Genomic DNA, 144,179 nt, shown 5'->3' with positions numbered 1-144,179 from the left:
GCTAACTTGGTGTAAAAATTAGATGAAAACAGATGAATTGTACAGTAAAATATGACATTTCCTCAACAAGATCATAGATCTACAACCAGTAACTCTTGAAAATCTGTGGCAAGGTATGTCTCCTAGCAACAACAGAGATTCAACCTCATAGCATGAATACCAATAAAGAATAAGCATTATGCATCCTTTAGGAGCATCTTAAGTCACAGACAAGAACTCCAACTCAGTGGATACCTTCACTCATGGTGTAAGTGTGTAGCATCAAAAACTAGAAAAGCACTGAGAGAGTGCAGACCTCTGCCATCAGCCCTATCTCCCAATAGTACAGAATCCTTTAAAAACATTCCTGGATCCAGACGGTGATCCGGATCAGTCCCAAAATCTAATTCGCCGATTACTCCCTCCCTGGTGGGGTGGAGACACGGTGAAGCAAAGCATTGGCTTCGCTACATGTGGAAGTCATGGCAGAGGGTGAATATTCCTCTATTCCTCCCAGCATTGTGAGTATTCTCGCTACAATTCGCTGTCTTTCTCTCTGTTACGCTCCCACTCGTCTTCTCGACCGGGCGTGTGTCTTTTAAACTCTATAAACTCCAAAGCTTTGAATAAGTAACTCATGTTCGCCATCTCCTGGTGTAAAGTGGTAACAGTACAGACCTCTGCCATTAGCCCTATTTCCCAATAGTACAGAATCCTTTAAAAAATTCCTGGATCCAGACAGTGATCCGGATAAGTCCCAAAATCTAATCAGTTCTTCCTTATGCCATTTCTGACATTTCCTGAAAATTTCATGAAAATCCGTCCATGATTTTTGAGTTATGTTGCTAACAAACAAACAAACAAACAAACAAACAAACAAACAAACAAACCCAACAATCCACTAGAAACATAAGCAAAGGAACCCTAGCATTGGTCACTGTAGAACAAGCAACATCAGGCAACAGGCAAACACACCTAAACAATCCGCCAAAGAGCATGATGGGAAACTCACATTGTCTAACACTCAGAATGGAAATTAGGTATCAAAATCAACACAGAAGTGGTCAAGCCTTATATATCAGTACTCCAGTTTTTGCTGTGAACAACTGTTTTGAGATGTGATTTCAAATCACATCAGTACTGATTTTTGAATTTACAAAAAAAGTAAAATCGACTAAAAAACGACTCAATTACAATACATTAGTAAATGTAGTTAGTTACTTTCCGTCCCTGGGTATAGTATGGCACAATACGATACAATCTGATACAATGGTGTCAACGTGACAACATTGCATGACTTACCAAATGATAGAATTTGATAAAATACAATATACTGTATGATATGAGGTTGTAGTCTTCAACTGAACCCTAAGGTAAATTTGTCTCTGATATAAAGTGCTGCATAAATGACTGAAATTTGTATTAAATACAGTAAAACTTAATATTGGGGGGCCCCTTCTCCTTTCTTAAAAATGTACAAATGCTGCAAAATAATGCAAGCAAATTTAATTTAACCATAGTAAAAATGTTGCTCATAAATGGGGAAATTAAAGTTCTAAAAATACATTAAAATGCAGAGATATTTGTAAAAATGAGGCAACATTTGTTGTTTGGCTGGCTGTTTAAGGGGGGCCCTAAATCTCTAGCTACGCCCCTGTAGCTGCCTCCATTGTTCTGTCAGTTCAGAACAACAAATACCACTCCACATGATAAAGTTAAACAACATTCGGTTTTAGCTAATATTATGTAACAATAATCATACATTAACATCTGATAGCATAAGTGACACATGAATGCATCCTGCTTCACCTGATTTCTCCTCTGAGAACTTCCACAACCTGCAGCCTCCTCACTGATGAGTCATTCTTCAGGATTAAACTGCTGTTAACCTACAGGCCAGATTATCATTGGGATTATTCCTGTTTCCCTGCTGCATTCATTCAAATGTTAAAAAAATCAAATCCAGGGAGGAGTATTTAAAAGAGTTTATGATCCATGTGAAACATCCCCTGATTAATTTCTCATTCCCCGTCTGCGGTGGGCGCTTTGATAGTTCTGTCTTTTCCTGCAGGTTTATCACTGCAAACAGACAGAGGGGGAGATGAGGATAGGGTGGAGGATGGATTAATGTGCTCATTATGGGGAGGATTCGGCTTATTACAGTTTTGACGCTGATACATGTAATCCAGCATTCTGGTAATGAAGCTATAGCCGCTCTGATTGGTTGTTTTTAATTGCTCTGATGGAAGAGAGCAAACACAATAATTGTGTTTTAAAGCTGTTGTGTGTCCTTATCCAGCATAGATACACATTTAGCTTTGCATACAGACTGTGTTGTGTTGACTAAAGACAACAAATGACAGAGTGTGCTGCAGGAATAGTTTGGCAGGAAAAGGATTTGGGTTGATTTATGGTCAGGGATTTACTTTGAAGGAGGGGGAAAGCTTCATGGTACACAGAAATGTGAAGATAGTTGATAAAAAACCGTTGACTGTGACAAGGTATCTCCACCTTCTGCTGCTGTGTTTGTTCGGGGGGTGGGTTGACAATGTTTAATCAAACACACCCCCATGTTTAAGTTGATATGGTAGTGTTGGCCAACATTAAAACCCTGCCAGCCATCTAAAGTCAGCACTCGTGCAGTCATGTTTGTGACAACATAGTTCTCTAAACTCAACATTTTGGCTCTACCATCTTCTGAGATAAATATGTCACTAAACTCCATGTTTTTACTATGTTCACTTCCTAGACCTTAAAGCTGTATTGTATTCAAATACATGTCCTTAACATGGAGTTACCCCCCTCCTCTTTATGCAGATGCAACAGCCTCCACTCTTCTTGAAGGCTTTCCACAAGAGAGTTCTCTGCAAATTTGTGTCCATTCATTCTGTAGAGCAGCGGTCCCCAACGACCGGACCGGCACCAGTCTGTGGGTCATTTGGTACCAGGTCACACAAGAATAATGAATAACTTATTTAATTTCCAATTTATTGGCTAACAAAGTCTGAAAGATGTTTTTTTTTTGTCCGTTATGTCTTCCGCCTGTGCCTCGTGACCTTTTGACTGCTCTTGACACACATCAAGACGCTTGTTTTGATCATGTGACACAAAAAATTAAGCGCACAAGCTAGCAAATATGAGTAGGAAACAAACATCACTGGAAAGCTTCTTTTCAAAAGAGACAAGGCCCAATGAGGAGACCAGAGAAGACCCTACAACTGCCAAGAAAAAGAAAGCTGCATTTAACAGACAATACCAGGAGTCCTACTTAAAGTATGGGTTTATTGCAACAGGTGATTCTCAAGCGCCAAACCCCCTCTGTATAATATGTGGTGACAAGCTATCAAACGAAGCACTGAAGCCCTCAAAACTCCTTCAGCACCTAGAGACCAAGCTCCCTGTATTAAAAGACAAACTTTTGGAGTTTTTTGATGTGACAGCAACCAAGACAAAATTACAGAGCAGACTGGAGATAAGGATCACACTTTGGGTGTCATTGCCTCATTTTACCCCTAGATGGGACCTTCTCGTTGCACAGAAACAAGCTCAGTGCTCCCACTAATTCAGCATTATGGTGAGTTGTTGTTTTTTTTCTGCACTTTGATTTTATGCAGTTTTTTTAACAATTTTAATTTGTGGCAATTATTCCGCATACGTTGATGGGCCGTCCGTGAAAATGTTTTCTTTCATGAAACCAGTCCATGGCACAAAAAAGGTTGGGGACCGCTGCTGTAGAGCATTTATGAGGTCAGGTAGTGACATTAGACAAAAAAGGCCTTGCTTGCTAATTCCATTCCAGTTCATCTCAGGGGTGCCTGATGGGGTTGACATCAGGGTTCTGTGCAGGACAGGCCAGTTAAATTTCTTCCCAACCATGTCTTTCGAGTCCTTGCTTTGTGCACTGGGGCAGAGTCATGTTGGAATGGAAGATTGCCCTTCACTAGAGATAAGGGGTCTAACCCAAACCCTAAAAAAACAGCCCCCTACCATGATCCCCCCTGTGCCAAATTTCACAAATTTCAGACAAACCCAGACTCACCTATCCGACTCCCAAACAGAGAAGTGCGATTCATCACACCACAGAACACGTTTCCGCTGCTCAACAGTCCTGTGTCTGTGTGCTTTACACTACCCCATCCAACGCTTAGCACTGAATTGTCAATGTGAGGCTTGCATGCAGCTGCTCGGCCATGGAAACCCATTCCATGAAGCTCCCACCACACAGGATTTGTGTTTACATTAATGCCAGTGAAAGTCCAGAACTCTTCAGCTATGGAATCAGAAGAGAGCTGGCAACTTTCATGCACCAAGCGCCAAAGTAGTCCCTGACCTTGCTCTGTTATAATATAATTGATTTCCTCTTTGTGACTGAGTTGCTGTTGTTCCTAAACACTTCCACTTTCTAATAGTTTCACTTACAGTAGACTGTGGAATATCCAGCAGGGATGAAATTTCACAAACCATCTTATTGCAAAGGTGGCATCTACTACAGTAGCACACTTAAAGTAACTGAGCTCTTCATAACGACTCAGTTTGTGTCACAAATGTTGGTGAATGGAGACTGCATGTGCAGGTGTTTGATTTTATATCCCTGTGGCAACAGTTCTGATTGGAACACATAAAATAAATAATGTGGCATATACCTACTTTGTGTTTGTTGTATATTTTCCACCACGAAAAGCTTACAGAGTGATTCTTTGCTCTTCCTTTATAAAGAAATGCGGTCCAAACTGCCACTGTAGCTACATCTGAGCTACTGCCACTGTATACCGGCTAATCACACAGCTAAACCCCACCTTTAACTTTCCCAGATTCTTGCCAAAACCAGTCAGTGGGAGAGTTTTCTGCCAGGACAAGCTGTCAGTGCTCTTCTCTTAATAAAGAAATGTTGAACAGTTCAGATAAAACTGTTGCTATACTTTAGCTTCAGCCAAGCTAATCGCTACACTGGCTACTGTTGTATATGCTAGCTTACAGTTCAACTATATCCCACCCACAGCTCTTGCTTCATTCTTCTCACATGGTGCAGATTGGTCAGGTCTGTTTTCACACTGGAGCTTTGCCAGATGGATTGTTGGTTTACTATTGAGTAAATACACCTTGTGCAGTGCCGTTACTATTGAACAGAGAATTTAATTGGTCTCTTTCTTCCCAACCATGAATTTAATTGGTCTCTATATTTTGTTATGGTTTTGATTAAGCACCCCCTGGTGGTTGAATTCACATACTGTGTATTTAACTCAGTCATATGTCATTTTAGGGAAATGGAGGAAGCATAAAATCTGTGGTCCTAATTTTTTCATTTATCTATTTATTTTTAACCAAAATAAGAGATGAAATTAAATAAGCCCACAAAAAGAGGGCTGAAAGATGACAGTGTTCAAATTGGGGTCCACTTCACAGCATTATCTTTGCAAAATCAAACACAAGGAGCCTAAGTACTGCTAAAATTAAGCCTGGCATCAAGCCAAGAAAAGAACAAGGACACATGATTGAGAAATTCAGATAGATTCCTGTTCAAAAAGGCTGGTACACAGGCCTTAAGAAAATATGGAAATGTCTGGAAAATAGTATTCAAATCAGATGATTAAATTAGGGAACTTTAACAATTTTTACACAATCATATTTTGTCACTGAATGCTAGAGACATATATAGAATATATAACATATAAGGAAGAATAAAAAGATATCTAATTTAAACAATACGTAACTTTTCTTATGCCCGATGATTATATCAGAAATTATTCTAACACTATTATAACATATAAACCTCTAAGAAACAGAGGAAGACAGATCGATTTCAGCACAATACAGTGCTCGGGCCACAAGTGAAAAAGTGTGTGCAGTATTTTAAAGAAAGTGCTGTTGCAGCAGCAGTGTGTCACATCTGGTAAAGCCCTCATGGTGCAGTTTAACAGCAGGGTGATAACAGGAGGGACTGTGGTGAAGGCAGAGCAGGAACTACTTTATCACAGGGTGAAGGGGGGGACAGCAGCAGAGATACAGAGGCGGTGCAGAGATTTGGAGGAAGACGGAGGAGAAAATGTTGTGTAGAAGCATGAAGGAGGAGAGGAGAAGGAGGTGGGGGAGAGTGTGGAGATAACAGGGATGATGGCGGTGCAGTGGGAGCAGGAGAGAAGTTTATCTGAGCCGCTGAATGTCCTCCTTTGTTGAGGTCCTTCTCCGCAGATGTGCTTCAGAGGACGGACGGAGGGGGATAGGGGAGGAATGTGACGATCTGCAATGCTATCTCTCAATCGCCGCCTGCAGCTGCTACCAACAGACTGACCTCCTCCTCCTTTTACTCTCTAGGAGTCTGTGGAGTCATTTGAAGTGTCAATCAGTTGATGTGGTAAAAGAAAGCACAAATAAACTAGTTCATAATAAGGGCTGTGGATTTTAAAGACAAACACATTGGTTCTTTGAGACATGTAATTTCTTCTACAAGTCATTCATGATGTCTTAATGCCTGTGATTAAGCAGCAAATGCTTCCTAAAGTGCTTTCACACATATAGAACTTCTGGAAATTTGTCCAGAATTGGTGCATGTGTGAATGCAAACCACTGACTTTTTCAACCTGTTTTACCTAAGGAAAGTGGAAGTGGGTGATGATGTCCTCGTCCTGTGACTGGGGTTGTCAACACTACCATGAAACAATAGCAAAGGCTATTCATTCAAGATTTTTGACTCAAGATTTTTCAAAAATTTTGAGGGTGCCTTGACAGAAAAAAGGCTGGACTAAGAAATTTTGCCACACAGGGCTTCAGTGCAGTGTGATTTTACAATGTCTGTTAGGCTGTCCAAACATCATGCCATTTTCGGGTCCTATTTGAGGCTTTTTTTCTGGCCTGATTTCTCAAAGTTTGGGGGAATGTTGTCCAGTTCTTACTGCAACTCATTATACTTGATACACTTATAACGGTACATTAAATACATTATACTTGATGATATTATAATATTACAACGAGAGCAAGCAGACCAGGAAGCATCAAAAACCAGATGTTAGTTACTTTTACAGCTCACCAAGATGGCAGTAACATAAACACAACAGTGCCCCAAGTCCAAGACCAAGAGGCATTTTGACCTTCACCATAAACCTCCAAAATCTAGTAGTTCATTTGCATCAAATCCCTGACTCACTGCATTCACATCAAGAGATGGTTATGATATCCTTGACCTGTGACCTCCAAAATCTTAAAAGTTTACCCTTGAATTTAAGTTGACTTTTTTTTTTTTTTTTGCAAAGTTTGAAAATCCCCTAAGGGAATGTGTATGAGCCCCACTACCTTGACCATTGACTTTTGACCTTAGAATTGTAATCAGTTTATCCCTCAGTCAGGACAAATATTAATGCAAAGTTTGATGAAAATCTGTCAAAGTGCTCTTGAGATATTACATTCACAACAACATTATCCACAACTATTGCTGGAGTTCTGTTAGATAACCAGTTGCATGCAGTCTCATCAAAACCATAAAATACAATCTACTTAAAAAGAGTGATTTCAGTTGCCTTGGACGGGTCTATGAAGATAGATGCACGTTTTATCAGTTAAGGTCTCAATATTGTCTACTGCAGGGATGTCCAAACTATGGTCTGGGGGCCCAATGCAGCCCTTAGACCATTTTTATTGGCCAGCAGCAAATGCTAAAAATGAAAGAGAAAGTGCCCCACATCTGAATACGAAACCCACGCTTGACTGTAGTATTTATTTTATGTGTTTTCTTATTGACAGACAGGTATAGTTTTGTGTTACCCTGGGGGCTTGTCTGGGACAGTAACACAAAACTATACTCATGTGTCCATAAGAAAACATGGAAAAAACTATAGTTTGTGAAGACAGTATGAATTTATTTTCATGAGTGCACATTGTAGTTTTAGCACTAGGCGGTGCTACCATGCTAATTCTGTAAACAAACATTTTGCCAGGGCAATATGTCGATGTGTTTTTTGTGAATAAACTGATACTACACTGTAAATCCTTTGGTACATGGAGCGTTCTTCTGATTCTGACCAGGGTGAGAACAGTGATAGCCTGGGACAACCAGGGCTAACCTTATATCTGACTGGCCTCCTTAAAATCCTTGAAGTGACTGGCTATTAGCCATTAGCTAGCCGTTTAAGCATATGCAAACAACAAGCACATCTCTACCTAAATTGGACTGGATTTATTGACTGACATCATAAAGGTGAGTTGTACAAAAGTGGCCCCACTATCCTTGGATGATTCTGTATGTGGCCCTCAGTAGAAAAAGTTTGGACACCCCTAGTCTAGTGTGTAGCCCACCTTTATATGTGAATCTGGGTTTTTTTGTACCTCTCACAAGCAGGTAAATCAGTCAAGTCAAAAAATACCATGGAATCATTTAAGCTTGTTTTTGCAGTTGGGTTTATTAAATGAATTCTGTTGATAAAGCCAAGGCGAATTCCCTGTACCCTGTGTGCGGTTGACCAGTGAAAAAAAGACAAACCTCATAGAAAACCAGCTGCCAGCCTATCCTATAATAAGTCACTTATTTAGTCAGTTGCTATGGTCACAGATGGCTGCATGCACGTAGACAGAGGAGACTAAAGGGAAAGTGAATAAAGGGCAGTTACTGTGACCCCTCTGTCACTGCTCTGATAATAGGCCGACTGGCTGGCAGGTAAAACCGTCAACACTCAACAAAGACACGCATGCATGCAAACACATATTCTAGCACAGCGCTGTGAAGACATTCAGGATGAAAAAGACTGAACATCATTCCAGAAGGTAATCAGAATGTGGAATAAAACTTTTTTTAAAGGTCTACAGAATATATAGGGGGGAAAGTCCATATAGATACTGGATGATGAGCTGAAAATAATGAAATCAGTTACATAGCACATGGTTTTGACAGTCATATGTAGTTGTAATATACATACTCTCACCACGCTGTTTGAGTTTGTCATATTTGGAAGAAAAAATAAAATTTGAAAATTAATTTGATTAGGAAAGTAAGAAAAAAAAAGGCTTAAATGTAAAGTCTCATGTCAATGGAACAGAGACTTTTATTTTGAAAGGAATGTCACTCTGGCTGTAAAAAAATTCTCATTCATAAAAATCCTCCGCAGTTTCTTCAAACAGTGGAACGATATTTCTCAGTTTTAGAGCATCCCAGAGGAGGAAAGCTTTATGTTTTAACAAGAAGCAGAGTTTTTATCCACCTCTCACATCTTGATGTTTGTCATGTTAATGTTGTATAATAAAACTGTAAAACACTGTATTGCGTTATCATAAAAGGATTTTTCTTTGCCAACTGAGGTTGTGTCCATATGTTGGACTCCTTATGTTTCAGTTTAAGATGCACAGTAACTTTATAAACCACTGAATCTATCAAACACTGTCTGAACTTCTTCACACTTGTGTCTCTTGCCTTGAAGAATTTTGGAGCTGGGGTTTACTTGGTCTTAAGTAACACCTTTGAAACCTTTCTTTCTCATAAAAACAGTTTAATGTGTCTTGCACACTGGTGTAACCAACATATCACTGGCATTGGGCCAAACCCTTGTAACTCAAAAATCACCAAAAATCACCACTTTTCAGAGACTGAAAAAAAATGCTGTTTTTGGTTAATTTAACACTGAATGGTCATAGTCAGCATCCTTATGAGACTCTTTATTGTTTTAAAAATGGTTAAAACCCCACTGACAGTAATAAAGGGTGACCAAAAGCACTGACTTTTGTAAACAAAAGTACTGTTTGGCTGCAGTGGTCACAGACCCATATTCAAACAAAACCAGGGACTAAAACTGTCATCTCCTGTATTATTTTGTTCAGTAGGACCTTGGAGAAGTTCTTTATCATGAAAGAGATCTTACTTTGACAAGGGAGTGTGGAGCAGGTGCATAATCTAGTCGAGGTGAGCCAAATACGTGTCCCTGTGGGGGTGTTTCAACGAAGTCCAATTGTTTTCCAGCGCTGTCACTGACTTTCTCAATTCTAATTGAAAAATGAATCCACGGACTACTCTTGTTGTTATTGGGTTGTAAAAGAACAATATAGATCCTCTTTTCGACAACATGTGTAGTAGAAGTACCATCTGAGTCCCTACTCGAGGATGTGAACCCAGCACTGCTAACGATCCCTGCCCTACCTAACAGTCAGCATAAATATAACAGTTACCCTAGCAAGATGGAAAAGGTGAACAGCAGTAGCCTAAAGCAGGGTCACCCTCCATGGACAAGACTAGAGGCACTGAGCTTGAAGTAGACACAGTGCCGCCCTGGTGGGCGAGGGAGGATTTCTTCTTTTACACACTGTTGGACAACAAACAAAAAAGTTAGATGTTGACCAAATGCTTCATAAAGTGGTGTGACAATGGGTCATTTTGCATCAGTGGATGCATTGCTGTTGTCACATCTCATAAAGTTATAACAAAGGTTTTTTAGAAGCAATTTGAGTATAGAACAGAAATACTGCTAAAGAGCTGAGCTCTTTTATTCCCTGTAATGTGCTATGTACCTCTTAATTTCTTTAATAATACCATCTAATAATATGGACCTATCCTCGAGTGAGTTTAAATTCAGATGTTCTGTATTGTTCCATATACAGTGAAAATGCTGAACAAAAAGCATGAATGTCTTTGTACCAGGAGACCGTCTATGCCTCTACTGTTGATGATGTTTTAATATGCAACACAGAGCTCTGTTTTATTCTGGCCTTCGTGTTCACTCATTGTGCACAGGATACAGTGCAGCTGAAGAGGAACTACAGTATTATGAGCATCCTGCTCACCGCACCGTGACGTCGTTATAAAACTAGAGGAAATGCTTGAATAAACTCTGCATTGCAGGATGTTTTTTTTCTGTGGGGATGACAATGCTTCTCCACTCTCTTTCAGATATAAAGTGCTGCTGAGGGGACTGAAGAGAAATGAACAGGCCTAATGGCATAATGAGAGAGCTTTCATAAATATTAACCAGCATGAGCCAAAAGAGGACGTACAACAGAAGTACATTTTTCTTTGGCGAAGTTTCTTTTTTTTAAATTGAATGTACCCATCCATAAACATTTTTGTGCCTTTACCCTGACAATAAATGTGGCCTGAGGCTCTGTGCGCTTGATTCTTCTGTGTTTATGTTGGTTTTCTGCTCACTCTTATGGATATCTCAGAAATACCTAAAGGGGGTTTTATTTCATGCAATACAAACTTTTGCTGTGACTTATAGTTTGAATGTGGAGTTAAAGTTTAAAAGCCAAGGTCACTGAAATCAAATAAAAACTGAATGACATTGATTAAGTCAGATAAAGCATAAAGAAGGAGCTGGGGTGGAGGAGGCTTGCAAAAAGCAGCTTTCAGAAGGAGCAGTGAAGCATAGCCAGGCTAAAGCAGTTTAAATATGGCAGCATGAGTGCGATTAGCCAATAGTGTGCCCAGAGCAAATCAGCTGGCTGTCAGCTGATGAAGGCTTCTGTGAGTTTAGCTGATCTCAGTTCTATGGTAGCGCTTGACTCCATGACCTGCCTGAAGCAACACTATACGCTCGATTATTGGTTTCTGTATGGGCAATAATGAAGCTCAGTGGTGTAGGACTATCTACGTTTTATCAGTCTAGACATAAGCACAGCAGTGAAATTGAGACAGGCCTAAAATCTTCATGCAAATAGCAGTTAGGCCAGTGATATACTTGCTGTTGTACCTTGTGTTTGTTTATGCTTCTGGCTGCATCCTGAGCATACTTGTAAATATACCTACATATCTTATCAGAGAAAACCTCTAGAAGGCACACCAGAGAGTTCAGGCTGTGTACAACTTCCTGATGTGTGTGATAAATCAATAAGTCTTGATGTCAACTACAAACATGGCGATGATGTTACTACAGTGCCAGAACCAGAACTAACATAATACAGATCAATCATAACATATTAGCTCAGACTGATGGGTGGTGGTCAGAACTCAAGGTCTGCACTCTCCAACATTTTGGTTGCAATGTTAGCTGGTGACTTTCAGTGAACTGCGTCCATAGATGTCATCATTATAGTAGCTTTTGAAAACAGAGTCAGCATATGCCTATTGGGTGGTTTGCCATTATAATGTCAAAATATAGCATTCAGAGTGGCTAGATGAAAGCCTCTCCTCAGTGCAAAACTCATGAAAGCCCACTTAGAGTTTGCCAAAAAAGCACCTAAAGGACTTGGACTGTGAAAAACAGGATTCTCTGGTCTGATTAAACCAACATTGAACTGGTTGGCCTCAGTTCTAAATGTTATGTCTAAAGGAAACCAGGCAACGCTCATCACCTGCTCAATACCATCCAAAAAGTGAAGGGTGGTGGTGGCAGCATCATGCTGGGGGTGTGTTTTTCAGCAGCAAGGCCAGGATTGAGGGAGAGCTGAACGAAGTGAAGTACAAAGATATCTCCAATGAAAACCTGTTCCACATCGCTCAGGACCTCAAACTGGACTGAAGGTTCACCTTCCAACATGACGAAGATCCCAAGCACGCAGCCAAGACAACACAGGACAACTCTGGCAATGTTCAAGAGTGGCCCAGCCATGAGCTCTGACTGGATCCTTATCGAACATCTCTGGAAGGACCTGAAACCGGCTGTCAGATGGTTTCGCAAAGAATGGCAGAAAATCCCTCCATCTAGGTGTGCAAAGCTTGATGCATCATATTCAAAAAAGCTCTAATTGCTGCCATAGGTGCTTTGACTAAATACTGGGTAACGGGTCTGAATACTTAAGTCAATGTGATTTTTCAGTTTGTTCTTTTTGATACATTTACAAAAAATAATCTATGCTAAAATTCTTTTTTTCACTCTGTCATGATAGGATAATAATAAATGTGAGGCATAACTGCAGTCGCTGTTTCTACAAGGTAAAAGACCGACTGCTCAAAACAACATTTTTCCCCTTGTGCTCCAGATGAAGCCATTGCTACTGAACTATCCACTGAGATTTGAGCGTTAACCAGAAACTTGTGCGTTCTCGCTCCTGTGGGTCCGTCACATGGTGAGAGCACAGTTGTTCCCTTCACACTCTGCAGCCTCAGCTGGGGATTAGCCGTACAATAACAGAGCCTGTGTTACACACATGACAAATATGACACAGGCATATCCTGTAATGAGAGGAAAGGCCAGGCGAAGTGTATCCACCTGTTAGAGATCATCTCCAGCCACAGTGCTTACTCTCCCATCAGCCCCTTCTTCTTTTTTTACACCCCACATGGAGAAAAACAACAATTACTGAGTCACCTTGAGCTCTGACACCTCTACAGAGACTTCTCCTGTGATGTCAACTCTGACCTGGTGACTGCACAGCTACTGTTAAATTAACCACACAAACAAGCATGCGGTGACATACAGGACATACTCTGACAATTGGATAACATGAGCAGCTGTCCTGTCACTTTCACCTTCACAGCTGCTCAGCCTCAGTGTGTACATTACATTAGGTTCAGCTATGTGAGGGATTTAGCTTCTGTTTGTGTGTGAGGGGCTATAGACAGGATAAGTAATGGCCAGTGTGACATAAGCTGCTGGTTTAATGACTGAAGCCTCAAGTTTAATAGTGAAGATGCTGTGTTGGTTTTCTAAACGATATGACACCAAACCATACAAACAATGCATGTAAAAAAAGAAGCCAATATGATCTACAAACAACAAACAGAGCACATTTCCCATGCAACGAGACACCTGAATTTCCCAGAAATCAGAGGAATGGCTTGTTTTACGAGAGGGGTCTGACTGCAGACTGCAGATCTCAGACACCCACTCTTGCAGACCACTACTGTGAGACACCGCCTTTGTCAGGATGGAGGGGACGTTTTTTTTTATTGAACTTTATTCATGAAAAGGTCTGGCAGTAAAACTCACAGCATATCTTCTAACACTAGCTTAGCATTAGCCACCATATTGTATTCCTACAACGGTTGTCACGTGGCCTGTAGGCAGCCAATGGCAGGCTGTTCCGTCGTCATTCTCTGCTAAAATGCACAATGGAGAAAAAAGAGATATAGTCTGCTATGTGGCCCTCTACGTCCCTGCAGACAGGAACTGCTTTTAATAAATTCAGCCAAGCAAAAAAGGTGAAAGGACAGTTTTTCCTCACATAATGATTATTTTTTTCACTTTTTAGTTCGCAAGAGATGTTAGGTTTTTTTTTTCCTTTGAAGTCCTGTAACTTTATGAAATGCGAGTGACATTACTGTGGCAAACAGCCCAGTTTGTCCTGAACAAAAGGATGTTTAGAGCTTGACTGCTCATAACAGGGCTGATATTTTACAAACTTTTAAAGACAAGAAGTTCAGGCAAGACGAAACAGTAAAAAAAAAAACAGTGAACGGTGGCGTAATTAACAAAAGCTAACATAGCTATGCTAGCTTTGTAGTTTACTTTCTATGTAAGCCAATGAAGCCTAAGCATTATGCAAGCTTTAGCCGATGTAGCTAATGGTAACATGGCTACATAGGTAACACAGCCATGTAGGTAAGATAGCTTTAGCAAATGTAACATAAGCTGACGTAGCTTTGTTACCTTGGGCTTCAGCTACATTTTACATGAATAAGGTATGGGTTTATGAGTTTAGAAAAAATATAAAGGTGTGTAGTCTTGGTTGTCTTACATAGCTAACATAGCTTAGCATTGTAAGCTTTAGCCTTAGCTATGTTATCTGTGTTTTTATGGAGGGCAAGCTTGTTTTCCTGTAAAAACTGTTTCAGGTCAAGTTTCCTTTTTAATGCTTGACCCATCTGCAGAGTCTCGAGTGTCCAGGCATCAAAAGTGAAGTAAAATCTTCAGAACCATCCCATCACAAGGGTACTGTAGGGCAAATTTTACCTGGCAGTGCACATCTCAAAGATTTTTACTGATACAGATATGCCACACATCAAAACATGCTACAGATGTGATTTTTGATGACACTGCCCCCTAGTTTTTGGGAGATTATCAGTTTGGATGCAGGAGCTAGCTGTAAACACACCGGACATTTCTGCATCACGATTCTGCGTCAGTTTGTGTCTGAGCGATCATCCACGTGGAAAGCGGAGCCTTGACTCTACCCTTTTGCCTAACGGGAAGTATGGTCTGATTTTATTTTGAAAGTTTTAGCGTGTATTTCCATTTTGACAAAGGCAGCTTCTCACAGTAGTGATCTAAGAGCTACAGTCTGCAGCTACACTGTCGTGGGATTTACTGGAAGGTGGATGTCATGTCAGTGTTGGCTAAAAGGCTAAAGACTCAGCCTCTAAAGAACAGAAAAAGCTCATTGCCGGTATGGCAACCACCATTTTTGGGCTTCAAAAGACATCTTTTAATGCCAATAAGTGACCAAATGGATCCAACATTCATGCTTTATATAGTCGACTGACTCGCCTTTGGAGCCAGTCTCAACTGAATCCTTGAGGTGCTGCAGCTTTTGGCACATCTACCTTGGCTTTATTCCTTAACCCTGTATGCTGCTGCTTGGCCTGAACATATATGTACATGGATGTAGTCTGCTACAGGCAGATATTTTTTGCCTTGTTTCCACAGCCATCCAAAGCTGATTTAGCGATCACCTTTGACTCTTGAGCTAAGGGAAGCATTTTAGAAACCATTAGCAGCACACGCACAGAGACACACTGACCTCCCCCCCACACACACAGTAGGAGAATTTGAGGAAGATATGGAACAAAGAGAGGAGAGGAGCAGATTGGGTGCCACAGCAGCGAGGAAGCAGGTCTCGCTAAGCTGTGCCGCTCGGCTCTTTAGGGGCCGTGGAAATGAATATGAGTCTGCCACGTAATCAGCTTATCCCGGGACCTCGCTCGCTCGCTCAGTGCCTCTGCTTACGCAATGCTCACACCATCTGAGAGCCTTTCATTTAGTTTTCATTTAGGGGGCTGAGAGACTGATACGCCACATCCACAGGCCGGTCTGCCACAGCTGGGCTCAGCCACATACATCCTCTGCTCTAATCACGACTGCTGCTCGGTAACTTAGCGTGTTTGTGGGAGAGGTTACCAGAGGTTGTGTGTGATTTTTTTCTCAGTGTTTTTATTGTTCATCTGCAGATTTCGTGTTTGGATTTTTATGAGTATTACTACTAAAAAGGTAATAGGATTACCAATAGCATTCCCAAATAAACAGAAAATGGGTCACAAACTCTTAGTAATACACAGATTGGTCAAATTTAAAACACTTACCATGTTTCATCATGTATAACTTCAAAGTAGAAGACATTACAACTCTTGATTTAGTAACTTTTAACACTTCAGTGTGAAGAGTGTTGTGTTTGCCTCTTCTGCCATCATTCCTTTTTGGCAGCATGTGTTAAAGCTGCCCTCATGAGACATGATTTATTCTTGGCTCCAGCTGCCTTTTTCACTTTATTTTTTAATGAATTTAACATCCTCTATACACGGTTTGCTTCTTAACCCACTGCTGCTTTTATAAAACTACTTAAGGCCCATCAGAGGTCTAGATGAACAGAGGTTTTTTTTCTTACATCTTTAGAAAACTTGTATCTGTCAGCGCTGCCATTTCTGTGGCAAGTGGGAGAAGTAAATCAGCACAGCTACAAGCAGAGCAAAGCTGCATGTCTGAGGAGCTGTCTGGATGGGAAAAGTCGGACAGAAGTCTGTGCACTCAGTCTGAAAGGATTTGGTAAATATTTAACTTTTTAATGATTTTCTTTTGCAGAAACATTTTGAAGCCCAAGCAATGTGCTTAAAGATTCAGTGCTAAAACAAATGCATTGCTTTTGGACACCAGTCTTTAAAAAGTATTTAAGAAAAAAGTCCCATGGTGAACATTAGGGTGGATTTGCAGCATGCTGACAAGGGGAAAAATACCTCTAACCTGTATTTATCCACTTAAAACATCAGAGTCCACGTGCTCTGTGTTAGAACATTCTGCTTTAATGCCAGTTGTCCATAAAACCACTGTGTTTTCAAATGCAAAAAGACAAGGTTAGATTTTCAGCTAGGTGGCATTTTCTAAACTTAACCTAGCTCTTTTATGCAAATGAAGAGCAGATTTTTTTCCTTTAGAAAATGCATACTGGCTCTCTGGATATGTGAGTAAGTCTGGCTGCCAAAGCATGCCTGGTCTTTTTTGGTCATGCTTGAACCGAGGTCGGGCTGGATGTTTTCAGCACAATTGTAGCCAAATCCAGCAGTTGTAGGAAGGAACAACAATCAAGACCACATCTCAGACACCCTCTGACCTCCAGAAAAGAAAGTCCAGCATGTGTGGAGTAGAGTCACAGATGTAAACGAACCAAATGGAAAAGCAAAAAAAAAGAGTGATGAAGTTTTGCTGTGAGATAGAACTATGGGACAGAGGAAAATTTCATCCAGCTCTGACATCTTCTTCACCTTTACAACGGATCATACACAGACTTTAACGACAGACGGAGAGAAGAGAAATGTTGGTGGGAAATGGCAACCAATAAGTAACTGCCATAAGCAATGGCATCAGTCTGGCTATCAGTCATCATAACATTTGCATAGACCAAGAGCGGCCAAACTTTTTCCACTGAGGGCAACATAGAGAAAAACAGACAGATGGAAGGGCCACTTTCATGTAACTCACCTTCAAGGTATGAAACTTAGGTTAAGATATGCTTATTGCAATAGGGAACTGCCAGGGCTCTAGGCCTTTTGAGAGGACCCAGGTATCTTTAACACTAACAACCACATCAACCCTATGCACAGTCAAGCTCTTAACATCCTTTATTATTTCAGGACAGCCTGAAAGATGCATGCTGCAGTGATGTCACTCTTTTTTTTTTTTTGTTATGAGACTATAAAGACAAAATAAAAACTAAACAGAACTTAAAACTCAAAGATTTGTGTCTAACAGACTGTAGTCTATAATGACTAAGAGGTTTTTTTGCACAAACCTGTGGCAAAGTCTTCAAAATATTCACATATTTTACATAAAAATTCCTTGCACCTTTGTATTTTCTCTATCTGTGCCATTATTCAAAAAAGTTCCTGTCTGCAGTGACAAGGAGGGCCATATCAGAGGCTTGCTGTCTCTCTTTTCATACATTATGACCTTATCAGGCCATCTCCACTAGGATCTGCACAGCCCAAGCCAAAAGGCACGCACATCAAAACGATCGCCCCCATTGTTTTCCATGAACAAGCCCACACCGGTGGTGGCCAGACACGTGTTGCACCACTGCACTTTAGACCACTGCTCTATTCCTGACACTGCCAGTAGCGGTAGTTCTGTTTGAGTGCACAAAAAAATAAATTCAGCACCATCTTTTCTTCAAGGTGTAGAGTAAACAAGAGGCCTAGGCTGTAGAGTGGGACTTTCAGCTCCGGTTTCAAGTGCCTGGCCCACCACTGGCTGGTGGGGAGTTTAATCGTTGATGTGCTGCTGTTGGTGCGTGTTAAGGATGGCCACTGAAGCTTGTCAAATGAAGCGACTCCATGCACTGGTCTGGCACCAGTGTATTTTGGGCAACAATGGAACAGACTGCCATTGGTTGTCACAGCTCTTCATAAAGTATTCTGCGATACAAAATGATGTTTAGCATTAGCTGATAATGGCAGAAATGATCGAGAATAGATTAAAAAAATAGAAAAAAGTAATTCAATATCAGAGTTACTGGTTTGGATTGAATTTTTTAAGACCTCCGAACGTCACTAGAGTTCCAGGCACACTAGAAAAGCCTGGGTAGGGAATTTGAAGGCATGGTAAACGTCATTAGAATGGCACAACAGCTAGCTATAAGAGGGAAAAGAGTAAGAGGCTATGATTAATGGTTCAAAAGTTATTCAACATTTTTATAACTTGTGTCACTCTTTTTTGTATTTGACAACACCGATCTCAGAGGATGAAAACAGATCCTTGACATGTAAATTTCTATTAGTAAATATTCTGAAAATATATAATCACATTGTTTTACTCTGTCTTCCTGAAACCTGGCTATGTCATGATGCTTAATAATCATCCTGAGACTTTAGACGCTGGTAGATACACAGACAACAGTGGGCCAAAGGAATCATTCAGTTCCACAAAGAGAAGTCCAGAAACCAAAAGTTCCTGGTACTTTTAGTGGAAATGCACCATTCATGTAATCATATCTAACTTACTTGTGTGTAGCTCTGCTTGTGGCCCTAAACAGCTGTTGTCTGCAGAGATGTGGGTCTCTGCTGCTTCAACAGTTCATCCTCTCAGGGAATTGTTAGGAAGTGTGAAGCATTTGCCCTTTGATTTGGCAGAGCTGAAACTAAAAGATGACATTTAACACTCCTACAGCATTTCAGAATGTAACAGGACAAGATTTTGTGAGCAAGCTTGATGTAATGCAGCTGATAGAGGATCTGACAACAAAAACATTGAAAGTAACCTATTAATGCATACATTATACAGCTTAAAAAGAGCTGAGACAGATGCTGCTGTTGGAAAACGAGCTGAGATTATAGATTAAAGCAGTTTTGACAACCTTAGGGAAAGGGTGAAGGCATTTTAAAGCGTGCTTTTGTTCATTGTAAAGTACAAAAATAACCACACAGGTCTAATTTTGCTGATGACAGACTTTATTAGGCTTGTATATTTTCATTTGATCCAAAGCATGATCATATCTGCCCTAATTAAAAAGTGTCACACTGTGGAATAACACACATCACAAATCTGCCCTGCCTGTCACACAGCTATAATTAAAAACAGAAAAACAGCGGTGTGTGTTTGTTTCTATTAGAGTGTGTCAGATCCTTTTACAGTCATGCAGATATTCACAATCAGACATGAAAATACGTCCATTTAACTGTGAAAACACAGCTGTGTGGAAGCATGCAGATAGGTCACGTATTTATGCATGCAGTGTGACACATCCTGCACCACAAACCATTAACACACTTCTGGTAAATGCAGCTGCAGCACTAACCAGGTGTTAGAGCATGTAGATACAACACTGTCCTGACATACATCAAAGAGGATTCATTTAGGTGGAATCTCCCTTTAAAGCCAGACTCATCTTCTGTCTGTTCTTCTTCGCTCCTCATAAGTGTGTCTGAAGCACGCTCTCGTGGTATGTTGATTGGGTGTAATACAAAACTGAGAGCTTTACTAGACACTGTTGGTCACGTGGCCCAGACGAGGAGTTTTTCAAGTGATGGTGCACCCACGTCTCTCGTCTGGAGGAGAAACAAAGATGGCTCTCTGCTCCTCCGGCTCGAGTTCTCTCATATAACAGTGGGACTTCCATCCTGACTCTCAGCCCCACCAGACGGTTTGTTGAATTAATTGTCTGGGTTGCAAACAAAACAAAGCAGGGCAGGTGCATTCGCTAAAAGCAAGAAGTCAATGTATTCAGACTTATTCATAGATATTCCTTTATTATGATTATGTTAAAACAGAAATGTGCTAAACTCCTGCTGGTTTGTTTCATCAGTATGAGTACATAGAAGGTTAAAGTGCATCAGCATATGTGGGCAAACACTAGGGGTCTCTTTGAAAGTAAACAGGTTGTGCTGAAGGTCGTGTTTGTATGATGGATCAAAGTCAAAGATTTTTGACCAACCACAAGTCTGGTATATAAATATTGTTTCCCTTTAACATAGTTCTAAAAACGTAAATGCAAAAATTAACTTTAAATCAGTTTGTTTACTATTATTAAGTAAAGCCATATTCATAAAAACAATCAAATTTCTCTTTTTTTAAACTTCAGCAGACACATTCTTAAAGCCCAGACTGTCCTTATTTACACTTAACATATTCCTCTTTTATTCCACAAGTCCAGATAAACATCTGTCTTCCAGATATCACAGGGCAAAACGAGGAATGAAAAGTTCAGTGCGAGTAAAATTGCTGCCAGTATAACAAGAAAAGTTAACTTTTTCAGTGTCTCAAATAAGAACGAATACACTTGGATATGAGATTTTGATTGTTTCGCCCACAGAGTTGGCTGTGCCCCCAAAAATAACCCAGCTATGGGCCCTCCCCAGTTTTGATTTATTGATGATGTCCATGCATTTGTGTTGGATGATTAGCGTTGGCTAACAATAACTTTGTTTTGGAGAAAAGTTAGTCAAGCTGGACTCCTTTTCATCGCTGTTCCCACCCATTTTTACCACTTTTTGCTAATTGTTGCCTCTTATTACCAAATTTAGCCACTTTTGACCTTTTTAGCTACATTTTGACCCTTATTCACAACTTTGAACGCCCATACCTGTTTTCTACTTTTTGCACATTCTAGCCACGCTAACCCATTGTTGCCACCTTTGATGAATTTTTTTGTCACTTTTTAACCACTTTCGCATTTTTTTTTTGCCCACTTTTGCCTTTCTTATCCTATGTTTGCCACCGTAAACCAATTTTTGACACATTTAACCCATTTCTGCCACTCTGTTAAAACTATTCCCCGCTTCTGTCCACCCATTTTTGGCACTTTGTTCCTACTTTTGCCTCTTTCACCAATTTCTGCCGCTTTTTAACTGCTTTTCACAACATTTCCCATCCATTTTTACCACTTTTTGCCAATTGTTGCCTCTTATTACTAAATTTAGCAACTTTTAACCTTTTTTTTGCTACTTTTTAACCCTTTCTCACAATGTTAAACACCCATTTTTTACACTTTTTGTACATTCTTGTAACCCATTGTTGCCTGACTAATTTTTGTCCCTTTTTAACCACTTTAATTTCTGCAAGTCTGTTGCTACTTTTCACTGCTTCTGTCCATCCATTTTTGGCAATCTGTTACTGATTGTGTCACTTTCACCAATTCTTGCCACTTTTTAACTGCTTTTCACAGAATTTCCCATCCATTTTTACCCCTTTTAGCCCTTCTTGGTCAATTTTTGCCAATGTTACCAGATTTTGTGTCTTTTCACTCATTTTTGCTACATTTGACCCACTTTTGCCACTTTTCCCCTTTTCTAGCCACTTTTATCCACTATTTGCCTTTTCTTTTTTTTTTTTTTTTTTTTTACTGCTTTTCACAAATTTTTGACTTTTTTCCTTAATAATCCAATTTTTCCACTGTTTCTCATTTTTGTCTTTAAACCCATTGATGCCACTTTTAATCCATTTCTGCCACCCTGCAACCACTTTTCATCACTTCTGCCAACCCCCTTTTGGCACTTTTAGCCTCTTTTTCCTACTTTTAGCAAATATTTGCCACTTTTTAACTCCTTTTTACAATTTTTTTAACCATTGTTGACCTCTTTTGCCTTTCTATTCCCATTTTTGTGTCTTGTAACCCATTGTCGCTTCTTTTAACCAGTTTCTGGTACTCTGTAACCAAAGCACCTAGTAACAGCTTGTTATGAATCAATCAGGATGCAAATCCACTTCAAAGTTAACAATGGCTGCCATTATTCCAGATATCAGCATGTCCTTGACTTTCATTCTCATTATGCTCAAATATAAGAGTGCATTTGAATAACAATGTTAACAAAAAAGTCAGAAAACAAAGAAATGAAGGATTGTGACAAGGGAGAAGGCTTAGGATGATTTAAAAATACTGACTTTTAGAAATAAAATATATCTTTGATACGTTGTCTTACTTACAAGGCTGTCCTTGTGTGTGTGTATTAGTTGGATCAGTCTAAGATGAACCAGAGTCAGGCCACAGACAGAAATGAATGAGACATCCTTAAAAACCATGGAGAGGAGAGGATCGGTAACCATAATGAGGAGTGATAATAAAAAGAAACAAATTTCCGTTTAAACACCACTTAGCTCTACAACCACCACTTACCTGTCTCTTAACTTCACCCTGCCATGCCAGAGATTAATAGGCGTTCAACCTCCCATTTCATAAGACAGGGTAGAAGGCTAATTTGGTGCTAATAGGCCGCTGTCTGTTTTTATAAGCACTTGAATGCAACCACTAGAACTTTACAAGGGAGTGGTTTTCTCTGGGTGCTTTTGCAAGAAATGCAATTTTCTCTATGAAGGGTGTATTTAGATGGTTGTGGGGGCAGCGGGGGGGTGGGAATGGGGGGTAGATTTGGTGCTACGGTTCAGGGTGGAGTCAATGTCCAAACATAACCACTTTAGCAGTGCTCCACTGAAACACACTGTAATCTGTGACTAGGCCCACTCATAACATTTAAAACACACACAGATAGGTGGAGCTCAGTACGGTCATTATGTGAAATGACCTCAGGATGGTGACGACTGGGAAGCTTATTTTAAATACTGCAGTGTTGTCAGTGTTAGTTGTCCTGTGTCATATTTTCAAGACAACAGATATGCTATTAACAGAAGCCTTTGAACCACATGAATCTGTGTACTCATGGATTTATTCAGCCTGAGGACTCCAGTCTCCCTCCTGTTCACACAGATTTCTATCCATGCTGATTGTGGCTGAGCCAATCACAACAGTTTGTCTAATAAATGGGGATCTGACAGAGTAGCAGTAGCAACTCATTTCTGCAAACAACCCAAATGGCTGCTGTTGATTTGGAAATAATCAAATCACTACTGTGTCATTTTAAAGTAGAACTAACACCTGGTGCCTGTTTGTCTCCACAAGCTACAACTACTGGACCATTAAAGTACAGTGGTGTGTAAAGAGGAAGGGCTGGGTTGCTTTTTTTTTTTTTACTCAACCTAGTACCTAAGACTGTCTGTGGTAGGAAAAGGGGTAAAGCTTTCTAGAGCCAAGTCTCATGGAGGTCCCCCTGAAGAAGTCATGGTCCATCCTCAATATAAGCAATAAATCCTTTTCTTGCACACCTTATTACCCATTATTACTCATCAAAGCAACAAAATACACATTTTATCATATCAAAAAAAAAAAAGGTCGAGGTCTGACATGTATTTTGTCAAGGGTAAAAAGAGTCAAGCATTTAATAAATGGGCTAAAGCGCCTACGCATTTCAACTTACAAAGTCTTCATCAGGGCATTGAAAAACAAGTGACTGTTCATAGATTTTCAAGACTGTGGCAGCTGTTGCCAATCAGTCAACTGCTCCTCAGATGCAGTGAGAAAAGTGGGTGTGTATTCTTAATTGGTGCACTCCAACAAAGCAAGCTGTATTACAGTTAATTACCGCCAAGGAGGTTATGTGATCGGGTCCGTTTGTTCGTTTGTTTGTTAGCAACATAACTAAAAAAAGTTGAGGACAGATTTTGATATTTTCAGGAAATGTCAGAAATGGCATAAGGAAGAACTGACTAGATTTTGGGAGTGATCCGAATCATTGTCTGGATCCAGGAATTTTTTTAAGGATTCTGTAGTACTGGGAGATAGGGCTAATGGCAGAGCTCTGCGCTGTTACCACTTTATAACAAGAGATGGCGGACATGAGTAACTTCAATCTCAGCATCATTTTGGCTGTGTTTCCATTCAAAGCTTTGGAGTTTATAGAGTTTGAAAGACGCATGCCCGGTCAAGGACACGAGTCAGAGTGTAAAAGAGAGAAAGACAGCGAATTGTAGTGAGAATACTCACAATGCTGGGAGGAACAGAGGAATATTCACCCTCTGCCATGACTTCCAGTCGTCCAGTGAGACCATGGGTGAGACTGTCAGTGCATCTGTTGGCACTGGCAGGCAATGCTTCCACCATGACAGTCCACCTGTAGCGAAGCCAATTCTTTGCCTCACCGTGTTTCCACCCCACCGGGAAGGGAGTAATCGGCGAATGCCATGGTGGGGGGCACATGGGGACAGATCCAGAAATTTTTCAAAGGATTCTTCACTATTGGGAGAGAGGGCTAATGGCGGAGGTCTGCACTCTCTGAGTGCTTTTTTAGTTAACGATTTAATTTCAAGAAAATCCTGTTTAGATACTACATTCATAAGAAAGGGATGGATATGATGAATAATGACCTTGACAATAATAGCTCATGACCTCTAAAATCTAATTAGATCATCCTTGAGTCAGAGTGGATATTTGTACACTGCTTAAAGAAAATCCCCTGAAGCATTCTGGAGATTTTGCATTCACAAGCAGGGGATGAACATGGGACTTTATTACCTTGACCTTTGATTATGACTTCCAAAATCTAATCAGATGAATCTGCGTGAATCAGAGCAGACATTTGTAAAAAAGATTTGAAGGAATCCCATCAAAGACTTTTTGTGGTGTTATTTATCAGCAAGGATGAGCAAGAAGATCAACGACTTGGTTGTCATCTTTGAACGTTAAAATCCAATTTAATTTCTTGAGTCAGAGTGGACATTTGTGCAAAGTTTGAAGAAAATTCATCAAAGTGTTCTTAAGATATTCCATTCAAAAAACATGGGATATGCATGAGGCTTTATGACCTTGACCTCTGATCTACAAAATCTATTCGGTTCATTTTTGAGTCTGAGGCGACATACAGTTGTGCTCGTAAGTTTACATACCCTGGCAAAATTTGTGGAATATTGCACATTTTTCCAGGACATATGTTTGATAATGGGAAAACTTTCTTTCATTCAGGGTTAGTGGTCAGTCAAAGTTATCTAGTCACTGATGCTAAAGGGGGCAATATACAGTATTAAGGACTAGGGGTATGTAAACTTCTGAACAGAGACCATCTCAGTACTTTCTCTTTTGTTTATTTGATGATTGTGTTCTTTTAGATGCTTCATAGTTTAATTTGAATCCTATTTAAAATAACATACATTCATTATGCCTCATCATTCATATTTTCTTTAGAGAATAGTACACAATTTACAAATTCTGCCAGGGTATGTAAACTTATGAGCATAACTGTATCTGCAAAGTTTTAGGACAGTGTCTCAAGAGCGGTTCTGGAAAATCCCTGAAAGCATTCTTGACCTATCAAATTCACAAGCAAGAGATGAACCTGAGGCCTAACAACTCTGACAACTCATCTTTGAGTCAGAGTGGACTTTTTTTTTCAAGATTATTTTTGGGGCTTTTTGCCTTTATCTAGATAGAATAGCTGACGAGTTACAAGAAGTATGGAGGGAGGAGAGTGGGGCAAAGACATGCACTAAACAGTGCAACTTCTGTTTTAGTTAGAGTTAAGTGAACAGCAAAATCGATCCTGCGAGCAGTGCAAAGCTACAGCCTCTGTGCACAAGTAGTAAATGGGCCCATACTCTACCTACTGAGCTAAACCAGTGCCAAGAGTGGGAAGTTTCAGGGAATCCCATCAAAGAGTTTCTGTGGTGTTACTTACAAACAAGGGATGAGCTGAGAGGTCAATGACTTGGCTTTAACCTTTGAACTCTAAAAATCAAATCAGATTTCCTGAGTCAGAGTGGACATTTGTGGAAAATGTGAAGAAAATCCATCAAAGTGATCTTAAGAGAATCTGTTCAAAAGCACGAGATATACATGTGGGCCAGCTACCTTGACCTCTGACCTACAAAATCCTTATAACTTCATCCAAGTGTCAAAGTGGATGTTTAAAATTTATAGGAAAATACTTGAAGAGCATTTTTGTGAAATCACAAATAGCATGATGCCTAACGCCCATGACATCCAAAATCTTATAAGAATGTCTTTTAGTCAGAGTTGAAATATGTGCAAAATCAGAAAATATCTCTTAGCATTCTTGAGATATCGCATAGAAGCAAGGGATGATCATGAAGCCCTTTGACATTTGACCTCCATTGCAAATTGTTCTTTCTTTAGTCAGAGCAGACATTTTGGCAAAGTTTAAAGAAAATCCCAGAAAGGGTTACTGACATATTGCCTCACAAAAATGGTCAAGATGGACCCTATAATTACCTGTGGGTTTGTCTTTTTGCATGCTTTTTTTATGCTTACCTTTTATAGCAAAACTCCTACAACTGTGAGGAGTGTAGGTGACAAAGCAGCGGCAGTTCAATCAACACATCGGTGAACTCACTGTTGCGGTATCAAACCTCTTACTTGACATCCCATCTGCTGGAGATGGATTACAGTGAAGAACTCAATTAAAGCTCTGATTTCATAATGAGCATGGTGTCACAGCCTACTAGGAGATGTTTCCACATATGGGCACAGGGACAACTAATTCACCTTTCCTTCATCTATCTTTTGTAGCATTCCTCAAATATTAACTGCTAGGAGAATAGTCTGTGATCCCTGGATTTGTTTCTCTTTTATATTCTGAACTTTGCCGCTCAATCTGAAGGCTGACATCTGAAGTGAAAGGTCCCTGCAGCTGAGATCTTTCCCGAGAACAACTTGGCATCCTAATATAGATCCATGTGATGAGCGTTAAGACTTCTGCCTTGATTTCACGACCAAGAGAGCAAGCAAGAAAGAGAGAGTCAGGAAATGGAGTGAGGCAGGGGAAGAGACAAAGAGGGAGGCTGAGCATTAGAAGATTATCTGATGTTCCTGTGAAATGAAAGAAAAAAATGTATTCGTATTTCCACGGAAGTAGAGAAATGAAAGATTATTCACATTCTAACACCCACTCTTTCCCACTCCTACAAATGTGATTTACAGTCAGTCGTTACCACTAGCTCCGGGTAATAAGAGAACTGGGGAAGCTCAGAAATGCATTATCATAAATAGAGAAGCGCTCGGTACCTGAAAACACGGAAAAGTGCCATTAAAAAGCGTGTGAACCCCGTGACATATCTGAATAACCAGCAATAGAGGAGCCGGGAGCATATTCAACTCACATTCGTCTTTTTTATGAAATGTGTCACTGCAGTACAACAACTGCTGCTCGTCAAAGTAATTGTAGCTAAAAAAGGAGTAATATACTCCACAGAGATGAGAAAGATGCACGGCCCATCTCCAGCACTCTGGATTATCAGCGGTCTCAGTATTTCACAAGAGGTGGACGTATTTATTTTTCATGATGTTTGGAGGTGAAAAGTGCATCGGAAAGCAATAAGTCAAAACAGGAAAACAGCAGCGTTTGTGAGTGTGTGGAGAGCGGGGATGTGTGTAAAAGTGTGTATTAGGCTCTTTGGGCATCATCACTCAGCTCCTTCCTTTGCTTCAATATGTCATTTTTGTCTTTGCCTGTGTTAGAGATTTATTTATGATCACAGGCAAAAAGGCCAGCAAACCTGCAATAGTCCAAAAAATGCACATTTAAAAACATAAAAGTTTAGCACTGACAAAATTGCAAATGCAAATAGAAATGTGCTAACAAATGTACTAAGTGCAACAACCTGAAAATACATCGTCATCTAGAGCTACTACATGCAGATATTTTGTTTATTTCTGCAAGGCTTAAGTAAGAGATGAACCAACTGTCTTTGAAATATAGAATTCAATCTTTGAACTGTGCAATCTGATCAGTTTATGCATCAGTCAGAGTGGACATTTGTGAAAAGTTTGAAGAAGGCATTGATACGGTATCACATTCACAAGGAGAAGTTAAATTTATTCTTTCTATTCCATAATCTTATCAGTTCATCCTTGAATCAGGCTGGACATTTGGGGGAAATCTAAGACAGTCTGGCTGCAGACCATACATTTCAGACAACCACAGACCATTCATCTGAGACACTGTATATCTCAGAACAAAAATACACGTTAAACCTTTAGAAATAAAATCAATTTATACTTGCGTTTAGGGTTGGGGTTAGAACTGAGGTAAGGGTTGGGATACCAAAAGTTAAGAATAAAAATCAGACCTGCAAAACCTGATTACAAAACACTCTGTAAACAGTCTGCTTACAGGAAAAAAGCTTGTCCTCCATGAAAGCACTCTAATGCAGCTAGCATAGCTTATGTAGCTCCATTAGCTGCATAAACTATGTAGATAACAGAGCTAAACAGCTAACATAGCTAAAGCTAAGTCTATAAAGCAGTTCCATAAGCTATGCATTTAAGTTATCTGCATAGCTAAGTTAGCTTAACTATTTTGCTAAAGCTAAAGTTGATAAAGCTAGCTTAGCTATAGATAATGTAGCAATATAGCTAATGTGGCTAAAGCTAAGTTCACAAAGCAGCAACATTATCTACATAACTATGTTAGCTTAAGCTACTTTGCTAAAGCTTGATCTGCTTATGCTAACTTGGCTATGGTTAATGAGCAGCATAGCTAATGTGGCTAAAGCTTAGTTCACAAAGCAGCTATGTTATCAGCATAGCTAAGTTAACTTGAGCTACTTTGCAAAGTTAAATTTGCTAAAGCTAACTTAGCTACAGATAATGAGCAACATAGCTAATGTGGCTAAAGCTTAGTTCATAAAGCAGCAACATTATCTACATAACTAAGTTAGCTTAAGCTACTTTGCTAAAGCTTGATTTGCTTATGCTAACTTAGCTATGGTTAATGAGCAGTTTAGCTAATGTGGCTAAAGCTTAGTTCACAAAGCAGCTATGTTATCTGCATAGCTAAGCTAATTATTTAGTTAATTAATAAGTTTATGTCAAACGTGTAAAATATAAAAGAACAAAAAATTCTCACATACCTTCAGAAGACACGCCGGAAAATAAAGTTAGGAATGAGAGAGAAAAGAACAAACCAAAAACTCTAAATGAACAATATTACATGTTTGAAAATTAGCAGGAACAAGTAAAAACTTATTTAAAGCCACTCCTTTTCCTTGATCTGCCCCTTTTTAGCTTTAGCTACTTTGCTAAAGCTAAATTGCTAAAGCTTCCTCAGCTACAAATAATGCAGCAACATAGCTAAAGTGGCTAAAGTTAAGCTAACAAAGCAGCTATGTAAGCTATGTAGATATGCTAACTTTAGTTACCGTTGCTGAACTAATAATGCTTAAGCTAACATAGCTACATTGGCTAATGTAATAGCATTAATTTAGAAGCCGGCAAATCTATGTTGGCTTAATGCTACAAAGTAAAAGCAAGCCATTGTTCGACTACTTCTCAAACAGGTCTACCTATAATTGAATCTTGGATTAGACCTCGGGCCTTTTCTCTGTTTTATTTATGAAATTTTTCGTAGTCTTTAATGTTTGCAGTGTGGTTATTTCATGAACTGACAGACTTTGTTTATGGATAAAATTGAATTTAAAAAAATTAAACCTGGAAGTACACTGTATTGGTAAACTACTTCACATCCTTTCTGATATATACAGTGTCTCAGATGAACAGTCTGTGCAGCCAGACCCCTCTTGGGAAATCCATCCCAGGGTTCTCAGGATATTGCATTTAAAAGCAAGGGAGGATAAAAATCGAACCAGTAATAAATAAATAAAAAATGTAAAAAAAAAAAAAAAAAAAAAATCAAACAGAAATGACAAATATGAATCCTCATCAAAGTAAATCCAGGTCCCTTAAGGAGATCGTATTTTAACCCACAGGGACCTTTGGCTTTGAACTATCTGCCAGCGACATCAGTCACATCTTTCTCTTTATTACTAAGCAAGTGTTACTTTTAGCATACTCACCATGAACATGGCCTTAATGACAAGCATATGAATTATTCAGGGTAAATGCTTCAGGACATTTTGGAAAATTTAACAGCTTCTTTGAACAATCAGAGAGGTACGTTGGTGAACTGAAGAGACAGGACATATTTAAATCTGCAGCCTGTGTTCACAGAGGAGAGGTTCATTGACCCACCCTCTTACACTAATCATCAATCTCTTATAGCAACATAAAGCTTCTGAGACAGAGAACCTGCTACAAAGTCCATCTTTAAGAGCTTCACAAAAGGAGACGAGACAAAGATGTCAAATATAACACCTATAACACCTTCTGTTCAGAGTGTAAGTGAAGAAAAGAAACCTCTCCATCCATACTACTGCCTCTATCACACCTCGACAAACATTCACCATAAAGGTCACTGCGTGTCTTCTCTTTCTCTTGCAGGTCTACTCATACCAGCAGTGTGGGTCTGTATGTGTGAGAGGCAGGTAATTGTGTTGTTTGTGCCAGAAGTCCTCTCTTTGACGCCCCACTTCAGTGGGGTCCATAGTTCAGGTGACAGGTACATTAGTGCCCACATACTGGCTCCAGGGAGGGAAACCAAACAAGAAACAGATCAATCATTTGGCCCTTTGAGCGCAGCTTTGGAGAAATGGTGTTTACCTTCTCTAGAGTTGTCCTGTAAGTCGTCTGTTTCTTTGATGTTTTACAGAGAGGAAACTTCCTGTCAAAACCAAGAGAGGGAAAAGTCTGCCTTGGAAACAAAGGAAATTTGTTCTAACTTCTTTTGTGTGCTTCAGATGTTAGTATCTCAAAATGTAATGCTAACAAGTACGAGCTCCAACAGCCCTCGCCTTTTCATGTTTACTGTAGCTTTGAAGCGCACAATTCACGTGTAGTTGGTAAAAGACAAATTACTGCATTGATCCAACTAAAACCAGACTTTAAAATCCCAAATGAACATGTTAGTGTGAATGAAACTGAACTAAATCTAATTTGATCAAAGTTGAGCTAAAACTCCATGATAATGCCGTTAGAGATCCAAATACTCTTCTGTGTGTATAGTCAGAACCAAACTGGACTAAAGCATTCGGCACATGCTCCACAACCTCTGACCACAGATCTCAGACCCCCCTCTGGTAGACCACCACTTTGAGACGCTGTCTCTGTCAGAACAGAAATAACATCATTTACCGGTACAACGTATTTCCAGATTTATAATTGTTTTAAATTCATAAAAAAATCTGGAAATTACATTCATGAAATAACCACATTGCAAACATTACAGACTAAGCAACATTTCATTGATAAAGTTTTATAGACCTGTTTAAGAAATAGTTATGTGAATTATTAGCATTGTTAGCATTAACTAAAGATAATGTCATGTATAACCTTGCAAAGCAGATGGATACGCCCATTTTCCTGTTTTTCACGGGCGAATCCATCTTGCAAAGTTCTCGTCTGAACCGTTTGGGCCCGGTTAGAAAGTGACAGGACCAATCAGTGACAAGGGGCAGTGCTTTCAGGCGCAGCAGAGTCGTGACGTAAACAAGCAGCAGCAACAGCTGGTGCAGTTTTGGAGGGAGAAATTAGAATGGATGCTGCTAAAGCACCAGTTTTATCAGAACTTGACAACAATTCTTAGTTAAAAGAAGAACAAAGAACAACAGTGAGTTGTTTTCTTTTCAAAAATGACAAAAGTCGTGTACTTACATGTCTATAGTCGCCATGTTTTGCGTTAGTCCTCAGTAGCAATAGCGGCTACGTCACGTGTTTTGTTGCTCTCATTGGCCCGTACAGATGTGACAGACAGAACGTTCACCCAATCACACTCCGATTTTTTTTTTTTTAAAGCTTCTCCCTTTTGCATAAGGCTCATGTAGCCATGTAAGTAAGGTAACAACATATCAGACGTAGCTAAGGTTAGCAAAGAAGCTATTTTAACTTAAGCAAAAAGAAGTGTGAACAAACATTGCCAACATAGCATCATCAGCTTATGCCTTGGCTGCATTGGCGATGTAGCTTACATCACTAACATTGCTTTGTTAGCTTTAGCCTTAGCTAGGTCTGCAGATCCCACGTTGCAATACCGTCACCAATCATGGGGGCAGTGTTGAGCAATGCAGACAACAGTTTAACCCAAATTAGCAAATCGCAACAAAGATAAATCAGTTGAAAAGAGATGGAAATATTGCTGAATATAGAATGAGCTGTTTGAAAATACAAACATATTAATGATGTCAGCTCATCTGTGCATGAAGAGTAAAGTTAAGCAGGGGATGGACCGTTCTTCTTTTGCGATGAACTACAAACATAACAGATGCACGTCAATATGAAGGCAATGGCAGTTGTAAAGTTTAAAACGCACAGATCTATTTTCCTACGTGAGCATAATGAGCCATTTTTACCTCCGCCAAGGAGGTCATGTGATCAGCAGGTTTGTCAGTTAGTTTGTTAGATTGTTAGCAACATAACTCAAAAATTTAAGGACTGATTTTGATGACATTTTCAGGAAATTTCAGAAATGGCATAAGGAAGAACTAATTAGATTTTGGGAGTGATCCACATCACCGTGTGGATCCAGGAATTTTTTAAAGGATTCTTTTCTATTGGGAGATAGGGCTAATGGCGGAGGTCTGCGCTCTCTGAGTGCTTTTCCGGTACTGACTGTAAAGCTTGTGAGATGCCGGCAGATGGGTTGTGGACTTTTTGTGGAATGAGTCCATTTTACCTGTACAACATAATTTGGCAAGGCCCTTCAAAATTTAGAGCAGTGCTGTTTTTCTTGTCTTTACTTCTTGATCAAAAACAAAGCCAGGGTAAAATACAGAGTTCTTCAATTATACATGGTACGGCCAATAGGAACGGCTGGAGTTAGCAATTATGCTGCTAAATTGCCCACAGTAATGTTTTGGCCAGTCCAAGTCAATTTATATTTTTCTGTCAATGCAGAAATAAACAGAAGTTAAATATCTCCTGTTTATCAAAAGTGTTAATTCCATTTTAAAAACATATATCCTGATCAAAAGTCAATCTTTGTAAGCCTGCAGTTTCAACAATATGCAGTAATTATGTAAATCCCTCCTTTCAATCTCCTGTCTCCTAAAGGATCCAAAAACCAAGGCAATAATATAAATCTTTGAAAGCATTTTAAAACTCACAAAGATTAAAAATCATTGAAAGAAATATTCATGCCAACCTAAGTAGGCAGGCATACTGAACTGAGCCGTACTTGATAACAACATCATTCCAAATGGCCTCAGCCTAAAAATATGACTCAGTGAATCATTTATGGGATAACAATCAAAGCTGTTCTCCAGGCATGAAACAGCATGGCGGGACTCAAAACCTCAGACATCTGCTTCGGTTGAGCGGTTGATAGCGAAGAGAAGAAACATTAAAAAAGAAAGCATTACACAAATCTTTTCTGCAGCCACACTGAAGGCAGGGTTTTCTTTTCTGTGCAGCATGTCTGTAATATTAGGCCATGTCATGCAATTAAGGCACCACTAATCAACGCAATACCCTTTAAGTGTAAGTGCTTTATTGTGTTTCTCCCCACAAAAGGCAAACTGATCTTTTACTGGTTAAATATGACTACGAGCTGCATAATTTTGACTCTGTATGCAAAATCGAAAGTAAAATAGCAGGATTAGCTCCATCTTAAGTAGCAAGACCTTAAGGGTTTGTGATTAAGACGTCCTTCAAAGATCTCCTCCACACTTAAAGATGAGTGCACATGGGGTTTTTCTGTGCTTTAAGGGAGACAGAGTGAGAAAAGGGTGAGGGCGGCACGCTCAAACAGGCCGAATCAGAGAGGTGAGCATGAACCATAGCGCCGCACTAATGTTTTCTTTCAACCCATTAATCTCCCGCTGGCCACGCCGCAAAAACAGAGCCTGGATGAGAAGGGGGCTGTAATCACACAGACTAAGCTTGCCAGTGGCTGACTGACCGTCCCTCGCCTCCTGTCCGTCTAATGAAATCCAGAGTTAAATTCACGCATGCCAGCCTCTGCCTCAACAATCACAACAGGGCAGGATGGCAAAGGCCAGAAGTTTCTAAACATATATAAAGTTTCACTCCAAACTTTGGAGTCATGAATATGAATTTACCTGTACACTCTGGAATTTTCTTGTAAAGAGCTCAATAATTATAGCGTTTCCATTATCTCAATATAAGTAAGTCGATTAATATTTAGTTTGGGCCCTTATCATTTAGACCCTTAGGGAGAAAGAGGGGAATGGCATCCAGGCTTGGTGCCGTAGGCCAGACCCAAACTTGGGCTGCCCATCTCAAAGACCTCAGCCTCTACACACAGTAAATGGTAAATGAACCATCTTGCTTTGCACTTTTTACGCTGCAGGTCACACTTGCCCCAATGAGTACATCTAATGGGGTACCAGTGCTTTTGTCAGCATGCCCCATGTAAAAATTGTTTGTTGTTCTTGAAGCCTGGGTTAAAAACTGGCATGTGGCTCCTTTCCCTCATGTTATTCCCCTCTCTTTCTCCTCAGGTAATTACTGTATTCACCGTCCTGTCAACAATAAAGGCATATAAGCCCAAAAATCAATCTAAAAAAACTTTCTACAGTTTTTAAGCTAATTTTGACTGAGTATGCAAAATTGTGCCTCAGCGTATCAGAGCAGCAAGTTGGGTTTTAGCAACACTAAAACTGTGAATACCAGGGGACACTTGTATGAGCAAGAGTACAGAGGGGAACTTCTACACGTGGAGACTGGCTGCACCTGGTGGTGTGTAGATGTGTATGCTGTGAGCCCATGCCCAGGAGAGCAACTGTTTTCATGAGTGGGACTTCACAACACTTCTTTTTGGAAATTTTTGATCAAGGATAGCAACTAACAGATGCCTGCAGCCTGCATCACTGCCCATCCAGAGTTCCCTGCCTTGCTTAATATGCTGATATCACTGAGTTAGAAAAGCACCTTGCCGGTAGCGGAAGCTCAAAATGCTTCAAAAATGTTTAATATAGCGGACAATTGAGCAAGCATTGGATTTTGGCCCATTTGACCTTAAACCCGCTGAATAATGCAGAGTAACTATACCTGTCTGTGGCACTCTATAGCCTAGGTTCCCCAAGCTCGTCCTGTATGAAGGGGCAATGCTCATTGAAATTATTGGAGGCTAATACCACTACTATCGCCAATTACCTCATGTAACCCAACTTTAAAAATACCAAACTATCCCTTTAACCTTTTAAGCTCCAAAGGTGACACTCTGTTTTTATGCCCCAAGAGTGTCATTAAGTGGGCAGGTTGGTCACTTTTTTCCTGCACTATGGCAGGGCTGATGGTTAGAGAGGGAGGGGACAAAATGTGTGAAATATATGTTAAATCTTCCAAGTGGCACATAATAATACACAGCATATTAAGAATGAGTCTGATCTAAGGGTCGTTAACACAGAGCTGAGAACAACAAACCCAGAGGAAGTTTTAATAAGTCAAAATTCAAAATGTTTCATATTTAACTTTTAACAGTGCAGAACAGGTTTCCATCTTATAAACTTGTTATATCCAATATAGGCTAATGAAAACCATAAGGGCCATTCTGAATTGAAAAATATGCACCTACTGTCAAAGCTTGACATGTTCTGGTCATACTTGAGCTACAGTGGTGTGTGTCTTTGTTCTTAACTCCCAGCAGATGTCATACAACGGAATGATTGGAAACACTCGGAGGGGTTATATATCATTTTTTCAACAAAAGCCTGGAGGTCAGCAGTATGACTGCTGTATATAAGGCTGCATATGCCTCCACCCTGCTTTATGGGACAGACATGTGGACCCCATTCAGACTGCATATTACAAACTTGGAGGTCTTCCACATCCAATGACTTCAAAAGATGCTTCGACTTTAGAAGCTCAAATTCCTCATACCATAAATTCTTTCTATGACCAGCTCCATGTGCATGGAGGCAGCAGGGGCAAACAAACAGCTTCATGGGACTCTGTGCATGCCTGACCGCGGCATACGCCGCTAAACACTTGATGGGAAAGTCAGCAATGCAGAACTCTGCAGGTGGACAAAGGAATCGTTGTGAGGACTACACAAAGACCTCCTGAAGAGCTGCAACATTAACCCCATCCATCTTAAAGCCCTGGCACTCAATAGATCAGTCTGGCAGAACACCTGTGCAAGAATGTTTGAACAAATCCACGACATCAACTGACAAAGGAGAAGCTAAAGATTTACTAAACAACAGCAGGGGGCCTGAAGCTTTACACAACCATCTAAACTAACTTTGTCGGCAGATGAATCGCTGTCGTCTGATCACTATTTGGCATTTTATTCTTCTCTTTTGACAGATTTCTGACAGTTTTTCTGAGGCAATCTCTAAACCCACAGCCTGGACACCAATTCAATTCAATTCAATTCAATTCAACTTTATTTATATAGCACATTTAAAACAACCACAGTTAACCAAAGTGCTTCACAGTATAAAAGCAAAACATAAAACAAGAATACATCACTAGTAAATAGTAAAATTAATAGAAATAGAACATTATACAGTAATAGTAAAAGTAACAGTAAAATCTAAAATCTTAAATCTGTTGGGATAAAATAACCTCATCCTGAATTTAAAGCCAATGAGAATAGATGAGTTTTTAACAATGATTTAAAATGTTCTAGAGTTTGAGCAGATCTTACATGAAAGGGTAAGCTACCCCACAGTTTTGGGGCAGCTACTGCAAAACCTCGTTCTCCCCTTGTTTTTAGCCTTGTTTTGGGCACATCCGTGAGCAGCTGATTGGCAGACCTCTGAGCTCTGGCTGGGGTCTGAACATGAAGCAGTTCACATAAATATGATGGTGCACAATCATGAAGAGCTTCATAAGCTAATAGAAGAATCTTAAATTCAACCCTGTAGTGGACGGGAAGCCAGTGCAGAGAGAGCAACACTGGAGTAATGTGGTCCCTCTTCTTTGTGCCTGTTAGAAGGCGAGCAGCCGCATTTTGGACCAGGTGCAAGCGCTGGACTGAGGAGTGGTCCAAGCCCACATATAAAGAGCTGCAATAGTCCATTCTGGAAGAAATAAAAGCATGAATCAGTCTCTCTAGATGTTTGAGAGGGAGATAGGGCTTTACTTTGGCAATTAGCCTGAGTTGAAAGAAGCTGGACTCTACAACAGAAGAGATCTGCTTATCAAATTTAAAAGTTTCATCAAAATAAACACCAAGACTCTTAACTGAGGAACGCACACTACAAGCAAGAGGTCCTAGGGCGCTCGCTAACTGATCAGGCCGACCAAACACAATGACCTCTGTCTTATTGTCATTTAGACTAGAAAGTTCATGGTCATCCATGTTTTAACATCTTTAAGACAGTCAAATAGAGCTGTAGGCTCCCCTTATTTTAAATTTAAGAGGCATGTAGATTTGAACATGCCTCATCAGCACAGCAATGGAAGGAGACATTATATTTTTTGAAAATAGACCCAAGAGGCAACATATACAACAATAATAGGATTGGGCCCAACACAGAGCCTTGTGGGACACCACTTGTCAGAGTGGCTTTCTCTGATGAGTAAAAATTCCCGAGATGAACAGAGAAGGTCCTATCTGTTAGGTATGACTGGAACCACTTCAACGCAGTACCCTTAGCCCCTACACAAGTCTCCAAACAAGCCAACAGGGTTGTGTGGTCAACAGTATCAAAAGCAGCAGTTAAATCCAACAGTATCAGGATAGCAGCGTCTCCTGAGTCTACTGTCAAAGTCAAATCATTAAAAATTCTTAAAAGAGCAGTTTCAGTACTAAGACAGGGCTTAAAACCAGACTGGAACTTTTCATACAAATCTTGGTGAGTTAAAAAAAAAACCCTGAAACTGAGCCAAGACAACTTTCTCCAGAACTTTAGACAAGAAAGGCGGTTTAGAGATAGGCCTGAAGTTGGAGAGTACTGATGGGTCAAGATTATGGCTTTTTAACAGGGGTTGGACAGCAGCATGTTTAAAGGCAGCCGGGACACAACCAGACACAAACACAAAACAACAACTATGTCCTGCTGCTGCAATAAATGTTTGAAACCATTACAAATGTGAGCTGTCTGACTGAAATCATGATGTTATTTGTATAATTGGTCCCCTCTGGTCCCACTATAAGGCAGGGTATGTTTTGCAGCATGACTGTCTTGTGATTAACTCAAGGCTGCCTTGACAATCTGACCATCAGGATAGAGGCTTTGAAACTGGTATACATGATGTAGTCTGAATATCATCTACGGTTGTCATGAAAGCATAGTTTAAAACCTTCTTGTAATCAAAAATTAGCTAGATATCTGTTTGAATATCACTGCAACAAAAATGGGAGCTAGCTTCTGTGAATAACAGTAAAGAGCTGCAGGCTACACATCACTTGGCCTCTTACCCTACAAGGTAAATAATAATAATTAATTTTATTTCAAAGCACTCAAGGTCACCTTACAAAAAAGGTTAAAACAAGAAAAATAAATTAGTCTACAAAATATACACAAGTTACACACGTTAGTAATAAGTTAAAACAATGAATGAAAGAGAGTAGGTTGGCTTAAAAGAAATCAGTCAGACAGAATATGCCAGTTTGAAAAGATGGATTTTGAGACTGGATTTAAAAATGGAGAGAGAGTTAATATTACGGATGTCTGGAGGGAGGGAGTTCCAAGTCTGGGAGAAGAGTGAGGCTCTGGAGGAAGACCTGAGAGTGCGAGAGGGGGTGCTGATGTGAAGGAGGTCAGAAAGGTACGGAGGGGCTAGGTTATGGATGGCCTTGAAGGTCAGGAGTGGAATCTTAAAGTTGATGCGGGAGCTGACTGGGAGCCAGTGTAGCTGCTGAAGAACTGGGGGGGATGTGACTGCTGGATGGGGTTCTGGAAATGATGCGTGCAGCAGAATTTTGGACTAACTGAAGTTTGTGGAGGGATTTTAGGGGGAGACCAAAGAGGAGGGAGTTGCAATAGTCGATACGGGAAGTGACCAGTGAGTGAACTAAGATAGCAGCAGAGGTTGGAGTGAGGATGGACAAAGGCGATTAATATTACGTAGATGGAAGTAAGCTGACCTGAGATTGGAGAGATAGTGTGCTGTCAAGGATGACACCCAGACTCTTAACCTGAGGGGAGGGAGAAACTGAGGAATGATCAATTTTTAGGGAAAAGCTGTCAGATTTGGTTAAAGTAGATTTAGTGCCAGTAAGAACTTCAGTTTTATCACTGTTGAGTTTTAGGAAGATGTGGGAGAACCAGAGTTTGATTTCCTGTAGGCATTCACGGGCAGAGTTGGGTTATAGTACATAACTGTTTTTTATATGTTGAAGAGGCTCAGCTAGCCTCTTAGCTCAGTGCTAGTCTCCCCCAGACTCTTGTCTCCCTTCATCTAGCTAGACGACGCTATAGGAGGTCTGAGTAATTTGTGGTATTGATGGCCTCCACACCAGGTAAATTTGTTGAAATGTGGTAAAAATCTCTTTTGTGTAAATTGTCAGGATTGTTCAATCTATTTAACATTTTCTGATGATAATTTAGGCTGCAGGTCCATTTAGAGCTGTAAAGTACTAACTTTACAGCTCCTAATGACTGTCCTCCACCTTCTGACCCCCAGGGATCACATGATTGCAAACAACCTATTGTATATGTCACCCTTCTGTCAGGCTGTGTTTTGTCATGTGTTGTTAGGTTTAAGCTTCTGTTCTTTTTGCTTCGTTGACCTCATTTAGATTTTTGGCCTTGCTTTTTCCTTTTTCAATCCTTTTGTAAAACCCTAATCCGTCTACTTTTGTAAATGAATTTCAAACCTAATCAGAGCAATTTGTTCCCTTTTTACAAATTTGTCCTCGGGCCCAGTTGCCTGGTCACTGACAACATACAAAAACATCATCACCTTGTCTCGCCATGGTCATTGCAGAGAAAGAACATTTCATTTTTAAAGTAGTCTCGCCAATCCCATCCAGGGTAGGGGGGGCTGTCTTTGTATCACTGTATGAAGCAGGAGTGACTTCTGTAGTCCATTCTCGCCTTCATAATCATCAACACAAGCAGGAAATGAACTCTGTAAGCATGGAAAAAGTCCAGTTGTGAACATTGGCCATGTAAAAAAGTGATAACATTACATACCAGTGACATCAGAGGAGCTACTGATGCATAGTGTGATGCACAAACAAAGTTTTTTCAATCCAAACATTGTAAACTGAGTTTCTAAAAACATTCACCCTGAAAGGAGTTTGAAAAAGTTGCATTTTTGGTGACCTATACTGCTGGTCCCATGTGTACAAAAGGTCAAAACACATCCGCCTACATGTGGACAAGGCCTGCATTCTCCTCTTAGTAAAAGTGTATGATTTGAATTTAAGTCCATAGAAATGAGCAGGAGGACAGGATATTTCACATACAGTGCCTAAAAGTATTCCTTGCCTTGGATTATTTGACCCTTTTATTGGTTTTATAAATCAATCATGATCAGTAAAATGTTTTTGTTTTACCCCCAAAAAAAACAGTGTCCATAAGTGACTGCATAAATATTCATCCCCTTTAAAGTGACTGACATAATTCAACAGAGGTCCAGCCAGTTGGTGCTAGTAGTCTCACAATTAGTGAAATTGGGATCAGCTGAGTGCAGTGAATGTGTCTCAAGTGATTGTAGTATAAAGAAACCTGTGTTTCTTGAAGGTCCAGTCACTGGTTAATCAGTATTCTTGGCTACCATTACACTTTGATGACAAAAGAACACTCCAAGAAACTCAGAGAAAGGGTTATTGAAAAGTACAAGTCAGGGGATGGATACAAAACAATGTGTAATCTAGATCTGCCTGGATCCTCACTAACTGAATGACCGTACAAGGAGACTAGTGAGAGAGGCCACCAGGACACTTATGACTACTCTGAAGGAGTTACAAGCTTCAGCTGAGATGGGAGAGACTCTGTATACAACACTGTTGCCCTGACCAGTCAAAGCTTTATGGGAGAGTGGCAAAGAGAAAGACACTATTAAAGAAAACCTATTAAACCTGGACTAGAGTTCACCTAAAGGCATGTAGGAGAAATTTCTTTGGTCTGATGAGACCAAAATGGTGCTCAATTGAAATCAGACACCAAACACTGCACATCTCCACCAACACACCATCCCCACTGTGAAAGTGGTGCCAGCATCATGCTGTGGGGATGTTTCTCAGCAGCCAGCACAGGAAGGATCATAAAGGTAGAGGGTAAAATGAATGCATCAAAATATAGGAAAATCCTGGAGGATGCAAGAGAACTACAGCTTGGGAGAAGATGGACTTGAAACGGGAGTAAAACAAGCACAGCCTCTTATGTGGTTCATTAAATAACTGCTGCACACATCAATCAATAACTGTGTGCGTCATACTCAGACTGTATGATCTGAAGTTCTCTTCCCCAGAGTTCAAATGCAAACCATGTGCTGCACAGTGTATCAGTCTGATAACACATGGCCTTAGTAGTAGATGGCTTCCGGCAGAAGTTGTACACAGTACATGGCAGGAGCCCATCACACAGGATCAATTAGCAGGGGGAGGGGTAAATGGCCACTGCAGAGGAGAAAGTACGAGAAGACGATGACCTGCAGGAAGAAGCAGAGGAAGAGAAAGAGCATAACAGGGTGGGAGTGATGGGTGGACAGTGGTGAAATCGCACACAGAGCCACTTTGTAAAGATAACAGAGTAGCGAGGGCGCCACAGGATGATGGGGAGGGGAACTGCTATCTCTTCCTGGATGCTGGAGGCAGTCATGTGCATTAATGAATGTATGTTTCATACATATAGATGCAAGAGCCCAGGCAACCAACATATTTCTCCTTTCCCTCCATCCATCCTGCTGTCATGGGCTTCAAAGTGGTGAAGTTAGCTGGATGGGACCACCACGGTTAGTTAAGTAGAGACCTGATCCATGTCATGATCACAGAGCAGGCCAGGAGGAGAAGGGAGGGGGGCAGCTTGAAGAAATGTTGGTGGTAAAAGGAGCAAGAGGAGAAAGAGGAGGTGAAGATCTCATGTGGAATTGAGAAAGACAAAAGCAAAGAAATCAAGAGGGAGAGATAGAAGCGAGAGGAAATGACGGCATGTCTTCGGAGAGGTGCTGGTCCCTTTTGAAGAGGACACGGGCGCTGCTCAATCACAGCAAACTTCAAAGGCCTCTTCATTAAAGCCTCGCCTGGAGATGAGGAGCCCTCCCCTCCCTTCTATCCCCTCCATCCTCATCCTCCTCTCTCTCTTTCTCCCCTCCCTCCTCTGAGCCATTAAAAACAGCAGGTAGAGACACAATGAAAGGAGAAGAAGAGTGAGGAGGAGACAAAAAGAACACAAAGAAAGAAGGATCAACCATGCAAGGAAACAGAAAGCCGCGCCTGTTGAGCCAAACGTCTTTTCTTAGAATCTATCTTGCTTTGTTGTTGCTCGGGCTCAATCAGCGGTGTTGTCTCGCCCACCGTCTTCACGGCTTGAATGAGTCGAGTCAGAGACGGATGAAAAGGTGTGCGCAGGCTTGAGTGAAGAATCAGAATAGAAACAGAGGCGAATGTTTCACAGCGTTTGAAGCCTGCTGCGGAGGGGTGATGTGTCACATAACTTATCGTCTGTCAAATGAAAACGCAACGCTCCCAAAAAGTCAATCTCAGGAATAAAGACTAGTGAAATCTGTGAATGTGTTTGACATAAAGCCACATCAAAATAGTGCTGCATCATTAAAATTCTGACCTTGCTGGCGCCTGTTTTTGATTCGATTTTGCATAATCAGCTCGAAATAACATGATATGTGCATGTTTGATCAGTGCTTCCAAACATGCATTCGACATGAAAAAAATACATTTAATTCTGAGGAAAAATCCAGGGAGAAGCACAGCTGATCATTAGCAGCACAAATCTCCAGAGGAACACGCTTCAGGAAGTCAAAGAAAAGTGTCATTTTGATCTATCCCAGGCATGGGTATTTGTCAGCCAGAGGAACAAATAAAAAACATGTTTCCTTTGCAGACAAAGACCATATGTGTCACAAATGATAAAAAATGCATCAGTAGCCATGAAAGAGCAGTGTAAAGACTCTAATGAGAGAACCCTATAGCTGGAGTTTCCTGGAGCCAATTTTCACCTGGATGTTTGCTCAGGCTGTCACATTAGAGGCATTGTGGGTATAAAATTCAAGAGCCAGCTGTCAGCTCCACAAATTGCCAGTACAGTTACACGAGTATCAAAGCTGTTCCCAGTGTGTTCCATTGATAGAGTGCATTACAGTTGCTTCAGGTAGATCTTTTCATACACACAGAGTATTTCCAGTTAGAAGATGTTTTATTGCTGCATGTTTCACTTACAGTCTAGTTAAAAATGACTTTTAAAGACTTGAAACTTGAATAAAAGCAAATATTGTCTCTGTTTTTCCAAAGAACTGTATTAGTCCTGGAGACTACGGAAATTTCTGCCAATCTGAAAACAAAATGTAAGGCACATTTTGCTGCGTTGTGAAGAAATGTGTGATTCCTGAACATTGGCCATGTAATGTTGTTGTCCTTATTTAAGCTCAGTCATCACAGCTGATGTTAGTCTACCATAGTTTTCTATGGTTATCTAAAACTACACTTAAAAATGGGAAATACTTTGACCCTTGTGTTATGGTTGTATGAAGGTTGGGGTTTGAAAGATGACTGGACAAATGTTCATTATGGGCCAATCAGAGCGACAAGACAAAATGAGGTAGTAGACGTGTGCAACTCCGAAGACCAGCTACTGACATAAGAAATGGAAAAATAGAAACTTTATGTCCAACAGACGGTTCGGCCTAGAATAGGTCAGCCATTCAAGGGTCTTCCTGAACTTCCCAATGGTCACCCAACAGTTGAATATCAAGTATAAACCTCCAGTGAAAACCAGTGTGGGAAGTACTGAAGTGCAGAAAACCATGGTTCCTTGAGTCTTTAGGGATAGTCAAATATATATTCATAAGTACTTGTGCTGCAGGTCCTGTGAAAATCCTGTGAAAGTCTGGTGGACTCAGAGAGGGGTGATTGTACCCATTGGCACCCTAGTGTTTAAAAAATCTAAGCAATACCCTCTCCAATGCCCCTTTAGGGAGATAAACTAGGGAGTCTATAAAAGTGCCCTCTGAAGAGTCCTCTTGAGTGCACAAAATTGGACAGTGCCCTCTCAAATGTCCTTTAAGTGGACAAATTTTTCTAAGTGCCCTGTAAGTGGACAAAATTTAAAAAAAGTACCTTCTGAAATGTCCTGTCAGTGGACATAGTTTTTTAGAGCGGTGTCTTAAATGTCCTCTGAGTAGACAAAATTTAACTAAATGCCTCTGAAGTTCCCTCTGAGAGGACAAAATTTTAAAAAATGCCTCTGAAGTTCCCTCTGAGAGGACATAATGTGACAAGGGGCCAAAATTTGTCAAAGTGCCCTTGTGGACATGTGGACAAAGTTTAGCAAAGTGCCTCTGAGGTGACCTTTGAGTGGACAAAATCAGACAAAGTGTTCTCAAAAGTGCCTTTTAAATGGACACCACATGATGAAATGCCCTCTAGGCTGCCATTCCAGTGGACAGTCAGTGTTAAAATGCCCTCCAGAGTTTCTTTCCTGCTGGCAGAGTACACTCTCAGTGGCTTGACATGGCACATGTTCAGCAGTGGAGAAAATGTGCTACAATTTCCTTGGTATAAAGACAATTTTCATTACACATCCTCCCTTGTGCATCTTTGTAAACTCAGTGGTTAGTTACTTTATAGTTCCTTGTCTGATTTTGTAGAGTTCTGGTAGATGTAATCATGTTTTAAAAGCACTGACTCTTAAATAGGTTTTTTAACCACTTCATGTTAAATATTTGACTTTTCTTGCACTTGTGCCTCACCACATAAATCAGATGCCCTTTTTGCCATATTGGCCCCTTGCTCTCAAACATCCTGATTGTGCCCCTGGTCTGCGAGGCTTCTCAAGCTTTGGTAGCTCATGTCATGAACATGATCTCAGATTTTAGGGTTTTGAAGGACTCAGATATGGAATGCCTTTAGAACAAACAGCCTCCTGCAGACCAGGCCTCTCCACAGGATCGCCTTAACCACAGGAAACAGCGGACAGATCATTACCAGTCAGGGGGGGGGTCTGTCTGTCTGATAATGATGTGTCCAGCTGTTTGTCCTCAAAGAAGGTGTCACCAGTGTTGGACACCCATCACTGTATCCATCAGCAGCAGATTAATGTGTCAGGACAGAGACCAAGCTCAGCACAGCTTCTTCCCATCACAACAAATAAGTGATTAACAAAGCACCAACAAATATTTAGTCTGGCTACTATGCTAGTGTTCATCACCCCTTGAATTTTTCCATCCAGACTTGACTTAGAACACACATCCCCTTACTGGTTTTAACATCCTGGATGGATGATTTATTTGGAGATATGAGGCTTTCATCAAACAGCGCTGCAGTGATTATGGAGAACAAAGGCAGCGGTGCAAAGCCAGGTCTTGAGAAAGGTCTGCTTGAGTTCAACGCCTGAAACGTACTCTCTGTCTGTGAAGAATATATAATCAAACAATCAAAAAAGATGGGATCATCATGTTTGGACTTGCTGAAGCTTCTTACTGAAATGTATATGTGTTTTATTATAAAGTAAATCCACCACCTTTGACATCAAAACCCAACTTTTCCTCTGAGGCTTTCATCTTTACTGGAACAATATGGACTTGTCTGAAGTCATTCACTAGTCACTGTACGGCTTATATTTCACTACACAGAATACTCAATGTAGTGCAACGTGAATGAATGCAGATGCACTCCGTGTTACAGGGCTTTCACACTACTAAACCTTTAATTCAAACCAGCGCCAGAATAAGTATTCCAGTCCCGGAAAACGGAGCGTTCCCATGGGCTCTGAGCACAAATCCATATGACTTTTCTTCCCCATAGCTTCAGATCTAATTAGTATATAATGGTTATAAACGTTCCCATTGCGGGCGCTCTAATCAAAAACAAAACTCCCATTCTCCCTCCATGGACCTCCGATGAGTGGGCTGAATTTAAACGAAATGACGGTGATATCATATTGCAGACGATAGCCGAGGAAGATGAGGAGTGGAGCGATGGGAAGTGATGCCCTGTGCTTATAGGACGGTGCCGGGGAATTAAATGATTTTCAAATCCTATCAAGAGGAAGCAAGGTGCAACAGTGGTTTTCATTATCAGTCAGCATTTAATCAACAAACTCAGTGATTAAGTGGGAAAGAGAGCAGCTTGTCATTCTTTCAAATTGAGTTTGTCATGTGTGAGGAGGGTTTATTATCTATCTCTAAATTGTTGCAGTTAGAGTTTTGTTGTCTGTCTTAGCCCACCAGCTGTTCAGCATTTAACGAATGATCATTTTTCTATTTTATTTCCAAAAGCACATATTTGAAGTCATGAGCGGTGGAACAATAGGGATGACAGTCACGCTTTTTCCACCAAACTAGTTCCAGGGCTGATTCTGCTTCATCTAGGTCCATTTCTTTGTTTTTCTATAGGTTGTTAGCAATCATTCGATGCTGAGTATCTGTTGGGGGTCAGGTAGTGAGGGGCAGCCATTAGGAGTGAATAAGAATGGAGGAAAGTTTGTACTTAACGGCTCTAAATGGACATTTATGCTGCAATTGTTATCAGAAAATGTCGATACATATTTGATACATTTTGTCTATGCAGAAATCACTACTTGCCCCCCAAGCGGTGTTCTCCACTTCTGTGTGACATCATCTGCAAAGAATCTGTACAGTGTAACAGATGGGTATGGCTGCTCAGTGGAATTCATCAAGTTTAAGGTAAAACAGGCCAAAAAACAATATTGGCTCAACTGTATGCTACATATAAAATGTTTGAAGTATTTTATTTTTCACCAAGAAAGCCTCTGTGTTTGGCACTATTTTGCAATGCCAGCTTCGGCTACGTGCTCTCCCACCTCAGCGTATTGTCCTCTCCTGGTCAGATGTTTGGGCTTTTTCCTTTGACGAAGCCAGCAGACCCAAACTAAACTGCAACAAAACTAAAACAAGTGATTTCAACTTTGTACCAGGGGATGCTTTTATGACCCGAGGAACAACTTCTGCAGATGGAGACTCAGCGGGAAGAAAGAGAGAGGAGAAATCTTTAGGGGAGACTTGTTAGCAAGGTTAGGGTGCAGGTGTGTAAACTGTGAGCTCATGCATATAAACACTGAGCACATGTGTTGTCACAAGAGGGACTTCAAAACATTTCTTCTGGATTTTTCTGATCAGAGAGTAGTGGCTCACTGATGCCTGCATCACTCCCCATCCAGAGTTCCCTGTCTTTCTGAATGCTGGTGTTTTATGGACCTTCTTCAAGTTTCAAGAGATACACTGAAAACACCAACCCTGACCAGAAGAGCTGGATTGGAATTTGTCATCCTAGTAAGTTTATAGCTGTCCCTAATGGCCAATGACAAGCTATAGATGGCACAATATGTTTACTTTATGAAAATAATGCTGTTGAAGTCGAAAAGTGAGCTGTAATAACTCATTTTAGCTTAGTTATTACTTCTTGTTTCCAGTGATGAAGCCCACAGATCAAACAGCTGATCTGATATATACTTAGGCAGAAGAGCACATAGCCAGTAGCAGCAACTCTCATTGTGAAGTAGTGCCAAACACGGAGGCTTTCAAGGTGAAAAATTAAATGCTTCAAAAAATTTTGATATAGCGCACAATTAAGCCAACATTGCTTCTTGGCCCATTTTTACCTAAAACTAATGATATTACATTGAGAAACTGTACCCATGTTCTACGCCATATAGCCTAGCTTCTCCAAGCTTGTCCTGTTTGAAGAGACAGCACTTCGCCCGCCACCACCCCCAAGTACCTCATATGACCCAGCTTCAAAAAATTCTGAAACGTCCCTTTAAGTGGACGCTTTAGGACCTGCATTGGCTTCATTTTACAACCCCAGAGGTTGCAACTTGGATTCCCCCAACACTGTTGGTGATCTCATCACTTAGCATCCAGTACTGCCTTCACAACTTTGTCAGGTGCATTTATGTCAAATATGGTTACGATTATTTAAGCCAAAATTTTAAATTCTAGCTTTGACTGTTTTGAGCATGCAAAACTGTCAACAGCTGAGTAAAGGCCTTTTTTGATTTGCAGTGTTGTATTAAAGAAAGAATAACTAGGGATTCCCAGCATTTTAGATTGAATATATCCTCATTTGTATGTACATTCTGCATTTCCATGGTAAATGGTCAGAGCTGAGAGTTTGTTGGGTGCTCTCCAGCATTCAACAATGTAGCCTGTATAGTAACAACCTGAGTCTTTCCAGTAACAGTAAATCTAGTCAGAAGAACCTGGACAGTTTGAGGTTTTGGAGCAGAATGTTTAGATTTTATTGTCTCTGTATTTACATGAAGAACACTGTGGAAAATGATAGTTGTTTGAATAAGCACAATGTTGTCAGAGCTTGGGAGTGGTCATCCCTTGGGGTGTAACATACTGGATCAAAAGGAGGAAAATTTGTGAAGTCATGATACCGCAATGTTTTTTTAATTCTTGGTACTGACCTACATACACTGACCTACATGACAGTCCACATGATTCAGATTGGATGAGATGTAATTCTGACATTTGAAAAGTGGGTTAATTTTAAGATTTAATGTCAAGGTTCTTTTACAAAGGAGGAAACTGGCTATTCTTTTTTCTTTCTTTTGTGTAAGCATCATTGAAAAAGCCCTGAATGTCATCTTTTCATTCTCATTTTAAAAACCTTTCTGCCAGACTTGTGCACCACGTTGGATTCATTCGCCACCAAAGTGCCACAAAACCTCAAATCCCATCATTTGAATGTGTTTGCAGAAGTCATTACATTTTCTACTGCTCCAAATGTGCTGTTCTTTTGGCAGCATTGAGGGCTTAATTGTTTAACGTCTGAAATGAACTCAACAACTAAATTACAGGCAGGCATTTTAATCTTAACTGAACTTTCTCTGTTTATACTTTAAACCAAGGAATTAAAATCATTCAAATTCCCTAGTCGATCATCTTAACTTAGCAAAGTTGTTGCATAATTACTTTATGCTTCCCTGCCTAATGTAAAATAGCACCATTAAGAACAAAATTACCTTTTTTATACATGACTCAGAGCCTTTTAGAAACAGTGATAATAGTAGTAAAGTAGATGGTGATTAAGCCCATTCATAATTGGTCTAAATTCAGCACATTATCAACATTGTTTAGCACATTCTTCACAACATTTGGACATGATTTTCCTCCTAAGAAACTCTAAGCGCTAAAACCTCTGATCCTGAGAAGTACTCAGCTGAGCTCACCACCCACAAAGCAGTAAATTACACCAGCTCTCTGACTGCTCTGCTTCCAGGAAAGGTGGGGAAATACTCAATCAGGGTGTTGTCTCCTTTCTGCTCTCTTCAGACAGGACAGGAAAAAGGCTGCTAATGGCAAGTCTACTTCTATGTTTATTATTTGTTCTTGGAACCATTCTTTTACTTTCAATCCCATCTCCTCCAAGGTGACTGTTACATTTGTTAATATACATTTCTCTGCAATAAACTGACAGATAGTCTGGCTGCAGACCGCCCATCTCTGATGGCCCACACAGTACGTTCATCTGAGGCACTGTATACCTCAGAACAGCAATGCAGTAGTTTCCAACATATTTTCAGTTTTAGATTCATTTTCATTCACAGAATTCATCTTTATTCATTGACAAAGTCTGGCAGTTATATCATGATAAAACTACATGACAAACATTACATACTCATAAATAAATCTGAGAAAAAGGTCAGGGGTCTAAACCAGGTCGATTCTAGTTTCAGAAGTAGTTACACAAACGACTAACCTAGCTATGCTGGCTACGTAATCAAAGTCACTTCATGAGTCAGTGTAGCTAAGTTAGCGTCAGTAATGTGAGTTTTTAAAAACCTAGCTAAGCTAACTTAGCTACATAGATAACATAGGTACATAGTTTACGTAGCTGCTTTGTGAGCCTGGCGGATCTAAACCGGGTCTATTCCAGTTTTAGAAGTTGTTCCACAAATGGAGGCTCGCTTTAGCTTCAGTAGCTCTAGATAAAGGTAACCTAGCTACACTGGCTACGTAATCAAAGTTACTTCATGAGCCGGTATAGCTAAGTTAGCTTCAGCAGCATGAGCTTTAAGAAATCTATCTGAGCTAACTTAGCTACATAGATAACATAGGTACATAGTTTACATAGTAGCTTGTGAGCCTAGCAGGTCTAAACCAGTTCTATTCCAGTTTTAGAAGTAGTTACAGAACGGTAGCTCACTTTGGCTTCATTAGTTTTAGCCAAAGCTAAGCTAGCTACACTGGCTATGTAATCAAAGTTACTTCATAAGTCGGTGTAGCTAAGTTAGTTTCAGTAACGTGAGCTTCAACAAACCTAGCTAAGCTAACTTAGCTACGTAGATAACGTAGGCACATAGACTATGTAGCTCCTTTGTGAGCCTAGCTTTGCTACATTTTGCTTTTGCTATAAGCTACCTAGATAGCTACGTTAGCTAAAAACAAACAAAAAAAGTAACATTAACCCTTTTTCACTGACTTGCACTAATGTGAATTTGTGCTTATGCTCGCTTATATTGCTGTTGAAGTTTTGGCTCCATGGATGACAATGGTGCTATATGAAAAAATAAAAAATGGTAGATTGGGAGTGTGTCACATAAAAAAATGCTACAAAGTTAGAAATTAAAACAAAATGATTAATGACAGATGTCATGTCAAATTTAAAAAAATGTTCTGAGCAAGGGTTTAATAACAGGAGTTGAGTTTTCCAGCCTTTTGTCTTCTGGCAGGAAATTCCAAGGCTTATGGTCTCCCTTAGCAAATGCCAAGTAGCCCTTCGTTACACGCCTTGACCTTGGAACAACTAATCAGGATAGTACTTTGGAGGATCTTGTATTACAATCTAAAGTAGAAGGTTTCAGTAGCTTTGCATTGGGGCAGATCATGTTGGAGTCTTATAATCAATCCTGTACGTTATGGACAACCAGTGAAGGAACAAAAAGGCTGTGGTAATGTGAGACCTACGGTTTGTGTTGGTTACAATCCAGGCAGCTGTGTTCTGTGCTAACTAGAGTTGAGCCATTGTGTGTTTACTAAGACAGCGCTGCACTAAAAAAAGAAGGCGTGCAAAAGCCTTTCTAGGTCAGGTGAAGACAAAGTTGATTTAATCTTATGGATGGACCTTAGGTGGTAGTAGGAGGATTTAATGAGATTACTCATGTGAAGAGTGGTGGTGATTTGTAAATCAAATGGTATACCTAGATCTCTAAAGCTGTTCTTTGGTCCACTAGTGCCCTATAGTAAATCTGCAGGTAGTTTTGTGATATAGTTACATCACCTATCTTGTACGATTCCTGTTTGCCTTTATAGTGGGCTGTGGGCATGTTAGCAACATTGCTCTTTAGATGGCAATGTGGTCCAACAGTTGACCTTTTTTTTTTTTTTTTTTTTTTTTTTTTTTCTGCGTAAAATCTGATTAAAGTCCAAAGGGCCCATTGCCATTGACCTGCACTTAAAAAGAATCTGTGCCTGTATTGCTAGTAAAGCTTTTTAAGTTTTAGAGAGATAAATTTGCAGGCACGAAGTAATGGTGTCATCACAGCACTACTCCAGTTTCAGTGTTAAACAATAACTGAATCACAAAATCCTCAATCCATTTTACAAGGAATGCTCTTCATGTGGACAAAAGTATTTGACCACACCTGTTAATTATTGATTTCAGGTGTTTCAATCAGACCAATTGCCACAGGTGTAGAAAGTCAAGAATCCAGCCACGCATTCTCCATTTTCTAAACAGTTTCCATTATAAGTGATGTTTTTTGGAAAGTGGAAGCATTTAGGAACAACAGCAACTCAACCATGAAGCATAAAAGACTGCAGATTGCAGAGCGGGACCAATGACTGTTAAGGTGCATGGTCTGTAGAAGTCGCCAGTGCTCTGCTGAGCCAATGGCTGAAGAGTTCTGAAATGCACTGGCATTATTGCAAGCACAAACACTGTGCAGCGGGACCTTCATGGAATGGGTGTCCATGACCAAGCAGCTGCATGCAAGCCTCACGTCACTAATGCCGGGCCCTTTCGTCCAGCATCAGTGTCTGACCTCATAATAGCTTTACAGAATGAATGGGCACAAATTCCCAAAGAAATACTCCATAATATTGTGGTAAGCTTTCCAAGAAGAGTAGAGGCTGTTACATTACAAATAGGGTGGCAAACTCCATATTACAGTGCAGGTATTTAAATACTTTTGTCCATGTAGTGTATTTCCATAGTTGTAGGCATGCTAGCAATATGACTTTATGAATGGAAGTGGTGCTCTGTTGGTTCACCACTTCAACTGAATAGTATACAAAATCCTTGGTTAGCTGCATAGGCTATTTGGCAAATGTAGCTAAAGCCAAGCTCACAAAGCAGCTATGTATCTATGAAATAACCAGTGGGGCTAGTTAATGAATGTTACTGCCACTTTGTTTACACGCAAAGCTGAAATTGAAGAAAAAAAATCACAAACTGGAAATGCATTGTATCACGTCCTTCCTGAGATGTACACTGTCTCAGATGAGTGGCCTCAGTCTTCTCTGTTGTTTGGAGTTGTTAAATTGTTCTGTTCACTCTGCTTGTTTGTTTAATCTTATCTTGCTTATATATTCCAGACCTGGTGTCTGTTCTGAAACCTACAGGTTGGCCTCACTTAATTTTAATGCACCTCAGTAATGTCAAAACTGAGCTTTTGTTTTCCTTGATATTTCAAATCATGATGCAGAAGCGTCTGCAGCTGACAGACTTAAAACAGGCTTGTGGCAAAACCAGCAACAACTAATGCCTGGCAAGTATGCAGACATGAGGTCTGAGCTTGGACTCCGGCTCGAGCTTCATCATGTTATAATTATCACAGTTACATTTGCCCAGGCTTGGCCTGATGCGACACAGTACAACAGCAGAGCGGGCAGACACAACACTCTGTGTTTGGGTCACTGAGGTGCAACGTGTCCACCCCGGCCAGACCCGGGCTCAGTGTCCAGCCATGAGCTCTTATGTGGGTTGACAGCCTGTTTACCTTGGATGCCATTTCCTTGATGTTTCTGCATGGTTTGGCGCTGACTAGCAGTTGAAGGCCTGCAGCTTTATTGAATTAGCCCCGCAGCTACAAAGGCATGGAAAAATGAGAGACAAAAGAAAAGATAGAAAATGAGAACTGGAGAGGAAGCAGTCAAAGTTTGGTGTACATTTGAGTTCTGAATACATTTTCTTCCCCTTAAGTGAGTCCAAACATGCCAGAAAGTGGAGACTAAAAGTGTAAACACGTGCAGCATATCTGCACAGAGTGGAGCAGACAGATTGGGAAATGCTGCCTTCTACATCAGATTCAATATAAATGGCTTCTCCTATTGGCTCCCTGCTGCACCACCCCCTTGAATGGGTCCTGCCCTGCTGGGATGTCTTGTACAAACTGCCTCTGGGTAAATATCACATGCCATATAAGAACATACTGACCCGGTTCCTTAGAAAAGAGCAGAAAGAGGAGTATTCACTTAAAACAACATATCAGGAACCAGAAGGAGCTTAACACTGTGCCCAATGATCCTCCTCCCCTCAGGATATGAAAGGAGACTGAATGCACACAGACTTTTGGAGTATGCACCGATGCATGCATGTTCAGGGCCTCTTCTCTTCTTTTCTCATCTTCAAAGAAAACATCACAAGGTGGTTTTTGCACACATGAAGGTCTTTTAGGGGGATTTTTTTGGAGTATAATAACCCTATTGTGATGAAGCAGCCTGTAAAATCACAAGTCAGGTGGGATCAAATGTCAGCAAACAACATATTTTGTGCTTTCATATAGACTTTATCAGATTATAGAGGAAAATCTGGATGAATAAACTTGTAATGGAGAATAAACTTGTCTCTTTTGAGAGTTTTCTAAGCCTCTCTGGTTTCTCTTTCTGCTCACAGCACCATACAAGAAGTGCAATCCCAGTCCAGATTAATCCCCACCGTTCCTCTAATCTCCCTCTGTAACAGGGTCAGATTAGGGCACTAAAATTATATGGTGGGGCACATTAACACATAAAGATTACTCATGTGCACATTTATAATCCCCTTAGACTTTAAGTAATGTTAAGAGAGCGGATGCTGTGGGGTATTAAAGACAGCCCTACATTTTTCTATTTATAACACTTTTTTAAGGTCTGCATAGCTGTCGGGTATTTTTCTCCCTCAGGGTAACCAAAGAAAGTACGGTTTACCTTTGGGTAATTATCCAATCCAGCTCTCTGTTGGAGAGGGGTTTTTTTAAGTTGCTAATGAGCCGTAAAGTGAGGCGTCTGCTCTCAACTTTATAGACAAAACCATGCAGTAATGGATCCCAAGAGAAACCACAGCTTTGATGTTTTTAGAATAAAATGCTAAACATTTACTGCAAGCCCAAATTCTGTAATTGATTGTAATGGAGGGCAAATGATGAACTCAGTTATGATTGTTTTAAAGGAACAGTTTGGAAGTACACTTCTGCAGTTTCTTGAAGTCGTTACGATCATAAGATTGATGCCTTTGTCTTTCATGGAGCCAGGAGGTGATTAGACTTGGTTTAGTATTCAGTCAGGAGGTAGCCAGCTGTCCAGAATCTGCCAACCAACAGCTATAAAACACATAGCATGATGTCTATTCAATTTAACATTAATAATAACAGGATTATTAAAGTAAAGTTGTCATGAACCATGGTAAGCTCTCTGCTCTTTATTCTGTCCAAAAAAGTGATTTTTTCCCAGAAAAAAAAACATAGGAATCAAGTAGCAACCAGAACACCCCTCCTAATCTATATGCTGTGAGCTAGAGCTCTGAGTTGTTTGCCTTTACCTAGCTGTAACATGACAGATTAAAAGGAAAGCAACAAATCAGGCTAGATGACACCTTGAGGTGAAAGATTCAGGGTTCAAACCCCAGTTATGGCCTTCCTGTATGGAGCTGAAATGCTCTGGCCTGCTCCACATGAAGCGATCTTCCCTAAGATCATGGAAGGGACACAAACCTTAAAAGCAGGGTTCAAACCCTGGCAGGCAACCTTGAACCTTGAAAAGCAGATTTATCAGACTCCATCCATGCCTATTCTTCTCTTTGTTGTGCCGGATTTAGTTGTACTGTGTGCTCATAGTAATGGCTGTCACCGGTGTAGCTCGGATGTAACTACAGTATGGCAATGTTTTCTATCAGAACTGGACCACAGAATAGCACTGAAAGCTGCAGAAAGATATTTTTGCTCATTTACCGACCAGCTCAGGCATGAGATTGTCACGTGTAGGGTTAAGTTGTGCTGCAAGCTGGTATACACTTCCTGGCCAGGCTAGCGATTAGCTTGGTTTTAGCTGTAGAAAACTGGTAGCCACACCAAAATGTCTCTCAATAGACCACCTCAATTTTAGCCACTGAAAACCTCCAACAGCAGCGCTAGCTTGTGTAGCTCATGTTAGCTGTAGAGCTACGCACATCTACTACCTTATATTGTCTTGTCGCTCTGATTGGCTCATCATTAATGAGACAGGCAGAATATTCGTCAAATCGCCTCCTGAGAATTTTTTGTAAAGTCTTGCCCTTCCCAGACACTTCTTATGGCACCTTTCAAAGTCACCTATACAAGCCTTCCAGGGCTGACTGCTGAGAAGCATCCCCCCAGCATGATGCTGCCACCACCATGCTTCACAGTAGGGATGGTGTGTTTGTGGTGATGTGCTGTTTGGTGTTCTCCAAACATAACATCTGGTCTAATGGCCAGAAAGCACCATTATGGTCTCATCAGACCAAAGAATTTTCTTCCACATGACCATAAATTCTCCCACGTGGCTTTTGGTGAACTTGCACAGCCATATTAGTGCCATATTCCTTCCATTTATTGATGATGGATTTAACTGGACTCTGGGGGATGTTCAGTACCTTGTACATTTTATTGTATCCATCCCCTGACTTATAATTCTAAATCACTTTTTCTCTGAGTTGCTCGGAGTGTTCTTTTGTCTTCACGGTGTAATGGTAGCCAGGAATACTGGTTAAACAGTGACTACTACAGTCACTTGAGACATATTCACTGCACTCACTGTACACCCAGATATTTTCCCCTAGATTAAAAAGACTTTCTAAAATGGTTGTAAAGAAGAAACAAGACAGCAGAAACATTTGGATATTAGGCCACAATGTTTATTCAGTAGTGTTGTTTCAACTTATAGGTACAATACTGTCAGCTTTTGTAAGACTAAAAAAAAGTTACCATTACAGTCATCCATGCTCACAGAATGCCAGTCAAGTCGTTTACACCTTTCTTTTGTGTACAAACCTGCCACATGCTCACTGCGAGCAAGTACATTTCCAAATGGTAGGCACTTTGAAGGTTTAAAACATTTGTGAATATACATTTATATATATTTATATATCTTTTCATATACTAATAAGCAATTGGACTCAAAGGTCAGGTCTCTAATTGAAAGAGAAAAAATCTAAAAGAGTGAAGAGAAAATAAACAAGGAAACAACATGATGTGGCCATGGCAGAGGGGGGTGGTGGGAGTAGAAACACTGTGAGTCTTTGGGTTTTTCAGTATAGTTCAGTACCTTAAGTCCTATGACAAGAGAGGACGAAAGAGGAAGGGGTAAAAGATGGGGGACTGAAATAATACAAGAGGGACATCATGAAGGTGGTGTTGTGACAGCTTCTACCTCGCTATAATACAACTGAAAAAGGCATTTAATAAACCTGCCTGACAATTTAGTGTCTCTTCAGAGCAGGTTTATGTAGATATATCTTTATAAAAAAAGAGGACAGTAACTTGTGATCTAACTTAAGTTTTTATTTATTGTAACTGGAGCCATTTTTTTAGCCTTTTATGCTCATTTAGGGATGCAAAATGGCATCAAAACAATGCCTTTTGAAGGTTTTAAACCTGGCAAACAATCTCACTACTTTCGAAATGCCTGTCCTGACCACTTGAAATATTCCTCATAACACTGGAGTCTAGATTTTTCTGTGTATGGAGCCCTCTAAGAAAACGACTGTAGGTTTCTAGGGGGGTGTCTGCAGAGGTATGTGCTCTGCATATGGGGGGCTTCAGCCCTGGTCTGGTGTGATTGTGTCCAGGCTTTTTAGTTTGCAGATCAACACCAGGACACGGACAATAATGCCAGGCTACCCGGGTGGTTCCATACAGCCGAAAGAGAGAGCGAAAAGGGGGGCTGGTCGGGGGGCTGACAACTGAACTGGCGGAGCTCCAATCTGATTAAAAAAGGAGGTGGGAGTGAGGGAGGTTAGGGTAAACACAGAGGGGGGAGAGAAGGGTGTTAGAAAAGTTTGGGTGCTGTCAGTAAACTCAAGGGAAGGGAGAATTTATGGGCTTGAAAACATCCCAAAGTAGTGGGAAGCAAAGCAGCGAATGTGCAAGACGTGAACGAGAATGTGTTTAAATAAAAAAGATTAACGACATAAAACAGAGTGAGATTTATGCTTTTCTTGAGCCCTGACACGCTTATTTTCATCTTTTAAAGACCTGAAATTAAAACGCTGTCAAAAAAAAAAACCTGTGAAGAGAACAAACAATAAACAAGACAAAATGAAACGCTCACGTTTGACCCAAAAAAACGGATGTGAGAGCAAATAATAAACATTGTAACCTGAAGGGAGAACATTTACATTGACTGTTAACAGCGTTAATATGAAGACAAAAAGAGCTTCATCAAAACTACAAAGGCATTTTTTTAACATCAGAGAAAAGATAAATTAATGTTATACACCTTTTAGCGATCAACATCAGACATGCTAGGACAAAATAAAAAAGAAAGAAGGATTGATACAGAATAATTATATTCAATTATTTCCACTTTAAATTTTTTCTTTACAAATAACAGACTGCTACAGTTAAAAGTAGTCAGCGACTAAAAACAGCTCCTTTGACAGAAGACAGATGCGATTAGTTTCCTTGCCTTTACACATCCTGTTTTTTCATTTTTCAGCCTTTTCAAATAATACACAAAATGTTTAAATACACTGAGATCTGCTTTAAAATGACAAATGCTTGGTTTTCATTTTTTTTTTTAAAAAAAGAAAGAAAGAAAAGGTCTTAATTACAATACTCTATGCAAAAGCTTTCCTTTATGCTATTTTTCCTTAATCAGAGACATTTCCTTGTTGGGTGTGAACAGGTTTTTGTTGTTGTCATGGACTGTAGTTTTTTTTAGATTTTTTTGAATTTTGTTTTTTACAGTCTCTCACGATGTGTCGTTCAGATGACAGGAGGGCGGCGGGGGTTTTTATGCATAAAACTCCTTGGTTGGGGCCTTCTGGTAGGCTGCTCCGGAGGGTTTCCTCTCTCCCAGGTCGTAGCTGCCCTCATCCTTCTTTCTCATGCGGTACACCAGGAGGAGGATGAGGAAGATGGCGAACAGGAAGCCGATGACACCGCCTGCGATAACAGCTGAGAAGGGAAGAGAAGGAAAGCACAAATCAGTGCATGGAAACGTTAAGGGTATCCCAAAGAAAATGAGACCTTTAGTTCAGTCAAGACTGATTTGCAGCTATAAATATTTCTTCCTTTGCCAATAAGAAAAGCCTAAACCGAGGAAGGAAGCAGCAATCAGAGCAGGCATCTATGACAACAGAATGGCACTGATTAAGTCAGAAGCAGAATAAAGGAGGAGCTGGGGTGGAGTGTAAATAAGGCAGCATGAGAGGGCCAATGGCGTGCTCAGAGCAAATCAGCTGGCCATCAGCTGATGAGGGCTTGCGTTAGATCAGCTGATCTCAATTATGGCAGCACTTGACTCCATGGCCTACCTGAACTAACCCTATATGCTCAATTATGCTTCTTTTTACTCTCAAATTAAACACGTTTTTTAGTGCAACCACTTTGGACACAGTCGAATTTAGCATCAGTATCTGCTATGTTGCGACAAGCTTGAATACTAATGCAATCCCCCTGCAAATTTTCTTTCATTTTAAGGCTTAAATGTGGTGAAACTAAATGGCAACTATCCAAGCTGAATGTTAAAACCAAAGCAAAAGGTAAAACCCTAAATTTATCTCCCAATACGAGTAAATAATTCCCTGTTGTCCATTTCCCATCCTCTAAAGTGTCTAAAAGTTAACAGTCCATTAAGGGATATTGAGGCTTGATCCTTTATTGGTTCACAGTGATGAGCCGTCTCAAGTGTGGCTGATTCAACACCATCCGTATACCAATCAGCAGCTACCCATCTGGGGCATAGGATGGAAAAGCTAATGGTTTCGGTTTCACTGGGTGAATAAATCCAATGCAGACAAACAAACAACAGCCAGTCAACCAGCACTGCTCGAAATAAATCCCCTTTCTGTTCCTGAACTGGCAGATGAAGCTCATCTCCAGACTAAAGTATTGACAGCGACACAGATGAATGCCCAGCCAAAAGGTCTCTTTCTATGAGCTCTTCGGTTGGATGGTTAGAAAGAAGATGAATTTCAGGAGTGGGATCATTTTTGTAGCAGGTTTTATTAGAAGACTGCAATAGCAGTAAAATTTTTACCTTTGTTAGTGATGAAAAATTGACTCCACATAACTTTCTATTCAAATCTGTTTTGGTTTTTTATTCTGTCATTCTGTGTGGACTCAGAACTGTTCAATGTGCAATATACTGAATATACAACAGCTACGCTATGGACAAAAGTATTTGGCCACCTGACCATTAGCGTTCCTCAATATTTTGGGCTGTTTTTGTGGGAATTTGTGTCCATTTATTGGGTTGAGGTTAGGGCTCTGTGTGGGCCAGTCAAGTTCTTCTACACCAAACCCATCAAACCATGTCTTAATAGTGCTTGATTTGTGCGCTGGGCTTATGTTGGAATAGAAAAGGCCCTTCACCAAACTGTTGCCACAAAGATAAAAGTAAAGCATTGTCTAAAATATCTTGGTATGCTGAAGCATTAAGATGGCCCTTCACTGGAGATGAGGGGTCGAGCCCAAACCGTGAAGAACCGCCCCATATCCTTATCCCTCCTCCACCAGATTTACAGTTGCTTTTACAGTTCCATAATGCAGGCAGGCAATGTTCTCCCGGCATCCGTGATTCATCACTCCACAGAACACGTTTCCACTGCTCCACAGTCCAGTGTCAGTGTGCTTTGCACAACTCCATCCAACACTTGCCATTGGACGTGGTGATGTGAGGCTAGCATGCAGCTTTTCAGCCATGGAAACACATTTCATATAGCTCCAGCTTTTTGTGCTTACATTAATGCCAGTGGCAGTTCAGAACTCTTCAGTTATCAGCAGAGCGTTGACGACTTTAAGCACCATGCTTCTTTTACATGGTCTTATGCTTTGTGGCTGAGTTGCTATTGTTCCTAAATGCTTCCACTTTCCAAAAATATCACTTATAGCAGAACCTGTCTTACTACAGAGGTGGCATCCATCACAGTGCCACACTTGAAGTCATCAAAGTCTTCATAATGACCCATTTTGTATCACATATGTTTGGAAAATGGAAAATGCATGGCTGAGTGCTTGTTTTTCTACATCTGTGGCAATGGGTCTGATTCGAACACCTGAATTCAACAATTAACTAGTGTGGCCAGATAATTTTGTCCATATAGTGTATCGGCAGATGCCTACATCTAGAGAAGAATGGAGACCTTTTTCCAGATTGCTGGAACATTATGTAGCCTTGTTTTCAGACATTTCCCTCAATAACTCATGTTTCGCCAAACATCAATAAAGCATCTTCATACCTCCATATTTAGTGATCAGAGTTTGACTGGCACCTCAAATGTTATTAAGACTAAAATGCATAAGAAAAAAACATCAAGATAGACTCCTTCTCTCATTTAGGGCTCTACGTATGGATGTCTTTAAAAACTTGGACTTCTTGGCCTGTTGGCCTTAGGAAGAATATTTAAAATGGAAAATCCCACAAAAGTCAGACATGTTCTCTGTATTTCTCAACATTCTCCCAGTAACAATTGGTTGCAGGATTTGATCTTGTAATGCATGGCTCCAGAAAAATTGTGAAGCTGACCCCAAAAAGACAGTGGAAGAAATATTGAAGGTCAAACTTTCTGTATTGGACTCATTGTTAACCAAAAGGCCAAAAGTGGTGAAACATCAGGGGGATTCTGACTAAAATCCACCCAGGCTGTATCAAAAATCCTCCAGCTTTGACCCTGACTCCGCTCACTAATGCTCATAACTCACCACATGGGCTTATTTCATTCTCCTTCCCAATTACTCCTGTATGAGGTTCTTTATAGCTTCCTAATCTGTTTAGGCCCCCTCCTGGCGCTTCAATTGGGCTTCTGCTCCACTTTAGGTTTCCACATGTTGACTGGCCCAATAGCCCCATGGGTAACTATTCTGGCACGTACCCTTCCTCTAAGCTCCAAGAAGCTGTAACGCAATACAGAGCGAATAAATGAAAATTATATTATGGGCAATTATTTTTATAGGAGTCATATGGGAGATGAAGATTAATGGTTATAATCTAGAAGAAGGAAAAGAGAATGAAGCAGAGGAGGCAAAAAGTTCAAAAACGGAATGTGATGAAGGTAAAGTACATAAATTTCCATTTTCTGAAGACTAATTCAAAGTCTTTCCTTACTCTTTTTCTATCTCAGTCCAAGAACATTGTTCAAAGATGAAATAGGGAAATCAGTTGGAGGTAGATGTAAGCTGCGTTCTTATTAAACTGATGCTGTCCTGATTTGTCCTTGTTAAAGTTGTTTCTGCATATTGCCAGCACCAGATGGATAGCACAACAAAGTAAAAGCGAGATGCCAATCAACGTGTGCCTCAGACACGCCAGGAAAAAAAGAGAGACACGGCATCAGACAGAGCAGTGATTTTGAGTCCGGTAATTTCCTTTCCATCCTCTTTCATGTACTCAAAAGTGAGAAACACACGCTTGAAACACCCACAATGCTGCGAACTCTACAAGGTCCCACAGAGGGGAGCAGATGGGGTTTATTAAAAGTAATTATTTCGAGAAGTGGATCAGGTGGGAGATGTAATGGAACATATTTCTGAGACTGAAGACTTTGCTGTTTGCTAGAAATATGCCAACACACTGAAACGTACAATGATTGGTAAAACATTAGACGGAAAATTAGTGAAACACTTCCAATATGCTTCAAAGCCTTTTTCGGGAGAGCATCAAAATAAATGTCTCTTTCATGTTGGGTAATAATTGCAGGAAAGGTTTAATATTTTGGAGGGAAATGCTTTGGCTTTGGAAATGGTTGGTGTTAATTTAAGTTCAAGAAGAGAGGGGTTTAGCATAGCATTGGAGTGGAAAAAGCTAGCCTGGCTTAGTCCAGAGGTAACACATTCCAACACTTTTAACCTTACTAATAAACCAAGACCTTTAGACAACCCAGGCTAGCCTCCCTAAATGGATTATTTAAGGCTAGGCCAGGCTAAGCTCAATACAAGCCAAGAGAGAGTTAGCTTAGCTTAGCATTAAAACTATAGCACCCACCAGCATCTTTGAAGTTACAAATACACAAACACTTTTAGACTGAGTCAGTCTAGAAGCTTCCCCCCAAATCAAGTCTTTATGCTAAGCTAGGCCACCTTCATCCGTCTCACAGAGAGTCAACTATCATGCACTTTCACCAGAATATAGAAATATTCTTTTAAGACGGTCCTTTTTATTTCTGCAATCGTATAGTATATGATACAATAAAGTATAGTGACACATTCATCATCATTGAAAAGAAGGTAGAGTTTGACGTCTTTTATGGTTCAAATTAACATACCTGCCAACACCTCTGTCCTCTGGAAGAGGTTTTCAGTGCGAACCTCGACAGCCTCCTGAGGTGAGCCGGGAGCACTAGTCGTACTGGTCAGCTGGTTACTCTGCATGTCCTCTGTAACTGGCACAGGTGCCTGAATGAGGGGAATAAGGAAAGGAGGGAAGAAAGCAGCACATGGAGAAAAACAAAGGATTAGTTTCTTTCTCTAAAACTGTGTTTTCTGCAGAGGTGAAAAAATGCACACAACTATTGCGCTTAAGCAAAAGCACATCTCTGGATATAATTTACTTCAGTAAAAGTATTGCTCTATATATCTACTGAAGTAAAAGTAAAAAGTATTTCATTAAAAGTTTTGATAAAGTACTGAGTAGCTACCGAGGAGTTGGGCAGTAAAATGTAATATGTGCTTATTGGCAAGAACAACAAGAGAACAGATCTCCAACCAGGTTGTTCAGGTAAAGTCACACCTTTATAATCAAATAAAATATACATCAAAATGAACAGTGTTGATTTAAGTCTTACAGAGTCTGCTCTGTCAAGAACAAAGCAGAAGGTCAATCTCATAGCAAGGCATTGAATACTGACAAAGAGTATGGTGGATAACTTCACTCATGGTGCAAATGTGTCTCACAGCAGAAACATCACTCCAGATTTTCTGTGTCCAACAGCTGTTCAGTCATGTGATGCGGAATCATTCTCTCGCTATGTGTTTCTGTGTAGTCAACAGAGGTGGAAAACGTATGAGAGTATTGAATTGAAGTAAAAGTTACTCTGGTTCAAAATTACTTAAGTAGAAGTAAAAGTGCAGGTTTCAAAATGTACTCAAAAAGTACAAGTACCCAAATAAAAACATATTTTTTATTTATTGATTTTATCGATTAAAAGTTTAAAACAAATGCTACCAACAATAAGCGGAAAACAAAATATCTGCCTCAATAATAGGCCAGGTCAATAATTGGGCAGCCCCGAGTAAATATAATTTGTTTAAACAGAAGTGAAATTATTTGCCAAGGAAAGTCAAAAGCCTGGGCATGGACACGTCATCACGTTGAAATGTGACAGTTCAAAAGACCAGTGGTCTCACCGAGTCATCAGAGTGGAGACATGCACAAAAGACATGATGGTAACTTTACTGACTTTGTGGCTAATTTTGACTTGTTTTGGACGGATACGACTCTCTAACACTCTTTAACCGTTTAAAATGATGGTCACAGGGACAGACAAAGTGATCAGGTCGCATGCACAGTGCATATTCTTGCTCGTGCATGAGCAATCATACTGTGCTAAAGCCCATCTCTTCCATTCTTGCCAGGGCCCAGGAAGAGAACCATACTTGAGTGTGGTACAGAGCACGCACCCTGGTCAAACAAACTAAACTTTGAGGCTTGTTTCAGTGCATATTGTTTAGTGTGACTTTGCCCATTGTCTGCAAAAAGGGAAACAGAGAGGCTCCAACTGTATCTGCTTTAGGCGTCAAGGCCCTTTAAAGCATGTCTTTTCTGAACATGATTTCTGGTTTAAGTTGTGCAAAAGCTAGTGTGTTAAACTGCTTTCTTTCTGCTTACAGAGGATTATGTGAGGGACAATATCCCTGACAGTTTTAATGTCTTAACCTCACAGTGTAAACAAGGCTCCAGGGATTCGCTGAACAACAACAAGAGAAAAACAACTGATTTAATGTCTTAATTAATGAGCTTTAGAGATGCCGCGAGGTGGACTTCTTCCCTGTGTAGTTGATACTTCTGCTATGCTAAATGTAGCATATGAGCTGCTGGCTCTTTAACTTCATATTCAAAGGACAGACATGTGACAGTATCTAATTTAAGTCTTTTAAAGACAGCAAAACTTGTTTAACCAAATATATTTCAGTTTTAGTTACAGTCCTAAAGTCCAGATTGAGGGCAGATCCATTCAAGAGAACAGTAGGGGACAAAATGGAACCTGTCCAGTGAAACCTATAGAGGCTGGCCAGAGAAGAAAATGGAATAAATCCAGATTGGCCTGAACAGATTAGTGTGAGGCTCAGGAGAAGTAGGCAATAAAAACGGAGCTGGTGACCGCGAGGTTTATCTGAGAGTCTAGGAAAGAGAGTACACTATCTAGGATGGATCCAAACTCTTGCAGACTATGATTTTTCCACAAAATACTGAAGAAAGGAGCAAAATAGAATAGATCCAGTGAATTCGGCAAAGACCGGTGACAGAGGCAAAAGGAGAAAAAATGGAATGAGGCCAGGTGTGCTTGGCTTATACTGTAGAGACTTTTAAGACTAATCCAAAACAGATGTAGCATCCAGTGCAGTACAGTACGAGTGCAACACAAACATGAGATCTAGGATGCTTCCAGAGTATGTGATTATGTCCAAAGAGAGATGTAATCCCACATAATTTGCTATGGAGTGAAAACATTGAGAATCTATGTGAGCACTTGATCTTTATCCTGAAAACAACCTCACAGCTTCTGAGATTACAGAGGATTTAGTGACATTTTGGGTCATCTAAAGACATACTGAGGAAATGAATTGCTCTCTGCTGAATCAGAGGGATAACGAATGAACCACTTTGACCATTATTTACTCCAAAACACATGATAAGCCAGTCACACTGTAAAAGTTAACTTTAACCAGGCAACATAGAGTGTTTTTGGTTAGCACTTGTATCAACATAAAATCATTTATTTAGTCTGGCTATTATGCAAAATTGTACAATTTGATTATTAAATGTCATCCATTATAATTAATTAATTAATTATCACTATTATTACTGTATTCTATACTGAGGCAAAACCAAATGTGTACTTGTAAGTAATTCCTGTCATCTTGATTATTTTTATCTTATATCATGGTCTTGGTTAATACTCGATTCTGATTGGTGTCCATTTACTTTTGATATACGGACATATTTTGAACTTCATAAGTAGTTCAAAAAATCATTACACTGTTCCAAATTAATGCGCTGCAGCCGTTAGATAGTAGGAGTAACCATAGCAACCTGACACAGTCATATTTTCTGAGTAGGGAGTCCAGCGCTGCCAGCCTAAAGAGCCTTCGGACCGGCATCAACCATCACTTAACTGACAAAAATATATGACAGACTCCCGGTTTATGACCAGCAGTGGTGGACAAAGTATTCAACTCTAGTACTTGAGTCAGAGTATTGATACTCGTGGTCAAATCTTAAAAGTTGCTTGGTGAAGATTAATTAAGTTAAAGTACTGACTTTTAAAAATACTTAAGTATTCAAAAGTACAAAGGACATTATCTAATATCAGTACATTGCTGTATTGTTTTCTCAGTGCTTTTACAGAACCTTGTAACTCTCTGAAACCACCTAATGATGTACTGACTTAAATGTAGAACCGCTCTGCTACAAAAAGTCTATAAAAACACCTGTAAAAACGTCACCATAAAAATGCAATCAAAAACAATAAGGACAACTATTGTCATTTAATTTTTTTTTCTTGAATGCAGAAATGTAGTTTGTTCGCAGTTTACACAGAAGACATTTGAAATTATATGAATCATTCCTCATTTCTGAAATCTCAAACATCGAGCTGAGATATGGCCATGGGTGCGCTGGTTTTTCAGCTTGAGTTTCTCCTGCCATCTTCATTGCCGAGTTTTGTTTGAATGAAGGCTGTGATTGGTTCCCTTCTGTGAGGAGCACAGCGTGTGGCCGATTGCATTTTAGAAAAGAAAAACAACACCATTTGACTACAAAGCTATGCTGAACCTAAAAGGAACGAGTAACGACAAGCTTCCTAGAAATGTAGTGGACTCAAAAGTACAATATTTGTCTTTGAAATGTAGTGGAGTGAAAGTCATAAGTTTCCAAAAAAACAAAAACTCAAGTAAAGTACAAATACTAAAAAAATGTACTTAAGTACAGTACTCAAGTAAATGTACTCCGTTACTGTCCACCACTGAGGACCAGTAATGCAACACGCCATTAGCTCCTATATCAAACGTACGACTGGTTCCCAGGCTCACCTGAACGCTGAAAGGTGAGTGTCGAAAAAAAAATCCCTTCCCTCTTTTTCTAACTTCTATAAACTGTGTCAGAAGATTTAAATAATATAAAACAAAAGAAAACAAGCCAGTATTTCTTTGTAGAGCCAAAGGATATACTTCTTAAATAATATGACTTGATAATATCTGATGATATATAATTATTGACATGTCTCTAATGGAGAATCAGCACCTGCAGGGCATGGACAGCTCCATTTCACCTCTAGTGCAGAAGGGTTTATTATTGTTTATTCAAACAGCTGGTCCGCTAAAACTAGGCTTTTTATCAGATAACTGTTCATGTTAACGTAAAGGTTTATAGTCTGATCACAGATGACTCTCCGTCTCCCTTGTCTTAATGCCTTTTCATTGATAAATCTGTTTAGAAAGTGCGCTGAGCGGACTAGATTGTTCTTGTTCTGTTGCAACTTCATATCTATGACCCGTCCTATTTACTGGCGTACTGAACATGTTTACATTCCCTAAGAACATTTTGGGATTGGAATGACTATTCCAGTTATTAGTCAAGCCCTCTGGCCTTGCTAGGGAAAAGGAATTGTTGCTTTTGTAAAACTTTTTATTTTCATTGCAAAACGTATGAAATGATTAATGTTTTTATTGATTCTTTTCTTGGCCATGGTATAAGCAGGTTAATGCCCTTTAAGGTGTCCAATTATCAGGGATTAATGCACGTCTGACAGTTCAGGCCTCCATGTCGTCCATTAATCCCTGATAACTGGATACCTCGTTGGGCATTAACCCTTACTTAACCATTTGTCTTTTATATAAACACTAAAATATTTTGATACTGGTTTTAGAAAAAATAGATTAGATCACTACGGATCTACTTCTACTGAAAAAGACAAACATATCAGTAGTACATTTGTTTTTTTCATAAGGGAAAATATAAAAGACATGAATTGGTATTTCTGAAACAAAAATAATTTGTTATTAGCACTATATATTCAGACAAACTAAAGAAAAAAGTTTAATAGGTTTGTATCAGTAAGGAAGTTGGATAGTTCAGGTGACTCAGAAACAATTTTTAGTTGCACAACTCACTTGAAAATCAGACAATTTCAGCCTGAATCTCTGTGAGAGACATTTCAAGAGAGTAATTAAATCATGAGTCCTGAACCACTGAGTTGAGATTTCTTCTGTTTTTTTACGCCTTGTGTGAAACATTCTGAATTGCCTTATTGCTGAAATGTGCTAAACAAAAACTCGCCCCCTCTTGCCTTGCCTTCTGCTGCTGACTAGTCAGATGGATTTCAGACATGTTGGATATTTGGGCCATTTTTCCTGTGTAAACTGTTTGGCATCATCATTATGAAACAGCAGGAATTCCTTTTTAATGTACCTTTCCTGACTATGATAAAGAAAAAAACACAAGCAGGAAATAGGCCTACCGAAAGATCTCCAGCTGACGTGGACTTTTTGTTAATATTTACCTGCTAGCTGTGTTTGCTAGCAGTTCATTGTGTGAGAGAGATGATTAGATTTATTTTGCTGTTTGTAGCTAACTGAAGTGTGAAAAACAATAGACATGACTTCAATCTCCATCTTTACTCCATCTGTGAAACTCTGCAAAGAAAACAACTTCACTCGTACAGTCTGAATGCTCAGGTTGCGATCATGAGCACACAAATTGTGCATGATGGTCCTGCATGACAAAAAATTCAGTCTCACAGTGTGAGCTGACATTACACCACAAGTGTTAAAGAGTCGGCTTGTAATCACAGTAGGAATGCCCAGCTTCAGGGGGTAGAGATGTTTGTCAGCTGTTTATGTGATATTTTTGTGTTTTTCACAAGTTTTGGAATGGATTTCAGTTCTTTACCTCTGTTCTGAGTGGTTTCCTTGGTGTGATGTCTCTGGCCTTTTCTCTAACCGTGGCTGTCTCCACTCTGGGGGTGAAATCTTTGGTGGAGTCCTGGGTGGGTTCTGCTGCTTTGGGCTCAATATAAACCATACTGACAGTCACTGTTTCCTCCACCACTTCTTCTCCTCCACCTGGGGGAAAAGGGAAAGGTAAAAAACACCTCGAGATTAAAACACAGTGTGAAAAACATCCTCTGGGGTATATTTCATTGTACGTGATTGTGAAAAGAATTACAAATCAGATGCTGTGTTAATGTGCTAATAAGCCAAATCTAAACTTGTATGTTATCTTTATTTTATGCTCACAAATCTAAAGTTTGTGCTACTTAACTTGGCACTATGGATTTAACTGTAATGTATTATTAACAGGTTGAATCTCCTGTTGAATACGGAGTGGCAAAGCAGAGTAATAGGCCACACATACAGTATTAGAGGGGCTATTGATCACAATCCCGTCTTCTTTAACCTAGAATGACCTTCTCTCACTGCAGTTAAACAACTCTCTCAGAGAGAGTAGTTACTTTGACAAAGGAATGAGCATTGTAATGGTGCTTGAAGCGAGTAGAGGAGAGGAGGTAATAAAAAAGGCATGTAAAATACGCACATTTGCCCACGGCAGACTGGGTGACAAGGCAATCTCAATTTAAATTGAGCGAAAGAAGAAAGAAAGAGGAAGTGGGGAAAAAGTAGAGACAAAGAGATGGAGAGCAATAAATAGAGGAGGGAGGGAGTGAAGGAACAAGAGCAGTCTGCCAGAAAACGATGGAAATACTAAGGTGTTCATTAAACTTACCTGCTGCAGATTTCTAAATTAATTACCTGCTGAATCTGCAAGTGGGTGAGTGTGTGTTTTTAATGTATCTTACCCGAGCCGGACCCTGAGTTAAAGTCATCGTCATCTTCAGGGTAGTATCCTCCTGAGCCTGTGTCATCCAGGTACAAGTCATCAGCCTGAGAGGAAGTCTTGGCTGCTTCTGCTATCTGCAAGACAAGATAACGAGGCATTGAGGACTCCAGGAAATTATTACAACATAATATTGTTTGTGTGAAAAGTTTTCATACTACATCATTTAAATCAGCAAAGTGCAGAGCTTTCTCTTTCTTTTCTAGTACTGTTTCCACACTTTCACTGTTTAAGTGTTTAGTTTTATACTAGCTTTTAAATCATTAACTCTGCCTCTTTGCTTCGAGATCAACACTTCAGCTGGTGATTATTCTGCTAATTGGCAAATATAAAATCCTCTTGGGTGGCAATTCAAAGCTTGCGTCATTAGTATATTGTAAACAGCACAAATCTTTGCCAAGTTTGCCATTCTGAAAACTGAAATGTGCAGTCAAGACAGTCTAAACAGCAATCCATCTCTGGTGTGGGCTATAAAGACAGTGTTAGTACACAGTGGAGACACAAACGTTTCACTGATGGCATCTTTAAAAGGGGGAGTATCAACGGATCAGCTTGTGTTTTATTTCTGAGCTTTAAGAGCTTCCTCTCGAAGATGACAGAGCTGGATCTATGGGACGGCACTATTGCACAGCAGTAGAGATGCATAGACTGTAAGAATAAAGTGATATTTTTCATCCCGTCTTTGGTATAAGACAACTTCTGTGCCAACATTTTCTCTCATGTTTGACCAGATCCGAGTTTGCTCGACAGGCCACGTCTTCTACTCAGTACAAATGTCTTATTTTGTTCAGAATTAGGTTTAGCAGACAGCAGCATTAAAATGACAGGAAACAACAGAAACACACTGGCTACTGTAGTTGTTAAAGCCACGTTATTTGTTTGTCAAAAAGGCCAAAATCAGCCGATGCTTATGTTACACCGACGCATTGTTGCATCCCTACTTGACAGTAAGTAGAACTAGAAGCTAACTTGCGTACATGCTCACATTAACCCTTAGAACCTCAATACCGTTTTAGCTAGTTTTGGTCTGCTTGTATTTCTTGGGTAAAAATGCACATAGAATCTCAACCCTTTAAGCACAATCAAGCTATGGACCTTATCTTTTCATGACAAGCTGGACTGTTAAATATTCATGCTGCAAGGATGTCAGCTGAATATATCAAAAGTTATATGACCAGAAAGACCAGGAAAAAGAACAAAACTGAAAGTGAATCTCAGAACACACAACATAAAACCTATTTTCATTTTGCACACATGTGCAAACATCATCTTTTCATTATTTGGTCCATAAAGGACTGTTTTCTTTCCTTTCTAAACTGGAAGATAACTATCCAGCCCCTTGTCGATCTTTGGCTGGCCATGATTGGTCGTTACCAACCAGGAAAGGTTTGGAGCATCATGATTAGCTGACAGGAACACGGTTTCTTTTACTTTCAGAGTCACAATGGAGGACTGATAGCAGGACTGTTAAGTTTTAATCGTGAAAAACATAGTAAGTAGTCCTGTTGTTAATCGTGAAAAACATAGTAAGTAGTCCTGTTGTCATGGATTTAGCCATGTGGATTTTTAGTACCACAGCTCTGAATAAAGAAGGCGCAAAGGATCTCAGGGAAGGTGCAGGACCTTGTCTGCTCTGTCGTTGTCAAAATTAGATATTTTTAAAATTGTGATTAGAAACATAATGTACCGATAGCATATTAAGGCCAACATAGAATATTAAAACGGTAGAGAATCTGTTCATTTATAAGCAAAAAGTCAAAATTTTGGTAAACAAAAAACAAAATTTTGAGATTAAAAAGTAATATATTTACAAGAACTCAAACTCAGAATTCAAAAGTTTAAAAGTTAGAAATTTTAACATTAGAAACTCAAAATTTCCAGTTTTTAAAATCGTAATTATACAACAGTGTAAAGTAAAGTAAAAAAAAAAAAGACAAGAAACCAAACTTAAAACAGTGGTTTGATTCTGGACTTTATGACCTCAAAAATATAAGTTTAGGTTCAAATACATGTACGACTTTTACAGTCCAACATTTCTCCATGACTCCATTCAGGGGAGTATGAATAAGTATGCACATCATCTTTGTGATCCCTCATGAATTTGCTGAGAAATCTCACAAGGATCAATTCTATGGTAGAAATAAAGACGAAAAGTGAGTGAACTACAAAATATCAGGGGATTTATCCTCTAGGGAGCATAACAGAAGGTACTGTAATGGAATTTAACTGCAATGCATCTGCAAATTGCTGCAATATTTCAATCTAAAAGTCTCCCACGTCGTACATAAAACTGTTGAAATGTCTAAAATCAAATCCTTATTTTATGACTTAATGACGCAGGATTAATACAGGTGATTGTCCCATCATAAATGAAGCCCCTGCCCCCGGCTTCGTCGCCTTGACGACCATCCTGAGTGGTGGGAATGTTTGTGTTCAGGCTTAATGGAGTTATTGGCTTAAAGGCCCACAGTTTAACAGAGCCTGTTTGTACAAAAAAGCCTCACATGGTGAAAGAAGTTCTCTTTTTATAGGAAATAAGATAAGAAAATTTTACACAAAGTAGCTCTTAGAGATGGATGCATGTATATTAACAGATGATACGAGTGTGTTTACAGTTGGAGTAACTCCTTATCTGTTTCACTGAGTGTGTGTGACTGGAATAGCTACAAATGCATCCATGGCAACCTCTATTCACTGATCCGTGGTCAGCTGTTCTGCCTCCTTTACTGATAGTCCTGCTTTAGAAATAAGGAGTACAAAAGAGAAACCCTACAATATATCATCCGTGTGTGTGTCTGTTGCACCCAGTAAGCTGGTTTCTCCAGCTCCAGGTCTCAGAGGATGTTGTACTGATGAAACAGAGACTGGATGAATGTGAATTAGAGGATATAATCAGTTGGCTTGGTGGGAAATAAGTGCTAACAGCTCATAATAGGCATGGTGTTGATTTGTTCTCACGTCACACTGTTATCTCTACTATTCTGAACATTTCTAAAGTTGATATTTTCTTTTAAAAGGCTGATTGTGATTTTCGTTTTTGTTATTTTTATCATATGTATTCTTGCCAGGTGGATCTTATGCACATTACTCTCAAATGTTTGCATTTACTTTACCTTTGGAGTAATTTCCCCCATGACCAAGATATAAGATTCAGGAAACAGTGCATATTTCCATCACAATCTCAAAGCAGCAGCATCAGGTAAGATGTTTTGTCCACTGGGAGTATGGGCTCCATGTACATTCATGCTTCATGAAATAAATATGTAAAGAAGATGACTGACATTAAATCTAGTTTTTGTTGGACATTTGAAATCCATGATATTTCTCAACTCTAGGTAAATCCTTCAAAACGCTCTTCTGCCTCTCAGCTGTGGAAAGCAGGAATTCCAGGTATGCCACATTGCACAGAACCCACTGACATGATTTGGTTCAGGACAGATTCAGGCAAGAGAATAAATGTTTGGACTAGGAGTAAAGACTAAAATGTGAGGACTTTTGATGGACTAAAACTGGACGAAAATGTATTGAGTTTGTCGACTGAAATGAAACTAACACGGGCAGAAATTACTAAAATGTGACTAAAACTAAAAGGCATTTAATCCCAAGACTAGGACTACATTAAAAAACAGCTGTCAAAATGAACTCTACTGCCAATAATATCCAACTAAAGATACAGTCTTGTGCATAAGTTTTTTCCATGTCAGGCACTGAGGATTCATCACAGGCCCAATGTGCCACAACCCAGGGCTGGATGAGGGCAGTCAGAGACAAGCTTGAAAACATGTCAACACACATGTTGCCCAGCATCCAAGGTCAAGCTCAATAGCATCTCTTTGTCCGGGACTCTTCACCCCTAATAAAATGCCTGGGGACCGCCACGCCCTTGGGACACCCACAGCATGACCAGGGGCTCGTGGCAACCCTACTTCCTGCCCGGATGGTACCCTTGGCTGTACTTGAACGCCACATCCACCCCTCGCTGTGCACTAAAGGTGTGGGTTTTTTCCAACAGATTATTTTCCCATGCCTCTGCTAATATGCAAGGACATCCAGAGCATGGCCGGAGTTGCGTCAATCCTCCTTCTTGCCCAGTGCTGCCATTAGGCCGCTTAATGGCCACATCTATGCTTTACATCAGCCTCAGTTCTGGCCAAAACATATGTAAAACTTCTGAAAAGTGTTGTGTATTGGACACAACATTTTTTGCTTGAGCAGATATGAATTCTTTACAAGAAAACACTTCCTCAGTTGTAGCTTGCCACAAAGCAGAGTTTAGCCCTCAGTACTCTTTGCAAGTTAACCTTTAAGATGACTGTGCTGACATGTAGTTTTACATACATCAAGCATGGCTTTGTCATAAGTAAGAGTAGTCATACGTCCCATTGGTGGCTGTCAGATGCATTACAGTTTAGAGAGAGCATTTGAACTGATAAAAAAATGTGAATGATTAATTAACTGACTGGTTCTGCCGTGACAATGGAGGGATCTGACTTTAACTGTTTAGCCTGCCAATAGTAAGCATCCATAGTTGAGTTCCAGCTAAAAAAAAGAAATACATACTGTAAATGAAATGTACATAAATACATCACAGTATCATCTGCATATAGGAAATTGCTTGTTTTTCAGTATCAGTAGGGGTCATATAAGTTTCATATTTGTAGGGCACTATACCTACAATTGATAATGTTTTATGAGGCTAATCTATCAGTTAGTAAGCTATACTTTGTTGTTCCTGCTAATAGCAAACAAACATTTTTGCCAGTATTACAGACATAGGAGCAATAAACAAGTTAGATTTGTCAGTTTTATTTCTATTTCCATCTTTCCTTTTACAAGACCACAGCTGGCTCTTCTCTGCCTGTTAAAAGAAGTTTTTATTCATCACTGTTGTCTGCTTAATGTTGCTCAAAATGGAAAAATGTTGTGTTTCTTCAAATAAATGTTTGATCTGGACCTGCTCTTTTTTTAAAGCTAGGATGACATTTTGGTGCTACTGATTGATATTTCCCTTTTCAGCGCATCAATAAGCCCAGGAATCAGTCGAGGCACAACAAGTAAACTTAATCTTTATTTACATCCCTGCTGCATCTCAGCCTTTCTCATTACGCTCAGTATTTCTAACAATGACTGTGTTGAGCAGCGCTTTCAAGTCATTGTATATGCATATGTGTGTTTGTGTGGAGTCATGAAAGAGAGGCCTGGCACTCTCCATAACAAAGAAACGGGGAATACGCACAGCTTACAACAGCGTGAAAGAAAGGGAAAAGAAAGACAAAGGCGAGATGAAACAGAACAATGCCGATCTCCATCTCTCCTCTCTGACTTTGGAGGAAAAAGGCCTACCGAGCCGCCTGATCAAAGACTGAATTTGTTCAAAGCAACTTTATCTTAACCTTTCTCGCCTTCTTCTCCCCGAAACACCCCCCCCCGACTGAAACAGCCGGCGAGTTGATTCATCGGTGCATGCGGTCTGCAGGTCTTTATGCATAGGCAATGTGAGCACAATGAACCGAAAGGAGGCAGGCCACAGATCAAACTGTGACAAAGGCCACTAATGAGATAGAGGCCACACACACAGGCATGCATGACTAGACATGTTTTACAAATGTATGCAAGCATTCATTGATTCATTGATGATACACACACACACATTAGAGGGGGCAATTGAGCATAGAAAACGACACCATGCATGGAAACGTGTGAAGAAATGCAGAAAGAGCCAAAGAATTAACAAAGAGCCTTTAACTCCCTCTAGGCTATTTAACAGACATCCAAAGGCACTATTATTACAACTTTAACACTTTCACCTGACTTGTTCAATGAATAAATGGATGTATTAAAGGCATAATGATGCTTTAACTGTTACTTCCTTTTAAAAGGAAGCAGTGCAGATACATTATAAGAGCTATGATAACAGTTAGCTCCTATTTTTTCATTGCAGAAGTTAGCAAATAGCCAAAATATCCATTCAACTACTGTAGAAGGATAAGGAAAACAGAAATGATTCACTATTAATAAGTTATGCATGATACATTGTTCATTTCAAAAGACTTTTGATCAAATATATACCATTTAAAATACTCTATACAACCATATCTGCTTTTGTAACATCACTCAAAACTACTGAAACTGAAAATTTATTCAAGGTTAACATTTAGGGCACAGCAAACTCAAGTAAAAAGCAATGGTAAAAACTTTTTAAAAATATCACAGAAAAGCAGTGTAATGTTAAACATAAAACAAGGTCAAAGATAGAGATGAAAAAACTTTTTTCACAGACATGCTATAGCTAGATGATAAATACGCAAATCTGATGGTAATGCTGCCAGCTAGCTGTCTTAATTTAGCATTAAGGCTGGGCATAGAGGAAATGTTGGTCATGCTCTGCTGTAAAAATAACAAAATTAACTAGAAGCATCTCCACAGACTTAAACAAATATTGTATTGTTTAATACATTTGCAAAACATGATAGAACCTGCAAGGTGGCTGTCTTAAATACTGAGCTTCTCCAGGGTTGTTTAGGTTGATTTAAGGGATGTGCACTGTAAGGAAAATTAATATGAAGAAGACACAACAATTATTCAAAGAAGACTGGAATTTCTCACAGACAGAACAGGATGTATATCTGATTTTCTTAGCCTGATGCCCAAACAGATGCAACATTACGTCTCACTAATTCAAAGAATTATCTATTTACTTGATAACACCATGCAAAAGTCACAGTTAAATTGATCATTCACTTTATAATGTTTGGTTAATTTAGCGAATGGCAAAGTGGGTCCCGTGGCCTTTGAGCCACATAAAAACAATGTGTGCCAGGCACTGGTGTAGCTCAGTGGGTCGATCAGGTTCCCATGAGCAGAGGCTATAGTCCTCAAGTCATGGGACTGATTCCTGGTCTTGGTGTTTGTTTTCCCCATTCTCTCTCCTCATATTTCCTGTCCCTCTTCAGCTGTCCTATCAAAATAAAGGCAATAAGAAAGAAGAAAATAATGTGTGCTGCATAGGGAATTATGTGAACCAACCTCCAGGTAAATAAAATAAAGAGATGCTTACTGGTTTCTCAGCACTTTTATGGTCTGTAAGGCTAGAGTTGTGTCCCCTGACATGACTGGACGACAGGGTAAATGGAGGATGAAGAAAGTCTTGAAGGAAACCGAAAGCTTCAGCAACACTTGTAGTTAAGAGACCAACTTTGTTAGACTGACACGTTTCAGTTTGTTTCTTTTAACACGGTCATCCAGGGATGTGCTACTGTCAAATGAAAAGTCATATTTCTTACATAAAGTAACCATTCAAATATGTGAAAATCATCTCCCATGCCTTTTTGATTTTGTTACCTTTAATCGATTCCAGCAGTTTGTGGTTCCTGTACAAAGCTAAGCTAGTATTCATCAATATATAGTAGGAGTGCTCATCTTCAGACAGTGTGGCCTACAAGTTCATTTCAGGAAAAATATTTTAAAATAAATAAAAGTGAAAGTATGACAAAAAATGGCCCAAAAAAATTTTTTTAAATGTAAAAAAAAAAAAAAATTTTCATAATAATGTTTGATTAGTAGTTTATTGCTGGCATTGGGCCAAAACCTTGTATATCCATTTTCATTATTTTCTTTTATTCTTTCAATAAAAAGATGTATATATATATATATATATACATACATACAGTGCTTAACAAATTTATTAGACCACCTGTCATAAAAACGAGAAGACATAAATATTTTAGAAATCTTCCAAAAATTTGTTTAAAACTAAAATGTTATTGCTATTTGTTTGACAAATAACAAACTGAAACAACTAAATAGTTCTTTTTCACACATAATAATTGGTGTATTAACCATTGCAGTAACATAAAAATTGATTTTGGTAATTACTAATGCTGTTAATTTAGGGCAGCTGTGGCATAAACCTTACTTTGGTGGTGGTCTAATAAATTTATTAAACACTGTATATATGTATATATATCTGTGTTATCGGTTACCCTTTACAACTCTCTGTGGGTTTTAACCAATTTCAAAGCAATAAAAAGAGTAAAAAAGATGCCAAAAATACTTTAACCATTCAGGGTTAAATCACTGAAAGGTGGTGATTTTGGAGATATGAGGTTTTGGCCCAACGCCAGTGATAAATTCATTTTTTGCAAGAAATAACAAACTCAGTACATGAATGTGAATGAATGCACACTGTAATCCAAGTGAAATATTATTCCGCAACTAAATATATCCCGTCTATTGCTCATGAAAATGAATATTAAATTGGCTTTATTTGCATTACCATTAGCATTTGAGTTTGGAAAATATAATTATAACTTGTCTTTTCTTCATAATAATCTTACCCTGCTTTACCTTAACATTACCTTAAATATTTTTCTCACTGTGAATTTTAACAGCTGAAGAGTGCTGTCACTAAATCTGACTCCTACCCCATGGCAGTCATTGCAAGCTTTAAAACCACCATGAAGACATTCTGAATCTCATAGCTGTTGCTCGTGTTTGCTTTTCTGAGTCATATAGGGGCATCAGTAGTGTTTTGTCTGTTATAAAAAGCTAAAAACTCCTTACAGGAGCTTTAAATACCAGACAAATCATTCCTCGAGCTCTTTGAGGCAAAATTGATCGAGAGATACACAAGTGTACAGCGGCCTTGTTTATTTCAGACTCACAGGTTCACAAGTCCACCGACTCCTCCGTATCTTCATGTTTGGAAAAAGCGTCTGGATTGGAGCTTTTCAACTGAACAAGCCACAACAAATCAGAGCAGATCTGAGCGGAGGAAGCCGCCTGTTTGACCTTGATAAACTCCACTGGCTTTATCTAATGCACAGAGACACACAGAAGCACATGCGCCTGCCGGTGTACACAATATAAACTTGATAAAGTTGGCGTTCTCTCTCACTATCACGCATGTGTGCTCAGACACTACAGCCCTGATAAACTTTACTCTCTCTATCAACTTGGTGACATTTACAGGTAGTGTCTGCTTTCAGGATTTATCACAGACTCGGAGCTGAAGCCGACATCAATCTGCACACAAGAAAAGAAGAGTGGACACCAGAAAAAGCTGTTAGCTAGCAGATGTAACCTTGAGGAAGTCAGACTTGTTATGTGGTTGCTTCTCTGTGGCATTGCAGCTCCAGTTTAAGGAGCAATTACTTGAAAATATCCTGCAGTGTTACTTGTTGAACAGGTCCAAGCCTTAGGTCTGAAATGGATCCAGTTGGCTGTATTTTGTTCAGAAACTTGGACTTTTGATTGAGATTGAAATGTTAGATCTTCAACAATATCTTCTTATTCACTGCAATTATGCTGCAAAAAGGAACTGATTAACCCTCTCAAGAGAGCAAATAGAGTTTCATTCCTCACTGTCTGCATCTTAAATCATTAAATCTGAAATCTAAGCTGATATTAAAGTTTTATGCACCCTTGCATATAAAAAAACTTTAAGACCTGAAGTCATTTAGAGTTGAATTTTTGCTCATAAACCATTTTTATAGCAGCTAGCCATCAATTTTAAGGATCCCGTCATTGCAGTTTTATTCTTACTGAAGCAAAGGTCGCTTAAAGATTTCTTAAGACTTAACTGAGTTATTTATGAATGTTTTACCAGGATTAACTTGTATAGAGTTGGTGGGGAGGTCATTTAGTGGAATCTGTATGTAATTCTGATATAATCACATTATCATATGGTCTTTCTCTTAGACAAACACATGGTTTTCTGTGTATGCTTGCACTGAATGAAGAATCTACCAGCAAGACTGCCCATAAAGGGAGGATAAAGGGGAGAGCTTTCTGGGGCCCTGCCAAACAGGGGGTTTGTGGAGGTCAGCAAAACCATGCTCAATTGTGAAGTTAAGCGGTGATATCCATATTTTATTTCTAACATGAATAATAACCCCTCTTATCAAAAATGAACAAAAATTTGGTAAAAGTGGCAAAAAGTGGCGAATTACAGCAACAGCAGCAAAGTTGGGTTTAAGTGGCAAAAGGGCCAACAAGCAGCTAAAATGGGTCAAAAGTGTCAAAAAGAATTGGCAAATAAGGGCAAAAAGCTGGGCAGTAGCAAAATAAGGCAGTAGCTGCTAGAATTGGCAATAAGTGGCTAGAAAATGGCACAAATGGACGAAAAAGAGAAGAAATTGTATAAAAGTGGCTAGTATGGGCAAAAATGGCAAAAAAAAATGGTTAAGCGTGTCAAAAATATTGGTGACACTTGGAAAAATAGACAAAAAGCAGCAAAATTTGGATAAAATTGGTGTAATAGGGCAAGAAGAAAGAGATCAGAGGTAACGAATGGACAGAAAGGGGTAAAAAGGGGATAATCAATTTAGGTGGCAAAAAACAGGTTAAAAGTGTCAAAAAGGATTGGCACAGATGGAAAAAGTGGCAAAAAGAAGCAACATTAATTGGTGGCAATTGGCAAAATGTGGCAAGAAAGGTTCAAAAAGCAGCCAAATCATATGAACAGTGGAAAAATAGGGCAATAAGTGGTAAAAATTTGGCAAAAAAAGGGAAAAAAAATATTTAAAAGTGTGAAAAATTGGTTAAAAGTGTCAAAAAGAAATGGCAAAAGTGGTTGAAAGCAGCATACATTTTAAAAGTAGCAACAAAAATTGGTTAAAATGGGTGGAAAAAGTTGTGAAATGGGTAAAAAGTGGCAGGAATAAACAATTTCAACATCAGAACTTAATGATAGCTTCACTTCTCCGCTCAAAAATGAAGGAACTTTTAGCAAGGACAAACGCTCGGGGCTTGGGGCCCCGGGGCCCAGTCAATTCGATTTCTATCTCAACAGGTCCCAAATCAGTTTAACTCCACTTTTTGATATTATATAAGGTGACAATTCTGGCGTATAATAACAGAATTAAATAGAATAGACTTCAGTGAATAAAATGCAACAAAAGTACGACACAAAGCAGCATTCAGCGTCTCTTCTGCTTTGACAAGTGTCACTCTTCAGTCTCGAGCTTCACAACTTGCAGGGAGCTAAAAAAAGACGTTGCTTCAGAAAGAAGAGGCCTTGGAGCGCTGCAGCAGAGGGAGGAGAAACACTGCTGAGTAACAGTCCAAGTGCTGTGTACAATGTTGTAAACAAAGGGACGAACTCTCCAGGCGACGTGAAGCTATTGTGTAGTCGCCCATAGGACAATGCTTTACTCTGCTTAGTGCTAACAGCAGTAACTACACAGGCAGTGACCGTGTGCTGAGTTTCCTAGAAAGAGTTACTAAAGATATCAGCTGTTAGTAAAGAGAAAGAAGTAAAATACTTCTCAATGAGAAGGAGCTGAGTGACCTAACAAGGAGAAAGTGGCAAAAATTACAGTTAAACCAAAACCCATAAAAGCTCCATAGAGGAAGCTGACAGAACATCATCTATCAAGACTCCCAGCTAGCAAATCAAACAGGGAGATAACTTGGAGTAAAAGGATTAAAATCATGTGCTTTCTTTCCAATATGAACTAAATACTATTTAGTAGCATTAAAAACAACTGTGCAGTGTTTGTCTGTCTGAAAAGCTCGATCAAATTGGACTGTCAAAATTGTATTCCAGTCTGTTAGCAGAGTCTGAAACAGCACATCTTCACTGACACAGCTTTTTTTTTAGGGTTTTGCCTTCATTTGGACCGGACAGCTTTAGAGAAATGGGAAATGTGGGAGCAAGCAGAGATGACATGCACCAAACTGTGCCAGGATGGAGAATCAAACCATGTCAAACCAATGCGGTGAGGGCTGTCGCCTCGGTATATGGGGCACCGGCTCTGCCAACTAAACCAAAGGAGTGCTCATTCTTGCTCTATTTCTTATAGAGATGCTTTACTTTTCAGCTAAGAACCTGTTTAAATAGTCATCTTAACAAAGACATGGACATTATTAATGCACAACTATCTCAGCTTTGGAAAGCCAGATAACAAGTGAGGAAAGAAACGCTCCTGATGCCTTCATCTCCCTCTTCCCTTGCCCATCTGAACACAAGCAAAAAAGAGGAAATAGGAACAGGGAAAAAAGTTGCTGTGCAACACAGACAGCTATCAGGATACTACAATGGGAATTAATATTATAAAGCTGATGTAGTTAGCACATGGTGTTACTGTCAGCTGAGTTGCTGCTTAAATTCCATATAATACAACTATTGTGCCTTTCCTGAATTTTCTGCTATTTAAGTGACAGTCAGTTTTCCAGAAATATGCAAGGCTGTCCATAAGGGGAGGAAAAGGTTTCTGGAGCCCAGAGTGAAAAATGTTAGCAAAGTCATGGTCCATAAATTCAAGAAATGACAACTTTAATCTTTAACCTATTAACCAATATTACTTATTAAAGCAACAAAATACACATTTTATTCATTGTTGGCAGTTTCCTGTTAGTTTCCTGATATGTGTGTGTTTTTTTTTGTAATATTAACATTGTGGGTCAGCCTACTGGACTAGGACAGTAATCTCAGTTTATATATCCATGCTATGACCTGCAACATTTTATTTTCAGTCCGCTCCAAAGCTGATTTGAGGCAGGCCTAGGATAAAAAAATGCTAAGTGGCTAGCACTAATGCAGAAATGTCAGGGAGCCAGAAAACAAACATGAAGAAAATGAGAGAACTTCAAGGTAAGAGAACTGAAAAATTATAAAAAGAGACAAAAAATGGGTGAAAAATAGCAAAACATGGTAAAAGTGACAAGTAATGGCAAAATAGTGGCAAAAATGGGCAAAAATTGCTTAGAAGTGACAGAAGGAGGAGGCAGAAATGGGCCACAAGTAGCAAAACTGTGGAAAAATGGATGGAAAAGGGCAAAAATGGGTCAATTGTTCCAATAAAGTGGGAAAAATGGTTAAAATTGTCAAAAAGTACAACTATTGCCACAAATTGGCCAAAAGTGGTGATAAAAGGAAATGGCAAATAAACAGAAAAAGGTGGAAAATAATTAACAAAATAAGTGGAAAATGGGTTAAAAGTTACAAAAAAAGGCGCACAGATGGTCGAGTGGTTCGGGGCGTGACCCATGTGCACGGGCGACCTTGGTTCGAGTCCATCCTGGGGCCCTTGGCAGCATGTCTCTTCCCACTCTCTTCCTTGTTTCCGAGTCTGTCCACTGTCCTTCCTCTATCAAATAAAGGCATGAAAGGCACAAAAGATAAATCTTTAAAAAAAAAAAAAAGAGACAAAAAGGGAAAGAGGCAGCAAAGATTGGTCAAAAGTAGCAAAAAAGTGGCAAAAAAGAGGAAAAAATTGTCAAAATATGGTAAAAAGAAGTGGCAGATGAAGGTGAGCAGTTGCACAAATTGGCAAACCTAGACAAAAAGTGGCAAACGTGTTGGAATGGCAGAAAGAGGGCCACAAGTAGCAAAAAAGTGGCAAAAATGGGTGGAAAAGTAACAAATAAAGGGCCAAAAGTTTTAAAAAATTGATTAAAAATGTCAAACATATGGAGCAAAATTGGGCTGAAATGGGCAACAAGTTACGAAAAATGGCAAAAAAAGGTTAGAATAAGTGAAAAAGTAGCAGGAATAAATGATTTTAACATCAGAAAACAAATACAGCTTACTGTTAGCCAGGGCACTAGCATCAATGCTACTGATCCAACACACACACACGCTTTGATACATCAATAAATCACAACTAGGAAGGGCCCAGTCTCTGGGTTTTAGAGACCCAGCCAATTCTGTGGGCAGGCCTGCACTGACCAATCAAAATCAAGATAGAGTGAGACTTATGACTGCAAATCTTTCATCAACAATGACTGAGGAGGAACTTATTAAACTTGAGGGTACAATTTCCACATCTAGAGCTGCTGATGATACCATTTATGATTCCTTGAGATTTTGTTTTCTTTGCAATAATTCTGGAGTAAAAGCCAATATTAAGCATTAGGAGCTCTTTAAAACAGACATTATGGAGGGGTAACAGCTGTGAGCTGGCTTAGAAGATGTAGAAACCGTGAGTGCCAGTGAGAAATGCTTTGAAAATGAGGCTGTCAGAGCTGGGAATGCAAAAAGTTGTTAGCAGTCAGGCCCTTATTCTATAATTGTGGTTGGTGGAGGCAGAGCTGGCTGTTCGACAAACAATAAGACTCAATTTAGAGCAAGTAGATCTTAGTTTGAACCAAGTGAAGTCTGTTCTTTCATTAGAATGCAAAAACCACACCATAAGGCCGTCTAATGCTTAAAAATCTATTTTAAACTGTCTTTAACATCACTTTGTTGAAAGCATCTGACTCTGTTCATCAAAGAGTGAGGGAATTGTTCCTGGAGTCTCAAGGACACTTTTGCTCAAACACACACTCACAGACACACAGAAATCACCTCATTTAGACACCTTAACAAGCGGATCCGACATCATCTGTCCAGAAAACAGTGAAAGAGAAAGAGAGGGGGAAAGAGAGAGAGAGAGAAAAGAGGCTGAGCTGCCATAATGAGAATCTAGCCATGTATGCCCCTCTACTAGCTGCTGTTAGCAGCATCTCTGCCTGATAATGAAGTGATAAGCCAGTGGGAGGACAGCCCCAACAAAGTCGGTCTGTCTGTCTGTCCTGTTGACCTTTAGACCCCACAAAGAATCAAGACTGGATGACATATGGATGACAGAAGAGAAGATGGGATTGAGAAGAGGAGAGTGGGAAATAAAACAGACATGAAGGAGGAGATAAAGGAGCAGAGAGGACAAGACAGCCCTGCAGCCTGGAGACTGCTCGGCTAAAAGCCTGTCAAAAGCACCATGTCCATGCCTGGTGGGGCTTTAAAAGGCACTGGATCATCCATACAGTTCGTGTGACAGTGGAGTGTTTGCATGTCTCCCTCCTCTCTGAAAAAAGATGGATGGATGGAGGGGATTCATGGAGGAAGAAATGGAGTCATCTGAATCAACCCTGGGCTCCAGCCTCTCCTCTTGTGTACCCACCGCTCTCACTTCTAACACAACAAATATTAGCTCAACTCCAAGCCAGGCCGGGGGAAATAGCGTTCCTCAAAGGAATGCACGCACACATACACTCGAACATCTGCGTGTCCATGAAAGCACCCATGGGACACACATATGTGCCAACGCAGGCGCACACACTCGAGCCCTTATCCGGCTCTCACATCTCAAAGGCGTGAGACGAATACACAGACGCACATCATAGAGGGACTTCAGAGGGAGAAGAAAAACAAGTGCAAGGAGGCTGGCAGACAGACTGTGTCTCAGATCCTCCTTCATCAGTCTGCTGCCGTCTCTACTTCTTAACTATTTCCTCAAGTCTACCTCTGAGATGCAGCAGAGAAAAGCAGCACTCCTCTGCTTTCCATGTATAGTAACTTTCAGTATAGAGGCACCTATATTCAATAGAGATGTCTGAAAGCATCCCTCCTCTTTACTTATATTCAATTAAACATGTTCCCTTCTCTCTGTGGGTTTACATTTTACAAAACACTCATAATGTGACTAAATTAACACTTTGAACTGTTATCAAACCCTCTGACTGTATCAAATATGGATGTAGTCTCAGCAGTGGCGTCACCCATTGGTTCCTGAAGAGGCTTAATGCAGACAGAACACATCAATGAATATAAACATGCAAACATGCTAAGCTACAGCCAGAGGCTAACTTCCATCTTTTGTCCCATCACAGATTTATGATTCACACTCATACAATTGTAGATAGAACAACATAAAAGCAATAAATGATTCAAAAGATATCTATATTGATCATAAAATAACAGGGATAAAGATCCCATTAGGGTCTGAGAGCATAAAGTACCAAGGAGGCGGAAAGTAGTGCTGGGCAATTAGCCAATTTTCAATTTCAGTCACAATTTTTCTGAATCATCTTCTTTTATATATAATTTTACCTACTCGTTTTCATATATTTCTTGTTTTTCATACTTGTTCTTATTGTTAAAGTTCATGAATGCATCTGGTGTAGATTTTTTGAAATCAGTGAGTAATTGTGTTTGATACTCGTGATCTCAATATCAATTTGTGATTCTTTTTTTTTTCCCATAATCCAACAGCCCTAGCAGAGAGTAAAGTGCATGGAGCACATGCTGGTTCAGCACTGCCGCGTCAACCTGCTCTGACCTCCTGATGGTCATCATCCACACCTGAGCCAGGCCCCAGCCCTACAGGAATCTTGCTAGCTAACCCGTCCTCAATACACATAGTCTAGCCAGTCCACCAGGTCCTGGGCACCCAAGTGCACCAAAAGCGCACCAGGTCCCTGTAAAAGTGATGCCATTCCTGTATCGGGCTACTGACTGGTCCCATCCCTGCTCTCCTGAGCATGTCTGCTTTAGACCAACGGCCTTGCCAATGATACCCAAAGATGTGCCAAAGAGAAAGGAGTCCAGCCGGCACCTCTGGCCATCAGTCAACATCCAGGCCTAACAAGATTTTAGTAAGACCAGAAGGACCAAGGACCTAAGGACTCTGACTCAGATACCGGGAACTCCACACCGTCTTGCTCAGCTAACCCCATGCAAGTGCAAGGCTGTGGTTGATGAGGACCCCACAAGGATGTCTGCAGTCTCCACAAGGATCATGGCATCATCATAAAATCCAGATCTGGATGTTGCCAAGTGACACTTCACAGTTCCCTGTTACCCACCCCATTATCCATACAGGTACTGAAGAGTAAGGGGGCAAGAACATTAGTGGTTGCAGCTTAACCTCACAGAATTTTATCTGACTAATTTATCTTTGAAAAATCTATTCAAGAAACTTTAGCTTCTTTCAGGAATCAGGAATATGTGAGTGTAACAGGGATTGTCACCTTCCTTTAGAGAGTATAAAACCTCTGTTATCACAGCCTTGGCTGGGTAGCTTGACATTGCGTTATAACTAACCTGACCAAGGCTGTGTCAACAAGATACTAACATACCGCCTTCCACATTCTCCAAACAGTATGTACTGCATTCTCAGTGGAGTGATGCACATGTAGAATGTGTTACAGAGCAGTTGTTATTTGTTGGCTGTCTGGCTAATGAGCCGCGTTGTATTGTAAGGCAGTTTAGAGTAACAAGAGAACCAGTACAGACGCTTAGCATGACAACTTAGCCACTCACTGATGCTGTTTTTTTCTGTCTCTTCTTTTGGTGTAAATTCCCACAATGCCAACATTTTCTCTCAGACGGAACAGATGACTTCTAATAAGAAACCTCTTCTGCAGTTAGGTGTGATAGATGCCTGTCTTATATTGCTACTTAACAATAGATAAACAGTGAGTCTGTATTCTGTCTTTATGCTAAGGTAGGCTAAGCTAACCTTCTCCAGGACAAAGTTTTGTGGCTGAAAGAGTGTTCCCAAAATGTGCTCTCTTTTCCCACTTCAAATTCATCATGTTTTCACCCAAACAGGCAATTTGAAGATGTTGCTCTGACTAAATTATTCATAATCAACACAAAAACCATTTTCCATGCAGCTGCCAACTTTCAGGTTTTACATTCACTCCAGTGCAGCACACTTGTGTCTCTCTTTGCCTCTGTATTACCCATCTATATCAGCTGTTTGCAGATGTTTCACATCCTAACTGATGGCTCTGCTTTCTCAGTCTTGTGAAACAGATCAGACCTCATTATTACAACCAGGAGAGAACTCAATACTTTAGGGAGGTGACTGTGTTTGGGTGTGTGATAGGGAGACAGGGAGAGAGCCTGTTAATCCCTAATTAACAAAGTTCTTTAAGGTGGCAGATCGGCCTGCTGGCTTTCACTTTATCTCTTCTACTCAGCCTTCCACGGATCCATACACACGGTCAATACAGCAGCAGAGGCAGGCAGGATCTGCCCCGTTTCACTCTGCTCTCCACAAACCAAACTCAGCACCCTCCCCTCCTCCTCCAACGTTCTCCCCGGTGACATGGACTTAATCACTTCACACTGACAGGACACTTTAAAACTGCATAAAGAGGCGGGAGATGGGCTGAGAGGGGCATCTGGGTGACTTCCTACTCAAACCACAAAGACAAGAAGGAAAAAAACAAACAGAGCTGGTGGCAACCCCAGTGTGGAAGTGCAAAAGCCTGCAGTTGTGGCAGCATGCAAAAAAACAAACAGTTCCATTAACGGCCATATTAAAAAGCCAATTTGACAGCAGAATTAAATGTTTTTACAGCCTGGTTAAAAAAATGAATCTGGAATCAGTGGCTCCTTTCTTATAGAGAAAACTGTTTTATTAACTAATTTCTTCTGATTTTATTCTATTTCTTTGCCTGTTACTAAAATAATCCAAAGTTAGATGGATATAATATTTCTGATACAGCGATGACCATCCTTTGGCTTCATAACACCTCTTTAGAAGAGGTCACTGGGACCACATCCCTATATTATACAGTCTGGCAGAGAGGCGGAGTGTGATTTGTTCAAGCCCTGAGCTAAAACTCAATATTATCTTTGAAATATTGTATTGGTCAGAATATGGGACAAGATTTTTCCTTTAAATCTGGTAAAAAGTGGAGTTATCTAACATAAGGAGTGTATAGTATGTGTTCTCAACAGACTGTGCTGCTTATCTCTATAGCAAGGATACCACTCATGAGACGAGCTGTCACTCACAGCTGCAGCATCAGGAAGAGACAAAGTGATCATCAGGAACAAAGTGGCTCAAAAGTAAGAAGTTAACTAACATCTAAGGCTGAGATACACTGAAAATTTGAAGCTGAAGATCATCTATGCAGTGTTTTATGCTTTTGTTCGCATTCTCTAATGTAAATGCATGGCATACGGTGCAACTAAATTGGGACTTACTCTTTCTAAAGCGAGACTTGTGTTAGTGCAGACAAGAAAGATTGAGGTAGGACACGCTGTTGTGTGTGTTAAGAGAGGAAATGCATTTGTGGAAATGAAAGTTATGATGGCAATCTATGAAATTTTTAGCCATCTAAGTATGAGTGGATGAGCTGTAGCTGTCTTCTACTACAGATGCACGGAGTATGCTGCAACAGAATTGTCAGTGAAACTGTACACTGTCTGTTAAATAGAGTTTTCATGATGAATTTGAATGTTGATACAATATCAGCTAAAAATCAAACAACTTTGATCTCTGTTTTGATATTACCACAACAAAAAAGATCTCCTGAGTTCTCACTTCAAAGTGAGACATAAGACATGTTCACTCAACAGTAAAGACCAAATCTTGATATTCTGTTTAAAGCAACAAAAGGCGAAACAAATAAGATTGTCTTAGAGAAAAAAAAGTGTAGGACCTACAGAAGATCAAATATGTCCTCTAAATTCTATTATTTAGAAACAAGGCTGCCATCAAGGCTGTGAGTGCACAAGTTGGGATGAAAGGAGAACCTTTCAGGAGATTTTTTGTTTTTATTTGGTAGAGATGGGCCAGTGGATAGAGCTGGAAACTGAAATGAAAGGGTGGGGAACTATACGCTAGACTTGGGCCACCCATGTACACAGGGCATGATCTAACTACTAGGCCATCTGAACCCCTAATTTTTTTTCTTTGCTGATCTTAATTTTTTTCCCTAAAAATAGTATTTTAATGGGGCTGATTTTGGAATAGTGTCCTCTTATATTTGGGCAAATACAGTAGCATCGTGCTCCTCAAGGAGTAACATATGCATCTCCTAAATTCTGTTTTTCAGCTCATCTTTAATGGCAGTGTTAGGACTACGCTTTTCTGCTCTTGTTATGCCAAAGTCTATCAGTTCATTAAAATTTCTTTCATTAACATATTTGCTGTCTTTGTATACATCATCCTAAAGTTTCTTAATAACATTAACACAGCAGGTTGATAGCAAAGATTGAGTTCTGTAGACCAGTGATTCCCAACATTGGGGTGGGAGACCCATTGGGGGTCGCGAGACACTGGGAGGGGGTCTCCAGATGCCTTAAAAAATGAATATTTTTTTAATTCTAACACTTTTGCCACTTAAAATTCATTTATGTTGATTTCAAACCCTTTCCACCTTTTTTTTCTGCAGTTTTTTCACTTCTAAACCAATTCTTTCCATTTTCTTTTTATCCTGTTAACCAATTTTTTAGGCCATTTTTACCCGTTTTAACAACATTTCATTATTTTCTATGCACATTTTTGCCTGTTTGACCAATTTTTCTTCCAATTTCACCAAATTTTCCACCCACTTTTACTACTTTAAACCCATTTGACTACTTTTTGATCCACTTTCACCACATTTTTATGCCTGTTTTTGCCATCATTTTCTATTTTGTGGCACTTTTATCAGATTTTTTGTCATTTCTGCTTCCTTTAAAATCCACTTTTAACACCTTTTTTTTTTACCAGTGTTTATCATTTTTAACCCATTTTAATTCTATTTAAAAGAAAAGGCATTTACATTTTTAATGAAGCTATTTACTACAGCACAAAAGAGTAATAAAAGATCAGAAGATCAGTGGGGGTCCCCGATCTCTGACACCTTGATTTTAGGGGTCGCCGGCTAAGAATGTTGAGCCCCTGCTGTAGACGAATGATAAACACAGCTGTGTACATCCTTTACGTTTCAGACTAATGCAGCGGCCACCTTACATATTGTGATGCTGTATTCTGATCTCAGTTTTACTGATGGTGATGTGTTATCTCTAAAGCACAGAATTTGAAAGCCATTTTGAGTAATTCATCTTCATGATGACAAACAACCCATTTTTTCTAGAAACATAACTAAAATACACCAGATCAAGCAGTCTTTAAAAATGTAAATTGATCAAATTTTCCCTGATTTTAACTGAGGGATATTATCTAAAAAAATGGGGTCGATCCTCCAGTGGAAGATTTAAAATCTCACAAGAATATCTCCCTCCAACTTTTAAAGTACAGGGAGGATGAGAACTAGAGCCTCCGTGATGATGGAGCAGAGGAAATCAGGGGGAAATGACAGGAAAGACAAGTTTAAGAGCCTGACAGCTGTGTGCGGAAACAGATTGTCTTCCCTGAGAAGTAGCCAATAACAGCTGCAGTCCTCATGGAAGAAGTCTGAACAACAGCTGGATCTGTGTTGGTGTTGTTATTAGAGACAGGAGAAAACAGTGGGAGTAAATTTAATTTGTCCCACAAACACCTGCTGATAAGAGTAAAAACTGCTGATAAAAAAAAGGCATTTTGTTTGGAGAATGTAAACAGTAAGAAGAGGAAGTAGCAACCACCTCCAGGATTTAAAGGAGAGCCAGTCTGAACTGTAACTCTAACAACAAGGCCAAAAAAAAAAAAAAGCTCAGTGTATGTCTGCGAGTCTGCTTTTGTGCTCTTTGAACCCACTCTAACTTTTATTGCCCTCCCGGGGATCATAATAAGGAACTAATTGATAGTCTTTGAGCTGCAGGCAGAGGAGAGGGGGAGTTCCTGCAGGAAGTCAACACAAATCAAACTCTCCCTGAGCCCTTAAGGGCTGGAGCAACTCCAGCTGAGTTGTGCTAACAGTTGCTGTGTGCATGTGTGTGTTTGTGTGTGTGGGTGGCTGGAAGAGAGAGAGAGAGGAGAGGAAATGTGAAAGAGAGCGATTGAGATAAAGAAAGCGCGATAGTCTGGGGTTGACATTTACGTCTGCTTTTCTGAGATGTACAAATGATACCACTAAATGTCAATATCCTACCTAAGTAAACCGCTAAACACCTCCCAGCTTTGTCTCCAAAGAATCTAACTTTTTATGTGACTGCTAGCAGTGGAGCATCCCCGAGACATTAAAAACTAACTTAGCATTTCTTAAGTGAGACCAATTTTTCCTAAGACCAGTGCTATATCTGTTAGCCCTTTAATGGCAATTCTGTTAGTGTCAGTTGATCTCAGTTAGCATGAAGCTAACAAAATCAAATGTAAATCCTGATGCATCTGTGACAAATCAGAATTTTCTCTGAATGCCCCCAGTGGCTTTTAGATACTATTATATCTCTAGTTTGTATAGGGCAGTGGTTTTCAATCTTGTTTTGCCCAAAGCTCACCTAAAATCAAGCTGAAATCTCTGCACCAACCTGTAGTATTAACGTATGGTTGTAAAAATTCACTTGCCTCTAGTGTGCCTTCGTAGAACATTTGAGAACAACAGCCTTATGAGTAGGAGATTACACAGTAACACACATTATTATACAATAAAGTTCTGTTTATGTTACCAAAACAGCCTGGAAAATCAGTTAAAAGTCCTGCTTTTTTATATATATATACAATTTTAAGAGGTATCTGTCTCCATCTGTCTTTAATGGCCTCTGTTTTTATGCTTTCCATACACAAATCTGGTTTTGTTTGAGGTTTCTGTCCATAAAATGGACATTCATACCTGCCACTGTGGCCAAAAGCTTTTTGATTGGTGGATTATCCATCAATCAGATCAAATAAAAGCACCCCCACCCCACAGAGAATCTATGAACAAGGTAAAAAAAAAATACACATATATATATATATATATATATATATATAAAATCAAATGACTCAATAAACACAGAAAATTGAGAAGCATTATAATGAATTCTTAATGAGGAAACAAGAGAAGATTTATAACGTTAAAATTCAAGACTAAGCAAAAAAAAAAATTAGAAAACAATGAAAAAAAAATTTAAAGATAAACAAGGAAAACAAATGAGCTGAGGAAGCACTATCATAAATTTTTGATGGGAAAAAGCAGGCAGTAGGATAAAATTAATAAATTCAAAACAGCAAATCTATAAAGCAATAAATTGGAAGAGTTCAATTAAACGATAAATCTCTAAAAGATGACGGAAAATTTTTAAAAATAACAAGCCCTGTTTAAACTTACAAATATGTAAAATAATGAAATGAGTAAATACATACAGTAAATATGGATACCTTCAATAAAAAATACATCTCAAGCCAGGCTCTAACATCAGGTCTTCAGTTTGCTGAACTATACTTTCATTCAGTTTTTTGTAATACATTTTTCACAGCCTGCTCTAAAAGCTTAAAACACACTGAAGCCATTTGACCCAAGTCTAAACGAAGACACACTGTGGTATATTACACCTCTGGTCTATTCACAAAGCAGCGGGCAGTGGACGACAGTGTTTTCCTTAGAGAATGGCTGCTCTTTACATCTCAGTTGGTGAGTATCAGTTCTGTTTGAGAGCACAGAAGAAGAAATTTAGCGCCATATTCCATCCAAGGTGTGGAATAAGTGGGAGGCCTTGAATGCCGGTGAAACACTACTGTTGTTATTCGTTTTGTCTTAAACCGGGTGTACACTGTGCCAATTTCAACCAATTCAACCATGAATTTTGAGTCGCACAACTCACTTGGATGAAGCCAACTTTAAGTTGGATTGTGCGTTGTTTGTCGTGCTGTGTACAGAGGGATACAACGGCTATAGGGATATAGATTTATGACATGTTTGATATTTTGGTCGTACGACTCCAGACACTCCCGCAGTGAGAGAAGAGCCACAAGCAGAATCCTTAACTTCGGGGTATTTTTCCATATAAATTGACAGACAGCATCTTAAATCACTGTGACAACAGCAGCGGCCTCACTATAACACAGGAAATAAACAAGCAGGAAATCCTACCTACTTGTGGACCTCTAGCTGACACAGATGGCAGGAGAAAGAGTGGGAGAGTGGGGATAAGACTAGATGACTTCAGCCTAAGTATGTGAGACTTTTGCAGAGGAAACTCCATGAATTTTTGTCACAGTCCATCCAGTCTTCAACCGTACAGTGTGAGCACTCAGGTCATGCACGGTCAATGGACCATATAGAGAGAGCATATAAATCATATGCAATGGTCGTAAGAGATTCAGTCGCACAGTGTGAGCTGACATGGTGCTACGACTGTTATAGGGTTGGCTTGAATTGTGTATGCCTGGCTTTACCCAGTGAGACGGGGAGGTGAGCCCTGAGTGGGCTCTAGACTCTGATATCAAGCAGATGGAAATTAGCTTGTCAGCTAAATCTGGTACTAAGCATCTTTTCTGTTATTTTGCACATTGTCCCTGATACAAATAAGCCTAATGAACTAAACTAAGCCCCTGGTCCAGCAGTGGCTGGGTGCGGCACCAGTGTGTTTTTGGTATAAAGTGTCTCAATGTGAGTTAACTTTTGGTCAACTATCAGACCTGATAAAACCAAATCTAAACAGCTGTACACAAATGTGTCATATGATGATTTCTCTGAGATGTCTGTTTTTTTAGGATAAACATTGTACATTAATCTGGGGAAATTTAATCCTGACACATTTCATTTTCTCCCTGCTCCTGAAGGATCGGGTCACGTTGCCTTGGTGGGTGAAAGGCCCTCCTTCAATGACCTGAGCACAAGCTGAGCATGTGGCCGCGTTCGGCTCAGATTCATATCGTCTCCTGTTCCAAAACAAACGGCCGTCTGACATAGAAAGGCATACACTGCATTCCACAGGGCTCGGGCCAATCCATAAAGGGGGGTGGCAGGAGCAGGAGGGGTTTCCAGCTTGGACTTCCAGGGGCTACATTGCAACCTCTGCATCTGAAGGTGTACTGCCATGAAAGTTAAAGGGACTTAAGGAGTGGTATTTATCGAACATGAACAACTCACATAGAAAGACCAGATGCAACAGTGTTTTAGTCTTACTTTAAGTAAATAGCATGGGCCTGATACGGCTTATTCTTTGGAACCAAAGGCCTGCATTGTTGGCCAAATCCCACAAACACCGCCTAGCTGCTGTAAATATTCAGAAGTGGAACACATGCAGGAGAAGAAAGCTTAAGTGTTCAAAAAGCGGTACATATTGTATTTCTAGGCAATGTGTAAAGGTGTTCACTGTCTTGAGAACAAAACAACAGGACAGAGGCTGATGACTACAGATAAAGATTGTTTATGACAGAAAAATGGTGCACTTGTAGAAATGAAATCAATCTAGTAAGTTTTGGCAGGAATGGTCCTTTAGTGTTTTCTCTTTGCCAACAGGATAAACCAAACTAATGTCAACTTCATCTTCTTTTTTCTTTTAGTTGAATTCCAAGTCCAACAATAATTATTTTAGCTTTACTTTGGTGGGCCAAAGCTTTAAGGAGAAACACCTGTGACCCTCGACTTGCTAAATGCTTCAATGTCTTCACCAGCTACTTAGTTACTTTGGCTCCTTATTGTTTTTGCACCAGTGTTTGCAGGTGTTAAACGGCCAGCTAGAATGCTGAAAGCTGCATGAGGTTTGGTGACAGCTGCTGTCAAATGCAAGAAAATGGAATTACTATCAAATGTTTCTCATAGTAAATCAGCGTAAAATGGGAATTCACAGCTGCAACAACTAAACAAGCCCTTAGAGATCTTGAATATTCAACTTTTATGATGTCAGGACAAGACGCCAACAAGACTTTCACACCGGTTTGAGAATGAGGCGGAAAAGCTGAGTTACCCTTTTGTTCCTGTGACTCTGCCCAGCAGGCTGATATTAAAAAGGATGAGGCCAGGCTTTTACGGGGGCATTAGTACAACTTTATATCCCCATAAAGGTTTAAGTAAACGGTGTGAGACTGCAGGACAATCAAACGCAGCAGACCTTTTCAGACGTGTCAGGTAGCTCAGGCCTGGTATAGCTGCACTAAGACACCGGCTGTCTGAAACAGAACATGACTGATGCTTTCTCACTTTAGAGCATTTTCCCACAACAGAGAGAGCGCTGAGAAGCTAAAGTGGTCGCCATTGGTGGGATTAAAGGTTGATGGCCAAGGCAGATAAAGAAGAAAGGAGGAAACATTTAAGCTTAAAGTCAATAATACAGAGTTTGTTGGAGGGTAACTGAGTGATCTCCATAGGTTGTATAGAGCATGGACATAGTCTTTGGTGACATAACTTTGAAGCCAAACGATGGTGGCCATCATATTGATAATGATAACTTTTTGTTACTGTTGAAAAATAGACATTTTCCAGCCCATCAGCTTTATATAAGAATGGACAGCACCTCTCTGTCCCTTTTCATTGTACTAATTTGAAGCCAGAAGACCCTTGGGCTGACTTTTATCGCTGGTGGCATAATTTAGGGCCAAGACATGCACAGAAGAGAGCTAGCTGGTTCAACCTTGGAGTTGGCGCCACAATCCTATACTGCTATACTGAGCAGGGGCAGCTCTGTATGTACTAGCTTCACTCCCAGGCAGCTGTTACTCCGTCCATATTAATATACGATGTATGAGCCAGCCACTCTTTTGCAACTCTTGAGATTGCAGCTTGTTTATCTCTCATTCTGTTTCATTTTAACTTGGGAAATGTGAATCTGGTGTTCATAGTCTTCTGGTTCTGTTTGGGTCTTACAACTAAATGACCATCACAAATTCCCACAGCCTAATCCAGCTGGGAATATATTGTTTGTTTGACGAAAAGGTCCAAAAACAAATTCTATCCAGTTTTAAGAGGATTACAAACAGGGAAAAACAGCAAATTTTTGCATATAAAGAGAATTTTTTCTTGCAAATTGCACATGAGAAGACTCACGACCCTGCCTACCGTATCATGCTGCTATTGAATAAGCGCCACAGGCGCCGCTGTTATTTCCTTCCACAGACCAGTAAGTCACAACATGGAGGGGCTATGACTTCCCCCCTCGCAGTATTGCTTCCCAACAGGAAGAAAGTCAATTTCATGGCTTCCTGGAAAAACAACTGCATGCTGACAGACCACTTGTGGACAAAAGGCACCAATGGTGCCTCCCTATCATCACTAATGGACTTCACCTGCTGAGCTTAAAGTTAATGTTGGTGACCACGATACACGCAACCAATACAAGATCAAGTTCTCGGGAGGGTCTGGCATTTTTAAAGTGTAAGGTATCTGCCAATAGTAAATTTGTTAGCCACAGGTGATGCCAGTGAGGATGATCCCTTAAACAGAGAGGCCGGCTAGAGTGCCAGCTCAGAAGCTACACTTCACAGGCTAAAACTAAACAAAGTTATAAACTGACTGACTAAAGCTAAAACTCTGGCACACATCCAGCTACAGAGCCCATTCAACTATCAAAATATTCAGCATTTTAAACAGATTTATGCTACTTTAATAATATACAGAACTGTGCACAATGTTTAGGAATGTTTTGATCAAGGATTGAGGTGCAGGTGTGGCAGGTAAGCTGCATTGAGTGCACCATCTGGTCTGAAGGAGAATTGACACAACCCAGGTCATGCTCTGGATGTCCTTGTATATTACAAGGGTCATAGGAAAATAATGTCTTGAAAATAGCAAAGTCTATAGGGCTGGAGGCATGGCCAAGGGTAGTGTCAAGGTGGGTAGTAGGGTTGCCATCAGCCCCTGGTCATGCTGTGGTTGTTCCAGGGGCCTAAAAAATGCTGGTGGTTTACAGGTATATAACGAGGGGTGAAAAGGTCTGTTGTTCAACTGTTGAACTTGACCTTGGGTGCTGTGTGAGAGGCCTGTGTGGACTTGTGTCGAGATTGACTCCGGTCGTCATATCTCAAGCCCCAGGTTGAATGTGATGAATCTTTAGAGCCCTACATGCCTAAAAAATATGCATATTACTGCACTCACTACTAACATGTGCCTAATGAATAACCTGACCTGCCACACGGCTATGGTTGGGTGGGCTTTTTATGATACCAATGCTCAATCAACACTTATTAAACACTGCCATTGCCTAAATGGTGCCAAAGACTTCAAGAAAAAACTGGAGCATGACTGAACAAACTGCCGCTATAGCTTCATCCACGCTAATCTCTTCATGGGACGTCATTGTTTACAAGCATGCAGTACTGTGAAACCACACCCATAGCTACCACCTCTTTCTCCTCAAATGATGCTGATTGGTCCAGTCATTCTCCTACCAGGAACAAGTGTATCAGCTTGAAGCTTTGCAAGATGAATCAGCTTTAAGAGAGACATGGTATCTGGCTAACCATCAGCTTTACAAGGTTACCTTATGAAGCTCTACTTTAAAAAAACATGAAATATCCCTTAGCAATCAAACAAACCAATTACCAAAGTAATAATTCACTGAAAGTTGCGTTGCTATTTTGCGTTCACTGTTCAATGTCAGCACATGGACTTTTCTAGCTGATTTACTTCCTTTCAGATTGCTACATATTTCCCATCTCCCCTTAAAGAGTGTTTGATGCTGTCATGCATCTCTCCAGAGGCCCTGATCAGATTTAATGTAAACTTAATGTTAACCTTCTCTGTAAAATCTCTCCCTCAGCGCAGGCAGAACTCATAAAGACGAGAGGGAACGATCCAGAGCCCATGTGGCTTCAACATGGCGTTATGCAGTGAATACCTCAGTGCATTGGTATCCAGCCTCATGAACCGTAACTGACTTTGTTTCTGCCTCCATGCATCAGCGGGAGCTCCTATGACTTCTCCACCCTCCTGTAACTCCTCTCTGCTTGCCCGTGCACCGGTTGGGAATTGGGGGAAATTCCTCCGCTCCGTTAAAAAACAGCCCCTGATACGCACGGGAAAGCTGAGATTCTTTGTCGGCCGTGAAACTCGAGACACTGGGAAAAAGGGCTTCACCTTGCAGTCATCTCTGGTGCCAAAGGGGGGGGGGGACAGAAAGATTTGCTGCAGCACGACAGCTCTTTTCCCCCAAGACAGGAGAGAAATATGAAGCTTAAGAGAAAAGCTTGGAGAAGAGAAAACACTGAAGAAGAGCAAGAGACTTAAGCATGTTATATAAAACAGGTTTCATATTCTGGAGCTCAAAGACTCCAATAACCTGAAAGCACTAAGGCGCAGCATGGGAACTGATTCTCTCCTGTAGCTGGGAGTGATAGAGAGGCCCATATCATGAACGGCACATATCAGAGGCTCAAACCACTCTCAGGGACTCAAAATGGAGTCGAGACATGTACGAAGCAATGTGAGCAGATGTATGAATAAGAGCCAACATTTGTTTAGTAAGAGCTGATAAATCAAAGGGACAGAGTAGAGAAGATCCCTTCCAAGCTGACCATCTGTACTTCAATTCAACTCAAGGTACAAACTGAGAGTTTCATCATCGTGCAAAGATGACCCATTTGCAAAACGGTAGATTGAAGACTTTGGAGGACGAGTCATGCAGGTGGTAGACTGCTGAGACCCAGGACATCCTGACTCGTGTTTTGTAATATTCTCATGTACTGTAGGTCTCAATTTTAGCTGGAAACTAAAGCATACTGTATTCTAATAAACAAAAATCACAACCATGACCTTAAATTTCAGTTTACAAGGTAAGGGAAGGACACAACGGGAGTTGTCTTTGTATGAACGTCTATCTTCAAAACAGCTCACAGACTGTGGGATTTAAAAAAGCAAGCTCACTGCACACATCAAAAAAAGACGGTTTAAGCCCCAGGTAAAGGCAATTACAGCCGACACGACTGAAAACACACAAGCAAACTCAGAAACAAGACTTTCATGACATCACCAGTTTCTTCTTTAATTTGCATCCTCCTCGTGCTCTGATTGTAACCTTTAGCTGTACTACAGAGGCCCCCTGTTTCCTTCTCTCTCGTATCCTCAGCTGAAAATGACTAAGCCCGCAGTGCCCACTTAACACGTGGGGAACATTAGCATTGTGACAAAAGCTCATTCTCTCCAAGAGGTCTTTGTGACCCTCCTCTATTCACTCCCTCTTAATATAACATGAGAGCCATCAGGCACCTGGCCCTCTGTCTGTGCCGCTACTCTTTTCCCTCTCTGGCCCAGATTTCCAGCCCTTCACCTGTATCACATTAACGCTCGCTTAGCTTAGCTCTTAGCCCACAGGTGCACACTATATGAGACCATGGCCTTTTGTCTGAGCAGGAGCAGGAAATTAATACTTATACAGTGAACTTAGCAGGTATTCTCCCAGGAACTGCAGCTTATATTAGAGAAAGGAGAATATAGAGGCTGTTTAATATCCCCCGCCGCTTCCTGTACGAGATCTTCCAGGCCTGCTATGTATGTAATACCCTGCTCAGTGTGCGCTGCATGAATGAGTACACACCCTTACAAGTCCTTGCAAGGTTTCTAAGCTTTTCTCTGGTTGCTTTTGTGACCTAAATGTTGCACGTTATTTAAACTTTCAATGTTTTAAGCTTTTTAAAAATGCTCCATTAAAGCAGTTTTCTGACTGAGTGAACTGTTTGTCTTTTCACATCACTATAAGTCCATTTCTGTGTCTAATACAATGAGTAAAAACCTATGAAACTAAGTTGCTGAATTTTCCTGGTGATATATTTACAATATCAGTGCATGTGGGCTGGAGCCACAGCATTGGTGCTGGTGTCCTGGCTAACATGCACTTCATTTTGGAGCTAAAGTGTGTTAAGCTATTACTGAGTACTTATGCAAATGACTTATTCATGCCATTTTTAAACCCCTTCTCATCACTGTTTTCATCAATTTTTTCCCTAATTTTTCCACTTTTTCCCCATTTTTACTGCTTTTGACACATTTTTGCCACTTTTCAACCGCTTTTCACCATTTCTGGCTGATTTTTGCCCCTGCTTGCAATTCTTAAAGAATTTATGCAGCTTTCTTCCTATTTTTGCCTGTAAAAATCCAATTTTGCCACTCTGTAACCATTTTTCACCATTTTTTTCTGCTAGTTTTAAGCCACTTTCAACCAATGCTGCTTTTCATCAAAATGTTTTACTTTTTAACTGCTTTTGACCATTTTTTGCTCATTTCTTGCAGCTTTTATCCTATTTTTGCCTTTAAAAATCCGTTTTTGCCACTCCATAAACACTTTTCACCATATTTCCTGCGAATTTTTTGCCACTTTTACCCCATTTTGCCATTTAAGACAAACTTTTTCAATTTTTTTTGCCTTTCTTAAATAATTTTTGCAGCTATCATTCTATTTATGCTATTTATGCTATTTAATAAGTGAGGGGAGAGATGATAATAGGAATTTAATGCTACAATGCTAATGCATCAAACAAGCAGGGCTGCTGTTCCTACAGCTCAACCAACCTTGCTTCCTTGTGTTCAGTCCACAACAAGCACAAGCCCTTTAACTCAAGAATCTACTCAACAGAAGTTAAATAATTTTCCCAACCATTGATGTGGCCATGACCGTGTCTCTTGCCTCCCATGTAGACTATGACAACCATCACATGATAGAGCTGAAACTTGGTCAACATCAGCCATGCGAACAGCTTCTATTCCCACATGTATGCTCAGCCTGCATGGTCGACTAACAATTCAAATTGGAAATTTGGACCAGTAATTGCAAAAGGACACTGAGAATTCGAATTAATTGCATTCTGCACAGAGTCTTCAAGAAGCATATGAAGCATGTGTGGCTCTTATCTACCTCCTCTTCCTCCACTGATGTAAGCATACGGGGGGTTTAATCGAGCAGCATGTGGCCCAGGACTGAAGCTGTGCTGTGTTCAGCTGCTGTCAGACACACAGACTCTGCTGGTTTTAAAGCTGGGCAGCAGGAGGAGGATACTTCGAGACGGTGCCAAGACCATCTGTAAGAGAGCGCAGGAGAGGAAACAGGTCCCTCTTTATCTCATGTCCTTGGAGCAGCCTGCTAAGAGGACAGGGGCTGGATGGAGGGAACATTTCTCTAGTTTCATGTGTGGAAGCTTAAATTAAAGCTTCTGCTGCAGTGTAGTGGATTTAATAATGAGGGTTGTGGGAGTCAAGTCCCCGGGGAGGGTAGAGTTAATTAGTTATAGCAGAAACAGGTGGTTTATGAATGGTTTAATACACCATTTTCATTATGGCATAACTGCTAAAATGTAAAGTTATCTGGACCAAAAGTTAGCGTCCAGACTGCCTTTAAATTTCAAATTAACTGAATTTGAGTTGGGTGAGATTAGAGAGAAAAAAACCTGTCCAAGTCAAACCAACTGGGGTTTTAATCAGGAACCTTCTGTGAGTAGTGGCCAAAGCATATGCTATGGATTTGTATTCATCTCATTTGAAAACATTTCTAAGTTGAATAAACTCCACTCTGGTTATGTTGACAGAAACACAAAATATTGAGTTATAACAACATTAAATTTGTAGATAAACCTGCAAGATGTATGTGATCATGGTCATTTTGCTGGAAATAAAAACCCTCAGAATAATTAGATGAATGTCTTTTATATCAAAATCCCAGTGTTGGGTAACAGCTGATACCAGGTACCAATCGGATACTGGTGTAAACTGTCTGGACTGAGTGTGCTGTGGAAGACTGGTGCATTATTTTAGCTTTACAGTGACCCAGAACATGGCTCAACAAACACAATGGTAATGTGCTGCCTCTCTGTGACACTTGAAGTTGTCTTCCTTCTGATTATTGTTTTACTGCTAAATATTAAAAAAAAACAATGACACAGATGGCCACATCACAGCATCTCTTTTGCTCTATTCAGGCCATCTCCATAATGATCGACGTGTTGAAGCATGCAAGGTTTGACACAGAATGACCAGATGATGGAACAGCCTGGCATCAGTTGACAGCTCCTCACAAGCTTACTGGGAAAACAATTTGGCCATTAGCTTTCGAGCTAGCAGCAAGAAATGATCAAAAACTGTTGAAAATGGATAAAAAGATATTCGATATGGTATCTTCTGGTGTGGATTTAATCTGTAAAGTCACCCGGGTTCCAGGCTCACTAGAAAAGCTTTCCTAACGGCTGTGGATAGCTTCAAGTGACCGACAAAACGATTAGCTTTTAAACAGAAAAAGTAGGATGCTGTGATTTATTGTTCAAAAGTTATTCAACTTTTAATAACCTGCGTGACTTCTTGTCCTTTATGACAACACCAGTCTGGAAGAGTTTTAAATAAAACTGTATCAGACTAGTACAGAAACGGGTGTACTCACTGATCAATACCTGCATTTTCAGCAGTATTGAATGTATTTCTCATAAAAAGTTTGCCAAATGACAGTGAGGCTTTTGAAGAATGAGTCAAAAGTGTGAGTTTACACCATACACCTCCACAGGAAGATAAAATAAGCTGAACAACAGCCAACATCTATCTTTAAAGGAATCTGCCAGACAACACTAAACAGCCAATCAAACAACAAGATCAACATCTGGTTCATTTTATAAGACCTGGGCTCCTGCAGCGTCATTATCAGTGAAGGATTTGATGTGATCACGCAATTTTTTCCCCTGTTAAGTTTCTGATAAATCAGTGGTTTCATTGACAAAATCCTAGCAAAATAAACAATTATCATTTATCCATCATTGCAACAGCAACACTGACTTTACACTGTTGTAACACCAATGTTTGTTTTCTTGAAAATATATGACCTAATCATCTCAACATTTTTTATTTTTCCCAAATTTTGATTTGTTTTGCTCAAAAAATGATCAGATTGTCTTTTTATCTTTACGTTGGCCCTAATACACCGTCATTCATTATTTTTTTCTGATTTTTAAAAATATATATGTACATCTAATTTTGACAACGCCAGAGCAGACCAAGCATCATCCTGAGACCTTTGCCACCTAAACTCCAGGTTGGGAACCACTTTGTTAAAAACTTAGTTATCTGCCTTAAGCTCATGAATTCTATTCAAATACATTAGCTTGAACACTCAAAATCCTTTTTCCATGTTAAATAGTGATCTGTGGCTCCATTTTGCACAACAAATCTTGAAATAAGCCCTCTTTGCAGTCTTTGCAGCAAATGTTTTGCGAATCTGGTATCAAAGTGACCTTTAGAAGCAGAATCAAATCATGAGATACTAAAAGGACTCACACTAGTGCTAATTCTTCCAGAGCTGATCATTGATTATGTTTGCTTAAAAAAGAAAGTTTATTTTAATGAAGTTGGAAAGAAGTGTTTCTTTTATTTTGGCAGAAATACAACCATATCCTAGGATCAGATTTTGGTTCCTGTCCAGTTTAAATGCACTCTTTAGAACAAATTTAACAGACCTAAACAGTCGTTTCACATAGTGAGCTCATAGAAGCTGGGTTCACTCAGAAAAATAATTGCTAATATGTGAGGCTGCTGCTCCGCCATCAACCATTACTTGCTATGCTTTAAAGTCAGCGAGAATTTATAAGTAGATTCTGCTCATCCTGGTTTACAGACCACAAACTACAAGAACTGGGTAAACAGTGATGGAAATGTTTGTGAGGATAGTTTCATGTTTTAGCTACTGGAAACTTTTTCCTGTCTGTGAAGAAGTGTCCAATTATAGCTGCCACTCTCTTGTGTCCTCTGACCCCCACAGATGACACTGGCGCTTCACCGGTCCACATACCTGCACGCAGCACTTGATATCCGACCACTTCCTCTTTTATTCTTGGAAACGTTCAGCAGCTCTCCATGCTGGCAGCATCGACTTCTGCTGCTTTAACAAGCTGCCAGAATTATCCTTTACTGGTCAAACCAGGACGATGAAGACTAAATATATAATCAATGCAGCCTGTCTGTGCTGAAGAAAGTTTGTTATTTTGGATTTGTGGTCTGGCTTTTTGCCACTTAGCTAGCAGACTTTTTCTGCCAACAAACAACTGGTTTATGTCCATATAAATATTGAAAATGTTTGTTTTATTGACTGTTTTTAGGAAGGTAAAGCAGGAAGGAATCAGGCTCTTTCAGTTTATGTGGATTATTCATCAATAATGGGTGTTTGGGTGCTTCTATGGATTGACAGATGAATGGAAATCTGTTGTTTTGCATTGGAAAAACACATTCCTGAGTAAATACAATCTCCATTATTTAACGTATAAAGACTTCAAAGCCTGACGGAGCTCCCAGCAGAGATCTACCACGCTGTTTGTTACATAAACCTCTGCTGTGCATACACGCACACCTGTGCCACAGGCAAACACACGCTTTCACTGCTGCGCCTCGGGTACACAAACACTCACTCCCCTTAGATATATATGTACACATGGCTCTCACATGTTCACGAACACACAGACTATAGGTGGCGTTGACCTGTGCATTGACTCGGCTTGTGCATACAGCCCTCTGCCTGCTTTATCTGCACACAAACACACAGTGTTCCTCCATCGGGTCGTCGGTGCGTCAGTCAGCGCTCTGGAAACGGATGAATGCGGTCTTTCAAGCTGCAGCAGGCCGACGGCATCAACCATACCTGCAATAACACAGGTGCTGCTGCATTTAAATACATGTTTCTTTGCAAATGTAGGAGATACATCAGCCACTCTGGAAAAGTCAAAGAATTACACAGAAGACGTGACATCTCAGTTCTATCAAATCAGTGGAGCTGATTGCAAATTCAAGCATGTCATGAATGTCACCAACATCATCATGAATGTCCCCATAGAGCTGTCATGTCAAATAAACAGTGAAAGATACCTTTAAAAGTACCTTAAATATCTTTGGACTGCTTCAATCTCGAGGTGTACTTTTTATTAGTCATGTTATAGACAGCTGGGAGGTTCAAATGAGGGCTCTTAAGCCGGCATCGCTCCCTCTGAATTTTCCAAATCTGGCCTCAAACTACTCAGTCTGTTCACTGACTCTATAAGTACTTAATAAAATATTATTCATTATTGTTACTGCCATTTTTAGTCAGTTTTAGTCTGATAGTTTCTGTATATTATTGCCATAATATCTAGTATATTAGCTGTACATATCTATTTTTTTCATCTAAAAAGTTGGCTACAACTTTTTTGACTTAAACACCAAATAAAGTGCTGAGATATGCCATATTGTGACCACAAGTGTGTGTAGCGCAACAACATAGTGCAAACTGGCAGGGTTTAGCACCACTTTTTAACCGCTTTTCTCCTTATTAGGTGATAGAGAGAATGAGGATTATACCGTTAACTAATTAAGCCTTGGAGAGTGATGGTTTGACTGAAAACCCTCCTCAGTAAGGACAACAAACAATAGACAAAGAAGGGCAGAGAAACTCCAGCTATGAATCTGTCTCACAACAGTCACTGCAGGCTGAGAGCTAAACTACCATATTATAACTAGTAGATGCTCAAAAGTGCAGCACAGAAACTACAGCCTATAGACTTAAATGGAAACAGTCACACATGAGAACAGTTTTTCACCTGAAGAGATCCCAGGGTGACATATATTCCAGGTTTTACAGTTTGACATGTTTAGAATCAGGTGTTTTGAAACAATCACACATGAGCTTCTCCTGCTGTTACTGTTATATTTTGTCTCTCAGCATTGTGAATGATACACTGTGTATGACATTCATCTGATTGGCACATGGCTCAAAGCCTGATACTCACCCCTGACTGCACTTTGTCAACAAAGTGCACACACTCCACAACTGGAATGTGTTTTTGTTTGAGCCTCATCACTATAATTAGGCTTTACGTACACGTGCGTTTGTTCCATGATGTCCATGCGTGCTTTGTACTTGCACTCTTTGTTCTTGTGAAGTGCTGGCCATTCAAATTACATGCCGAAGACTGTAAATGTCTCCTGCACTTCTGAGTTCAACCTAAAACCATGCTGGGGTATTTCAGATGTTCTGTCCTCAGCCTCCTTGATTAGCGTCTCCCCCTCTGCCAGTCAGATGACTTTAAACATACAGAGAGGAACAAGACTAAGTAATAAAAACTCAGTGCCCTTCATTTGTAAAACCGTGGTATGCACGTAGTTCCCTTCTCAAAAGGTGAGGTCAGTACTCACTGATCATGTGCACAAGGCTGAGAGCAAAGCAGTTCAAGTTGTCCTTAATGCAGGACCACTCTTAGTGCATCTGAAACAAGTGGTACGGTTTTATTTAATCATTTATATAGAATGTGCATATATTAAGAAGCAGGCCTGCCCACAGAATTGGCTAGGCCCCTAACAAACCTGGAGAATGAGCCCTCCAGTGAAGATTTATTGATATCAATGCGTGTGGGATGGATCAGTCGCATTAATGCCAGTCTTTTTGTAAATTTTTATTTAATTTTGCCCCTTTTTCTGTCCATTCTGGCACTTTGGACCCATTTTTGTTATTTTACAACCCTATTCCACCATCTTTTTTGCAAACTTTTGCAACTTTTTACTAATTTTTGCCGCTTTACACACATTTTGGCACTGTTAAATCCGATCTCACCAGCTTTCTGCTCATTTTTGGCTGTTTTAACCCATTTTCTGCCACATTTAAACCTATTCCACCACCTTTCTGCCATTCTAAACCCATTTTTCTTCTATCTGCCAACTGTTGCGACTTTTTGCCCATTTTCACTTGATTTTATTGCCTGTTTTGTCAATTTAACCATATTTGACTATTTTTCTGCCTATTTTGACAATTCAAATCCATTTGTGGCACTTTTAGCCCCTTTCCACCACTTTCTCTGCCTGTTTTTGCAACTTTTAAACTATTTTTGGTCATTTTCTGCCAATTGTTGGCTCTGTTAACCCATTTTGCCATTTAAAAACCCAATTTCACCACTTTTGTTGCCCATTCTTGCCTCTTTTAACTAGATTTTGCCACTTTTCAAACCTATTTCACAGCTATTTCGGCCCATTTTTGCCACTGTAAATCAATTTGAGCCACTTGTTACCCCTTTCCACCACTTTTGCCTTCTTTAAGCCATTTTTGCCACTTTTCAAACCTATTTCATCACCATATATGCCCATTTTTCCCTTCTTTACCTGTTTTACCAATTTAAAATCCTAATCTACCACCTTTTCTTTCCAGTTTTAAATCCATTTGTTCCACTTCTTCCCCCTTTCCACTGTTTTTTTTCTAACCTGTTTTTGCCACTTCAAACCTGTTGTAATTAAAGAAGCCTATATTCCACCATATAAATGAATGAAAAATGTCTTTAACAGGAGTGGTTATCATTCTAGTCAAAAACAAAAAAATATGATTATCACAGCTCCATGGGCCCCCAGGTTGGCTGAGCCCCAGAAAGCTCTCTCCTTCATCCCCCTTTAAGGACGGTCTTGCTAGGAAGTAAACTAGGCTAAACTGCTATGAAAGTAAGAAGCTGGAATGTGTTTTAGAGGCTATACAATCCTCTGGTGCTCCCATGTCACAGTACCCGTCTCTTACACCTCTCTCAGTCTGCTTTCCTCTGTCACTTTGTCAATAAGAGGGCATGGTTTCCATCAACCCTGCCTTTTAAAAGCCTGTGTGTTTCACTGGGGTTATAACAGTCCCTGTGGCAAGGTGTGTTTGACTGTGCTTAGCATCTGCGCATGAAATGGCCAGGATTACATTCTGGATGTGTGTGTTTGATGGATGAACCAGTCTAACATTTCGTCTAAATACTTAATATTTTCCCTATGATGTCTCGTATGTGTCTCCGTGGCCAGAAAAAGACAAATCCTGACCTCTTTGTTGCCGGATCATTAACACCACAACATGAAAGGAGCAGAGAGGTCGAAGTTTGACCCTCGCCTTCCTCACCACATAAAAACAAGTGATGCCAAGGATAGCGGGAAGAAGGTATGGTGGCCCTAAAAGCTCAACACAAACTGCCATTTACAAACAACAATTTATAATCCAGTCAATGTTTTTGACATGCATTTTTGATACTACTGTAGATATTTGGATTGCTGTTCAAAGTTAAACTGTTTTGGACCTATTTCCACTGATTATTTTTTAATCTGCGGCTGTTCTGTAGTTGATTATGTTTCCTGTGTTTGGATGTAATGACTCCCATGTGATCAAAAGAAGGAGAACATGGGAGATGAGCTGAGAGCATGAAGAAAAAGTGAGTCTATCATTTAATTTACGAAAAACTACACAGATTGCCTGTTTCCAGTTACAATCTGCTCCTATTTACCTGAAGTGTTGCACAAGTTAATGAAGCATGGGCACCATAACCATAACGGTTAATCGCATTGTTTTAATTTTCTATTTTAATGATAACACTGCAACTTTTATTCTCATTGTTTTGATGGTCTTCAAGGCTGCCCATTAGGGGGATAAAGGGGAGAGATTTAGGGGCCTAGCTGCAGGGGAGGTCCATGGATGTCAGCAAAAATGTGGTTGACTGTCACCTATATACTTGCCATTCTTATCATAGCCACAAGTATACTGCATTTATTGCTGCTCTAGTCAAATATAGCCTGTTTCAAAATATCAAGTCGAAGATGCCAGAAAAGTAAGGAGAGGAAATGTTAGCTGCCAGGCTAGCACCAATGCTAATGCTACTGAGGGCCCATTCTCAGGGAGGAAGCCCTCTCTACAGGCAGGCATGACTGTCTTATTTTGTCTGAACTGATTTTTTTCTTTCTTTCCTCCTTATTTCCCCTTTTTTCTTCGTCTTTTTACCCACTGTTTGGTCTTTATCAGCTGTCTTAATAACTTTTAAATGTTTCCCTTTAATATGGCCAACAACCTTGAGTAAAAGTACAGAACGATGACATTTAACCTTTCCTGCTGAGCTGACGTCACAAGAACGCGGCCACCATGGGAATATGGTCTAATGCACCAATCTGCTTGTTTTATTTGTGAATGAAATATGTAAAAATAAATTAATGTAATAAGGGGGGCAGGTATCTGGGATGAAAAGTGTTGGGTTTAGCTCAGTTGGTTATCAAATGCAGCCCGTATCTCAAGACTACAGTCCTCGTAGTACTGCTCACTGTCTCCACTGTTTCTCTTCTGTCCTGCGAAAAATGAGGGTAACAAAAGCTCAAAATTGAACTTGCAAATAGCAAAGTATGTAGCAGATGTAAGGCTGTCATCTGTACAGCCTTAATTTCTGTCTGAAAGCTGAAAACAACCAACTCGCAACTAGTGATGTCATAATACCAAAACTTTGATTTTGATAACAATTTAAGTATCAATATACTTAATTCTGAGTAGTACTGGTTCTACACTCATGCTAAATGGAAACCAGATGTCCACAAAAGTTTGTTGCTTTTTGGACTTGACAGTTATTAACAATTCTATGGGTAAAAAAAATTTACAATTTAAATTTAGTTATTCAATATCTATCTAATAATAATAAATGTTAAATATTTGCCTGTGCCTGTGTACATTATTTAAGTCATATGTTATTGTAAAGTACTGTGCTGAACTTTAAGGCATGTTGAGGCCAAAAACTGAGCTGCAGTAAGGTGTGTAATGGCAAAAAAGCCCATCCGAGGGCACCATAGGGTGGGAGCAAGGATCGACACAATCCAGGTCACACACTGGATGTCCTTGCATACTATCAGGGGCATGGGAAAAAATCTGTCGAAAGAATAACAAAGTCCACACCTTTAGGGCAGAGTAATGGGTGGGTGTGGAGCGTCAGCACGGCCTAGGGCATCTATTCCCAAAGTTTGGGTCAGGACCCACAGGCGGGTCACAGGAGTTTTGAGACACCAAATGAGTTTTCAGAATTTCTTTGCTACAGCATTTAATGGGCCTTTTATGTAGTACACGTTATAGTCAAATGGGGGGCTCCACCCCATAACATTCACGCTATCTAACTTAATAAAACACAAAAGAAGGATCTACCACCACTGGATGGCAAAAAACTATATTCACAGTTATGGAAGCCTGGCTAATAAAAGAGGAAACTCATTGTTCCAGGCTAGACCGCCGCTGAAGGCCCACAGGGCCGAGCTTTCAAAGAAAGCTGGAGTGCCAGATCCGGACCAGACTGAGTCCAGAATTAGCATTATTCAAGCTAATATGGCCATCATCTCAACAAAACAGCTGAGAACTGCACAGAGGACAGGCTTGTTGAGCTTTAATGTGCAGAAAAAGAGGTTGCCGGGTCACGATGGTTTGTAGCTTGTAAAAAGTAGGCCATCAGTAAAAAGTTTGGGAACATTGGCATAGGGTACTGTCCAGGCAGGCAGTAGGGTTGCCAGATACTCTGGTCATGCTTTGGATATCCTAATGGCTCAAAAACCACCAGCAGTCTCTGGGATGAAGCACTGGGAAGAAAAAGTCTGAAAAGAAATGCTGTCGAGCTCGACCTTGGCTTGGGTGACATCCGTGTGTCGACATGTGTCAAGGTTATATTTGTAACTGTTTATATTGTGTGTGACACTTAGAAACTGAATGTGATGTCAGGGCCTCTACGCACAAGCCCCAGATAACTTCTGGGGTGTCCCATTTTACAAATGACTATTTCATGAATAATCATGATTCACTGTAGTTGAATTTTAATTATTTTTGTGAATAAACTGAATCTGACCTGAACTGAACTAAGACAGATTCGTCATTAGCATTGGTTCTGTAGGTGAAAAAGTCCCACAGAAGACTTTATAAGCCTGTTCTGTCCTCCTTTACAGCACGCAGATGCTTTCTTTCTTTGGACGACTCGCTATATTGTTGTCAGCTTTAAAAATACTTGCTGGATCACTTGCATCAGAGCCATATTTGACCTAGGAATAGTACAAAGAGGTTGGGAAAACAAGTCTAAAAAAGTAGTACATTGCATTTTAAGATTCTTAGAAAAAAGTGTTTCTCTTTAAGAACCTCAAATGTAGGGTGATATCAAAGCCAACCATCTTTAACTTGAGAGGAAATGTCACTTCACATGGCTGATAGAGAGCAGGGTTTGTATAAATATGAATTCATAACTGATTGATAGCGGAAAGAGCCTCTTGTCCTCTGTGATGTGAAGAGATAGTTGGATGCTCGTTTGCTTTTAGGACACAGTGTAATGCATTTCATATTACATGAAAAGATGGATGGCAGATAAAAATGACAACATAGAAGTACAAATCATGATAACCAACCATCAAATACAGTATGCTGTATTTCTAGGCCTTTTAATAGAGTACATGTGGCTTTTTATGCACTTATCAACATGCAGGGAGAAAAATGATGATGTGCCACATTCCTCCATCCAGGACGCCAATCTTCCACTGCTGCCAGCTCTGACAAATAAGCCTTTATCACCTGAGATGAAAGCCAGAGGGGTGAGAGAGAGAGAGAGAGGGGGAGGGAGGGAGAAGCAGATGGGGCAGAAGCATGCGATGAGAAAAAGGGGGGAGAGAGGGAGCGAGGGAGGGGAACGATTTTGCCGCTTTGTTGGCTGATCTGGTTCAATCCTTGTGGCGCAGCGATTGAATTCCCATCCAAGCCTTTTCCTTAAGAGGATTTGGGCTCATGGGAGTCGACGGGCCACAAGACTACAGTGTGAGAGGAGGAACCAGCGATGGGGGGTGATGGAGGACAGGGGGGAGGGAGGAAGAAAGGGGATGGAGGAAATTGCAGGAAATAAAAAAGCAATCTATATTTACAAGGACGACAAAAAAGAGGGACAAGGTCGAGGATAAATTCTGCTACAAACTTGTTATCGCTTCTAGCAGGGATAATGTGCTCGCTATTTAAAGGCGGAGGGAAGGAGGGAAAAGACAGCGGGAAAGGTTAATGAAAGAAGTCGCACACATTATAAGCATCAGATGGAGAAATAAAGGGGACAGTGATGATTTGAAATAACAGACAAAGTAAAGGAGGAGAGAGGCATGGAAAGGAGGAGATGACAGGAGAGGAGCGGCAGGTGGTGATCTCTGATCCCATTATCCAGGGCTAATCCTGACCAGCAGCGAGCGTGTTTGTATGTGAGGCAGTGTACACGATTGTGTGTTTGTTGTTGGCATGACACTCAGTGATGCATCAAGTCTGTCAGAAAACCTGCAGCAGGGTTTGAGGAAACAAATGGAGAATTAAATATCTTTAAATGGGGCGATGGGTAATTAGAAAAATGTGCTAAAGAAGCACACACGTGCAGAAAAAATTCTATAATAGTCATCTACTTTTAACCAGGGATCTCATCATATAATGCTAATAAAATAGAGGAATTCATTTGCATTTTATTTCACCATTTCTTTGTAATTTCCTTATTTTGTCTGTTTTCTCTCCATCCGCACTCACTCATAAAGTGTCACACTAAACGCTGCATGTCTCGTCTCACTACAACAAAACAGTAAAGACTTCTGGGTAAACTTTTTCAGAGTCTGACAAACAGCAGGTACACTGTTTGATAGGGTGAGTCATGAGACTTGGCAGCCCCCTCAGTGTGAGGCCGAAGTGCCGTCACCTACAGTACGGCATGCACACGGTGTATTTATAGCTGGTGGTCCAGTGTGCGTGTGCAGAGGGCACAATGTGTTTGTGTGACAGCATGTACAAAGACAGACTGGTAAACACACTGGCATGTTATATGGAGATTAATTTGATTTATCACAGACTTATGGTATGAAAAATGGGAGATCAAGATTAAACTTTGTCTTCTGAGTCTTATTACAGTAGCGTAATAATAGCAAAACTTCACAGCTTTGTTCTGCATTTATAAAAGTAAGTATAAATGTACAGCCTTGAACCAGCTCTCCTCTTCAGTATGTCTTTGAGTTTACTCAATGAGCAAAACAAGGAGATGAGAAACAACAATGTCTGGTAGCTGTAATGTATACCATTTCCCATAATCCCTGGAGCATCACTGGTTAAATGAGCTAAGAGCCCTTTGGGGAGTGTTTTAAAGAATCTCTGTGGATTTTAGGCAAATCAACAAACCCCAGCTACACTGCTGCTGGTGCATTTTCATGGTAGTGACTTGTCTTCTTGCTAGAGGCCTTAATCATGAGTAAAACAGGTATTACAAAGCGTCTTCTGACTATAATATGGCAATAACTGATACCACAACATCAAACAGGGCGCAATTTGGTCTTGGATTGATTGATAAACCCACTGCGGCTCACAACTGTTCCCTAAATCCTTGATTCTCAATTGGTGGACCAGGATCCATCAGAGGGTTGCAAAGCCATTTTCAGTAGGTGCCAGATGTGTGCCCTGAATTAAAAATCTGCAGTAAACAGTGTATGATGTGCTTTTGTTTTGACGGACATGTATGTATCACTTTGTTCTCTCCCATCTTTTCTTCCATCTCAAGTCCAAACTGCTTATTTGATAATTTTGTGTGATACAAATCAAAAACGGAAAAAATAATTCACCCCTCAGCTAGCCACAATCCCTTCAAATCTTTAGATTTTAGATTCTACGCATGAGTGTCAAAAGATGCCGACTTGGCGTGGCAGGAATGCTGAATTGAAGAACGGGCTGAGACTCGTCCAGATACGACTTCATATGAAGAGATCTAAGCATACAGTAAAATGGGGTCTGAAATCCAAACCCAATCCCAATGACGTAAAAACAATGTGTGTATCATTGCTGTGTATAATCAAAAGACAACTCCTGTCATGATTGTATTGTTTCATAAAGGAGGGTTTTATCTTGTCAGTATTCCTCTAATCCAGTCTGGTCTGTCATGTCACATGATCATGTCGAGTGACAGTCGTTCCAGATGTAGCTGTGCAGGTCATTATGACGCTAAGATGCTAAGCCCTGAAATAAAATGTTTGTCTGAAGACGCTTTAATCCTTTTTTTCTTTAAACCAAAGAAAAATGTGTTACTATGACTAAAGGAGTCACATAAAAAGGATTCAATGAAGGGCAAAATTCAGGAGACGAAATGAGCTCATATTCAAGTTTGCTTGTTGGTTAATAACATTTCAAATAATTATAATCAACACTGGACAAAGCAAAAGAAATAGTATTTAAGTGAGACTGTATATGTATAGATATATATAGCATCAACGTTCTTCATAATTTTAAACACAGATATACAATTTAAGGTAACTGTTAGCATTTTATTTAGCATGTTTTATAAGTTCATTATGTTTTGAACCTTGAATATTTAATTCGAGGTAGCTGTTAGCACTCCAGCAAGCATGTTTTTTAAGCTCTTTACATCCTGGACCCATATTTAACATTTCAAGCAGCTGTTAGCATTTCAGCTAGCATGTTTAACATGTTCTTTGCATTTTGGACCCCAGATACTTCATTAGAAGTAGCATTAGAATTTCAGCTGGTATGTTTTCTGTGTTCTTCATGTTTTGAACCTCAAATATGTTTGTAGTAGCTTTTAGCATTTTTGCTAGCATGTTATGTTCATTATATTTTGTACATTTCATATTTCATTGGAGGTAGCTGTTAGCATTTGCGCTAGCATGTTTTGAATATTCTTTACATATTGGACTCAGATATGACATTTCAGGTAGCTGTTAGCATTTCAGCTAGCATGCCTGCTATGCTGTTCACATTTATCAAAAAATAAATAAATTGCGAGGCAGCTGTTAGCATTTTTGCTAGCATGTTTTACATGTTCTTCAGAGGTAGTTTTAACATTTCAGCTGACATATTTTCTCTGTTCTTCATGTTTTAAACTTAAAATAAAGGTTCAAAGTGGCTTTTAGCTCTTTAGTTAGTTCTTTATGTTTATATTTGAAATAGATGTTAGCATTTCTACTAGCATCTTTTCATTTGAGGTAGCTAGTGCCTTTTCAGCTCACATGTTTTATGTGTTCTTTGAATATTGGACACCATATATAACAGTCTAAATAACTTTTAGCATTTCAGCTAACAGCCTGTTTTGTATTATATGTTTTTTCTGAACCCTGTATATATTATTTCAAGTAGCTGTTAGCATTTCAGAAAGCACATTTTCCAGGTTTTGCAACTGTTTAGCATTTCAACTTCTACACCCTTTTAGGTTTTGTTGTCATGTTTTAAGTATAAAGTGCTGTTATTTTTTTAACTGTACTGTATAAGGTAGACAACATCTCTCGAAGGAAAATGCTGTAATCAGCAAAAAGAACAGAAAGCTTTTTTGCACTTTATTTAGTTTGACATGCTCTTTCTCAGTGGGATTTTCTACAGGAAGTGAAGTTTTCTGTCAGCTCTCTTCAACTTCCGTTGTACCCAGCATCACATACTTTTCATGAAAAAAGAGAACAACACACTAATTTCTTTATGTCCTGAGACTAATTTTCAGCTTGTGATAATACTGTCCTGTAGTGTTTGTTAGAATATTCAAGTGAAAGTCATGGAGTGTTCTCGGCGTTAATATCCCCCCTGTGTTTGGCTTTACAGCGCCTACATTTTCTAATAGAGTGATCTGCTGCAGGATACCTCTCTCTCTAAATATGGATAAGGTGAAAATCATGACTAAGAGAAGGGCAGCTCTCTGTGGACTCCAGGATGAACAGCTAGCAGATACAGCGTGGGTTTAGCATGACTCACATAATTGCACATTAATGACTCAGTCTAATTATGGTTGCTTGAGCTCCCTGCCAGACACGGTGTAAGGACCACAAACACCACAAAGGTTGAGTCGAGTCAATATGACAAATATCACTTTAAATACAGACAAAAAAAAAAAAAACCTAAAAATGTGACTTTTCTTGGCAAAACTATTAGGATTTAACTGTAAATTCTTTGACTTATTGTACCTTGGATTAGCTTCACAATTAGCTCAAAGTGCAGTCACCTGCACTAAAGTACCTTTACCTGTATGTTAATGTCCTGATGGCAGGGCTAGACTCTCTGATAACACGGTTACCTATGAGGATTAACAGTGCTAGTAGAGTCGCCTGGCTAAGATTCAGCTGGCAGATGCCAAAGATTACTGTACTGTAGCACAAGAGCCAAAGAGTCTGGACTAAACAGAACCTGGCGTGCAAATAGCAGGGCACTCACTGCAAAACAAGGTCTGTTCAACTTAATGGTGTCAATACCAGTTTAACTTGGTTTGGAATAAGAGTAGAAGGAGATAAGAGCTGCGAGTGAAGCTTAAAGAATTAACTGATTAATCAATCAGCACAATCAATTTCATTAACTTCTTTATGTCTTTATTTACAAAGTCAAAATTTAAAAACATGAGGAGCTAGCTTCTCTAAAAGGATTTTTTCCTGCTTGTATTTATCATGTATGAACACTGTTTTTCCTTTTAAATCTTTATTTGTAAGGAACTTTGTGATGTCTGTTCTTGAAAGGTTGCTTTATAAAGTCTACTTCCTTCCTTCCTGATTATATACATCTATTCATTTTATTTCCTCTCTTTTCATAAGGCGTACAGTGTTTTTCAGTTGATTTCCCCAGAGCTTGTCCTATTTTTGTCATCTTGAAACAAGCCTGTTTTTTCTGTGACAACAAGGTAAGTTCTCAAGATCTTGGTAAAATGCTTAAAATCCACTCATTGTCACTGAAAAACAGCGTTCTTGTCCATGGAGAATGGAATAATTACAAATTGACTGGTTACTACTGGAAAACAAAAGCAATCTAATGTGTGGATACATGTCCTCTTCAACTTTCTATATTTTCAGTTGAATATTTTTTCATATCACTTCATCTAAGACAGAAAAAAACATCCAAAGATGACACATTTTGCAGCATTAGTACCCTAGTGGTTCTGTGGACCCAATGTACAGAGCTTTTTGTCCCCTAAAATACCTCTCTTTCCCCATTTTATATCTGTCCACCAGAGTTTATACAGGACGACTGACAGCAAATTAAATACTTTTTAATTCCTTTTTCAAAAAAGACCCTATCACATCTTCAATGTCTACCCTGTTACATATGCAGCAGTGACGTATGCATTTTGCACTGATTGCTTGATAAAAATGTGACTACATAGAAAAGATTTTGGTTGGATTTCTTATCACAGTAAGACAATTAAGCTTTCTTGGAGCATTTTGACATTGGACTATGAAAAAAAAGATACTTGTTTAATACCATAACAAAGCACAAAATAGAAGGTCTGATTTTTAAGCGGCCTAAAAGTAGTCAAACCACTGTCTAGAGGTATATACACAAGTTTTACACAGCTATAACCTCATAGGTTTGCTTTTTAGACTTTTTAATACTTTTACAAAGCCTTAATTTCAATTAAATTGATACATGAGCTTTTAATACTTTGTAAAACTCCACAAACACCCTGTCCACTGTCCGACATACAGCAAAGGCATGAAACAAAAAAAAAAATCAATCTCTAAAAAAGATGCCACTCTGAGAAAAAAGTGAAACTTTTTGGGTTTTTTTTATCATTTAAGTTCATTTGGGCACAAAAACTAAGATCAAAGACATGCTAGAAATGTATTAGTGTTAATGTCAGGTAAAAATTCCACAACTCAGAGATTTTAAATGTGAATTTTTGCAAAAGTGCAGTAACAAAGCTTCAATGTCACTATGTTTTGAGACATTCATACTGATACTAGGGATGCACAACATGGATTATTTATTTATTTTTAGATGATTCCTTGCACATTTTGCCTAAATTTGACAGGACAGCTCAAGAGAGACCAGGAATTGATTCTGCAACGAGTGCATGGAGAGCGCCTGCTCTACCAGATTTCGGCTTCTTACGATTACTGTTCTGCATGCTGTTGGATACTTGTTTATGACATATGTTGACATTCACAATCAAAATATTGGATATAAATATCAGCATAAATTTTGATATGTGCAGATACTGATATCAGACCGATAATATTGTGCATCCCTATCATTTTTAATATATTGTTTTACCACTCATTTATTTTCCTTTATTGCTTTGTTTCTTAAAGTGTTAAGAGTATCTAGGTTTGATAAATGCATGTGATGCAGATGTTGTAAAAACAATGCATAATCTTGTTCAATAATCTCATTACCAATCAAAAATGTTCTAATTATGATTTCTGTCATAATCGAGCAGCCCTAGTACAAATATTCAAGAAATGTTACTCCACTAAGAATTACGGTGTTTACTCATGTTTGGGGACAAAATATTCGACTGCACATGCTGCAACAATTTCAGCAAAACTGTTTAAGAAAGAGATTTTGTTTGCGGCGAGCCGTAGGAACTAAACAACAATCACACAGAGAGGAAGCACACATCTCAGTGTGAGTGTGTATACGAACAATGTTTGACAGAAAAACACCACAGCCCTGTGCGCTCGCTTTCTGTAACAAACCGCTCCACAACAAAAGAAAAAACGCATCCATGTTTTACATGTGTGGACCAGCTGCTTCATGCTCCATGAATTCATCTCTTATCAACCAAACAACACAAAACCACAAGTGAGCTAAGACAAAAAAAAAATAGGAGTAAACAAATCACATCATTGTGAATGTTATCCTCCAGGGTGGGGAACACTACGTCTGCATCTTTGATTAGGCTCTAAATGGAAAAATATCTGCTTTATAGATTCATCCAAATTAAATAACATCCCACTTTAAAAGATGAGGTGTGCATCCAGAATGTTGCAGCAAAATTCATTTGATCTCCTGTCTGGGGAATATTATGTGACTTTTAAATAAACATAAATGTTCTAGCCCCCGGCTTCTCATTCATGTTCCATCCTATGTAAATAATTGAATTCTGGCAACCAAAATAGGCCCAGTGCTCAAACCACAGCTCGGCAGCATTTTCAATCTTTAATGACTCTGTGGAAGAAAAACACGCTGGGACTTTGAGAGAGCGCCAAATTATCGAGACAGAAAACACGCTCTCAACCGAGAGAGCACACAATTAGTAAGAGCCCAAATCTTCCACATCCTTTTGGAAGCAGGACAGAGATCACCAACGAAATCTGCTGCAGCTAAAAATGTTTTTCATGTGTCTGCCAAACCTCTCCTCTCGCTTCTTTAACGCACAGCCTTTCTCCGATTCTTCCCCCCCCCGTGCCGTAACTCTGCAAGAATGTGAGGTTTCAGAGGACTGCAGTCTGGTTTTCCTGAAAGGTCCAGAAACAACAAGAAGCTGTGTTGACGCTGCGTCGGGCGGCGCTCCACCCCAGCTTCAGGTTTTACTTCACCTCCTCCTTACTGATGGCTCCGACTGTGCTGGGGTCTCTAGAGTGGATTCATGATTGTATGTAGGAAAACAAAATCCAATTTAACCTCAAAGACCCCCGCTTTGGTCTGGATTGTGCTTCAGGGATCAGACTTTTTCCTGTCTATTTATATTTTATTTTGTGGCAGCAGAAGGGAAAAGGAATACATTTTTAAAAGGATCTTAGCATTTATTAGAAAATTTAACACATTTTGCAGTCAAAGTAATTGGTTCTTTAGTTAGTCAATACAACAAATATGAAATCTGATTGCTTTTATTTTGTTGTCGAGTAGAGGGAATAGTTTACTCAAAATTCCTAATTAAGTTGTTTTCTAGTCTGCAAGCAGGTCTTGTTTTGCAAAATATGCACCTGTGACTAATAACTTCATAATGATCCTTCTTAACTAGCTGAAGTCAAGAAAGAGAAGTGAAAAGAAAATGTGTGCACACTAAAGGCTTACTTTTCAGTAAAGTAAATGTGTAAGGGTGGTCTTAAATGCCATAAACGAGACAATTTACCCTCTTCAGGATGGATCAGTTAGAAAAAAATATTGCTGAATAAACTGAATTTGTTCTCAAGGCAGCACTTCACCACTAGTGAGAGATAGAGGAAGTACTTTAAGGTAAAGAGTGTGTTCTCATGTCTTAACAATGAGGTTATTTACTGTATAACACAGAAGTCAAGCTAGAGAAACAACTTATATAACTGTTTACTCTAATCCCTGAATGTTCCTGTGCAAAAATAATGCTAAATCATGCTAAATTTTCATCACTCCCTCTTGGCATTTAGATAACAATAATAATAAAACATATAAAGGATGTTTCAATGGATTCTTTCTCACAAGCAAATCCAAGGAATCATCAGAGTCATCAGATTAGGTTTCAACTCTGATGGAGGCACGGTGCCCATCAAATTGTTAGTCCTCTGCACCTGGTTAGATTGCATGAAAATGACCCCAGCTTCTTCAGACTTGCTTGTGAGAAAGTATCCACTGAAACACCCTTTGTATGGCACAGGTCCTTTCTGAGAGCACCGATCTCCACCTGTGGAGCGGCTGAAGCGCAAGAGACTCCTTCAAAAATAAAAAGTAGCACAAAAACCTTGTTGTCTTTGAAACTCAGCTTTTTGCAAAATCTACACAAGCTGCTTCTATAATTCACATTTACCTGAACACAAAAACTACTTTCATGGAATAAGTGCAACCTATTTAGGAGATTTTATCTACCAAATATTGCTTAAATTTGTCAAATAAATAAACTCAGCACAAAAAGTAAGGGAATTTGCGTTTGGTAGATTATTTCTTTGTTGTAACAATGTTTCTTTGCAGTAAATTTTCGCGCAACATTTGTAATGAACATGCATTTGTGGGATGAGCAGCAGAGCCAAGTATGTGAAAAATCTGTCAAATCTCTGCCTGTGCCAAACAGCGTCCTGTGCCACTGACTCATCTTGGAGTATAGAGTTCAGTCCCAGACTGTGGAGGTATGCCGCTGGTTGCAGAATCTCACTTTGATATCTCTGCACTGAGATTGCCAATCAGGCTCCTGATTGTCAGCACCTAACTCAAAACAAGAGTCAATTACAACAAAATAAGATGTTTGGCATTACCAGAGAAGATCTGGCCTTGACTTTTCCTTGTATTTTTTGACTTCCCTACAGTGTCTACAACTTCCCGCCAGTGCCTCAGCCAGCTCACTCACCATTGTTTTTGCACCATAACAAACTGTTAAATAATTCGTCTCACCTTCAACCACGGCTGATGCTCTGCTTCTGGGTTTGAGCCAGCAACTGTCACAAAAATCAGGCACAGTGGCACCAAATGAAGAGCCATTTAGGAGCCAAAGGACTGGCTCTTATTACTGTGCAGAGCCAAATGAACCAGATCTCTAAATAGAGCCAGATTTCCCACCATTATGAGCAAAGGTGGATGGGCATCAGCTGTGGAAAAACAAGAGAGATCAGGGCTTGCCATGCTAGACTACTGACCCAAACTGGAGAGCTTAGCTTGGTGGAATTGCATTAAACGACTGATAGTACCAAAAAAGCTAATAGAGAACAAATGCAGAGGCTGTAGCTGATGCAGTGGCACCATAACCATAGAACCTTCCTACTTTCGCTCATCATCTGATCATAAAAAGGCCAAATGACCTTTAAAAATCTTTCAAAATAAGAAATAAAGAACTAAAAGTAAAAAAAATGAAGATAGAAGGATACAAAAGTGGTTGTCAGTGTGACAGCTCTTACAAAACCCCTGAGTGCAGTAAGACATGAAGCAGTAGGCTTGAATAAGTGGAACTGGATTTGTAAAGTAAAAACAGATACATTATAAGAGCCAGGAGGACAGAGGTTGTGGTGCATCCCACACTAAAGAGGAGCTAATATCAAAAACCCACCAGGCGACAGATGTTTCCAGCTGCTTCTGCTCTGCAGGTCTAACAAAACTTGTCATAAAGCCTCCTGCGGTCACAGAGTCACAGATAGCGGAGTGAAACCACACTAAACAAAAGCAGAGGCTGCGACAGAAAGCAATCATCTTCAAATAGATGCCTTCAATCGACTCTTCAGAGCCGTGTGATGATACAGCAAATGTGTAGGAGGCTTTGTCTGCCGCAATGTCACTCCACAGACTACAAAAAAGGGACCTCAAAAGAGAAGAGAGAGGAAACTGCAGTTATAGATCTCAAACATTCAGCAAGCCAAGTACTGCTCTCATCACTTGGCAAAATTTGCCTTCACGGCTTCTTAAGCGCTGGGCTCAGAGTGGAAGAGAGACCTTTTTATCTCATTGACAGAGGAAATACAATGGGCAGAACATCCTGACCTTTTGTTAATAAGAGTATTCCTGTTATTTATTTTCCATTTCCAGAGCGCTGGGACGACTCATTAGACGGAGATTTAAAAAAACAGGGTCAAACTGAAGCAGCTAGGGTCAATATACTCTCAGTTTTTATCACATAGTGCAGCTCAAAATAGCTTTTAAAGCACAATCTGAGCTCATTCAGGGCAGCAGTATGAACAGCTACAAACTGAATAGTTCAACTCAGCGTATAGACTCATTGTAATGCAAGAAACAGTGTAATATCGCATTTAAGTTCAGCTAGGTTCAACACTGAGAGTAGGTTCACTCACTGTGTGAAAACACTGAGAAGTGTGGAGTCACCAGTGAATCATTTTTATGCAAAACATGACACATTGTTGGAACCTTAATTTTGAAAAATTGTCATTTTCCTCGCACTGTCTCTACAGCAATGTTTGTGCTTTTTATGTTTAAAATTTTGAGCATGAAAAAGGACTAAAAAAGGCCAGCCTTGTAGTAAAAAACCTTCAAATGAATCATTCAAATATCAGAATTAAATTAAAGAGTTTTTTCCTGTATTTTGGCACTTCCATCATCTTCATCCTTTGGTGGAACTTGGTCTTAAGAACCTCCTTCTGGTCTGGTCTACCGTTCTGTAGTCTTTCTTTATGGTCTTGTTATTCCATCAGAATAAATCCTACAATATATGAGGAGTTTTTGGTTTTGGTGTCTTTGAATAGTGATGTGTCGTCATTTACATGTTCAACATCCAAGTCACACAGAAAACATTAAACCACACCAAACGGCAAACCATGTCAACAATGCAAACAAGGAGGCTGCAGCCAACAGCTGAAAATGTAAAATAAACACAAAAAGTTCTGACAGCCATGTAAATGTTGACCTTGTCTGTCGCCATGTTTCCTGTCTTTCTTTGGCTATCCTATCCAAATAAAGGCAAACAAAGGCAAAAGAAAATCAACAGTCATTAGATTGTTTCACTGATCGTGAACTCATCTATCTTAACTAAAATAGTTTGCTGAGGTGAGAGATGATCAGCGAGTTTTGAGTATCTCCACTGGCTGTAAATCTAGCTTTGTAACCTGATGCCAGTGCTTTCTTCATCTGTTGTTATTTAACAGCAGTTACAAACAGCATCCAGATGTGCTATTGACCGTTTGTTGGTCGTAACAACACTGTCGGTATCAGCAGATATTAGCTTAAAAAGGCAATTACCAGTCAGATATCAAATTTGACCTGATATTTACAACCAATATTTTAGCTATCAATATCAACAGATATTGACTGTAAATTCTGGCCATATATACCAATATATTTGTGGAGTTTAAGGCTGGACTAACACACCAACGTCAGCTGAGGATTTTTTTGTTCATCCTCTTTTACACATAAAAGTGTCTGAAGGACATAAATGTGTTTCTTATTTCATCCTTCAACTTTAAATTGTGTTCAAAGGTCGGAAGTTTTAGGTTTGAAATACTTATTTAAATATCATATAGATGAATTTGTAAATATTAGAATGTTGAATATCAGCAAAAATCCAAAATTGTACATCCCTAGTTCTGTTATCTACTGATGGTTATTTGTGAGTATGTTACTGGAGCATACACTGGGTGTTTGAAATGTACTTATACACATTAAAAAAAATATTTCATAGGTGTTCATAGATTTTGAAAATAGCTCCAGCAAACTGTGTAAAATTACTGCCAAAAATACTCAAATGTCCCTTTAAATTATAACAGCTGCAAAATCAGGCAAGTCCAAAGAGCATCTGTTGGTCCTAATCTCTGACAAAGTGTATGTCTCAGTTTAGCTTAGTTAAAATATCACAAGGAAAGGTTCAAGAGTCGATAAGTGGGACGACTTTCTGTTGGAGACAATAGAGCAGCCTTGCCAAAATGTTATGAGGAAAGAGTATCAAAGCTGTTGAAATCTTCTGAAGCTCTCTTCTTCTCTTTACAACAACTGTTTAGTTTTGATGAGTCTAGAAAGCCCTACAGAGATGATGTTGGGGCGCCAACATCACCAAGAAATGACATCCTGCTGAGACCGGAGGGTAGCGGTCACGCAGCCGTTCCTCTCACCCAATCACTAGATTAAACAAATTATCATCATCAAAGTCATCAAGCCTTGCACCCTGCCGGTCCAGCTCCCATCATACCGTGAAAACCGGTTAAAGCGTAGCATGAAAAGCATAGAGATTAAAAGTGAAGCGTTGACCTTGGCTGATGTCTGTGTCAAAGGGACTTAAATGTACAGACAGAGGGAAAAAAAACAAGAAGACATCCAAAAACTGAAGCAGCCTGAAAGCCGTGTTCTGTCCTCATTCGCCACAACCTTTCAGTTTGACTTTAATAGCGTGTTTAGAAATTTTAGGGGCATTCAGTTTCCAAGCACACCATCAAACACAGTCAAGCATGCAGGAATAGATTTCCAGTAAGGGGGTCGAAGAGTTAACCGTGTACCTGACTGTGGACATGACACACTCTGACTGGCAGCCTTTGTTTGTTTAGAGACCTCTGCCTGAAATTTTCCACCCATCAAGAGGCCTGTGTGGTCAGCCAGTGAGCGTGTCAGCGGTATTTGCATTTAAAATCAAAATGGATTCCATCTGACACGGTTTTCTGGGGCCTAAAGCCTCTCTGGGCTGAATAATAAACCCAATCCCTGGGCATAATGGAGCAGTGACTGAACGCAGCGCGGTGCTCTGCTAAAAAGGGGTTTTACAGTCAGCGTTGAGATCACAGATGGCTGTTAACAGAGTGCATTAGAAAAGATTAACTCGCCTGGTAGAATCGCCACATTAGTGCCTCTGATCATGTTAACAAGCACAACAGCGAGGCGCTGTGTGGCCTGATAAACCCACGGTTTGACCTGGGGATGAGTGCTTAATTGTGTATGTCGATTTCAATTTCAGGAATCGATTATTTTCAGAGTATTGGCAAAACAACAAAATGTACAATAGTGCAGCAAGTATCCTTGGACCTCAGTGAGCCAATAAAAAAGTATCCAGCAGAGTCAGAGTTTGGGAAAAAAGCCAGCTGTACAGGAAATCAATGCTTTTCTTAAGGCAGTATTATAAAGTTTGACCATGCTTTAGCCTCTTCAAACAAGTGTGACTGTTGTTCTTTCAGCAAAAATACCACACAACCCATGTATGACGTAACACAGAAACAAATATTCTAGATCAGGGGTGTCAAACACAAGGCCCGGGGGCCAAATCAGGTCCCTTGTACAGTAATACCTGGCCAACAGGATCATATCATATTTTTATTATAACTGGCCCACTGGTAGTAAACATGTACATTTCTGCTGTCATCATGGACATTTTTAACCAGGATTCCTTGGCTTTTGCAGCCAGTTTCTGAAGTAGCACAAAGTTGCCTGTTTTAGCTCTCTTCATAAACAGTAGACAGAGAACGCTGAGGAGCTCACAGTTTTTGCTCATGTTTTTGATCTCAAGAACACTGAAGGTTAGAGATGTGCCGACTGGGAAAATAAGGCCAGATACTGATACCAATGTTTGATCATTTAGGCGCTGATGGTTTTTTCCATCACTTACTTTGATGTAAGACTTTCACATGCCAACATTTCCTCCTACATTTGAGCATGAAAAGACATCACAGTTTGTTGCTTCTGTCGAGGAAAAAAGTTGTTGGATTCAGCAGCTAGATAAAGCAAATGCTAGCAACGAATAAACACTGGCAACTGTTCATTATGGATGATTGTAAGCAGGGTGGAAATGGATCGCTACCATCGTTAAACCAATGCACCTGTGCATCCCTTAAGCTTATTGAGAAAGGAAGAAGCTATTTTTTGTGCTTGCTCAAGATCGATCAACTAGCTTGGGGGGAAAAAACATTTTACTGAAACATAGAGGCTGCGGTCCTCAATGAACTGGTCGCAGGTGTGAATCCTGATCCTGCTGCATGTTTGGTGCATGTCTCAACTTTCTCTAAACATCCTCTGTTTACCTTCAGTTGTCCTATCCAATAAAGGCAAAAGCCCTAAAAAATAATCTCAAAAAAAATTTTTTAAGAGCTTGCATACATTTTTATCCCCCGAGCTGTAGTGAAGCAGCCGAGAGTTTGATCGTTAATTGAAAACACACTAAAACTTCCATCCAGATGTCTCTGTATCCCCTTTGTAAATGTCATGATTCAGGATTTTTAAGGACTGATATGATTCTCAAAACACAAGCAATACTGTGACTCTAATATATGGAAACAAATCAAAGGCCCTTACTAGCCCGTATTGGGTATTTCTTGTTTACAATTAGGTGTACCAAGAAACTGTAGATTTACTTTAGACCAGGGGTTCTCAACCTTTTCAGCCCGCGACCCTCAAAGTAAAGGTCCTCCACGGTACCAGAAGATGGCTGAACACAGCAATTTATATTCAAGAATTCTGGGGGGTGGGGGGGGGCTTTCTGGGGCCCAGCCAAACTTGGGGCCAGAAAAATCATGGTCCATTGTAAAGTTAAGCTGTGGTATTTTATATTTAACCTGAATAATAACCACTTTTATCAAAGACATTTTAATTCATTTGTGTCGTAAATAGCCCTCTTTTAAAAAATGCAAATCCTTTTATTGAAAACAGAATTAAAAAACATTAAGATATAGCTAAAATGGGTTAATAATGGCAAGAATTGTTGGGAAAGTTGGTGAAACTGGATTTTAAAAGTAGCAGAAATGGGTTAGAAATTGCCAAAAATTAGATATTAGTGGCAAAATAACAAAACTAGGGCAAAAATGGATTAAAGTGGCAAAAATGGGCATATAACATGGTAAAGGGGGGTTCAAAGTGGCTGGAATGACATTGAAGTGGCAAAATAGGTGGACATTTGGTGAAATGGTATAAAAATCTATATAAATGGGCAAAAAAAAGGCTTAGCTGATGCAGAAAGTCAGAAACTGGCAAAAATGGGCATATCAAATTGTGAAATGTGGCTTAAAAAGTTGTAAAAGGGGTTAATAGTGGCAATAATGTGCCAACAGAGCCACCAATAGGCAGAGAGTTGCAAGATTTGGTTTAGAAGTGGCAAAAACAGGCAGAAAAATTGTGATAGAAGGGGTTTAATATGGGCAAAAAAATGGGTTTTAAGTTGCAAAAGTGTGTTAAAATTGATAAAATTTGTGGGATACTAGAGGACTTGTCATTTTTAAAGATGTGGTTTCAAAAAGTGTCAAGGCATCATTAATTCTGCCAACCCCACTTGGCAGTGACCTGACTCCACTCTTCATAGTCTCCCTTTTCCAACCCCAGTGCCCAGTAATGTCCCTTTAAACATTTGTCCTTTTTTTCCACTGTTAGCTCATTCGGTCTTCTCATGTGAGTCAGTGTCTGGACACGTTTGCTGATGTGGTCACAGTTTAGACTTTCAACATCGGATGTCTGCCACAACAGTACACAGACACATCTGGATACAGATCCGGGGGTCTTGACATCACAAATCAAAATAAGGATGTGAAGCAAACCTCAGCAGTGTCAGCGCTCGCCTTTGAAATGAAAGCAGGATTAAAAAACGGGGATGTGAAGCTGAAGGCTGGAGTGTTTGTTATGAGGAATGTGGAGCGCTAGAGACGGATGCACATTTTTTCTCAGAGTGGAAAAAGCGGCTCGTATTAAATTACAGGTTATGTGCTCATGAGGAAATTATTAAAAGCTTGAGGCATTCAGGAGTCTGCTGAGACTTCCCACGTGGAGACAGGCATGAAAACACATCTACTTCCTGTTTTTCTCTGATCCATTACATCGACCAAAACATCTCCATGATGAATATTCATGAGAACTCAATTGAAGCTTTTAAAGGATCTGCTTTTCACTAAAAGAGATGAGTTTACACACCAGCATGCACTTAGAAAAGAAGTGTTACGTGCTTTAATGAGAGTTCAGTAATGAATCCCCCTCTCCGGCTCAAAGTTTTCTCATGAAAACAGCTCCAAATGAAGTGATTGCTCCGAGTATAATTTGCGGTTGGTGTCCCACCCTGCACAGAAAACATGATTTACACACTCGAGCTCATTCATTGCTGTTTTGACTCAAGATGTGGGAATAATGAGAACACCAGACATTAGGAGTTCATTTTTTTCTGCTTGGAGGACCGCCAGTGCGCATATCAATTTGGCGCCTTTTAGAGACGATAAAGCGTGCTCGTAAATATGAGTGAGCGCAGATGTGTTAAATGCGGCGTGCTGTTTTCCACAGAAATCCAGGGAGCTGGGTGGGAAATAAAAAGCCGAGCTGACGTCACGGCTTTAAAAATATCTGCTATTTTTTGGTGGATAGTGTACACATGGAAGCCATTTGGCTCTGAGATCATTGTCAACGCAGCAGAACAAAGTCGACCACGACAGTTTCACAGGCAGCGTTTGATTTCACTTCATCATTTAACAAGCGGACCAACAAAACCTGAACTGACCACAACCTGGGCTCGTGACATTTAATACCGCTTTAAAGAAAACGGAGTAAAAGAAACAAGCTGCACAATGTCAACATTTTAACGCTGACGTAAGCAGCAGCTTTGATACACTTCAGTCTTTTGATTGTTTTTTCACAGATTTTCCTCCAACTTTTTTCCCCTTTTTCATTCTGTCTACAGTGTTTTGTTTTGGCCTAAAAATTACCAACATTGCTTTGAAAATGACGATTATCCAGGGATGTAATAACACCCTCAACTCACTCTACTAAACATACCCATCCCATTCATATATCATTATATCTCCAAAGACGAAGCATTCAAACACCAAAGCCTGTAGTCATTTCTGTGGCTCTTGCCAAACCTGCCACTTGTTATCAGCATGTTTTGGGGTCCAAAGCCTGAATGTGGTACAGTTTCACTCACTCCATCATGTTAGCTGTGCTTAATCTGACCTTCATCTGCTGGAATGCTTGTAAAAAATACCACGGTTTTCTTGTAGTTAAGCCGACAGTTTCCTCTTCTTGTGGAAGTCTATTTGGATGTAAAACAGACGTCTGCCTTTTTGACTTACTACATTTAAATTAAAAAACACAAAAAAAGCCAAAACTCCTCAAAAAGCAAAACATAGGAAAGCATAGTTATTATAAGAAAAACTAAAATGTCAAAACTATGAGATAAAAAGTCAAAATAAAAGGTTGTTAGTCATAATCAGGGGTTTCAATTTTTAAAATCATGAGATTAGAAGAGATTATGACCCAACAGGTTACCATATGAGAAGGTCTTAATTATGAGATGAAAAGTCAAAATTATGATTTAAAGGTCAAAAGTATGAGACAAAAACTGAATTTATGAGAAAAAAAATCATGTTTATGACATTTCAAGTCAAAATAATGAGATAAAAAGTCAAAATCATTACATTAAAAGACAAAATACAAGGTTTTAGTCATAATTAGGGGATAAGAGGTTAAAATCATGAGATCAGAAGAGATTATGACCCAATAAGTCTCAATTATGAGATGAAAAATCCTATTTATAACATTGAATGTCGAAATTATGAGATGAAAATCTATAATCATGAGATAAAAAGACAAATTATGAGGGAGTTATTCATAATTATGAGATTAAAACTCCAGATTATGAGATAGAAAGTTGAAATTTCAAGATAAAAATAAAAAAATGAGATAAAGTTGAAATTATGAGATAAGTTAAAATCATGAGCTAAAAAGTCAAAATCATGTGTTTAAAAACTGCAATTATGGGATAGAAAGTCATTTTTATGAGATTAAAAATTGAAATGATGACATAAAAAGCCAGTCATGAGATAAAAGTCAGAATCTTTAAATCAAAAATTAAATTATGAGATAAAAAGTCATAATCATGTGATTCAAAGATGATATACAGGGATGATTAGTCATAATCATGAGATAAAAAGCCAAAATTATGAGATACAAAGTCTTTATTTGTTGGATGAAAAGTAGAAATTGTGAGAAAGTTTACCATTATCAAGAGATTTCAAAAACCTAAATTGAATTGTTTATGGGACAGAAAGTTATGACTGTATCTTATCTCATAATCATAATATTACTATCTCATAAATCTGACTTTCATCCTGTAATCTTGACTTTGCATCTCATAATGAGGACTTTTAATGTCATTATTTTGACTTGGAAGAGAAACGAATATGAAAGTTTGGTTGTTATTAAAAAATCTGAAGTGTCAGAAATGGGCTGATACTATATTTGTTGGTCCGGCCTCAAAATCAACAGATTCTTAAAAACTCAACAAATGTGCTGCAGAATGGGGTCACATGGTATTGGATGTTTGCTGATTCGTGATATTCTGATACTGACTAATGGTTTAATCTGATACTGATCATCATCGATAGAGTAACGTAGTTCAGACCTAAAAACACACTTTAAGTTTAAGGAATGAGGATGAACAAAGAGTTCAGCTGACTAAGTCTGTTAGACCTGCTTTACAGTCTACAAACGTATCCATACATACGGCTGATTATTAAAGTATGATGTGTTTATAATGCGTAGCTATCTTATACAGGTGATTGTCTACAATGTTTAAGAGGTTATAAAAATGTTAAATGCTGTTTTTTCATGTAAGGTGCATCACCATATGCTCTTATTTTCTTGTAGTACTTGTGAGAACAGATTTTTGTATCATATCCTAATTAATGTTACAATTTGTGAGTAAAAATAGTCATTTTTTATCTTTTAGTGCATCATGACAGCATCTGTGCTTTCGTCCACCTGCTAAATAACAAAGCTAGTGCTCATTTGGTAAGTTCCTGATGCTTGAAGACACTTGAGTTTTCTTCTTAAATCATATCAGAAAAACGTTGAAGCAGAGGTATTTCAAAGTACATCAAAAGGAAACAGCAGGAGCAGATTCCTAAAAGTCTCTCTCGCTGTTACCAAAGCAGAAAGGTCCAGTAGTGGCACACCATTAGCAGCGCTGCATTTACCACATGGGTTTGTCTCTGTCATTTCGCCTCCTGCAGAGTTAGACACTTTTCACACCTCTCACAGAGAGCAAAGCTCCAGACAGGCAGGTCCGGTCTGGCTTCTGAAGAAACCCTGAACACCAAACGGGAGGCAGGGCGACACTCTTCCCCCTCTTTTTCCCCTTCATCTCCTTTTTTCTTTTCCAACTAAAACTGGAAGGCAGTAAAATCAGGGAGAAAACAGACATCCTGACACAGGGTTTTCCCCCATTTCTCTTTGTCACAACCACAATCCACCCCACCACAATGCTGCCAAGGAAGTTTCCATTTGCTAAGCTAATTAAGTAGAAGAAAAAATGAGGAGAAAGAAGGTGAGAAAAGAGGAAAAACTTTTTTAAAAGTAGCATTCTGAGTCTAAATATTGTCATCAGACTGCCACAAGCACATGCAGAGGTTTTTTTGGTGTCCACCGTTGCAAGTAAGGCGGCTGTGGCCCAACACAAACCAGCACTGCTGTCGCCACATCTCCCTAATGTGTTTTCCCTCTGCCAGCGGCTGGGACAGCAGAGTATTTTAAAACATATGGCTATAAACTCTCTCTCACACACACACACACACTACACACAGAGACAGAAAAAGGCACAAACCAGCAAACGCAAACACGTGCACAGTCAACACAGTCTGACTCTTTTGGAGTCTTTACTAGTATGCACAAGCCCCTGCCAAAATAAGAGCCTTTTTCTGACTCGTAAACAGGAGAGAGGAGCTGGAGGAGGAGAGAGGAGGGCAGATCCTGTTAGACGCACATACGTCCAGCAGATGTTGGCGAATTCAATGCATGCTAAAGGGAAAGGGAGAGAAAAATGTGTGCATTTTGTATAGAAAAAAAAAGAGAAGAAGGATTGCATTGGGAATTAAAGAAGAAAAGGGGAAAGAAGTGGGCAATTTGTTGTTGGAAAAGGGAGATAAGGGGGTGGTGTGTGTTGTAAAAAGGATGCTTTTGTGTGGAGGGAAAAGGACAAAGTAATGAATTCTGAGTGCAAGAAGAAAAAGGAAAAGAGGGGCTGCACTGGGAAAAAAGTGCTTTTTTTTCCAAAAGGCAATTTTTTTGTAAAAAAGTTTTTCCTGTCTGAAAATAAAGGTAGATCATGTGCAGATAAAAGAAATGGCATGTATTTTTGTAAAAAAAAAAAAAAAAAAAAAAAAAAAAAAAGACTGTCATTATGCACATTAGCCAGCAAAAGCAAAAGTCCCTTGGTAGTCAGAACCAGAGTTATGAATCAGCTGTGACGCAGCCAACCTCCACTAGAAGCCACTTTAGCTGTTCTTAATAATTTGCAGCTACAGTCCTCTTTACTCTGACAGCCCTTCGAGCGTTTCGTAGCATCAACACAGTTTAGCACTATTTGATCTAGAAAATGGGATTAAAGTTGTCCAGAGGCATTGTCAGGTTATAATCACATATGACTGAAGCACTGAGTTACGAAATAAACACAGATTTAACATGATTGTAATTTGTGTGTGTTATTGGATGTGAGAATATTTGCCTAGGAACAATATTAACAGCATAACATCTGTATCAGCAGATATAAGCTTGTACAGTTAACAAATGGAAACAGCAGATATGGGAACATCTGCTTATTTTCAAAACTAATATATTTGTTGTAAATATTGGCCTATATCAGCTTTAGATATCTGCATTTCTTGGCTGTAAATATCAGCCTATTAGCTATAGACATCAGACTACGTTGACTGTAAATATCGGCCCATATCTGCTGTAAATATCTGCCTAAATGAGCTGTTAATATTTTCCTATATCAGCTGTAAATATCATCCTATATCAGCTTTCAATATCAGCCTTCATCAGCAATAAATATTGGTCTATATCAGCTGTAAATATCTGCATATATCAGCTGTAAATATTGGTCTATATCAGCTGTAAATATCTGCCTAAATCAGCTGTATATATTGGACTATATCAGCTGTAAACATTGGTCTATATCTGGTGTAAATATTGGCCAAAATTGGCAGTAAATATTGGCCTTTTTCTGGTGTAAATTTCAGCCAATATCAGCGGCAAATTTTGGCCTACACCGCTGTAGATACCATCTATTATTAGGGATGGGGATCGAAAAGTTCTGTACTTTTCTAATACCTGGAATTCAGTCATGTTTTAGCTTATCGGTACTGCTATCGAGTCTTATAGACTCTGTGACATAACTTCATTTTAAGATGCAACTGGTGTAAAAAAAATACATCAGTTCTTTCAAGGGGACCATAAACTAAAAGCACATCTGTATTGTCCATCAACAGAGCGTAGTACCTTCATCTGTCAGCTTGAGAAAAAAACCTCTGCCTGCCAGTCGCATGCAATCACATCCGCCTGCACTGGGAGTAACAGTCATTTCACTCTCTTCAGCTGACTCAGGACAGTTTTCTTCTTCAGCTGCTCAGATAAATGCTGAAAAATGCTCCCAAACTTCGTAGCAAGTCTTGCTTGTTAAAAGTATAAATCCTGTGTAGAAATCAATGGTGGGATCGGCAGAAATGAAGTTAATTAGCAAACTTAACGAGCTGGAGGACAGAGAATATGATATGTTCAAGTAACCTCAGTAAATTAGACGACAATACTTTATATGTTATATGTTAAAATGTCATATAAAAATGGGAAAATGTAGTTTTTGATGAGAAACTTCAATCAATATAGTTGTGAATATGAAGAATGTGCTTGTATTTGAGGGATATAAAATAGATGTGAGTCTTTTTAACTCAAGCATTACTCAGAATAGACCACTCTGGTGTAAATATTTGTCCTCATTTTGTATTACCACCAAACTATAGACAAGTATCGATAGTGGTATCGATAAGGACTCAGATCAATAAGGAGTACTGATAAGGGTATCATTATCAAAAAAATGAATTATTCCAATCCCTATCTATTATCTAGAGTAAATATCTGCTTCTAGCAGCTGTAAACATCGTCCTTTATCGGCTGTTAATATCGGCCTATAATTGATGTAAATATAAGCCTGTATCAGCTTATATCACCTACCATAATTGGCCTGTATTGGCTTTAAGTATTGGCCTAAATCAGCTGCCATTATTGGCCTGTATCTGCTGTAAATATCAGCCTGTATTGGCTGTAAATATCGGCCTATATCAGCTAAACAATGTTGGCATTTTTATCTGTAAATATTGCCCTGCATCAAACTCTATTGACAATAAATATTGGCCAATATTGGCGGCAAATATCAGCATATTTGCCACTAATATTGGATGATATGGGCTGAAAATATTGGCCTATATTGGCTCTGAATACCAGCCTATGAAAGCAGTAAATTAAGCTTATATTAGCTGTAAATATAAGCCTGTATCTGCTGTCTATACTTGCATATATCAACTTTTAATATCCGCCTACATTGGCTTTAAATATTGGCAAAAATCCAACATCCAGCCTCCCTAGTCATTACAACAGGAAATTAAAAAATGTATTGCTTAAAAAGGACTTAAGAAAAATTGCAGGTTTGTATAAAATATTAAGGCATTTTGTGTTTACAAAAGAAAAAAGATAGAAGTCGTGCACTGACTGAAAACATTTTTTTTTTAAAAAGGAGGAAGTTTAGTTGGGGTAAAATAAAAAGGGAAAAGGGGTTGTATTTTGTAGAGGAAAACAAGCAAAAAATTAAAATAGGCTTTAAGAGGATGCATTCCTTATAGATGAGCAGAAAGACCTGTCCTCCTCTTTATTGCTTCCAGCTACCCAAGTTGGAAATCTAAGGTCCCACAGCTCAGCAACATCAGGCACCATCTCCACCATGGTGCCAGAGAAATGCAGAGAGGAAAAAAAAAAACAACACGGGGGAGGCATGAGAGGCAATGTGTGCAATGTGTGTTTATCTGCTTGTGAGTGTGTGCCTGCTCAGTGACAAAACAGGAGTTCATGCGTGGACACAGATGGATTCAGGAATAAAAAAAAAAAAAAAACAAAGAAAGAGATGGGGGCAGGGGTTGGTGGTGGGGCTTTCAGTGGTCCAGAAGCCCCAGCCTCCTGCCTTCTGTAGAGTCCATTAGTGATTGCATAATGCTTGGCAGACAGGGACCTGCACAGTGAATGCAACCCCCCTGAAGGGTCGGACACCAGCGAGGGAGGCAGGAAAGGAAAACTCGGCGTTCCCATGTGTGTCAGCGGTGGATTTATAAGAGAAATAAAAGGACAGCAGTGAAAGAGCCAACAGAGAATTGCATGCAGAGAGCTGGTCTTGTGTTCAGTTTGAGGAATTCTAGGTTAATGCAAAATAAAAGAGCATCATTAAATATACAGCAGGAGAAGCTGCACAGCATCTGGCCTCTGTTTCTGTGTGGCACTACATCCTTTCATTCCCCTGCTTTTATCCTCTTATACTTGAAAATCTTTCACACCCTTTATTGTGACACTTCTCTCTTGCTTATTCTTACTTCCTCCTGTAAATGATGGCAAATAGTTTGTCCAGCAGCTGCAGACATGCATTTTACTTATTCATCATGAACTTCATGGGATATTTAGTGCCTAAGACGAAGCATATTGCTTTTATCACAGGAGAATTGAGAGAAAATTTTCACGTCCGCACACCTCATTCAGGCTCTGAAAGCGTTGTGATGTGCAACAAAACAAGCGAGGCGTCACATTCAGTTCAGTAGCCTTGGAAGAGGGCGTCAGGAGGATTACAAAAAACATTAGGAGCAGGTGGAAATAACAGGCTTTTTGGATCTGTGCAGCCTTCAAATAAAAGGAAATAGTAGTGTGGAGTCTTGAATCCTGGGTTTGTGTTTTTTTTTCTGCTGTATTTGTTTGGAAATATGAACTTGACATCCTCAAGCAGGGAGGAAGGTCAGCTTTTGGCGTGTGTGTCCTGTTCATTTCATTACCAGCTAAATCAGCAGATACCAAAGTGGCATTCAAGCCAGAAAATGAAACTGGAACGCCGCTGTGGGACCAAGATAATACGGCCCTCACAATGCACACCCTGCACCTTTCGCCCTCCCTTGAAAAAGCCATCAAAGGCTTCGAGTTAAAGTCCTGTATTTGGTGCCTTGGCCTTTTCACCTGAGAAATGATACAAGGAAAGGATTTATCAGGCTTACTGCGCCTTTTCTTAAAGCTATTTCAGGATAGTTTATCATAGTAATATGACCCCACTTGCCCTTTATAATAAAAGGTGGAAGCTTTCTCCCTGAATCATCTATGTGAACGGAGGAGCACGTGCACAGGAAGAGAAAATGCAAGGCTGACCAGGATGATGCTCCTCAGATAGCGGTCTCTGCAAAGCCTTCAGTTTTTAACCCCTTGAACCCGTAGCAGCCCTGTGCGCTGCGATCCATCAGCACCACAACGTAGCTTTGTCTGACGACACACGCTAGAGGTGTCACAGTAATTGTAGTCGTCGTCCCAAACTGTCACCAGATTGGTTCACATGGTCACGCAAGAAATACGCGTGAATGTAGAAAAAAGACAAAAGCCCAATCTAATTCACGGCTAATGCTTTCGAAGTTACGCAAGAAGCAGCTACTGCAAAACAGCCTCAAAAAAAGCCTCAAAAATCTGTTTAAAGTTGTGGACCAATTTCAGAAAAATGTTCCTTAATGTACAATTTTAGGGACTTTGAATATCCAACAATCTGAGAATCTGGAGAAATTTCTGTGTCCAAGGGACAAAGTTGAAAGTCAGCATTTGATGCTGTTGTTCTTTGGGCCCTTAGGCAGCACTGCATTGCAAACAGGGATGGTTCTGTACTGGAAATCACTGCATGGGCTCAGGAACACTTCCAGAAATCATTGTCTGTCCACACAGTCCACTGTGCCGTCCACAAATCAAGTTAAAGCTGTATTATGCAAAGAAGAAGCCACATGTAAACACGATCCAGCTTTCACTGGGCCAAAGATCTTTTAAAATGAACTGAGGCAAAATGGAAAACTGTTCTGTGGCTGTTAAATCAAAATTTTTTATTCTTTTTGGAAACCATGGATGCCGTGTCCTGCAAACTAAATGGAATATGGGACCATTGAGCCTTATCAGCGCACATTTCAAAAGCCTGCATCTCTGATGGTGTGGGGTTGCATTAGTGCCCATGGCGTAGGCAGCTTACACATCTGGACGGGCACTATCAACGCAGAAAAGTTTATAAAGGAGCAACATATGCTCCCATCCAGACATTGTCTCCTTCAGGCAAAACCTTGCATAGTTCAGCAAGACAATGCTAAACCACATCCATCACAACAGTATGGTTTGGCAGTAGAAGAGTGCTGGACTGACCAGCCTGCAGTCTAAAATCTTTTACCAACAGAAAACATTTGACACAAAAAACAAAAAAATCAGCCAAAGAAGATGCAGGAATGTTGAGCAGCTAGAATCCTACAACAGACAAGAAAGAGACAACCGACCACCAACAGGATGAGTGGTGTAGAAAATGGATGTTCTGTTGTGATTATAATGAGGTGATGGGATTTGCAAATTATTACATGCTGTTTTTCATTGTTGGATTTTATACAGCGCCCCAACTTTTTTAGAACTGGTCTTAGTTTGTTCAGCCTGATGACCGCTAGCCTCTCCACTTCAGATATATGTCAGCGATGGATTGTGGCGCATGTTATGGAGACAAACATGGACTAGAAAAGGGGTGATCAGCTCCAGAGTGCATGGCATGGACAGGAGCACAGCTCACACAGATCTTGCAGAAACTGTGAGTCACACACTCTGTTTTTTTAATCTGATGCTCCACAGTTTGAATGACTTGATGGGTTGCTTGTGACACCTTCAAGTTTGGCTTTCACTAGACTAAAAAAGCTTAAACTGCTAGTGCTAGCTAACCTTACAGCCCCTCTGCATGTGCTGTCCAGAGTACCTGAGGAGCAACACTGATTCCTAAAATAAAACTGGTTTATTTCATGTTTTCCTGGCTTTAATCACGGGAGCTGTTTGTTTTGGACCTCTTCAGATAACTCCGCTCCACATAAATTGCTCAGTGGTCATTTTTAAACTCTGTAAAGTTTAGAGTCTGTCATGCTCTTTCACCTGCATGGCTCTGCAGCTTAAAAAAGAATGCAAAAATTCAGCCACAAAACTGGAGTCAGTTCTGGGTCCCCTCCACTGATGGTTCACATTCTCGACTTTTAGGGGTCAGCCCTACAAAAATCAATTTAACTTGAAGAGATACAGCCTGTGTAATTTCGAATGTCTTCTCCCTCTTCTGCCGCACTCCACTTTTCATCCATCGTCCTTGACGGTCCAGCATCAGAGCACTCAGGTCCACTCTCTAAATCACAGATGCACACAGAGGTGAACGACACCCACGCTTCCCACCATATAACATGACACAAATTACAGACCGCACATCTGGTGAGTGGCCTGCACCCGAACATGGCGGGGTGGGATGAGTGTACACAAACTCCCACTCTTCGTTTACAAAAGTTTCTGGAAGCGGAAGGACGGCAAAACGTGGCAAAAAGAACTCCACATCCACATGTTGATGTCATGTCATGATTGATGGTGTGTTTCTTTTCAAATAAAAGCCTGGACATGTGTGTAGACCTCACATGTTGCATTACAGCTAGAAAATTGGTGGCTAAGTAAAGCTGAGGGAGCTGCTGTGTTAACAGACATAACTAGAAAATAAGCCCAGCAATTTTCTCTGTCAGTACACGGCCGTGGGTGACCAAAGAGAAATACTTCAGTGATGAAATAATTACTTTTTGAGAGCCAGGAGCCGTGGGTGAGTCTTGAAAAGCTGCTGAGACTTAAACTGTCCCTGTGTGATGTGATGGGGTAATTAAAACACAGACAGATGTGCCTGCAGCAGGTTCTCAAACACTTGTCAACACTAGTGCCAATATTGAAAATCAATGTCACGTGTTGACTTCCAGTGAGGCCTTCAGGGGCCGTGGAAAAAAAGGCAGAAGCGTATCGATCAAGTTGAAATGTGTTTGTCTGTGTGCGTGCAATTTGTCTGAGCAAAGTCATGCAAAAAAAGATGACGATACATGACAACTCCGCCAAGTCTGCAAGAAGGATTACCTCAGGTTTTTCCCCCTAAAAGGGGATTTTTTAAAGTCATGGTTAAGTTTGTGAAAAAAGTGCTCTCACTTCTAGGGATGCTTCAAAACTTCAAAATCAGTTTGGACAATATAAGCCTTGTTGACAGACGCTGGCAAATAATGTGGCAGGAATAGATGTCAGTGGGAGATTTTCATCTGAGCAGCCCTGGTTCAAGTTCCAGCCTGTGGCTCCTTTCCCACATGTCTCTCCCCGACACTCTCTCCCTGCTTCCAACTCTACCCACTACTCTATGAATAAAGGCGATCTATTGGTGATCAGCTAAAGCAGGGGTGTCAAACTCAATCACAGCAGGGGCCAGATTCTGAATTTGGGTCTAACCTGATGGCCTAGCAGGGTCAATATTTAACCATTGAGTGTCAACCTAGATGATTTTGTGATTAAAAAGGTCAACATGGTAAGTTAAAAACTCAAAATCTGAGATTAAGGTCAAACTTATAAGTTTTAAAGGTAAAAAAATGACATTTAAAGTCAAAATAATGTTTTTAAAAGGCAAAATATGAGCTAAAATTCAAAATCATGAGTTTTAAAGGTAAAAAAAAGAGATAGAAGTCAAAGTTAGGAGTTGAAATAGTCAGCAAAACTGAGATAAAAATCAAAGTCATGATATTTAACAATCAAAATATGAGATAAACATCGAAATTGTCAGTTTAAAATGTCAAAATATGAGATTGAATTTTAAAGGTAAAAAAATGAGATAGAAGTAGCTAATAGGAGTTTAAAAAGTTCAAAACATGACATAAAAGTGAAAATAATGACTTTAAAAGGTCAAAATAGGGTTTAAAATGTAAAATTATGAATCTAAGAGGTAAAAATATAGGATAAAAGTAAAAGTTATGAGATGTAAAGGTTAAAATATGAAATAAACAGTCAAAACCTTAACTTTTAGTCATAACTGTTTTTTTTAATCACTTTTCAAATACTACCACTACTTGGTTGGTCTACATGCAGGTTATCATCATCAAGCACTCCCTTTTTAGTGGCTGATCTGCTAAATCGGTTCCAAAATAGGGATGTACCTTGTTGTGTACCCAAGTTATAATTGTGTTTCACCAAAACTGCAATGGTAGAACAACTTCACACCTTAACAATACGAAAATGGTTTACAGAGTATGGCTAATATTAGCAGTGCTAGCAATATCAGCAATCAAACGTCTTTGCTGGTCCAAATTAACGTGCTGAATATCATTGCTCAATGTTTCAGATCTATGCAAGTATAATCTGACACAGCCTCTGGACAGCTTTATCTCCATTTTCTACATCAAGGTAGTGCATAATCGTGCTGTTCCCAGATGCTATCATGACTATGAGTTAGGGGTTGTTTGTAGCTGCAAGGCGGTATCGGGCTTTTCTGTTACACTGAGCGACTCGTCACAGCAGCTTAGCATGGCAGGAGATTTGTTTTCCCATGACAGCCAAGCTACCTGTTTGAGAGCACATCTATAGCTGACGATGTGATGTGGATGATGTTTAAAGCTGCGCTTTGGTTAGCATTGTTTTGTTCAAGGGTTGGCCATTGTTTCTACTTCAAAGTTTCTTCTTCTATTGGTAATCTGAATGTATTTCAAAATAGACGCTATACAGCTGTGACGTCAATGCAGCACGCTCGGAGGCGGGGCGGTCATGCTTTGGCCCTTCTCCAGGGTAGGACCATTCTGGCCATGGCTTGTTGTAGCCTGATGCAGCTATACTGGTGATGGATTTGCGTGGTTAAAAGTCATAGAAAAGCCCCAGTAGTCATTAAGAACTACAGTGGCCACTAGTGGCAGGTGGTTGCGCTGGAATAAGGATGAACAAAGAGAAAGACTTCAGCTGACATGGGTCTGTTGGTCTGGCCTAAAACTCCACAAACGTATTTGTACAGACAGCCATTATAGGCCGTTATTTATAGCCGATACATCAGCATAAATGTTTGATTTTTACAAGAGTCTAAAAATACTGGGAGCGCAACAACCCTTCTTTTACTTTTATGGTGACTCAGAGTAGTACAGCTCAACAAATAACCTAGATTTTGTGTCCAGATTCACACCCTGGTGTAAAAAAGCTAACAGAAAACATGTGAATACTGTACACCCCAGGCTGACCTCATCTAAAACAATGAGTCATTAAAACAACAGTGTCTGAATCAGCTAATTGGACAAGTGGCTCTGACAGAGGAGGAGGCACAGCGCCAAGCGACAAGTCACAACCCACAGAGAAACAACAGGAGGGGTACAATAATGACAGGGGCAGCACATGAAAGTGCCAAAATCTGTCATTCCCACAACCCGGCCAATTTGCAGGGCGATGCACGCTCGGCGAGGAGGCTGGACACTGAAACTGGAGTGAGGAAACAGCAGAGAGCATTTAAGTAAGACTGTTAGTTGTGAAGACAAAAAGATGAAAAAGAGAGGAGAAGAAAAACTGGTCTAAATGTCACATCCATTTGATGATTGCCACCAACAGGAAGGCGAAAACAAAGATTTTTCTGTCTGCTGAGCAGCATGATTCCAATAAAGATGACATTTACTCAATAATGCATCTATTCCAGTGAGCATAGACATAAACAGCTGTCATAAGAGCTAACATGAAGGCAACAAATCACAGTGATGCAGCAAACACTGCATCTACTAGTATAAGTCCTGATATCCTCATATGTGTGGCTCCCACTCCATGTCAGGTGTCAAATAGCCTATAATAGCTGAGATATTTTGAAAGTTTTCCCCCCTGTACCTCCTTTCAGAGATATACTGAAGAAGCAGATATAAGCAGGTTAATATAGGTCCCTTTAATGTGCTGTTTCACTGTTAGGTAAGGCTAAAAGCTTCAAAAGTTGTGAAAAATCCAAGTGACAAAATGAAACAACATTAACTGTGCTCAAGCATTGAGAGTAGTACCTCGACTTGTGCAGGCTTTATCTATGCTAGTCGTGTTAATTTCAGTTTATTTTATTAAATTCACAGCATTGCTATAGGCTAAGACGTGTGTAAAGTGGCAGCAATAGGCCTGTCAGTCTCAGAGCTTCAATGGTCAAACAGTAGTGACTTCTCGGTAAACTACATATTAAACGGTTTTCAGTGTCCATACCATGATTTTACGGCAGCGGTTGCTGCTAAATGGCAAAGACATACATGAGAAACAGCAAATTAGACGAGGTTTTTCTGCAGAAAATAGGCAGCGAGTGGACCATAGGTGGACCGAAGTTCTCCCTCTACAGCTATCACCCCGTTTAAGTTTTGCTCTCCACAGAAACTCACCCTTTCCCCGGAGAGGAAGACGGTCAGCGCGAGGGTCAAAATTATCCAAATGTTCCTCATTATTCCTCTTTATCGACCAAAAACGCGTTGTTAACGAGCGAATCTTTCCCCCTCTTCTTCTTCTCTCGCTTTCCTTCCTCGCACCCTTCGGTCTCAAACTCCTGCCGCTTCTCTCTCTCAGGAGTGGGATCCCACCGGATACGTGTTGCGTTTTGGTAATTCCTCCCCCCTTCTCTCTCTCCAGTCCAGGCACTTCTTCTTCTCTCTGTGGACCGAGTACATACAAATAAGCTCGATTTTAATTGCAAAGTCGTCCTCGCGCCTGGATAATGTGAGTGCAATCCCGCACGAGACACCTATCTCTCTCGCTCTCCTCTCCTCTCTCCCTCAGCGCTCTCAATTGAAATAACGAGGACAAAGTAAGGCACGAGCACGACTGACGCGCTGCTGAGTGCGTGCGCTCCTTTCGGCCATGTCACCGCGAGACGGGGGGAGAACTTGCGACAAAGTAGCCCAAAAAAGGAAGCCTATAATCACACAGCAATCACAGCAAACAACTTGCGTCGCACAATAACTCATTATAAGAATTACCATCGATTATCGTATTGTTTTTCCACCAGGGAGAGGGGATAACAGACTGCACGAGAAAGCCTCATAGTTAATTGAGCCATTTATCTCCACGTCTAGATAATGATCATTAATTGCACCCTAATGAGGATTCCGCGATTTAATTCAATCATGGCAGTAAATTACAATCGAGTCTCGTGTTTACTATGCACCGATATAATGAACATTACTGAAGATTAGTTGTTTGTTCCTACAGCAATAAAGATTTTAATAATATGTTTTAAAAAAACACGTTTTAAATCTAAACTAAGGATAAATTTTGCTGAAAATACACCATAAGCCTGGAGAATAATATTAGAATAAAGGTGTTACATCAGTTTTATGACGGAGGCTCTAAGTACAATTGACTTTAGACGTTTACGGACAAAGTCGCCCCCTGGTGGTATAAAATAAGAACTTCTCCAACAAAGGTGAGCTTGTAAAAAAATGGGTTTCCTTAAGGAATGAAAGACAATGGCAGAAAATAATCCAGGTCCAGGTAGTCAGCAGAGTTTGAAAAATGTAAAAGGCCTTTAATTCATAATGCTAAAAAGATACAAAAACTACACAAACATGCAAGGCCATCTATCAGGGGGATAAAGGGGAGAGCTTTCTGGGGCCAAGCCGAATGGGGGGGTCATCGAGATCAACAAAATCATGAACCTTTTTACAGTTAATCTGTGATAGTTGCATTTTTATTTTTACCTCGTATGAAAGGAATAAAAATTACTATTTTTTTGTCTTGATCCTGTAGTACAATATAGCCTTTTCAAGTTGTAACCTCCTTTTTTGTACCCCTTTTCTTAAAACAGAATTGCCGTTATTAGGTAACAATTATAATGTGGACAGGCAAATTGAACTTAACCCACTGGAAAGTAATGTCAGACATCAGGATGCCAGAAAATAAATCTGAGGAAACTGAGAAAACTTTAGTGGAAAATAATAACTACTTGGGAGATAGCACAAAAATTAATAATTGGGAAATTACATTTTTATGTCCAAAAAAAGTGGCTAAAACTTTAACTTGGCAAAACATGGTAGAAATGAGCTAAAAGCTGAAAAAAAAAACCAGTCAAAAGAGTGTTAGAAGTCGCAAGAAAGATGTTAATGGTGGAAAAAAATGTAATAAAAATGGGTTAAAAGTTGCTAAAAAGGCAGAATTAAACTTAAAGTGGTGAAAATGGGTTGAAAGTGTCAATTAGGGGCAAGAATTGTTTAAAAGCAGCAAGGTTTCAAAAGCAGTGGCAAAAATGTCGCAAAAACAGCTATACAGTGGTAAAATATGGCAAAAATAGGTTGTGAAATAGGTTAAAAAGTGGCAGAGAGTGGTGAAAATGTCTTAATAGTGAAAAAAATGGGCAGGAAAATTATTATAGGATGTAAAACAGTGGAACAATTGAACAATTTTTACATCAGATCGAATAACAGCTTTACTTTTTGGTTCCAAAATGAGATAACATAAAGACAATAGGCATATAAAATGATGTAAAAAAATGATGATACAGACATTTAAATTGTCTTGCTGTTAATTCCATTTGCTTTAGCAG

General features: G+C 39.7%; 1 protein-coding gene across 1 annotated transcript; it reads right to left on the bottom strand.

The window, feature by feature from the left end:
• Positions 1–56,313: 56,313 nt before the first annotated feature.
• sdc2 (syndecan 2) lies at positions 56,314–142,452 on the bottom strand. The gene is made up of 5 exons (XM_041809347.1): positions 142,027–142,452; positions 69,656–69,770; positions 68,749–68,921; positions 62,906–63,035; positions 56,314–58,598 (listed from the first exon to the last, which is right to left on the bottom strand). The coding sequence occupies exons 1-5, from the start codon at positions 142,084–142,086 to the stop codon at positions 58,435–58,437; spliced, it is 642 nt and encodes a 213-aa protein (XP_041665281.1). The 5' UTR covers positions 142,087–142,452; the 3' UTR covers positions 56,314–58,434.
• Between the last annotated feature and the right edge of the window lie 1,727 nt (positions 142,453–144,179).

The sequence above is a fragment of the Cheilinus undulatus genome, linkage group 16 (assembly GCF_018320785.1).
Source record: "Cheilinus undulatus linkage group 16, ASM1832078v1, whole genome shotgun sequence".
NCBI lineage: Eukaryota > Metazoa > Chordata > Actinopteri > Labriformes > Labridae > Cheilinus > Cheilinus undulatus.
Note: the sequence above shows the minus strand (reverse complement) of the source record. Positions and strands in the feature narration are given on the sequence as shown.

Excerpts from the sequence above, each read along its gene's own strand:
- sdc2 (XM_041809347.1), bottom strand. The coding sequence starts at position 142,086 with ATGAGGAACATTTGGATAATTTTGACCCTCGCGCTGACCGTCTTCCTC. Across the intron at positions 69,771-142,026 it reads TCTTCCTCTCCGGGGAAAGG|ATAGCAGAAGCAGCCAAGAC; the intron begins GTGAGTTTCTGT and ends CTTGTCTTGCAG. Across the intron at positions 58,599-62,905 it reads GAGGACAGAGGTGTTGGCAG|CTGTTATCGCAGGCGGTGTC; the intron begins GTATGTTAATTT and ends TTCCCTTCTCAG.